At 41.8% G+C, this 139037-nt stretch overlaps 3 protein-coding genes across 9 annotated transcripts; 1 reads left to right on the top strand and 2 right to left on the bottom strand.

Annotated features, from left to right (window-relative positions):
- Nucleotides 1-22406: 22406 nt before the first annotated feature.
- Nucleotides 22407-37441, top strand: LOC111841614 (STARD3 N-terminal-like protein). Of its 7 annotated transcripts, none has more exons than XM_072711624.1 (11): nt 22409-22562; nt 25920-26011; nt 26504-26683; nt 27460-27733; nt 31322-31399; nt 32314-32391; nt 32643-32696; nt 32778-32895; nt 33558-33656; nt 34656-34725; nt 34888-37441. In XM_072711624.1, the coding sequence occupies exons 4-10, from the start codon at nt 27539-27541 to the stop codon at nt 34715-34717; spliced, it is 684 nt and encodes a 227-aa protein (XP_072567725.1). In that variant the 5' UTR covers nt 22409-22562; nt 25920-26011; nt 26504-26683; nt 27460-27538; the 3' UTR covers nt 34718-34725; nt 34888-37441. The 7 variants fall into 7 exon arrangements, with proteins under 7 accessions (XP_072567755.1, XP_072567743.1, XP_072567730.1 ...); XM_072711619.1 differs by having other exon boundaries at nt 22410-22562; nt 34656-34720; XM_072711642.1 differs by having other exon boundaries at nt 22408-22562; nt 26630-26683; nt 27517-27733; nt 34656-37441.
- A 425-nt stretch (nt 37442-37866) lies between these two features.
- Nucleotides 37867-88179, bottom strand: LOC111841578 (amphiphysin). The gene is made up of 23 exons (XM_072711609.1): nt 88026-88179; nt 78602-78682; nt 69402-69456; nt 68018-68112; nt 64988-65083; nt 63734-63841; nt 62900-62985; nt 61044-61119; nt 59257-59339; nt 56065-56200; nt 55379-55507; nt 47812-47910; nt 47272-47295; nt 46818-46841; nt 45192-45224; nt 44185-44238; nt 43730-43870; nt 43379-43438; nt 42879-42929; nt 40533-40598; nt 40091-40444; nt 39440-39538; nt 37867-38997 (listed from the first exon to the last, which is right to left on the bottom strand). The coding sequence occupies exons 1-23, from the start codon at nt 88092-88094 to the stop codon at nt 38893-38895; spliced, it is 2124 nt and encodes a 707-aa protein (XP_072567710.1). The 5' UTR covers nt 88095-88179; the 3' UTR covers nt 37867-38892.
- A 1122-nt stretch (nt 88180-89301) lies between these two features.
- vps41 (VPS41 subunit of HOPS complex) lies at nt 89302-138400 on the bottom strand. The gene is made up of 29 exons (XM_072711601.1): nt 138353-138400; nt 137278-137316; nt 131469-131576; nt 123501-123578; nt 120790-120864; nt 115537-115599; nt 113354-113419; nt 107838-107957; nt 106147-106293; nt 105227-105293; nt 104655-104752; nt 103871-104000; nt 101759-101874; nt 100977-101033; nt 100565-100626; nt 100395-100476; nt 99729-99821; nt 99205-99332; nt 98613-98757; nt 98310-98351; nt 98056-98106; nt 97414-97551; nt 96796-96850; nt 95344-95484; nt 95097-95233; nt 93270-93369; nt 92361-92405; nt 90221-90300; nt 89302-89702 (listed from the first exon to the last, which is right to left on the bottom strand). The coding sequence occupies exons 1-29, from the start codon at nt 138371-138373 to the stop codon at nt 89631-89633; spliced, it is 2556 nt and encodes an 851-aa protein (XP_072567702.1). The 5' UTR covers nt 138374-138400; the 3' UTR covers nt 89302-89630.
- Nucleotides 138401-139037: the final 637 nt, after the last annotated feature.

Raw genomic sequence — 139037 nt, 5'->3', positions numbered from 1 at the left:
GTAATTGCAAAACCCACTGCATTAACAATGGAAATGTCTGTTTTGCTTATAATACAGAATACCCTGCAACATTTCATATGTAGGTCTAGTTAAAGTTGAATACATAAAATCGCAGGTTTTATTGGTATGCTTTACATTTTCTAGTACACTGTGACTTGTCAACCGTATTGTTTTGTGAAATTTTAATGTTTATCATTGGCTTGCATTCTGTATGTGTTGATGCCGAATTCTGTCATGCAGCGTTAGCTCATGCTTCGACTGGCTCATGCAAGAAATCTTATGTAAATCTATATTATTCCATTATCAACCTAAAATTAACTGCATCAAAAGTGCCGGGATAGTTTGCAAACCCTACAGACTATTCACAAGGTAATAAAACTGTCACATACATGTAAATGCATGTTCATGTGTGTGCAGACTTGTCTTCAATTGAAAATCTCATGTCAGGCGGCTGGGTAAAGTTTGCAGCCCTACTCATGCTTAGGCCTGCATGCAACTCATATCTTCTGGATTCCTATTCTATTTTCTATAAGCAGTTTATCATATTAAACTTATTTATAATAACTTTCCAAAAATCTATGGTAGGATTTGGATATTGTTGGCTTGTTCGTGTTGAACAACGGTGACAGATCATGGCTATTTCAGTGTGAGTATTCTTGAGTATTCTTGAGAGTACCTTAAATCACCTCTGCTGGCATCTGGCACAGCGGAAAATTGAGGAACGCGGGTCTGCCGTTCCTGTGTCCTGCACTTCTCTCGTTCCGTCAGAGAGACCGGATACAGCTTGGGCACAACAGGTGCTTGACAACTTTGTCCCCTTTAATCACTTTGCTGCTGGCTTTCAGCGCGAGGGCTTCTATGTGTAAGTCACACACTGGGGTAGTATTAATAGGTTTGCATAACAGAGGCTGGCTAAGTAAATCAAAGCCTTATTCACGTTTGTTTTTAGGCGCTAAGCCAGTGCCAGTAATAGGTAAAGGGCAGAGACATAGTGCTAAACAGTTTATCTCTGGCTAGTGACTGGCGGCTTGATTCCTACGTGATGTTCAGCCATATATGAACCTTTGGGTACCACTTGAGTTTCAGGTTAATAAGCTGTTGCTAGCCATTTGGTAAAATATTAATAGATAGAAAGATAACTTAACAAACATTTCAGTCATATAACATATTAGAGTCATATTTTGCTCCTGGTATTTACAGTTTGTAAAATCACTTGGAAATATAATGCAGTGGGTCAGTAAGCAAATGCAGAAGTGAGATATAACTGAGTAAGATATCTTTGTAATATATCTGTAAATTTGATTATAAGTGAATCTTTTTATTTACTAATATATTATTAAATGCTCATTAACCATTAAAGATCAGACCTTGGAATATTAAGAACATTGTACTTGCAATGCTTACATTTTATTTCTACAGTATTTAGCTTTATATGTCGGTGCCTAAATTTAACGGGGATTCTCTGGTTATAACTATTAATACAAAGCCATTGATCTTCTAGCAACTTACCTGGGTCAATAAAAAATCATGAGATCATCATTTTTATTTTCAATGCTTAAACGTTTGTTGTAAGTCTTGCTCCTTATTTAGAAATGTACTTACATGAAGTTTGCAGAAATCCTGCGCAGTATTTTTGTACAATATGACCATTGCAGCCTACTCTGGAACACTATGAACACAGTGAGTGAGTACTTACTGAAGATGTAAACATTCTTAAATATTCTTTGCCTTTTATCAGCTGATATCTTGGGCCCCGTCCTGGAAAGGCAAACATCTGACTATCGTTATCGTCACTGTCAAAGGGTCTTTTAAAGTTGTTTTTGTCTCCCTGCATGCTGCCTCGTTAAGAGAGAAACTGCAAACTTATCTCTCGGCTTGTGACAAAAGTTCTGAACACTGGCAGAGTTTTATCCAATATTAGTCACAGATTTTGTGGTAATGCATCTTACAGGGGTTTGCCCTCAAAAAGTGTAGTTTTAAACAAATTATTTCTTTTCTTGCTGTGTTTACCGTTTCCATGGAAACAGCTCTTTAGAGCTTTTTGGGGATTGCCTGTCAGGAAACGTGCCCTCTTTCCTAATTACAGAAAAAGATAGTGAGATGTAAAGCGGGGTGTTTTTTTCCTTTTTGACTTTCCCTGCGTGTGTTGCTCTGCTGTCTCCTGTTTGGTCCCACAGGTCATAAAGAACTCTTTTCCTTTGCAAAATAAGAGCGCTGTCAAAATGGAAACATTTCTCTCGAACAATTTTCTTCTCCTTTTACAAGTAAATGGCCAGATGCACCTGATTCCCTTCTCCCAAACATACTTACGTATTTGTAGTATTTCCCCCTGTATTTTAATAGCCCTCCACACACGGAGTAGTGCATGACATTTTGCCTGTGATCTGCTCTTCCTGCAGATCTGGTTTGGGAACAGCAAAGCTATCCTGAGGTGACTTGAAACTGTTCATTTTTCACACTGTGCCTTCAGCAATATGAAACCTTATGATACTTTCAAGTTTCTTCTCAGGCAGGTACATATTTAAACTGACACATTTTCAATTCCAGTTTTTCATCAAAGATTGCATGCATTTATTACACCTGGGTCTCTTTTATAACACTTGTCATTCACTATGTTTTCAATAGTCTATAAGAACATTTTAAAGAATGAGTTGATCAATATTCCCATGAATGTTGATAATGAGACTACACTATAACTGGAATAAAAGTAATGGAAATGCATAAATTGGGTAAATGAAGTACCTTTTTATCAGATGATCCTCAGAATGAATTAAACCCTCACTGTTTTTGAACTGTTGCACTGTCATCCAACCTGGTAAACTTGATGAATATTCATTCATTTTACCACAGCAGCCATCAATTGTGATGAATGACAAGAGCACCTGCTTAAAATTCTTAGAATAGCCAGAGGTTACAAATAGCTACCTGGAAAAAAAAAGCTTAGAAGAATTCAATTTTCTATTGAAGATGATAGTTGGGGTTTTGTAACTGTCCATAAAGACAGAAGTCTTGTGGCTGTGTGACCACTGCTATCGTGACAGACATTACAGCGTAGTCACAGACGCTATGTATGTTATCGTGACAGACATTACAGCGTAGTCACAGACGCTATGTATGTTATCGTGACAGACATTACAGTGTAGTCACAGATGCTACAGTATGTATGTGATTAGCCCTTTTTGGTTAACATGCTTCAGATGAGCTTCAGCTACATTTTCCTCTTCATGCAGTCATGTACTATATACACTTTAGGCCAAAATGTGGAAACACTTCCCATTTTTGCCATTACGCTTTAAAAATGACTACACAAATTTTGGTAGTAATGTTTATAAACAATCAAAGGATGTTACAAATATCATACTTCAGACAATTAAATAAGTAACTGGATCAACAGTTGAATAAAGTTCTGCAATCTCTAAAAATTGGAAGGGCTTCCACAATTTTGGCCACTAGTGTACTGTATGGCCTTTATAAAAATTAGTTAGCTATGACTGCTTGCTTTATTGTTACATCACCAAATACTTCATTTTTAAGTATCATTGACTCCTCCCTTGCAGTGTGAGTTGATAAGGACTGGGGGATCCAGACGTTTCTTTGCTTAATAGAGAAGCCTTGGTCATTTGCACTGGTAGCAGTACTCAAAAATCGAAATGAAAAACTTTATTTGATTGCTTATAAACAAGTTTATTAATAAAACGTTCAACAAGAAGGTTGTCATGAAGTCCACCAGATGCTTAACAGAAAATATAGTGGTGAAAATTGATATTGGCTGATATTGTGATGTATTAATTTTTCATAGAGTAGGAATTATATACACAAAATAATCAAGGCCTTTGAGACGTTGCGTATGCAAAGAAATTTAGCACATATGGGAAAAAAATACAATTTACAATATCAACAACTCAGTTGATATATCAATGAATGACAATAGATGTTGTTTACATTCCAAAATGGTGATATTTACCAAAAGATATATTACATACAGTTTTATTCTACTTACATGTATGCTACTATGTAAAATTCAAAATTAAGAGAACCATCCTTTCAGGTCTTTTAAGTTGTATGTTTGCAGCTTTGAATTGGTGGAAGGTAGTTTCTTTTTGTTTGTAGCTCTTTAGTTGGACTGATGTATGATAGTTCATTTACTATTTACATTGTGTCATTATTACAATGGGATGTTATTCACTCTCAGAAGCAGATTGACACCTATAAGATTGCAGGGAAGTACATATGAAGAGTCTTCTCACAAATTCCATCAGATTGTAGAAAGGGTAGAAAACGGAGCCCTTGTGTGCACCTGTGAGAACAGTCATTTGATTTAATTGTACATATTGTTATGAAGGTGAGACCTGGACTCATGTTCTGCTGGCATGCTTCAGATGGGCTTAAGTTTGAGGTATTTCAAACCCAGCTTCACGGGTCCCCTGGAGTACATATTGACAAGCGTTTGAGGAAGTCGTTTTCCCACTTGATCCTTTTAAGTAGACCTCAGGGACTTCCTTAGGATGCCCATTCCAATGCACAAGTAAATGACCAGGCAGTGTTTGTGTTAGCAACGCTCGCATCACACTGTAGTATCCAAGGGCAACTTCCTCCCTTAGGGGAACTTCCATCATAATCACAAGACAGATTCTCTGACCCCTTTTGGTTATTTAATCTTTTGGAAATCGATTAACGTCAGAGGAACACATGGACATATTGACATGCATAAAGACACTGAAATAGCTGTTGCCAACATAGATAAGTTCACAAAAGAGGCAAGTGATTTCTTACATTGGCGAGGAATCAGTGAGTGTTAAAATACTTTCAAAATATTCCTTTGGTAAATATTTAATTTTGCTTTTGATGGAAACAATGAATACTTTAAGATTTAAGGAAATCAGTTTTAAAAATCAGTTTACACTATTTGAATTATAAGAGAATTCAGCATGTTCAGTGAGAGATTAAGATTACCTAGATGCACCACTGAACGAAATCATTCCTGCCTGTGGCTAGCTCTCTTTTCAACTCCTCCATCTAAGCACAAGTACACACTGCACTAGAAGTATATACCTCAATTTTTCTGTAATATATTAGGATATTTGTATATTGTTTATATACTGAGTTTTTGTATTATTAGAGCCATTTGTAATTTTTGGAATTTGCAATATTCCGTATTATTTAATACTGGTATTTTAATTTTAACTTGTTAATTATTTTCTTAGTGTCCTGAAGCAACTCTAACCGCATAATTTCCTCAGGGATTAATAAAGTATTCTGATTCTGATTCTGAATGGAAAGATTAAAAGTCTTTTTGGTGTTTAGAGTACTGCGAATGAAAAGCTCAGTTAGCTAGCTGAATAAAACTGAATAAAATGGCTAGTTAGTCCCAGAGCCACATTCTAACTCCTAAGTTATGAAACTGCTTTCTGGCTAAGGAGGCCTTTAATAAAGCAGGATTTAATCCCTCTCACGTGCAGACATGCTTCCTATCTTTCGGACACCAGCTGTTCACATCAATTGTTGTTGGAAGTACAGAAAGATGTGGGTGGATTTCAAGTTCCTGCTCACTGTCCTTCTACATTGTATTATTCTTGTGTATTGTACATATACAATATAGATATATCATCTATGTAGGTTATTTTTCCTCATCATTCTGTTATTTGTTATTTGCAGTTTATCGTTATTATATATTATAGTCTGAAGGAAGGTACGCAAGTAAGCATTTAATTGTGCTTGTAGGAGACCGCCGCATGGCTCAGTGGGTTGGGTGTAGTTGAGTGCTGCACACTCATCCTATTGAGCCATGCGCCAGTCAGGGGAACAGAAATAACACACTAGGGCCAAAGACAATGAGACGACAACGGGGACGGCTAGCGATGGCTGCTGGCTAAACGAGGAAGAAACACAAGGACGGGGTCAGGTGGGCACTGACCCTGACAAACCCAGAGTGTGGGTCACTGCTTTAGATCATCTTACTGTATTTTCAGAGCCTTGGGATGTTCAGATATATTGGGCAGAGAGGCCCTCTGGTGCATCACGAGAATCCTGTACACGGTGGGGAGACCGTTTGGTCGTGTCTTACCTCATTTTTCAACATTTTCTGAGAACGTTTTTGACTTCTGTGGACTGGCTTATTTTTGAGGACTCACCAAGCCCTCCCCAAACCGCCAGAGCTCCGTGGCCCAGGGGAATACTGGACTGAACCAGTGCCGGTTCATTGACTGGAGGTTGGGAACCCTCGATGAAAGGAAACAAAAAAAAATGCAGCTAGAACAATGCTTCTTTGTGTTTTATTTGTATTAATAAAATATATGAAGTGAACTAGTATACAGCCAAGTAATCAACAGTTGTACTGAAGTGACAGTAAAACAAAGAAATAGGTAACTAACTGATAAATACTTCATACTTGCTTATTTGATTAATATATGTGCTCAACAGCATCCAACCAGTACATGTGTATGGATTCAAACACAATGCATAATGGTTTTATATGGCACCATAACTAAGACGTGCACCCTATATTGATCTTTTAGGAGAAGCTAACATTCAAGAAAAGTGGGTATTTAGATTGCATTGGAAATAAAACAGGTGGGGCAGCCATTCCATTTCTGTTTTATCACAAAATATTACCATCATGAAAAATAAACACTGAATAAGGTCTCAAGGTGCATGCTAAGCAGTATGCGTGGTTATCTGAAATCTGTGCTGTTTATCTAGTGTCCAGTAACTGTTTCAACTCTTCTGACACTCTCTCAAATTAAGTATTGGGCTAGTTGTAATTTGTTGATTCTGCTAATCTCTTTTTAATAAGAGGACTAGAAAATTATCTGAATAGAGAGTTAGCTAAATGGCTAGTGGCTATAAAATAATGCAGCAATTCTAGGAACTTTGCTGTTTGGCTGCCGCCAGTGTAATTCAGGCTGCTGTCTTCAGAAACCTGGGTTTAATCCCAGCCACAGGCTGCTCCCAGCAGAATCGCTCATTGTCTTCAGAAATGGGATTAGGGACCTACATTTGGCAGTCTTTCAGGTGGAATATCAACAAGCCAACCAGTGTTTATAAAATAGAATAGTGATACTTTATCCATCCCCATGAGGAAATTCTCTTTTTGCCAGTCCCATCTTGTGTCTGCATATCTTAGGGAGAGTATATTCAAGTGAGAGCAGGCTTGGGGGTCACATGGCAGGGTCAGCCAGTGTGCAGTGGCCATGGAGTTGGGGGGGGGGGGGTTTGCTTAGGGGCCCAACACTCTGTTGGCTGTAGGATTCAGAGCGGTGACCTTCTGATCACGGGCACAGAGATATAACCCACTGAACCACACAGCATCCCGTGTTTATTTGTATCCTTCATTATAGTCACTGAACTTGTGATCTAAGACCAGAGCAAGGGTATGTAAATGTGTAATCTGTAATCTGTGCAAGGGTTGGGTAACATAGCAATCCTAGAAGCTTTAATAAACAGCAGCAATTTGATGAGTATTAGTCATGACTATTGGTACAAATGTTTCATAAACCTGACATGTTGTGTTCACTGTTTTTCTTTTTTTTTAATTTATTTCTGATCCTAAATCAACACATATTAATTTAAAATGATCACATAGCTAATGTTCTGCGCATGTTCATGAATAACGTAAAGTGGACAGCTGCATATCTCTTGTGCTAATGCTGTTCTTTTGATTTTCCACAATAGAGGGATTATCCCTGTCTGTGCTTCAAGTGTTTGCACCTCCGTAAACCTACGAGCGGATTTCTCTGTGTCACAGGTGAGTGACAGTGACACACAGTGTGGCGTCACGCAACCTTCGTCCATGCAGACGATACAACAGGCACAGGATTAGCGTCAGTCATTCTAGAAGAGCTATACACAGTGGACCTAAATTTAAACCGTCCCCCAGGACAAGGTTATGACAGTACAAGTGCAACAAGTAGGATTTACAAACCAGGATCAAAGACAAATGCCCAATGGTCATAAACACGTCATTGCTCCCTATTCTTCCTGGGTCATTACTTTCTGAGGGAATTCTTATATTGTATGCTGTATGTAGCACTAATCAGCTCATTATCTTAACTGAAAAACTAAAGTAACGATTTGAATTTTCCATAGTAAGCTCCTTTTTGATGGTTTCTGGATGTTGATAGCATTCTTCAGGCTCATTTGAGTGTTGTTTTAAGAAGCATGTTTGCTTGATTTTATTTGCTTGCTCCAAAATTTATAGGATGTTACATAGTCAATGTCCCCATAACCAAAAGCATTTTAAGTAAAATGTCTCTCAAGTTTCAGGAGATGCCCTTGATAGTATCTTTTAATTCCTGGAGGGAACTGTCATAGCTTCAAGAAATACTAAGTGTCACTGCATCACTGCAGTGCAGGTCTGCGCAGTGTTTTTGTTGAGCCCAGTTTCTTGGTGCACTCACTATCCAAAATACAGCCATGGAAAAAATTAAGAGACCACTGTATGGTACACAAGTACGTACACAAGAATAAGGTGAAGGAGGAGACACTAGCCAGCCAAGTAGAGGAAGGAAGCAACTTTCTAATGCCAGAGATGACTGATAACTTATCCGATAGTTTGTCATGAATCACAGGATGCTATCAAGTGACCTTCAAAGGGAATGGGAAACATTAAGTGCAAGTGTGAAGTGCACTGTTAGGACAGTGCGTATCAGGCTCCTAGAAGCAGGACTGAAGTTACATAAAGCAAGGAAGAAGCCCTTCATTAACGAGAAGCAGGGAAGAACCAGGCTGCAGTTTGCAAAAAAGATTATTCACAGAAGTACACCCATAAATTGAGAAATGAGTGAAATTAAAATGGTACTGTGGTCTCCACGGCTGTGTGTCCTCCCCACCATTCCCCTGGAAAGACCTTGTTGAATCTCTTTATTCTTCCTTAGAGCTGTTCCAGTTTCTTACCACCTGCTTCTTTCTCATAAATGTCACACAGACAGAAACAGGCCGTTGTTTTTTGATAAAGAGCCTTTGATAAAAATGCTATAATATAAATGCTATATAATAAAAATCATAAAAATAATATAAATGCTATAATATATAATTGGAGTGTCTGCAAACTGACTGAAATGCTGAAAGTGATTTTTTTTTTTTAAAGCGCACACTCGGAACACGCTCGGAACACACTCTGAACGCACTCTGAACGCACTCCGTTTCTATGCTTGCATGCAGGCGTGAACAGGTCAGCTCTGTGTGGTGCGACTCTGAATCAAATGTTCCTTCTGCTCTGAGGTTATTCCGGCCTCACATTCTTCCTCCATAATGAACCACTGATGAATGAAGAATTGTCAATGGGATTCACCTTTAAAAGTAGGAAATGTTAGATCTGTATCTCCATTACGGCCCTGTGACGTATTCAGCCAAGAAGGCCCATGGATTTTCCGAATAAAACATCTATTTGGGCTTCTTTCCAAGGTTTATTTCTGCCTTCATGGGAGCTGCTTGCAGCCTGATATGTAGAATCAGCTTCTGGAGGCACCTGCAATAGGCTATCGGGTCAGATTGTGGAGTCAGGTTCAGCGTAGACCTACAGGTTCACTTCAGTAATCATTCGTTTTATAATGCAGTCAAAGGGTGATCTGGATTCCTCAGTTTAATATTTAAAGCATAATATTTTATGCATTCTTATTAATTTGAAGGACATAATGGAAAGAATTCTAGTCATGTGTGTATGTATGCATGTATGTATGTATGCATGCATGTGTGTATATATGCATGTATGTATGTATGTATGTACTGATCTGTAGCTCTGGTATGGATGTTTGTTTTTTTCTTATATTATCCATCTGTTACGCTCCAGTCTAGGGTTGGAGCCTAACAAAGTGAAAGGGAAGGAGGGATTGGGAAGGACAAGACAACCAGGAGTAGGAGAAGGGAACACGGGACACAAGGGGAGTCTTTTTATGTTTTTATTTAATAGTTTTTCACAGACACTTCACAAACACTAGGTGTAACGAACGTCAGGAGTGACAAAGGCCGAAGAAACAAACAAAAACACATCTACCGAAAACAACCACAAGCTAAGTTAATCCTAAGTGAACACAACAAAAAGGTGAAACGAAGCAACAATGCCTAAGCCTATCTCCCTAACCAAACAAACAGTAATCCCTACGTTGACGAAGAAACAAAAAGGCAGACACTCCTTACACACACCTAGTGGGACAGACGAACACACAGCCGAAGCGACAGTATCCAGAGGGGAGATCAAAGAGGCGAAGTCGGAGTACGAGCGAAAGTTCAAAACCAAGCAGACAGTCAAAACCAGGGCGAAGGTACAATAAGGGACGAGGCGAAAATCGGAAACCAAGAACAAAAGCAGTCATACACGAGCATTCAAACCAAAGGCAAAGCGAATTAAGAGCGAGTTAGCAGGCGAGAAGCAAGTAGCGGGCCGACGAACCGGAACCTGCTCCGAAGGCAAGGGAGGCAGGGCCAGGTCCAGAAGGCGGAGTCTAGGGAGCAGTTGACGAATGGGCGAGTGGGCAGGACGTCCGAAGAACCTGTAGGCATCCTCCTGAACTTACGGCACGTAACACACTTACGGCACGTACCCTGACCTTACAACACGTATCTCCCTTACGGCACGTACTACTTACGGCACGTAGCCCAGACTTACGGCACATAACAGCCCCCCACACAAGTGTGAACCCATAGGGTTCACTAACATACACAGACCCCAAATCAAAACCCACATAATAAACAAAAGAAAACAAACAGAGCACATCAAATAACCACAGGAGTTAGGATCTCGAGAGGGCATCGGCTACTAGATTGCCGGCACCTTTTTTGTGTCTGATTTCTAAATTGAAAGCACAGAAAGTGCGGAGCATGTTTTTAAACATCTGGTGAAACCGTTCCAGTGCCCCTTGGCTTTCTGGGTGGTAAGCGCTGGATACTGAGTGCCGAACTCCCAACTCACGAACCACTTGGGCAAATAGTTTTGATGTGAAGTTGGTACCTTGGTCAGACTGCACGTACTTAGTGAGGCCGAATGTAGTGAAGAATTTAATCAAGTTCTTCACTATAACGGGGGATTTAAGACTGCGAATGGGGATAGCTTCCTGAAAACGAGTTGCAGTGCACATTAACGTAAATAAATAGCTATTGTCCGAGCGAGTTTTTGGTAAAGGACCGACGCAGTCTATAAGTACCTGTTCAAAAGGTTCACAGATCGCAGGGATGGGCCGTAACGGGGCTGAAACAATGACCTGATTTGGTTTGCCCACTACTTGACAGACATGACAGGATTTACAATACCTCTTTTTATCTGAATTTACTACAGGCCAGAAGAAATGACTTAGGAGTCGGGACAACGTCTTTTTAATTCCTAGATGACCCGAACATGGGTGATCGTGGGCGAGGGACAATACATATGCCTGATATTTCTCGGGGACTACTACTTGATATACCGAAGACCAATCGAAAGGCGAATTTGGAGGGGTCCACTTACGCATAAGCACTTGACCACAAAGGAAGTAAGCGGTGGGGTGATTCTTCAAGTCTGTCTTCTCGACAGCGACGGCACGACAGGACTCCAGGGAGAGATCAGCTCCCTGAGCTTTAACCAGGGCTTCCCTCGTGGAGGGAACTTCAGGGGGATCAATAACAGGGCGAGCAACAGGGGTGTCAAAATCGCACAATGAAGTAGTAGCTGGAGGGGAGTCAGTCATAAAAGTATCAGCCAGGTCAATGTCTGCGAGTTTACGTCGTTGGGCACGTGTGAGCACACAGGCCGAAAACACCTTGGGATGTTCCACAGCAACATCATCTGTACCAAGCATTGGTTCGGGAACGACTTCGGGCAGAGGAACAACTCTTTCCCCTGCGATGTCATTCCCCAAAATAAATGAAATACCAGGAACGGGCAGGTGAGTCTGGACCGCAACACGTACAAAACCAGAGAAGTCAGGGGTATTTAGAAATACACTGTGTAAAGGAACAGCCGTCACGTACAAATCAATGCCTTGTACCAGGACACTGGTACCACAATACGACGCATTATCAAGAGGGACGATGCCTTCCATCAGAAATGATTGGGCAGCACCCATATCCTGCAGGATAGTCACAGGGTGTCGGGCGTCAGTCTCACTAAGCGAAACAGAACCAGTAAATACGAAAGGTTCGAAAGCAGCGTCAATAGCAGAGGACGAGGGAGAAGAGCTGTCGGGGCAGGCAGCAACATTCACCTTTCTGGTTGCTGCTGCGCGAGCTTCCTTGCGCTTTAACGCAGGACAAACAGATATAATATGGCCCACCTCATGGCAATAGAAGCACTCGCGTTTCTCCACGGGCGGCGGAGACGGTGCTGACGAGGGAGAGGCCACAACTGGACGAGGGTGAATTTTACGAGGCAAAGGAATCGGGGTAAACACAGTTTTATGAGGCAAAATAAACTCGTCAGCGAGGGTGGCAGCTTCGGTCAAAGAGGCGACCTTCTGCTCATTTAAATAAACTACCACCCGATCAGGTACACAGTTTTTAAATTCTTCTAGTAATACCAGTTCTTTAAGCTGGTCGAAGGTAAACACCCCGCTTGCGCTGCACCACTTATCAAATAGAACTGCTTTCTCGCGTGCAAACTCCACGTATGTTTGGCTGGTGGATTTCTGAAGCTTCCTGAAGTTCTGTCGATAGGCCTCTGGCACTAATTCATAAGCCCTAAGCATCGTAGCCTTCACAATATCATAATCGAGACTCTGCTCTAACGCGAGAGCCGAACAAACCTCCTGTGCCTTACCTACAAGCTTGCATTGCAATAACAATGACCAGAGATGTTTGGGCCAGTTCAACGTCATGGCAATGCGTTCAAAAATGGAAAAGTAGGCGTCTACCTCATTTTCGCGAAACACAGGAACAAGACCGATGTGTCGGCTAACATCAAAGGCTCGACTTACCAATTTCCGGGGAGACCGGGGACTGGGCCTAGGAGCGTCTAGGGCATCGGCCTGGTCTCGGGCGGGGCGGGCTGCTGGTGGATTCATACCTGGTGTGGGTACCTTACGCGGAAGAGGCATCGGTTTTTGGTCACCCATGCTCAACCGCTGTAATTCCAGCTCTTTGTCAGCCTCAATCTCCACTGCCCGGACACGGAGTAGCTGAGCCTGATACTCCTGTCTCTTAATCTCGAGTTCGAGCTCCCTTAGCTTAATTGTAAGCAACAGGTCCTCCCTGGTTGAGCGGGGATCTCCAAGATCCATGCGGTGTCCAACCCCCAGATCGTCGCTGCTGGCCTCCGCTGCAGCAGACAACCGAACCGGGGTGGCAGCAACACTCAGGGACCCACCCAACTCAGGCAGAATACCTTGCTGAATTAATTTGTCGAGCAAGATTTGTTTAACAAACCGCTTGGAAGCCTCAGCGGGAATCAAAACATTAAAGAAATCTGCAATTTGCAGCAGATCATCCTTACGGCACTCATCAAATTGTTCAAGTGTGGGGTAAAGGGTAAAAGCAATGAGGTCGAACCGGGCCATCACTATCACCGCAACTACCACAGCACCCCCCCCTCCCCCCGCACAAAAAAAAGCACGAAAAGGAAAAAAGGACAGGAGGAGCCCCCAATTTTGTTACACATCCATCTTCTGTAACCACCTGTCCTATTCAGGGTTGGGGGGATGGAGCCTATGGGGGCAAGGCAGGGAACAACCCAGGAAGGGGTGCCAACCCATCACAGGGCACACTCACACTTACGGGCTATTTGGTAACTCCAAATAATCTCTGCATGTTTTTGGACTGTGGGGGAAGACCCGGGTACCTGGAGGAAACCCCAGAATGACATGGGGACACCATGCAAACTCCACACACATGAAGCCTTGGCAGGGAATCCTGGAGGAAACCCCACGATGACACGGGTACACCATGCAAACTCCACACACATGGAGCCCTGGCGGGGAATCCTGGAGGAAACCCCACAATGACATGGGGACACCTTTCAAACTCCACACACATGGAGCCCTTGCGGGAATCCTGGAGGAAACCCCACAATGACATGGGGACACCTTGCAAACTCCACACACCTGGAGCCTTGGCAGGGAATCCTGGTCCCTAAGGTGTGAGGCAACAGTGCACTGTGCCACTATGATACTATGACCCATTATATTTTTATTACTATTTTTACTGTATTTCATTTTTTATCCCTTATTCCTGTTGCTCTTTAACTCACATTGTCTACACTTGTTTATATTTTATGCTTTATAAAGCACTTTGGTGTACTTTGAAATGTACTGTATAAATCAATTTTACTTGCCTGCCTGTCTTGTCTGTCTATCTATCCGTGAAAATCCAAGACATGAAGGATTTTTGCTGATGTATGTTAACATTTTTCTTTTCAATTGTATATGATAAAGTGGAGTATTTGCAAAATCCTCCTTTAAACCTAAGCCCCTACATAAAAAAAAAATAGCTATGGTTACAGTTGAAATATTTTATTTTATCAATTCTGTAACCTTCGAATTTGGAAAATTTCAAAGGTTAAATTAACAACACTAGCAAAAAAAAACCTTAAACATTCAAATACTTTTGAAAATGCTGCCACGACAATTCACTTGCTCTGACATTCACTGATTTTCCTTTAAAACTATGTTTTAACAAGAGCTTGGAAGGGCCTGGCATTTGTAGGGAACTTTATCTTTGCATTGGCTCAGTTCTGGCACCAGTCAGAGTCTCCCTGACACGCAGCTGGTGTGAGGTCATTGCAGCTCAGGTCTCACTGCTGTTTTCATTACGTGGGATTCCGGAAAGTGACAGAGTGTGTAAGACTTGCGCAAACACAAAGGCTTTCTTCTCTTCCCCTGCATTATCCCCTTTCCAACAGTGATAGACATTTTCCTATTGAGCACTACGCTAGCACTGCAAAAATGCACAAGATCATCATTTTCAAAAACATATTTATAATTACCTCTTTATGATTACTAAGAAAGAAACATTTACGAGGAATAATACAGGGTGAAACAGACCTAAAAACATATTTTATTATATTTTATTTTATATTAATATAAACCCTGGAAAATTAAAACCAAGTCACTACCTAGCCTCTAGTCAATAAAGAACTATAATGAAAATGTATAATACCAGTTTAAATTGAATAAAGATTACTTAGCTAGTAAAGGAAAGTGCTTTTTTGTTGTTTTTCCACATAACTGAGAGTGAAAATGTTTACATGTGAAAACAGTTATATTGCACTGTTTTCATTTATTTGTTACTACAAACATGAAGGTGAGGTGAAAAGGCCAAATGAACAGCTTTCACAAAGACAGTTGTGAAAGGGCATGCAATACCTTAATGCTGTGATGCGGTTTCTGCTATGGGAATAAGTGAGGTAGGTATTAACGTCAATGCGAGCTTTCAGTCGGGCGCCGCGTCAGTCCGCCTTAAAAGCTGCTCTCCGGGGCCCCCCTTGCAAAGTGGCCGTCCAGACCAGCTGTGTTCATAGGTCATCAGTGCCCGGGCATGCCAGCTGGCGGCTGATCTGAGCCCACACTGGCAATGTAGCGCGCCCGCAGATGCGGTCCAGAGTGTGAAGTAGAGTTACTGCCCTGTTGGAGCGGGAACACGACCGAGCCTTAAACGGTAACCGTGCATTTTATTCCTTAGTATAAACAAACAACGGCTGCTCTGGCTACAAATCAAAATTCAGACCCCTAAATATAAACCTAATAATCCCTTTTTGTATTCAAATACATACTGATACAGATACATGTCCTTTATGTTTTGTTGGTCCAAGGCCTGACAAGACATAGATAGTAACCCCTAAACTGGACGGTCCAACTCACAATGCATGGTTTTCTGCCCAACAATCTCTGATTTCAATGGGAAATCAGATCCCTAGACGTGAGGATACCAGTGTGACATGTATAATTCAACCTCAAAATCTCAATCATGAAAAAATAATATTTACTATGAACCACTGTATTGGACAAATTAGTGCATTGCATTACCACTTATTTTAAGAGCAAAAGCAATGCTGTAGTGAATTATTTATACAGGAATTATTTTTAGCCCAATAACAGGAACTCTAGAAGATCTAAGCTACAATTATCTTTACTCTTGTTTTATGGTACAATAAGATAGCCAGCATTTTGCAAACAAAGTTATTATTTGTAGGTGTTTAGGAGGATAAGCTCACTAAAATATATCTGTGCCTGTAGTGTTTAAGGTTTTACAAGGGATTATTTGAAGTTTTACTAAATTTGAAGGAGGTAAGTAAAGAAATTATATGCTTTGGTGCAATAACATAATCTGCATTGGTGCAGGATTTATCTGGATACACTAGTGAATTGATTACTCTAAATTGCACTCCAGGGGGCAGTGTGTGTGTGTGGTTTGCATACTCGCCCTGTGTTTCTGTGGGTTTTCTTCAGGTGCTCCAGTTTCCTCTGAAAATGAAGCGTTATCTTTAATCCAGGGCATCTCCTGCCTCAGGTCCTTGTGCTTTCTTGGATAGGCTCCAAGGTCACTGCAATCCTGTCTTCAATAAGCTGGATCAGCAGTGGATGAACATGAATTTTACTTCTCCCAAGAACCCTAAAAGGTGTATTCTACTCCAGCAAAAAAACAGGGAACATTTGAATAGAGAATAGTTACAAGAATATAATGTAGTGGTAATTAATGTATGGTCCAGCATTCATCACAGTGACTATGGATTTATTAATGTTGGTTGATGGTTCACAGTTCACTTCAAACTTAGTAACAACATATTCAAGTGGCACAAGCATAAGCAGAAAACAGCAGCGTGACAGTTTTTACCCGACCAGTGAGTCTTTGGTAGACACTTCATTTTCAAATGAAATTAGAGTTTATCAAATGCACAACAGTACAACATACAGCAGTAGAAGCAGAAAATTAAAGGAGTTTCCTTGAGAGCTCCCAATGGTAAAGTAAGGAGTAATAAATTGCATTATGAACAGCACCTGACAAATATTGTATTTCAGGAATTATCGGATTATAGGACGCCACACAGCCGACAGGAGATACATTTCTCTAAAGCTTACCCTTAGGATGAAATATATGATATGACAGCATGGGATCATTTTCATCCAGATTAGGCTTCGCTTAAGAAATCTGGAAGCACACCTCTAGCGTGACAATGGATTTAACTATGTCTAGCGTGGGCTTGCCTCTTTCAGACTGATGATTCTTACTCAGCTTTGTAATCATATCAAATAAATAAATGGATGACTTCAAATGTGTGTCTCATCTGTTTAGCCTGATTAGTGTAGTTCACTCTGCAAAAGATGTAAGAAATCCATTATGTGTGATGAGCTGGCATCCCATTCAGGGTGTCCCTCAGCCTTGTGCCGTGTTCTGCGTGTTCTCTAGCCCCCGTGTGACCCTGACCAGGATGAGAGGCTAGAAAATTGTTGGATGAATTATGTGCAATTCAGAAAATTAACAGCAGATGTGACCAACCCACCAAAGCAGGGGTGCTGGAGGGCCGTGGACCCCCTGCCAGTTTCAGGGGGCTCAACGCTTCCAAAGTATAAGTTTGGGGATTCCAGTCAGGGAAATCTCCCAAAGGGCTTCCAATGTGACATTTTGTCAGGAGGGCCAGAAGCTCTAGCTATGCCATGCACCAAATATATGTAGTCTTCTTATTTCACTAGGTAAGTCAGTTGCAAAAATGAGTCAGAAAGAACTGGGTAAAGATAAAGAATTATTATTATTTGAAATTATAATGCTCTATTTGCTATTTACACAACGACGAGTACAGGTTCACTAGAAGGGAACTATGGATATCAATTCCAGACAAAGAAAACACTTGCAAAGTTGATTCAAGGTTTTAGCATGGGGTTTTCCTAGGCTAATGCTAAAATTGGTGCAATGGTAGCATCGCGTTAATAGTTAACAACATCTCTATCAAGCCACAGTGTGGTGTGAAACTTGTCCTGGTCCCTCACGATGCAGTGGATGTTGTAGCTCTAATGCTTAAAGATGGTGACCTACAAGAAAACTGTGAACTTCCAAAACTGAAGAAAACTGGGATTTTATTTTTTATTCTTATAATCTGCACAAGTACTTCCCATTATAAGAAAATAATGTCACATGCAAAGTTTACCATTCATTTTAATAGAAGTTTTAGTTCCCTAGGTGCCCCATGTATTCATAGTGGTAACTTTGACATATATAGTATTTTCATTAGTAATATGTAAGATGTACTTCAGAGGACTGACGTACTATAAGGACCAGGGACCTTCCACTCTAATTTTACTTTTATCCTCTTCCAGGGTGTTGATCCATAAAAGGGCAACAAATGGAAACGAATTTCACAGCTCCACCAATCACCAGCAACGTGCCACATGTTGGGTTTGAAATGAGCCAATGAATATTGGGGTTTATTCGGCGAAAATGCTGTCATCTGCTTCTCCTGCTTCATCCCCCCCCCTTCCCTGCAGCAATTTGTATGTTCTGATGAGTAAGCGTTTTATAACGAGGTCTTGTCCTTATAAAACTGAGGTCATATCTTATTATTTTTAACAAGGAAAATATCCTCTAGTTTTACATTCACCAGGTATAGCCCTTCACAGTTAATGAGCTGAAGCCCTTTAATTAATGCTGACTGTTGTAGTAACATGTTTCCTTTCTGTAGTAAATTATGTGGTACTATTATTACAATTCCAATAAACTAACACCACCAATTTGTGTGGGATAGGTGATTATTGGTTTCAGCTTAGGGAGAATTCCATACATGAGGTTTATCGATTGATCCATCCAAGCATCTGCTATTACTGTACATACATACATACATACATACATACTAACCAACCAGATGAAATTAATGATTGCTACTAGGTGTTTAACATTCTCTGAATTTGGGTACTTAATGAGCAGCAGTGATACAGCTAGTGTGGCTGTCACCTAACAGCTATTAATTTGCCAGGTCCAGCAGATCTTTTTGCAAAATGACCATGTTCTCTCTCTACGTGGAAAACTAAAACAGAAACAGATAAAATATGGTCTCTATACACAAGTGAAAACTCGACATTTTATTTTATTACTATTCCTTGGATTGAAATAGCGTGAATGTTGTGTTAACCGCCCCGTCCAAGTGACTTGAGCTCCATGTGATGTTTTTGGAGCTGGGGGGCTTGACACGTTTACTTAAGATGTTCTCAGCTGCGTGTGTCAACAGCTGGCGTACTGTGACACCGCTGATAGGTTTGCACCAGCATCAAGCTCTCGATTCTATGTTTGTGGAGGCCTGGGATTTTCAGTGGCCTCCACACGCAAATCATTGAACGGATTATAATTAAATGGCTTTTCAATGACTATGATGAATGTATAGCTTTACTGGTGCCAAATTTTAATTATTTATTTAGGTATTATTGACCAAAAAATAGCTGACATCACTTACAGAGAGACAGATTACCACAATTTAACAGTTCTTGCTACATAAACAGGGTTATTTGTGGCCCATATCTTGCCTGTTTGTGGCTATTGGCACTCTCTACTTAAAAAGGTAAAATACAGGATTTATTCTGAAATGTAACATGTGACAAAGCATCATGTACACAAACATTTGTATCTTCATATACACAAAAACTACACAAAGCTTGTATACAGTGTATGTACCCTATTGATTCTTAGTGAATGAATGAATAATGATGTTACCCTTGGGGACCAACCAGTAGTTTTCTGGCATAAGAAATATCACACAACATTATCATTTTTTTACGTTCTTCACCTCACACATGATCAATCTACCAAAGAGCCGAGGCCACATTCAAATTATGCCATATGTAGAGTTACATATAATACATATTAATTAAACAGGGCATCTGTTTCATCCCAAAACTGTATTGGATGAACCATTATGGAAGATGGATATGTGTATGTTGTGTAATGTCCTATTTGAATCAAAGACTTTACCACTTAACCATATTGACAGAAATATATGCATGAGGACAATATTACTCTAAATGCTTTTCATATTGTTAATTATATGGAAAATGACTAACAACCCTGCACTTCAACTGTATAACTTCAGATGTTCTGGGCTGGCGATAGCATTTCACTGAGCATGTGCGCCCCCCAGGGGTGTGTGTTCCATCCTCTGCTGTTCACACTACCAACTCATGAGCTCATGGGACTTTTACTTACACAAAAATGTTGCGAGGGAAAAAGGAAAAATGATTGGTTCAGAGAGATAACCAATCAGATTGTCGTACTGAATCAATATTTTTGCATGATGATCATTTTATTCTTTTATTGTATTCTGTTTTGCACTTGTGGGGTCATAAGAGTAGTGAGGCTTGAGAATGGCGAATTGTTATGTGCATGCGTGAACCAGAAGGGACCTGAGGGCTGTGCTGCGTATCCGGTTGTTGCATGTGCCCTTAACTGTGTTTGTATTTGGTCCTCGTCTGATCCTGACATGTCTTAGGCATCATGCAATTACCCGCCATGTGTGCACCTTACCATCCTTAGTGTAACTTCCCTGTGTTTCTCTGCATTCAAGGTCTTGCTGTGTTGTTGCTTATATGTGGTCTTTTTAAGGACTGTAATTAGAGAAACTTCGTGTGAATCCATCTCTCCTTGCCTTCATCCACTCGGTCTGCCCGGTGCTTCAATACTATATTATTCTATAGTATGCTTTATAATATACTATACTATCATGGACCAGCTGAACAACACTACAAATCCCAGAATGCACCTCATTCCCATCTGTTTTATCCTTTGATTCTGAGATTTTGCCTGCCGATTTGGATTTGTTGCTCCTGTTTGTTAACTTATTTGACCACCAAGATTTTTACCTGTTTTTCCTTTTGACTTTGGCTTGGATTACCCTAAAAAACCTGCACCCCCATCTTGCGAGTAGTTCTGCCTGCCCCGGCCCATGACAGAACAATGTCACCAGGAGCAGAACTAGCAAGATGGACCAGTTTCCCGCTGCAGAGGGATGCAGGTACCTTGAACCTCACCTGGGCACCCCTGGTCCTTTCAATGGAGATCCAATGACTTCTTGAAACTTTCTGTCTCAATGCTCTTTTGTACGGCCTTTCTCTTTTTCCCACTGATAGAGCCAAGGTGGCATACATTCCTCTCCTTTCCGGATGAGCTGCTCTGTGGGCTATAGGTTTGTGGGAGCATCGCAATCCGACTTGCAACTTCTTTGAGGATTTTTCTTGGTTAATGAAACGAGTTTTCAACCACGGCAAGCAGGGCTGAGACCTGTCCAAGGTCAAGGTGGTTACTGAATGGCCCACACCTACCACATGAAAGGCTTTGCAACGTTTCCTGGGATTTGGCAACTTTTACCGGCGTTTCCTTTTAGAGGGAAGGCTTGCAACCCATCATGCATTCTGTGCACTGAAATGACGTTTTACCACAGCCCCCATCCTGTGTAGGTGCTTCTTTTGTGGTCAATAGAGCATCAATTCATCTTGGGAAAGACTGATACAAGTTCTGCACAGCGATCAGAGGGACCTTGAACCATTCCTCTTCCAGAACAGTGGCCAGGTCGCTATGTGATGCTCGTGATGGAAAAACGTTTCCTGACTCATTTCTCCAAAACACCCTAAACAGTGCTGGCACCACTGAAATCAACATTTGCCATTGGCAGGAGTGGCCAAAGGTTTGGCTATAGCAACCCGACTATGAATATTGACCCTCTGGAGCTCCCAACAAACAAGTTTTGGTGGAAACGGGAGAATCAAGGTGCACATATACTTCTGAAGTGAATTGGGCTTCTGAGGTTTTATGTTTTTTTAGATACAATCCAGATTAGTGCCCAGACATCCCTTTCAGTCAGTTTCCTCTTGTTGGATGTGGTCTGTCCTTTGTGGTGGTACAGCCTCCTTACCCTGTATACCACAAAGACTTGCTGTCGTTTTCACAGATGTGCCAGCAAGACACACACTGACAATTTGTCCTTTTTAAAACTCTAATATGCCTCCCATTATATTGCAATATATTATGTACAACTATGCTATTGCTCTGCCAATTCAACCTTCATACTCTGCTCGTACTGATGGAATGTGCATCAGTGAAGACTGGCCACCAGGTCGCGCATATATAGGTGTGAAACCTCAAAGACTAGAATTTAATTTCAATTTCATTGTCCAACCCCTGTACTTACTACTAATATGTTTGTTTATACAGGACTGCACAATCTAATAGTTTTTCTATTGTCACCCATAAAGTCATATCAAGTTTTGCTTGTGTACAATACTTCACATAACAAATAGTGGCTAATTCTTTAAAGAGTAAAACTACATTATATTAAAATGCGTTTCTATGCTTAACCTAACATGAAATGCGAACATGACTCAAAGTATCAGACCTCAGTATTGTAAATATAGTACAAAGTCAACTGAATGGGGTTGTTTTTTTCTCTGTCACACCTTGACTTCACACTGAAATAGGCCGCCTTAACGTTACCATTTTTAACCACATAACCCACAGAAGTGGAATAAACAAAAGCTCCGTACGTGTTCCTGTCTACCGTCCGACAGAAACAAGCTGATGTTTTCCTGCGTTAAAGCGAAACTGAAAGAGTTACTATACTTCTAAAATTTACAACTGGATAATACTCTCATCTGGATTGTATTTCTCCTGCCGCTCGATCTTACCTTCCCTATGTAAGCAAATATACATCTCTCAGTTATGCGAGCCGCCTTTGTTTTAACCTAAGCGATTTAAAAAATTGTAAAAGATTTCTTTACTTTCGCAGCAATTTTTTTCCTGTTTGCTGGACGGTGTTACATTTTAAAGACGTATACATACATGTAGTCCAATCCGCAGTATCTGGACAATCACGTCTAAAAGTAACTTTATCTGTTTTATGTGGTGGTTTAAATAAAAACAGGATTAGGGTTTCAGGTGAAATAACAACAGATAAGCACATTAAAGTCTTCCCTAAAAGAGCAGAAAGCGGTGTTTCAAGATAGTACTGAATCAAATTTCACTGTCATATCAGTAATCTTTATATTAACCGTAACTAGAGAACACTTAGAACAGTTGTGATGGTCAGATGTGACATTTTATCTATACTTGTGGTTTCCTAGAGGACTCGTGGCTACAGCAGACATGCAGTGACCTCTACTGAAGACAATTGTATTTTTTTCCAACCTGGATATCGTATAAAATGTTCCAGCGTATGCAACTGCAGCTGCCATATAAAAGGTGTTATTTTTTTCAGCAACCATAAACTATTTTTTATTATTATGTGTTATACTAGAATTTACTTTTGTTACAAAATGACTACAGAATAATGACGATAGTAACAGAAGTTAGGATAACGTAACTACTAAAATGAAAACCAAACTCTTTAATTTCACTTCTTTGTTCTGTGTGGTTGTTTTGGTCTGAAGAAAGCAGTTATACAGTAAACAAGTAATATTTAGCATTTTGTTGAAAACGCAGCAACGGTGCACGTACCGTAACGTACGTAATACTTTGTTATAACTGATTTATATCCAGTTACTGGATGGCAGTTTGCTCCCAGTGATATTCTGGGCTCACCTCATAATCCCCTGTACGTCCCAATACGCCCGTGCTGTATGCGTATGAAATATGTCTATATGTATTTGTACTCAAGTAGCCCTACTCAGGTATACTGGGTATTTTTGAGTTATCCAGCTTGTCCTGTCCTTGTCTATAAAAATGCATTACTGCACAATTCAGTCACAGTGCAGATAGGGAAAAGTTTAAAATGTTTGGAAGCCCCTTTTCCTCATTGTACCACATTAATGATTTTTTTAAAAATCCATATATGTTTAAAAGGAAAAAAGTTGTGTTTGGCATGCAGTCACATTAAGGTGTAAGTAATGTGCATCTTCAATTGCAGGTATCTGTTGCATATATGATTTATAAACATTATATATTTTTAACAGGTGCCAAAACAACACACAAGTTAGTACGTAAACGCCCAGCTGTCAAGGATTCAACTAGGCGTACAAACAACCAGGCAGCTTATACAGTAATGAATGTGTGAGGTATAGGTGTGAGTACAATCGGAGCAAGATCTACGGAGCAACTTCCAAACAGTGCAAGATCCTAATAAGACGACTGCAAATCAGAAGACAAAGTGCTACTTTATTTCTATACATAGCCGCCTTTTATCCCACCTGCTAAAATCTTTGCGTGCTTCACTCCCAAACTGCTGTTTTCACACCTCATAGGGCCAGCCAGGTTTTCTGTGGTTGCTGTGGCACTTATGGATGAAAAAGGGGGAGCAGATTTTACTACAGGTATATTCTCACAGTATGTAGCCTTCAACCAGTGAGTGGCTTAGGTAGCATTTGGTGTAACAACGATAAGTTAATGTCCTACCAGGTGTTATATGCACTTATATTTTATTGGGCCGCCGTGGTTCAGCAATGTGTGTAATTCAGTAGCCTTTGGATTTTCATATTTACACTCAGGAAGTGACTTGGGGAAGTGAAACGTCTGCCTTTCCTTACCGTTAATAACATTGTTGTATACATTAGGTTTCCTCTGATATTTGTACTTTTATTAATTTTTAAACAAATGTTTGTAGAATAACACTGAAACATTGGGTGATATAGAACTGAAGCATGATGTCTGAGGTTGGGGCATCAGAGGATATTAAATTTATGTTGTTTTCTGACTTTTGAAGGACTATAACTTTTTGGGAAAATGGGGTACATATCCATCCATCCATTCTCCCTCTCTCCCTCTAAACCACCTATCATTACTGAGTCACAGTCAACCTGGAGGCCATCACTGGGCCATCAGATAAAACAGGAAAATGAAGTTATAAGAAAACAACACAAAGGAGAATGATTTCACATAAGAAAATGTTTTAATATTTCGTGCAGTTATGTTTTAAATCAAGTCAGAGCCCGTAGTCTGTTTTCAGTAGGGTGTTGCCTAAAATGGAAGTGGGTCTGTTGTGTTCCTTTTTTAAAATAAACATTTTTAATTTTGAAGAATGGGGTGCTGTAAGCACAAAAACATGATTTTTCTTGTATGTCAAAGCACGATTTGTCAAAAAAGCCGAATTCTTCTGTTGTAGTTTTGATTACATAAAACATCTGTTGATTCTGTGTCATTTCTTGAAAGCACATTTAAACTGTGCAACATTGCAAATTAGACTGATGATAGAACTTTATCCATGCTTTTTCTATTACATTTTGTTTAGCTGATGAAGTCTACAGAGAATAGCCAAAAGGCTGCATTTTGGTAAAAACACTATTGATTTTCCCATTGAAATGATGAATTGCTATTCGTCAGCTTTCACATTTAAACCGGAACCTTTTTTTCTGCGCTGATAAATTGCAGGAAATAAATCAAATCACTGAGCCACAGAGATTCTAATTGGGGGGGGGGGCTTTTAGATTGAAACTGGTCCTACTGGGATGAGCTGAGCTGAGTTCCTGTCACTTTCACGTTATAACTGCTCTGCTGCCTTCCTGCATTTTGTGAATTCTTTGTGCTTTGCTTTTCACTGTTTGGTTCTTAAATACAACATACATAGGCCTTAAGACCGCTAGGCAGATGTACATTACACAGTAACATGCAAAGATTTTGTAGAATCTTGCACTGCCTAGTTTTAATTTGAAATTTGATACCCTATATCTGTTCTGGTATTTGTTTGCTCTTGGATTATTACTTGGGGGGGGGAGCTAAATTCATTGTTAGAGCCCTACCTACAGCATAAAATGCTGCTGAAAGAAAAAAAAAATACTTGGGCCCTCACTAAATCTCTGTGCCCTTTGCTAGTTTTTCTTTTGTCACGTATAGTCATGGCTTTCTGTCGAGGCTTGCTGTTAACCCCTGTAGTCTTATTCCTCAAGGATTTTATGTTCTTAAATTGTAATACTCTTGCCTGTATTTACATTTAGAAACCAAACTGACCGGCACTTCGATGCTACTATGCCGTGTCCTGCTCCCGGCTTGGCCCAATGAAAATAAAATGTCTTGTGACGGCAGCTCACGTGTTACATGTGTTCTTTCGATTTTTTCCTCCAAAGCTGACTGGCACTTCCTCATTGGCACTGTGTGAAGATCTGATCTGGGGACTGATTGACGCTCATTCTAGGCAAACCACTGAAACTACTCCAAGGTACAGTTTTACTCTTTCTTTCTGCTCTTTGCAGCATATTATTTTGTAGCAGAATTTCGTCCCATGCTGTTTTGGTATGGAAACCAGCAGATCTGGTAATACCACCAACCACTGCATGACTGCTTGTGATATAATAGAGAAAAACTGCTTTGAAAGCAACATTTATTCAGTAGCTGATATTTTTCTACCTCTCGTTGTTTTAATAGAAGAAAATCAGTTTAGTACCTTGTATGAATGTTGATATTAGTGTACATAAACTGATTTTTGGTTATTAGAAGTATCTAGTGTGACATACAAAGGTGAAAGTAAATTATGTAGATGAAAAGTGAAAGCTGTTTTAAAGACAATCTATAATTAGTCTTAAAAAATGTACAGCTATCTCATAACTAACGCTAAAACTGGGTGGAATATTTTGATAACAAGCCTCCATCCAGTGCCCTGTCCCTAAGCAGAATTTCTACACCACGTGAAACAAATTTGTGTTTTTTTAAGCATACGAAACACCATTCCAGAAGGGAGAGTCAGCTGACCTGGGTTCTGTGGACTGATTGGTTTCACCTGCCAGCTGTTCTCCACAATATGATTGTGTAGGCTGGGCTTTTTATTATCTTGCCTCAGTATTACAGAAGCTGCTTCACAACAGTTCCAAGCCCAGAAATCCCCTGCTCAGATGTGAGTGTTAATTTACTTTCTTCCTGATTGTCCATAAACCCAGGTCAATGTTTTGGCATTTCCATATTATCTTGCCACCCCCCCCCCTCCAACCCCCAACCCTAAAATGTTTTGTCAAATTCTTGAATTTTCTATCTCTTATCTGCCAGTTCCTTGTGGCATCAGCATTCTGTTCTCTATAATGTGGTTTTGTATTTATTCTTCAGTGGTTGTGATGGCTCCAGAAATTTAAACTAAGTACTATTATCTTACCAAGGGGTATATATTCATACATGTAAAGGCCTGGTTTCTAATTTGTTCAGTTACTATACCTTACCTGCAAATTTTTTTTTTTAAAACTTTTTCTTATAAATAAATTAATTTAAGATAAAGCTTCAGCAAAAGGGTTTTAATGGCAGTACATTATTTGGTAGACAAATTGCACTAACTGGTCATTTGCTGTTGTATAATTTTATTCTGCTATAATTAATCAGTTTTCTTCTGATGTTTATGGAAAGAAAGGTCCAGAGTATCAGCACAGCACTAAGTGGAATGAAAATGATTTAAAGCAGCATTTCTCAGCCCAGTCCACTGGGATCCCCAGACAGTCCACATCTTTGCTCCCTCCCAGCTTCCTGCACTTTTGAACCAAGCAATGAAGAACACAGAATAGATGGTGCAGGTGTGCTCAGGACTGGGGGTGGGGAACAAAAATGTGGACTGTCTGGGGATCCCAGTGGACTGGGTTGAAAAACACTGGGTAAAAGGAATGCTAATTTCTCAACCCCTCCTGCCAGTTGTGCTGGTCTAGGATCACAGAGGTGATGCTTCCTGAGCTCAGTTTTGGTTGGCAGTAACTGGGGACCAGTCCGATCCATGGAAGGAACTCTGAACAACAGCCAAGAATGGAGGTCCACTCTTGCAGACTTTGGGTCCATCAACTCTGTACCATACTCAGCCCACACTGAGGCCACTGAGAACAGGGGTATCTCTGATGTACGGAGGACCTTCTGCCTCTTCGTCACTTTCGACCTGCTCTTCATCACCTTGCTGTGGATCATAGAGCTTAATGTACGTATACCTTTATATTTCATTTATTATCATTTTTATCACATAGCCATTTGCGGTGGATCTAAGTACTATATATGAAATTTTAAAGGACCCCTTTGAAAATTGTGACATTGACATTGTGGAGCTATTTGCATTTTTTAATGATCCAGACAGCTATGTTGTTGGTGTTGAGCTTCTGGTAAGAGTGTTGCTTTGAAAAGCAGGTTAGTGGGGAGAGACTAGACGAGTTACAATCCAACAAAAAAACCCAATGAAATGTGGCAAAAAGAACCAGTCTACCTTGCCCTGAAGTGAATTTGCATAATGTAGGTTTGCAGGTGAAGGCTAATGAACATTCATAAAGAAAGCAATACCTGACTGGCTGGTGAATCACTGTTAATAGAGACTGTTTTATATTCATAAAGAAAGTGCTACCTGATTGGTCGGTGAATCGATGTTAATGGAGGCTCTTTTAAATTCACAAATAAAGCGCTACCTAATTGGCTGCTTTCACGTAGGCTAACATTACTTTTTAATTAGCTAGCTAGGTAACTACCCTAGAGTTTTGAACATTAGTACTGTGGCTAGCAAAGAGAATGATTTTTGTTTTATTGCGCTACAAAGGTAAGCATTTCCCAAAAGCTCCATTGCACATACATTATCTTAACTATTAGAGGCAGTGTTCAAAGCCACAAAACAGGGGCGTGTTTCCCAAAAGCGTCAAAAGGCATAGATCATCACTGGCTGTTGCAACCGTCAGTTAGTTAGTTGTGCCGATATCAGTCTTTTCAGTGTGGCTGCTATTGATCGTGCAAACAGAAATCCATGTCATCAAGAGAGGCAAATACAATTGAGTCCTGCCAAGAAGATGTTTGTTTTAAGAGGAAGACTAATGCGGCAGCGATGAGCTCCATTTGCCCATGGTGCAATTGCAGCTGTAACTGTCGTTATCAGAGTTTGTTGTTGTTTCTGTATGTCTGTGTTGTTAAAGTATTAGATTATTGCTTTGTATACAGTTTGTTTTGATGAGAAAGTAATTCATTTTAGTTTTCTATCCACATAAAATCAACCATTATACCATCTGTTTAGTATTTTGTAGCTGCATATCTCTACAGTTCATTAGTGTTCCAATTAATTTTGGTGTTTTAACGTCATACATTGTTACTCTCTTTTGTGTTGCAACCTGACACTAAACCGACCAATCAGGTAGCACTTCCTTCCTTCCTTCCTACCACGACCCAATACTGGAGCAGGGGCCTGTGGGTGGTTCTCACCTATGTAGTACAAGTGGGCTTTGGTACGCTGGGATATGCTGTGAGGGGTGCTGTGGAATTATCAGGTACCAGGGCTGGTACTGTTCTGCCCCTGTAGGAATGCAGTAAGACTCCATTTCTAGTGGATGTCAACGTCAGCAAGGGTGCTTTCTCAGAAGGGAAAGGTACTTTGCTTTCAGTTGCATATATGTATGTATATTTGTTAAAGGAGAGCAAGATATGAGGGATATGAGGAAAGAAGCATTCCAATATACCTGTAGTAATACTTCCGCAAATGGCAAATAAAGATAATTTCATTTCATGTTGGAGTGCTTTCTCATTTAGGTGAAGGTGGGAGAGTCTGTACTTCAGAGTCTTGTTCATGATTGATGGTGAGAAGGAGTGTGAGACTGACAGGAGGACTGGGTCGGTGATTGCAGTCGTATGGGTACTGAGGAGGTCAGTGGTGATGAAGCAGGAGTTTAATTGTGACAAGAGTCGGAATGTACTCGTTAATTTGTGTCCCTCTCCACTAACGGCCAAGAGCTGTGGGTAATCACTGAAAGAACAAGAAAGTACAAATGGCCAAAATGAAATTCCTCGGCAGAGCTGCTTGACTCACTGTCTGTGACAGGGTGAGGAGTTGGCAGATCTGGATTGTCTTTCAAATATATATATAGAGCTAGAAATATACCTGATGCACCTTCAGGAGTCAGTTGAAATGGTTCAGGCATCTTGCAAGGTTCCCAAGAGAAATTTTATGGGCGTGTCCCAATGGAGGGAGGTCCTAGGAAAGATCCGAGACATACTTGGCTCCTCTTATGCACTATCCACCTTAAAAATGCATCCTAGAATTTCTCCTATTCGGCGTCCTGCCACCATGGCCCTCACTAGGAAGAGCAGAGGGAAGGTGAGACTATGAATAATAAAAGTGTTTATCTGTGTATATGTAGGGGCAACTCAATGGGTAATGCACTTTACTCCAGTCCTGAAAGTTATTCCAGTTTTCTTTGTTGCATAGATCAGAAAACTGTTTCTGCAGATTATTGTGTTTATCTCATTTAGCGTATCTTTGAAACATTCTGGCAGTGATGTTTTTCCTATCTCTCTGTACTGCAGAGCACGCAAAAACAGGAATTTCCAGCACAACAGCTCAGTTATGTCCAACGCTAAGATAATTGTAACTAATCATAGCTTGACTGATGTACAGTGACATGAAGTATGTCTGCTTTTGATTCTTTGGTTTGATAAACATCTGATCTTTACCAGGTTCTAAAATTATGTGCGTTTCAGGTGACACACAACACATGACAGATTATACTCTTTCATAATTTATTTAACAAAAATATGCCAACATACAGCAGCCATGTGTGAAAAAGTAAGAACACCACAGGAACTAATTCATCCGTACATTAGAATTAAGAGGTTAATTAGCAGCCAAATGATCACCAGAAGTCTGACCAGCTCCATGATAGCAGACTGAAGGTCTGGAGCATTCAGGGATATTTTAGGATAATTTCTCTGTAGGTGACTGGATCTTTATTTTCCCCTGCTGGGGAGCAAATAGAATTGAGTGCTGAGATTGTTGTAAAATCAGTCTCAAAGAATGGTATATCTAGATCATATTAAAAAAAACTTCCTTTGTTTTGGTTTCATAAAACAAACACAGCAAAAACGGTCGAAAGTTATCAATCAATGTCTATGTGACATATATAATTCACACCAGCATGTTCCACTGGATTAGGTTACCTTACAACCATTGTCACATTTATATCTAGGAATACATTCTTGGTGCTATTCCTGAGGCAGAAAACACTACAGTATCCGAATGCAACCACATCTTTACAAAACCCATATGTTTTCATCTAAGTGCTTTTATTGTGGGTACATGTACTGTTCTGTAAGAAGTACAGAGTATCTATTACGGCTACATTGGCTAGCAGTGTGACTGGTTGCGACCTCTGGGAGATTTATTTACCTGCAATGTCAGTGTGGAAAGTTTGTCTCAGGTTTCTGTATCTGTATTTAGAATTTAGACCATGACAACCAACAACAGGGCAAAAAAAATGTATTGGTTCACACAGAAATACCAGGTAAACGTGTACAGTATATTAAATATGTGGACCAGTTATGATTCCGCCAATAATTACTCTGGGCTTGACCTTTTGTCTAGTCCGTAACTTGTTACTACTTACTTTCGTTGTACCAAGAAAAGTATATCCAGTCTGTATTAGGTGAAATGCAGTACATGCAAACTATTTAATTAGTATAAATGTCCTATGAAGTAGCTATGGAGTAGCTATGGAGTTGTGAGTATATTCTAGACTACATAGTCCTTTCATTTCATTTTCTTTAGGCCAATGGAGGGATCAAGGATCAGCTGACCAAAGAAGTCATAGATTATGATTTCCATACCTCATTGTTTGACGTATTTGTAAGTTCTTTGCTAATTCCATCATATATATCTGTTTAATAACTTTATAGTGAAGATTGTATCAGTCAATCAGTTGCTGCATTCTGAGACCGGACATATAGTGACAGTATAATGGACAAGGAATACAATGTGGACCCACAGTATTACACTGGATCCTTCACCTCACTAATACCTCATAGGGAAGGAGATCAATGGTGCTGTGTGTGCTGTCGCTGAGGAGAGTCCCTGCTCACCTCCGTAAATGTGTTTAGAGCAGGGGTGTCAAACGCCAGTCCTGGGGGGCCGGAGCCCTGCACAGTTTTTGGGTTTCCCCTCATTTAACACACCTGATTTAACTCCTTGTGCTAATTACCACACGGCTCTTGAGCTGAATCATTTGTGGTAGAATAGGAAAGAACTAAGCTGCACAGAACTAAGCTCCGGCCCCCCAGGACTGCAGATTGACACCCCTGATTTAGAGCTAAACATTGCATTGGTGCCCTTGTCAACCTTATTATTATTACTGATATAAGGGAAATTTTGCATCATTTTGAAGTTGTAACATCAATTATTTGTATATTTTATTTAAAGCAAATTTTGGCTAAATATATAAAAATACGATCTGTTGATGAATATTGTGAATATTTTTTTTCCTTACATAATAAGCAGAGTCTTTTCTGGTACTGGAAATTCTGCCCACTTAGCTACTTGGTCTGTATGAAAACCTTTTACCAATAATAAATGGAATACTTTCTCCCCATTATTGAAAGGATAATTACATTCTTTAGCTAAAGGAAAAGACATCATCAGTCAAAATTTATAGATTCATATCTCTCTTTTTTCCCCCTCCGCTGACATTGACGGGCTGATAGACATAAAGGTTACTTTCTTCCCAGTGATGTTAGAACCTCACCCATGTATTCTGCCCCCTGCAGGTTCTGGCACTGTTTCGATTCACTGTCCTCACCCTGGCCTACGCGCTCTACAGGCTGCGGCACTGGGGCGCCGTGGCGGTAGGCAAAACCGCGAACAGCACAAATGCGACCGCGGTTTAGCCATGCTTTTTGAACGCAGCGATGCAAAATGTGCAATGTATAGAAATGAAATTTTATGCTATTATTGTACTGCAAAGCACTCTACCAGCTAGTAAGCTACCAGTAAGGTGAGATACTACTGGTAAATAAATAAAGAAGAAATAAAAGTAATACTAATAAATCCAGGATGCTGTCTTTATAAATATATATATATATATTTTTTTTAACAGATAACAACATTAATCACCTCTGCCATCTTGATAGCAAAAGTCATAATTACTGAGGTTGGTTTCCCTACCAGATATGAAGTTCTAACTGACAAGGATTTCCATATGATGTCTGAGGTGAATCAACCTTTTTTATAGCTTCTTTCTCAGGGGGTCTTTGGCTACCTGATTCCCATCATCTCCTTCATCCTGGCCTGGATTGAGACCTGGTTCTTGGACTTCAAAGTTCTTCCAAAGGAAGCTGAGAACAACAACCGTAAGTGACATATCACTGAAGTACTCCCTTAATGACATAATTTTGTATGATTGGTATTTGATTTAATTTGTGTTTGAGTTTTTTTTCCCCCACTTCATTTGTGAAAAATCTGTGTCATTTGTTTTATTCATGTTGAACCTTTCAAAACTCACCCTTTCTCATTCAAACCAAAGTAAATACCTGTACATTCTTCCAAAACATAATTTCTAAGCTGACCCGTGTATTTTATTGAGCAGTAGTAACTTGTAGGGTTGCCATGTCTAACAGCATTATGCATTTTTCATAGTTCTGTGCTAGTTCTATGTGGTGTGTGGGTCAGTTGGTTTGGATACTGTGCCTGTGGTCAGAAGGTTGCTGGGTCGAATCCTATGGTCTCCAATGTGACGCCACACATCAAAAACTTGAGCAAGGCCTTTAACCCCCAATTACTCCAGGGACTGACTGACCCTACTTTCTCAAAAACGTGTATTGTGCAAACATCTGCTATATAAATAAATACAACACTTATTTAATAAAATATAATGAATATTTTAAAACAAGAGGACCCTAATCTGGAAAATATATTCTAAGCTGAACAAAAAGCAGTCTTTGTATCAGTTTGCAGACTGAGATGTAGACAATGATCGATGGTTAACCTGCACGGATCACTTCCTGTTTGTCAGGGCTGCTGCCGGCCGGGGGTGTCACTGAGAGAGCCCCCCTCATCCACCCCAGAACTTTCTCAGAAGGCCAGTTTTACTCACCTCCTGAGTCTATAGCAGGTGAGCTGGCTAAATGAATTTCCACCTTACAGGCGTATGGAGGCAGATTTTAATATATTTCCCCATTTTACCATTTCCTGGCCTGTATGTATCAATGACATTCTGCAGAATACAATAATCAATATCAGGCAATTGCTTTGTAATTGTGATACTGATAATTAAACGGTAGTAAATTTGGTTGTTATCGTAATAATTATGAGAAACACACACACACACACACACACATATATATATATACATACATACACACACACTCACAGACATGCATATACAACTGCTGAAAAAATTAAGACACCACCAAGCAAAAAATTGTATATTGTACACAAACACACTCGCATAAACAGAAGAAAGTGAACTTAAAGCTGTTGCTGAGTCCAGAGCTGTATATGGTCAACTGAATTTGAATTATTCATTGTTTGAACTATTGTATTCAATGCACTTATGCTAGATTGTGGATTTATGAGTGTCAACATTACAATATTCATAAAATACAAATTTTTAAATTACATGCTAATAGTTTGTGTCTTGTTTTTGCCGAAAAAGCTCATGATGCCGTATTTCCAGAGGATGTTTATTGAGCTTTGGGCCAGCGTGGCTCACTCTGTCCGATAACTGTTAAAGAGTTGAAGGGAATGAAGTTTGTGAAAACAATGGGGTACGGTGGGTGGGCTATGTAATGCTAACTGTGTAAACAAGAACCTTTGCCCTGACACAGGTCTGAGTGCGTCGGCAGCTCTACATCCTTAGACAAATCTAGGTTTACGCTACTGGTTACCTATATTTGCAATGCAGGCTACATAATAGGCAAACAATTTTGTTGTGATATTTATTACTGGTAGTGTTCAGTGTATTATAATAAATACTATTTGTGCATAATACCATGTTGCTCCAAGCAGTGTGTCTAGCAGTGTCTTACAGACACTGAAAAGTATAGAAATTCCAGGAAAAGCTGATGGTATAGTTCTGATGAAAGACTCCGATCGGTTGGTCTTTTTTCAGATTCTGATCAAACAGTTGAAGAGCCAGAAGAAAAACGTGTCCGAGAGAAGCCTGCCGATTAGCACGTAACGTGTGCATTTTAAGTGGTCTTATTTTTATTATTATTTATAATTACAGCAGCTACCTCACTATAAAATGTATGCAAATGAATTGTGGTTTTACCTATATACAATTGTATTTTAAAAATATGTGTAATGCACAAAATATGTACAATATACTCTTTTTACTACAGATGTGCTGTGGGGCCCTACTACATACCAATGGTCAGTCTTGCCATCGATTTGCACTGAGATCTACAGTCCAAAGCATCCAATGCACTTAACGTCCCATTTAATTAGTGCCTAGTTTTGTCGATAAGATAATTGCTGGCATGTGCAGGGTATCTGTGAGGTTTAGTTTTTGTGTTTTTTTGTACGCTTGTAAAGATTTGAAGGTTGCAGTAACCTTAGTACATGCACTGGATATCGGTTTTGTAACTGTCTTTGGTTTGAAGCAATTTCTCATGTGATTGTTTTAAACACTGGTTTTTGTACTGTGAATATATGATGACACTGAATACATGTGGCAGGTGTATACATAACAAGCCCAAATTAAGCTGACTTATCTGTCACTGTTGATGAAAAAAATATCAAATCTCAACTAACTCATCTTTAACTCACTGGGAACAGCTGAGGAAAAATCTGGTGTTTTGGATGGTTCACTGACAAGTATTCTAGCAAATAAGCAATTTGTCAACCAGCCATATAAATATTAATGACAAGGTCTAACAGAGTCATGTGCAATTACACTAAATCGCATTGCAGGTGGACTCACTTCTGTTTCATTGACTTTCTGAATGTGAGCCTGTAATTTCCATATGGTCTTTCTGACTTGATTATTTTAAATAATACACTGCAGTATATATCCTTCCATTGAAATTTATAGTACTGTACATACTTATAGATCTTGCGTAGCGGTGTACTCGCTTTTGTGTGTGTGTGTGTGTGTGTGTGTGTGTATATATATATATATATATATATATATATATATATATATATATATAGTAATGCTTTACATTAACTGCACCTTCATAATGTCTTCATTAAGTATTCATAAAACATTCATAAACATATAAACATGTATTTATACATTAACATCCTAACATCCCTTTGTATAATCATGTATTGTTTGTTATTAATATGTATTAAAGCTGTTAAGGGATGTTAGTTTGGTAAGGTGTACGTGCATGATGCTTATGAATGTTCTATGAATGCATTACCAGCAGATATTATTCATCTTTTAATATGTAATTGGGTATTATAATTATAGTCCTGTGAATTCCTATATGTTGTTAAATTAAGCGATTTCATCTAAAACGCCATCACTCATAAATATGTCAGTGTGGTTCGTTTGTGCTTTCTAAGGCATGATGATGATAAAATACATTCAGACGGAAATGCTTGTTTAATTAAATTGTCATGTTAGTGCCTTGGAAAATAAATCAATATTTATTTTCATTTGGATGTATCCCGATGTCACTGATAGAGAGGAAAAAAGCACATTACATGGAGTCTTTTAAAGCATTTCAAGAATAACGTCAGAGTTTTTTTTTTTACAGCTTTAATAACTACGCTATGGAAATAAAACTCTCTGTTATAGTTTGTTTACAGTTTTGTAACTTTCTCCTGTAATTGTCCACAGTGCTACACACGTGTATGTTGTTGTGTGTTGCATCAGCGGGCTGTATTAAGGGAAGTATGTGTTAGGAACTACCTCGAGGATTATGAGAGATGTGTGTGTGATAGAGTACATTTCTGTGCTCTGTGTAACCACATGCCTTATTTAGCCTCATGCTGCAGAAGAGTTATTAAACAAAACAAAGGAGATGCACTCATTGTGAATTTTCTTCTTATTGTCATGGACATATTTTTGTGATTTATGCATATAGGAAGGCAAAAGTCCTTCTCCATAATCACATTGCAGAAAACATGCACTTAAACTTCATAGACAGTGAACTGGTGCATTCTTGCACAAATAAATACAGTTCTGGCTGTGACTAGGCTGAAAAACCTGTTGCTCAGCCCAGCCCTGACAGACCCTCATACAGTCCACAGCGCACCTGAACCAAACAATCAAGAACAAAACAAACAATTAAGAATGAAACAAACAATCAAGAATGAAGCAAACCATCAGTTATGTTGGGGGATGCCTCCTTTTTCAGGTGAATATAGCCAGTTTTATCAGCCTTTACCAACATCCCTTGCTTTAACCATTTAAAAATTAAGTGCAGCTACCACAAAAAGGAAAGACTGTATAATATTACTGTTACCTAGAAGGGGTGTGGTGAACATTCCCAATGGATATTAGTTGCATGTTGCTTCAACTAAATGTGGAAATAAGCTTTTTTTTTGCATCACATGAGGTATAGTGCTGATTATGTGAATTCACATTTGTTTGTCAGTGTTTTCAAGATTTTGTACTGTCTGGAGCTCTACAGTTGTTCATGCTTAAAGATGCTTGCGCACACCAAAAAACATTCTGAAATATTTACTAAAATATTATAAAAAAAATATTTAGATCTTTTTATTATGATTTTTTTGATGGCATGCTTTTACTTTTTCATAGAAAAGTGCCAAATGAATTAAATTTAACAAATATGTAAGTGAAAAATCTGTACCAAATATACATATACTGTAGCTTAATATTTCATGGTTTTGATGTATGATTATCCAACAAGACACTTTAGCTCCACCTAGTGTTTGTATATGATATTCACTAAAAGTTGTACAATAAATTGTTTCAGCCTACATGTTCCACTGTGTGTTAATATGAGTTTTGTTAGTAGGTATTAACATATGTACTTTGGAGTGCTGGAAAACTAGAATTAGGTTTGGTATATTTTTTACATTATAGTTGTACAATTAGATTGCACATATGACAGTAATATGGTTTTACCAATGAAAGCATCCATCCATCCATCCATGAGTCAGTCAAAAGAAAATAAAACTGGCACTTAAAAGAAAATGTCTGTGTGGAAGATATGTGCAAATATGTTGAACATTGCTTGTCAATGGACTTTTGTTATGAAACCAATAAATTGGCAACATTTTTATACAATTAAGAAAGCATCTCAAAACTTTCTGTAAGCATGGTATAGCGTATCAAATAAAAAGATATGTAAAGGTTTTACTAGAAGGCATCAATGAAATAAAAGACAACAGGAGGAAACAAGTACAGAGAAGCCTTTGTCTTTAGACATTTAATAGCCAGAATAAATGAATTTCTATGACTTGACCATGATGATTGTACTGTTTATAAGCTAGTTTTATTTACATTTAGGTCAAAAAACATTGTACATCACAAGGCCATTGGAATGAGAAAAGAATGCCAAATTCATTTGCAGTTAACCATTTCAATGGAGATTTTTTAGCAGATGAATTTGCACGGACATGTCAACTAGTGTTTTCTTGCCTTTAAAAAATGAGTTAATTAAATTCAGTACAGCATATCCTTAAATATAATTCACAAATAAATATCTCTCATAAACTTAGACTTTTTAAATTTAGACTTTTAAAATACAATATAGCAGGTATTTAAATACAAATAAACAGTGTTTCACTGGTCTGGAATGCTACATCAACTGATCATCAAAATTAATTGGTTAACTGAAAAATTGCATCTCTCAAACACTACAGTAGGAAAGTTTCATAACACCAAATAGTGTACTCAGTGTTTTATTTTGGCAACAACGTGATGCAAAATCAAGACCCTATCTAGCCATAAAAAAAAACAAAAAAAAAAAAACAAATACAAACAACAAATTGGGTTATAGTTATAAATCCAACATTAAAAATAATTGCGTAATTGTGTGTTTGTAAACTTTAAGTAGGTTTCTTTATGCAGATTATAAATTGGGTATCAAAGCAACAATATTTAAATATTTCAATTAATAATGTGAAAGGTGAAAAAACATCAACTTTTCCTATATATTTATTAGAATTTTATTTTTCCACAGTTTTATATTAAATGAAAAGCATCTGTTGTTTCTCAGTGGCAAACATGTTGGTTTTGGCTTAAGAAGTAGCCAGATTATAGACTTGCATCATGCTTCATTATTATTTATGTGATTAAATAGTAATTTTATTCAAGTCCACAGAGTCACTCTGCTTGTTTGGTTGATTTTCACTTAATTCCAACAAACATCCACTGATTGTGTCAGACAGCGGTTTTGGCTGTGCCTTCATTAGTTCTGGGACCCTTACTCAAGGCGCTGGGTAAAGTTTTCCGGAAAGAGTCCCTTACATGCAAAGTCTCCTTCTTTTAACCAAGCGGATTCCTTAATTCCTGTGAGCCAACCTTCATCCTGAAAGAAAATGGGAAACAAGGGTTAATCTTCAGCAAAATTCATCCAAAAATAGGCAGAATTGGCTGTTTATATTGTCAATACTTTTTTTTCCTAAAAATTATTTTCTCTGGGTTAGGACTCTGTGCCTGTGATCAGAAGGCTGCTGGTTCAAATCCTGTGATCGTCAGTGATGTCACCATTAGGCCTTTGAGCAAGGCCCTTAATCCTCATGAGTGTGCCTCATGGAGAACTAGATGGGATGACCTGATTTCCCAGTGGGGATAAATAAAAATATCACCTGTATATTAGTTTTAGACATAAGAGAAGGGAAGTCCTAAAATTTCAATGAATCTTTATTTTACGCCACACCTTTTCATGGAAACAAGGTGAAGAGAATCATTAAACACTCCTGTTGACATTTATGAAGCTGCCTGATTGACACAGGAAGTCACATCCTTGCCTGAGCAACCATCTCTGTCTGGATGACCAGAACCACATCTCCTTTCTTCAGCTCCAGCTCGTCGACGCTTGTAGCTTCAAAATCATGGAGCATTTCCACCTGCAACAAAGGTTATAATTTTATTTTTATTATTCCCTGGATCAGTGGCGATGTGTGAAGTCCATTAGTGTGCTGGAACCACACTGGAATGCGGATGGAAGGGTTTAAAAAATACCGATTAATACTGTAATTGCACATCAGTCTAAATGAAGAGTGGTTTAACCACTAAGGTGTTGTGGAGAATGCTGTCATGCTTTACTAGTCTAAGCTTAAATATTGTTGGTTACAAGTATGATTAAAGGCCTAACATGAAATTTCAATAAGGATGCAGATTTTTAACATGCAAAAATCTGATGTAAGCGATAAAATTTATTTTTGATACGAGACTCTTCAGTTATGGAATTTATGTATAACTTATGTATAAATTCAACATGGTTAAGGTTTGGTGGAAGGCTGCTCTCGAAAATCAGAGGGTATCTGCAAAACGTTCAACACCAATCCAGAATCTTCAACGGGTGTGAGATCCTCCAAAATTTTGTATCAAGACCTCAAAAATTTTACTGGGCAAATAGTAATTTGATGCTTAGTGCGTCTCTGAGTGGAAAGGCCCACCTTGAAGTGGAAACCAGGAGGAAGTTCCTGGAGGCCATCTGATTGACTCTTAGTGTCCTCTGGATCTCCTTTGCCTGAATGGAGGCCATCTGATTGGTTATTAGTGTCCTCTGGATCTCCTTTGCCTGACTGGAAGCCATCTGATTGGCTATTAGTGTCCTCTGGATCTCCTTTGCCTGACTGGAAGCCATCTGATTGGCTATTAGTGTCCTCTGGATCTCCTTTGCCTGAGTTGCTCTCAGCCCCTCCGCCATCACTTATTTCAGCGGGCGTGGTGAACTCGGCGTCACGGTCATCGTCACCCTCGTTGCTTGAGGCTGCTTCAATCACCACAGAAGGGATGGCCATTGTCTCCTTCACAGACAGGAACATATTAGCCTTGGCCTAACTTTGAACACAATTTGTAGTTGATGAATATTGGCAAACTCAGTTGGATATTTACCTCTTCATCCTGAGAGTCTTCTCTGGCATCTTCTGTATTTTCCTCCCCTACTTCAGGCACTACAGTCTGGAAAAAATAATAAGCATTGGAAAACCACTAAGATCAACATCCATCCATCCATTCATCCATCAATCCATCCATCCATCCATCCATCCATCACCCTTGAACAGTGCAGGGCCATGAGCCTGCAGCCTATCCCAGGAAGCACAGGACATGAGGCAGGGACCTTCCTGGATTGAAGATACCAATTGATTTTTGGGAAAAATTGGAGTACCTGGTGAAAATCTGCACAAGCACAGGGAGAGAGTGCAAACCACACACACATACTGCCCCCTGGAGGTGAGGCCTCCATGCTGCAAGGTCACCATGGCAGCATTCACACATGTGTAAACCTTACATTTGTGTTGCCATTAATTATTTCTGTTTCACAAATGGATTGTTATCTGGGGTTGTTCTTTGCAGGATTAAGCCTGAATTTTCTGTTTTAGCCTGAATTCAAAAAACGTGAAGAAGAAAAAAACAGATGCAACAAGTACTGTTTGGTGTCATGGCAGCTGGAATGCAATAATCCCTCCTGCACCAGCTAAATAATGCCTGACAGTTTTAGAAGAATTAACTTACATTAAAATACAGGAGAGTGAGCCATACCACAGGACTACTGTAACAACAGAACTTACCAAAGCTACATTTTAAATCTGTTCTGTTTTTTTTTTGTTTTTCAAGCTTGCATATTCAGCTTGATTTCAAAGAGATTTATACATTTATAATACTGAAAGATATATAAAATACACTACTTTCCAAATATGTATCACATACTCAAATCACACATCTGAAAATACACACCAAATATATTCACCATTCATATACATCTACACTCAAGGATTATTAGGAACACCATACTAATACGGTGTTTGACCCCCTTTCGCCTTCAGAACTGCCTTAATTCTACGTGGCATTGATTCAACAAGGTGCTGAAAGCATTCTTTAGAAATGTTGGCCCATATTGATAGGATAGAATCTTGTAGTTGATGGAGATTTGTGGGATGCACATCCAGGGCACAAAGCTCCCGTTCCACCACATCCCAAAGATGCTCTATTGGGTTGAGATCTGGTGACTGTGGGGGCCATTTGAATACAATGAACTCATTGTCATGTTGAAGAAACCAGTCTGAGATGATATGAGTTTTGTGACATGGTGCGTTATCCTGCTGGAAGTAGCCATTAGAAGCTGGGTACACTGTGGTCATACAGGGATGGACATGGTCAGCAGCAACACTCAGGTACACTGTGGTCATAAAGGGATGGACATGGTCAGCAGCAACACTCAGGTAGGCTGTGGCATTTAAACGATGCTCATTTGGTACTAAGGGGCCCAAAGTGTGCCAAGAAAACATCCCCCACACCATTACATCACCACCATCAGCCTGAATCGTTGATACAAGGCAGGATGGATCCATGCTTTCATGTTGTTTGTACCAAATTCTGACCCAAACATCTGAATGTCACAGCAGAAATTCAGAGTCATCTGACCAGGCAATGCTTTCCAAACTTTCGTTGTCCAGGTTTTGCGAGTTCCTGCCCACTGTAGCCCATTTCCTGTTCTGCTGCTGTAGCCCATCTGCTTCAGGGTTCTACCCTGTAGCTGCCATCTACAACAGCTGAACTCGGTTTCAGACAGGGATTTGCCGGCTGTGCCATCGGGCTCAGACTGGCATGTGGGTTTATTCAGAACGATGCTGGGGATAAAAAGTGGGGCTCGGTGGCTCTTCTGCCTTCTCCGCTGTTTCTGGGCCCTGCATGCAGTCAGTTACTCACACATGCCAACAGACACTTTGAAAGGTGGAACAATGACTGTAGACCACAATCAGATCATTAAAAAAAGGAGCCTGTTCTGTCCTCTCTAGTAAAACACCAAAATGAATCGATTTCTGTGAATGTGATCCGCTGTCTGCTTGACATTTGATGAATATTTCAATTTAATTAATTCAGTATTGGATGTATATAACCAGGGATGAAGCTTACGGATTTTATGAATGTTACTAGTGAATTTTATGGATGTTGCTAGTCAATTTTACAAATTTTATGAAACTTACTAGTCAGCTGGGCTAGTTCAATATAAAATGTAGTCAGGTGAATGGGTGAGTTTACTTTTCAGCCCAGTATGTAACTCAGGTGATATTTTAAGAACTTCCAGTTATGATTCTTATTCTACATTTTAAGGTAAAAGTGAAATCGGCTGAACTTCTATCCTACTGACTTTAGCTTTTGCAGATTCATGCTGTTGGTCAGAAGGCAAAGACATTTTAGGAAACTTCTTCGTGTGTGAGCTCCTGAAGCGGTACTTACGGATGCTGCTTCAGAGGGGAATTCCCCCTCAGCTTCACATGTTGGTGGTTCCTGTATACAGAAAAGGTTGGGGTTAAGGTCCAAGAGAAAGGTTTGTAATGTATTCTCTGTGGTCCATGGTGCCCCCTGATTATGTTATTAGTAATAAAAAAGTGTGTGCCTCTCTGGGTTTGTGCCAGTGACTGGAAAGTTGACCAAGGTCCTTAACCCCACCCCTGCGCTCTGACCCTGTATATAAGTCTCTGTGTCAAATGGAGAAAAAAATGGGATACATGAAAACTATCCAATTTCCCCAGGGGGATGATTAAAGTAATACTAACTTGTTAATAGCTAATGGGGTAAAGATAGATTAAATTAATGTTTCCACATCATCATCAGTTCATGTGCTGTTAGCCTCTGTGTGACACTGCATTCTTCATCTGGACAGGTGCTGAATTGATGATATTTACCGAATCTGATAACCCTTTGATATTACACTGAGGGAATAAGTCACAGAGTACCTCAGTCGGCTTGACTTCTTCGTTCATTAATGTCTCTTGCACATCCACCCCAGTCAGGTCCTATACAAACACAAAGGAAAGGAAATGGTTCATTAAATATTAATCCCGCCAAGTCAGGGAGTTCAGAACTGTGTAAACTACATTAAGCATCTGATTTAATCTGTGAAATGTGCAGAAGAGTGGAAATCATGCACATTACCTTAATATTAACTTGTTGACATAAGAGGATTTAAGCTGCTATTACAAATATTTTGTTAAGACTATGACAGCGATAGGCTCCAGGTCCCCACAAGTCAGACCAGGATAAACGGTTAAAAAGTGGATGGATGAGGTAGAATCTGAGAGACTCACTGCAGTTTCCTCTTTAGGGTGGCTAGCCTCCCCAGCATTAGTACTGGTATCTGTGGAGGGTTCTTGGGTCTGTCCCAGATCAGTCACAGGTCCAGGATGTTCTTCCGTTCCAACAGCAGGGGGCGCAGCCTGTGCCGCAGGCTTATAATAGAACAGGGAGGGTAACAAAACATAAACACCCCCCTCCCTCCAGGAAATCTGCTGATGCCAGCTTATGGAGGAAACAACGGAATAAAGGAAAGTTGACAGTACAGGATATTTTTCAATGTTCCATGAAAGGTACTAAACAGAAAATTAGCAAAGAAAAAGAAAACATTTAGTTTTTTATTACAAACTGATAAATTTCAAGAAGAACTGGACATTTTTTTTAATAAAAAAAGTATCTTATGTCAATGCTACATGCATGCATTGATTCTCATGAGAACATTTCTATTGAAGCTGAAATGATCACTCACCATTTCATCAAACACACTCTGAGCTGAATCTTTGGCAAACCCCGAGATGGCCAGCTATAGAGCATTGTGATGCAGAGAATGAAACAGGAGTTCGATTAAGCTCATATAACGAACTGTACCCTCTCCTAGAACTGAAATGGTTCTATACCCCAGGCCTGAGTACAAACTTTGTACAACAGCACTTAGAAATTAACATCTTAATTAAAATCTCAAGATTTCAAGGTGGGATAATTACATGCAGAATAATTTAAATCCAGCGCACCGATGATAAGCTTTCCATATTTCACACATATTATTACCTTTTCATCACAGAATACACTGTTTTCTAAAAAATGAAATGTGTTTTAATTGTATTAGTTTCACTTGGTGCTACAATAGAGCAAATACTTGCATTTCTTTATATAACTGAAAAGCATGATTAGTATTGATTACTCATCCATATCATCATCTTTTCAATACTATTTAATCATAAAGTAATAAGTGGCGGATTGATGTATTAAGCAAAGATCCAATGTTACTGCATCTGTACTACAAACATTCCTCACTTTTCCTGTAATTATGTGGGCGCCTTGGGTGTGTGGGGTCTGATGCCTTTGTTCAGTCTCAGCTTTTCTTTTCTTTGCCGAAGTTGTTATTTTTGTACAGTTATTCACAGGCGAAATGCTTTGGGTGTAAATCAGTGTAAACTGAAGGGTAATTAAAATTTGCCAGACTGTGCCTTGAGGACTAACTTATTTCCTGAATCGCTCATCATGGCGCTAATTCCTTGAACGACCTTGGAGAGAATTGAGAGTGGAATCTGGCGAAAAAAGGGGGGTATGTGTGATGATATGACCTGGTGCTGGATTAGCAACTGGAAGGGAGTGGGATGGAGGGATGGATGGATGAATGATATTTAATCAAACTCTACTGCTTTGAGCACCATGTATTATTTATATGTTCTTCTTCCCCATTTAATTGGCATCTACATTACAACTCAGACACCGTCGACTTAGGCTTTCATTTACCTTTGAAAAGTCGTCAAATGCACTGCTGGATACCTACAATGAACACAAAGGGGAAATGTAGCATTTAGCATTCACACTAAAGGCCAAGGGGAATGTGGAATGCAAAAAAATATTAGGAGGAGAAGCAGGTTAAATGGAGGTTGGGAACTGCAAGAGACGGCATGGAAGGGGAAAATAAGAAAAAAGAAAAAGAACTGAATTGGGACAAAGGGACTCAACTCTGAGAAGAAGCTTTGATCAGTTATTGCTCTCTGTTACATGCTATACTCAGGGGGAGAGGTGTGTACCTCAGTTATCCTTCCTATACTGTCCATATCCCCTGTCTGTGACTCTCAGTGCCAGTGCTCCGGGAGCTTTGGACAGACTGCTCTTTAGCCGTGTATATGGGAGTCTTTGGTTCCCCACCTCTCACGATGCCATGGACAGAGAGAGATCCGGCTTTGGCATCGCAGCAGTCTCCCCAGCTGGTCTCCTCCCGGCCATCGTTGGAGAAGAAGCCATTGCTGTTACTGGCCACCTGCCACAGGCTTTCACTACTCTCGCTATGAAAGGCTAAATCAGGCAGAGCAAACCTTTGGGCTAAACCCTTAAGCTGCTCTTCTGGGGTGTCACACGACCTACGGCCACCACTGCCCACCCCTGCCTTGCAGTTCTCTGGCCATTTCTGGCTCCCACTGTCTGCAAAAGGGTCTGTAGCCCAACCAGCTCCCATTCCACCTCTCTGATTCTCCAGGAATGAATCAAGGACAAAGCTGAACATTTGGGCATCATGATCAGGTGCTGCATTATCACACTCATGTCACTGGTTTACCCCATGCCACCCAAAAGGAGACCACTGTGGAGAAATCAAAATGTCTGGCATCTGAGGGATCTCCTAGGGCTTGCTGAACTGGATCTAAGGAAGAAGACTGGCCTTTAGACTGAGAACCGCACAAAACTGATTTCAACACGTTCCATGTTGCTCATAAGATTCATGCTACTGAAATTGTTCTGCCTGGCAGACAAGCTCTCCTGGTCACCCGTATCCAAGTTTGCATTACCAGGGGACTCATCAGCAGCGACAGTCACATCCTTGCTCCTTGGACCTGCTCGATTTTACTCCTGGTGATCATAAGTCCCACCAACTCATTTTTATGGCTCAGAATGACAGATTGAATTAATTCATGATGTGCCCAAAGTGCCAAATTTAAATAAAGAGTGGAATAATTATATATGACATCTCTCTATGTACATGTATATAATACAGATGAAAATAAAGTTTACTTTGACTTTGAAATTAATAATGTTTTTATTTCACATTTTAAATAATTCATGACACATTTCATTAATTGTTTTATTTCCCATTTTAAATCAGTCATGACACATTTAATTAATTATTGATGCATTTATTTATTTATTTAATTTTGGCACATATTACTATGGTAATGTAAAGTAATACACATGCTTAATGATTATAGAAAATCTACCTGCCCTAAAGAGACAAATTGAATATGTATTGCACAAGTATGCTAAGTATGGCCCATTTTAACCATGGCAACCTGGTTTAGCAAAATGGAAAAAAAATTCAATTCTAAAATGTGTAAGCGAATGATTACCCTGTAGTAGTATTACACAGTCTCTACTTACTGGCTCTGAGGGAACAATATCTGCCTGGAAGACAGACAAATTCAACAGTTTAGTAGAAATTTAGCACATAGCGAATCACAGAAATTAACACCACACTACACTAACAAGTTTAACATTCATATTTTATTTAAATTTGATGTATAACAGTTCAGAAGCGACATTCTATCTACAATAGTGACATTCCATCCTGCATTAACCAATTCAGCTTAATGTGGAGTGTATTTTTGTGATTTTATTGGTTCTGTTTAGGCTAGAGAATCATGTTTACAAGAAATATCTTCAACTACAATCATTCTCTAAGCTTTTCATTCATTTTTAGAGGACTATATGCCTCAGCAGATTACAGTTACCTATGTACAGAAAAACACTTTGATTAAGTGCAACAATATAAGCGATTTGATTAAGTACATCAGGCAAAGAAGCCAGAGACATCACTGGGTAGCCAGAATCTTACCGTCCACAGATCCCAGGGCAGCATCTGTCAGAAATAAACATGGTACTGTATAAGACATGTGGACAGCATCACATGACACACATGACCAATAAAAATGAGACACAACATAACACAGGGACAGAATCACTTGATGCATTCATGACCAATAAGAATGAGACACGGTATAACACGTGGAGAGTGCGACACGTACAGTATGTGTAGAAAAAACAAAGATTAGAGGTGCAGAGTCAAGTCAGGTTGAAACAATCAACAAAAAAATGATATCCATAAATTGTGCATACTGAAATATATAGTTTTTCTATTGTTGTACTCTAATGATGTAGGTGCTTATATAGAAATGTGCCAAAACTGTCAGCATGAACATTCTCTTTCTTCTTAAATGATTGTCTTATGAAAGGTGAAATAGTCCATGAAGCTGACTTGTATGTCTCCTTCAAGGATGTAGAGTTCATACATTGGTTTTGGTCCTACAGACACCTAGATATCTGAAAACCATTTTATCTTCCAGGGAATAAAAGAAATGTAAAAAGTGAGGAAGACCTGTGACATTGGGGACTGCGACTGTCCAATGGATGAGCAGGCGTCTGGCTTGAAGGGATCGAAGTCCAGATCCAGGAGAGACTCTGAGACCTTTTCATTCTGTGGGAAGACACACCTGGCTTTCAACCCCTAAATCACAATTAGGTAGCAAGCACAATTAAGAAAGCAGGGTCAGATACTCCCTGGAGCAACTGAGGTTAAGGGCCTTGTTCAACGGCCCAATGGCAAAATCACTTTGCCGACCCAGGGATTTAAACACGGTGACCTTCCGATCGATCACAGGCATGGCATCTAAACCTTCCCAGCCACATACCCCCTTTGATTGAACTATTCCTACAGAAAAAAAGCAAATCAATCCACAAATTATCTCTAAAAACAACATATAGTGCAAAAGATGGAAACTGATTTGATTATTGTTCCTTGTTTTCCCACCATGACTAACATGCGATCCCTCTGTAAAGGTGTTTCGTACTTTTGTAATTACCTTTGCAAGTTAATTTGTCAGTATCTTTTCGCAGTATTGCAGATGTGCTACATGTCTATGTTGGGGAGTCAAAGGGCAGATGTTACAGTCATTTAACTGGCAGTTTATCCATAGTGAAAAGACCATGACTTTGACCATGACCTCAGTTTACAGTCTGGCCAAAGGTTTTGAGAATGACACAAGTATTGGTTTTCACAAAGTTTGCTGCTTCAGTGTTTGTAGATCTTTTTGTCAGATGTTTCTATGATATACTGAAGTATAATTACAAGCGTTTCATAAGTGTCAAAGGCTTTTATTGACAATTACATTAATGCAAAGAGTCAATATTTGCAGTGTTGGCCCTGATTTTTCAAGACCTCTGAAGTTCGCCCTGGCATGCTGTCAATCAACTTCTGGGCCAAATCCTGACTGATGGCAGCCCATTCTTGCATAATCAATGCTTGGAATTTGTCAGAATTTGCGGGTTATTGTTTGTCCACCCGCCTCTTGAGGATTAACCACAAGTTCTCAATGGGATCAAAGTCTAGGGAGTTTCCTGGCCATAGACCCAAAATGTCAATGTTTTGTTCTCTGAGCCCTGAGCCTTATGGCAACATGCTCCATCACGCTGGCATTGTTCATCACCAGACTGTTCTTGGATGGTTGGGAGAAGTTGCTCTTGGAGGATGTTTTGATACCATTCTTTATTCATGGCTGTGTTCTTAGGCAAAATTGTGAGTGAGCCCACTCCCTTGGCTGAGATCAACCCCACACATGAATGGTCTCAGGATGCTTTAGTGTTGGCATGACACAGGACTGATGGTAGAGCTCACCTTTTCTTCTCAGGACAATCTTTTTTCCATGATGCCCCAAACAATCGGAAAGGGGATTCATCAGAGAAAATGACTTTAGACAGAATATCAGTCTGTCCCTGATGTTTTTCTTGGAGAGAAGTGGCTTCTTTGCTGCTCTTTTTGACACCTGGCCATCCTCCAAAAGTCTTCAACTCACTGTGTGTGCAGATGCACTCACACCTGCCTGCTGCCATTCCTGAGCGAGCTCTGCACTGGTGGTGCCCCAAACCCACAGCTGAATCAACTTCCTGGTGCTTGCTGGAATTTCTTGGGAGCCCTGAAGCCTTTTTCACAACAACACCTCAGAACCTCTGTCCTTGAAGTTCTTGATGATCCGATAAATGGTTGATTTAGGTGCAATCTAGCAGCAATATCCTTGCCTGTGAAGCTCAGTTTGTGCAAAGCAATGATGACTGCATGTGTTTCCTTGCAGGTAACCATGGTTAACAGAGGAAGAACAATGATTTCAAGCACCACCCTCCTTTCAAAGCATCCCAGTCTACTATTCTAGCTCAATCAGCATGACAGAGTGATCTCCAGCCTTGTCCTCTCTCGCAACACTCTCGCCTGTGTTATTGAGAAAATCACTGAAATAATGTCAGCAGGTCCTTTTGTGGCAGGGCTGAAATGCAGTGGAAATTGGTTTTTTGGGATTAAGTTCATTTTCATGGCAAAGAGGAACTTTGCAATTAATTGCAATTCATCTGATCACTCTTCATAACATTCTGGAGTATATGCAAATTGCCATCATAAAAACTGAGGCAGCAGACTTAGTGAAAATTAATATTCCTGTCATTCTCAAAATCTTGGCCACGGCTGTACACCTTGCTTTTATTAAATCAGGCCCATTCTTTATTTTCTCTATAATGTTAACATGCCTTGGGGGTGTTGGGCAGCCAATCGACCATGGACCCCCAGAGCTTTTTTACTGTCCACTTGGATTTTCTGGTTCCTCTCCTCCTTTGTCTCCTTCCTACTTCACTTCCTTCCTTGCTTGCTTCATACCATTCTGTATCCCCTGTGACTGTGGCACAAGCCTTGCACTGTGTTCCTCAGAAAACATGTGACAATAAAATTTGGAACTGATACTGAAGAACTGCTGAACGGAACTAGGGCAGATTTCAAGCTAGGATGCCACACTAATGCTTTTCTTATAGTGAATGCCGTACAGGGTGGCAACATGATAGATGTCGGTCTTCCCACTGGATCATGCGGAGAGATAAACTGCTGTTTGGCCCATCAGCAGCTGCTAAGCTCCGCCCAGGGGCAGTCGTCAGCTTCAGTGCCGGCTTAGAAGAAGCAGCCACAGTCCGTCATGCGAATACAGCACAAACAATGAGGGTTAGGCAGAGATGAGGGAGCCAACCATCCTGCTCGATATGGAAATGCCAGTGCTGGCTGCTTCGTCTTTACAGGGGCGGGAGTCCACCTGGGCCATTACTCTACGCGTCACAACACTGAAGGCGTGTGTTAAACATTAAAGGCTCAGATACCTGACAAGAGCTGGCCAAGAACCTCCATTACAGGGGCAGGGCCACAGTGGCATTGGCCTCAGCTGATTGGTCCCTGGAGTGCACCCTTGTCAGTCACTCACCAATTTCAAACAAATCATTGGCTAATGATAAGGTGTGCCCCTCTGGATGAACTATGACCCTATTTATGCCACTTGTTTGACTCTAATGGAGATATATAGACATTTATATACTGAATCACCAAAATGAAGCATGTTGTTCAAAATATAAGAACTCACAAACCCTAATGTTTACTTAATGCACTGACTAAAACAGCTTCAGCCATGTTGCGGTGGATGTTAATACGATTATTCCGATATCGGGCAGCAGGACTGTTGTGAGGACAAATTACCCTTGAGCAATGGTGCCTATGGATGGTGGTTTTACATCTGTGCCTCCGAGGCACCAACATCAATGACCTGCAAGCCTGGTGCCAACAGCACGCTGAATATATTGGGTCTGAGCTTTTATTTACATACCCCAAAGTGAATAAGAGAGTAAATTAAGCCACATGTAATATGTATTATTAAAACAAATTTAGTTTTAATAATCATATCAGTGGAGTCTAAAATGTGCCTTCCTAAAAATCCTGAAAAATTTTTCTGACTGAAAGATGAATAGTGACAAAAAAGACAAGCAACAGTATCCCTTCAAATGATTATATCTGAAACTCCATCCATCTTCAACTGCTTACTCTGGTCAGGGTCACCAGAAGCCTGGAGCCATCCCAGACAATACAGGGCACCTGGCTGCTACAGTAGCCGCTGCTTAATTAACCTGTATCGCGTTGGATTTGCCTGTACTGTGGTGGCTTTGCCTGTATCGCGGTGGATTTGCCTGTATCGCGTTGGATTTGCCTGTACTGTGGTGGATTTGCCTGTACTGTGGTGGCTTTGCCTGTATCGCGGTGGCTTTGCCTGTATCGCGGTGGATTTGCCTGTATCGCGTTGGATTTGCCTGTATCGCGGTGGATTTGCCTGTATCGCGGTGGCTTTGCCTGTATCGCGGTGGCTTTGCCTGTATCGCGGTGGCTTTGCCTGTATCGCGGTGGCTTTGCCTGTATCATGGTGGATTTGCCTGTACCGCGGTGGCTTTGCCTGTATCGCGGTGGATTTGCCTGTACCGCGGTGGCTTTGCCTGTATCGTGGTGGATTTGCCTGCATCGCGGTGGCTTTGCCTGTTTATGGCGCCTTTGTTTTGTTTATTACACATCCTCCTAACTGTATTACTGTGCTGTTTTTCTAAGCTGAGAGCCCAAAGTGGAGGGGGGCTGGTCCCTCTCTTATTGTTTGCCATCCCTATACGTGCACCACTGGTCTTGGTCTTTGGCCACTGTCTGTGGATGCGTCTACATGGGTGTTTCGGGGTGTCTCTCTTCCTGAGTTATCTCCCTTTTAGCTCCCTTTTAGCTAGCCCACCTCTCCATTAAGCCTCAGCTCTGGAGACTTTTAGGTATGGTTTGTGATTGATTCTCTTTGTGTTCTTTGGTTGTTTCTGAATGATTATTAGCGGATGGAACCTGATTGCCTTTTGGGTTATTGGCACCGGTTTGGTGTAAATACTTCTTTGGGTGAAATTCCCAAGCTGATGGAGTCGTATCCCTTATAGGGGCCGATGCCCTACAACAGAACCACCTGCCACATAAACCTGTCTTTTTTATCGATCTATCCATCCATCCATTTACTTCCACTTATCCGAGGTCGGGTCGCGGGGGCAGCAGTCTCAGTAGGGAAACCCAGACTTCCCGCTCCCCGGCTACTTCCTCCAGCTCCTCTGGGGGAATCCCGAGACGGTCCCAGGCCAGCCGAGAGACATAGTCCCTCCAGCGTGTCCTGGGTCTTCCCCGGGGCCTCCTCCCAGTGGGACTTGCCCGGAACACCTCACCAGGGAGGCGTCCAGGAGGCATCATAAGCAGATGCCCGAGCCACCTCATCTGGCTCCTCTCAATGTGGAGGAACAGCGGCTCTACTCTGAGTCCCTCTAGAAAGACCGAGCTCCTCACCCTATCTCTAAGGGAGAGCCCAGCCACTCTGTGGAGAAAACTCATTTTGGCCGCTTGCACTTGCGATCTTGTTCTTTTGGTCACTACCCACAGCTCGTGACCATAGGTGAGGGTAGGAACGTTGATCGACTGGTAAATCGAGAGCTTTGCCTTTTGGCTCAGCTCCTTCTTCACCATGACAGACCGATGTAGCGTCCGCATCACTGCTGGCACAGCACCGATCCGCCTGTCGATCTCCCGCTCCATCCTTCCCTCACTCGTGAACAAGAGGTCTACTTGGTCCACTTGAGGAAGGACCCCCTCCCCGACCCGGAGAGAAAAGTCCACCCTTTTCCGGCTGAGGACCATGGTCTTGGATTTGGAGGTGCTGATTTTCATTCCAGTCGCTTCACACTCGGCTGCGAACTGTTCCAGTGAGAGCCGAAGGTCATGGTCTGATGAGGCCAACAGAACCACATCATCTGCAAAAAGCAGAGACCTAATTCTGAGGTCACCAAACCGGACACCCTCAACGCCCTGGCTGCGCCTAGAAATTCTGTCCATAAAGGTTATGAACAGAATCGGTGATAAAGGGCAGCCCTGGCGGAGTCCAACCCTCACCGGGAACAAGTCCGACTTACTGCTGGCAATGCGGACCAGGCTCTGACACCGGTTGTACAGGGACCGAACAGCCCTTATAAGGCAGTCCGGCACCCCATTCTCCCGGAGCACTCCCCACAGGACTCCCCGAGGAACGAATGCCTTCTCCAGGTCCACAAAGCTCATGTAGACTGGATGGGCAAACTCCCATACACCCTCCAGGACCCTGCCGAGAGTATAGAGCTGGTCCACTGTTCCACAGCCAGGGCGAAAACCACACTGCTCCTCCTGAATCCGAGGTTCGACTATCCGACGGACCCTCCTCTCCAGCACCCCCGAATAGACCTTACCAGGGAGGCTGAGGAGTGTGATCCCCCTATAGTTGGAACACACCCTCCGGTCCCCCTTCTTGAAGATGGGGACCACCACCCCGGTCTGCCAATCCAGAGGCACCGCTCCCGATGTCCAGGCGATGCCATGTCTACCAAGACAGCCCTGCAACATCCAGAGCCTTGAGGAACTCCGGGCGGATCTCATCCACCCCCGGGGCCCGGCCACCGAGGAGCTTTTTAACCACCTCAGCGACTTCTGCCCCAGATTTTAAAATAATATTCAATGGGCATTTTTTCACGCAGCAGGTTAGATAAATGGACCCCAACTCTCATTATAATTCAGTGAAGTGCATTTTGGGCAGGAATGTGATTGGCACCACCATGGAAGCACCTGCTTCTCTGAGGTCAGGCCTTTATCCAGCACTGAGATGTAATGCTGCTCCATGGAGGTTGTTCTTCTATCATAATGCAGAAAGAGATCAATACAGCTGGTGCCACATGGTCCGAAAACTCAGCAACAGAAAGTGATGCAGTTAAGATGAGCGTGGGGTGCAATGAGCAATTTAATGGCCTTGATTGAAAGGCTCTATGATTTTCCAAGACAGGCACTGTGGCACAAAGCAACTTGGCACCAACAAACCATGTAATAATGCCTCTGAAACAGCTGCGGCGGAAAATGAAAATCCTCGCACAGTTGGAGAAGGGTTTGCTAGAGATCTGCATGTCATTCGGAGAACCCTGTAATTGAATCGTTTCCTGTGATTATCCTTTAACGCAAATGCAAATGCACCAGCCTAATGTTCCTCTGCTGTTCAACTGTAACTGACCAGTTCGGTCCCTCTTCAGTCCCCAGCAAGAAGTAGTGGCTGCTGCCATAACACTGCACCTCAAGTATCAGCAAGATGACGGATGTGACATCATTTGTATATTTATTTACTGAACATAAGAATCGAGGTGCCATTAAATTCTGCTGTGAGTTGGGCAGTTTTGGTTTTATGTTTTTCGGACACAATCCGGGTTAGCACTCGGACATCCCTTTCAGACTATTTCCTCTTGCATCCACAGTTACTCCTGTTGGATGTGGTCCTCTCAATACACCACAAAGTCTTGCTGTCCTGGTCACAAATGCGCAAGTGAGAAGCACACCGACAATTTGTCTACTTATGAACTCTAATATGTCTCCCATTATGTTGTGTGCATTGCAATATTTTATGTACAGCTGTGCTATTGCTCTGCTTATTCAACCTTCACACTCTGCTCTTACTGATGGAATATTCAATCAGTGAAGACTGGCCCCCAGGCCATGCAAATATAGGCGTGAAATACTATTTTGGCCAGTGTTTCAAATTCATTGTCCAACCCGTGTACGAGATACAAAAATCATTGAAAGATATCAGGTGAGAGGTTGCTGTACACTTGCCATTTTCCAAAGCAACATATATTTTATGCATTTATAAGTCACTAAACTTTTTAGGTTGTCTGCTGCCCTTCGCGCGTCATCTGTGGCTTTCCCAAATTATCCGTAGGTGTGGCCATGAGTGTGAATGCTGTGTGAGTGTGTCCTGCGGTGGGTTTGGCTCCATCCTGGATTATTTCCTTCCTTGTGGCCGTAGCTCGCAGGACAGGCTCCTGACCCCCAAAACCCTGCATAAGACAGTTATGTATAGAAAACTGATCCCTGGAGGAAATATGCCAAACGTCTTCCATTGCAATGTACTACCATCTCATTTCCCCCTGCTGGAAGGTGGATGGATGGATGGATAGACGGACAATTTCCCCCTCTGCTTCTTGTATGTACAGCCATGAGCATGTGACACAGCCCTGACCTGTGGTGCAGCGCTGACACTGATCTCCGGGACAAAGTTGTCATCAAACAGGTTGATTATTTGCTCCTGCTGCATCTCTTTGGTGGGTGTCAGTTTCGGGGGTGGAGGAACTGGGGGCCCCTTCCTCAACTGTGAGAAAGAGAACAGTACAGGTGGTGCAGTCAGGTGGAGCTGGATGTCCAAGTCCCACACCCACAGAATCCTTCAACACACACGCTTTTATGCTAATATGGCTTGTTATATTGAGTTACGCCACAGCACTGTTGAATCTTCCAGTCTGTTTGGTCAGAAGGGTGTCAGTTAATTTCCTTTAACCATACATATAGTGCGAGCCTTGCACTCAGTAGTAAATCATTGCGTTATTATAATCTTTAGTTCTAATGTTACTTGATATTCCAGGCATAAAACACCATTTAAATTAATGGAAACCATAAAAACAAAGAAATTGCTGCAAGTAACAAAAATAAAATGAAGGATTTTCAAAATATTTTTAATGTTTACAGAGCAAAAAACACCACTGAAGAATGGGTGAAGGCAATTTCGAACTAATGACTGGTTTACAGTTTCACCAATGGACAATTTTTTTATTAAAAGTTTATGAATAAACAAGGCAGTCTTTGTCCCGCATTAATAACTCTAACATGACTCCTGACTCGGATCATTAGATACACCAAACCGTAAATTACCTGGCCGGGTGACTTCAGCTGAGGCGGCCCAGGGGAAATTGGTGCCAACATTTGACCGGAGGTAGTGCCAGGGCTGCCGGGGGGGGACTCTTCTGGGGGGGAGGGAGTGCCGGCGAGTCGAAGGGGACCTGAGTCACTGAGGAATCCGCAGAAGTGCATGATGGTCAGTATGTGTAGATAACCAGATAAGAAACATGTACTAATGTACCCGCGATGCTAATTCCCCAGTACTTAAGGCTCATAGAACTGCCTTATAAATATATTTATGCCTCCTTGTTTTATAGAATTACAGGAGTTTCCACAGGTTCTGGGCACAAATAGGATACCTTGCTCTTACTCTCCAAGTCATCCAAGTCATCCAAGTCATCCCAAACCAGCTCTATAAGGTTTTGGGGGATTATGGGGGGCTGGATCATCTGTCACAGAACTTCATCTCTTTTTTTGTTTGCAAGGTAATACAGTACTTATATAACCTCAAGATGTGCTTAGGGTTGTTATCTTGTGGAAAAAATAAATGATTTTCAATAGATGTGTCCAGACTTTTGACCTGTACTGCATGTGAAAGTCAACGAATTCCAGTGTACCTGAACTTTATCTTGTACAAATATAAAATAAAGCATCTATAAATTATATAATGAAAAGACTCATTTAGTTGTTTTTTTAAACCACATCTAACCCATTGACTAAGACATTTGATTTGTGAACTACAATCCAGCCTCTGTTAGCCACAATAACTTGACTCACCATTAATTTACTGAGCTGACTATTCAATCCAGAGTAGTAAAATCATACTTCAGTGACGTTCCTCAGTTAATAAGATGACTACATCATCAGTCCTTGTATCTGGTCTTTAAATGTGGTTGGGGTCAGTCTTTACTCAAAACACTAGACATTATGCAGATTAGTTCATCAGAGTTTGACATTGGGAACACGGTTGGTTTGGGCATATGCTACTGTTCAGGGAGACCATAACAATCACAACATTAATTATCACCCTGATGCACACAGGCTGTGAAATGAAGAGGAGAGAAAATCTGGCAGAAAATCGTCTTCATTCTCTCAGAATAGTAAGTGAAATACTGTTAATTAGAGTCACTAATGACAAAATCAAGTTTCAGTCTACGCCAAAGGCTAAAAACTAAACTTCACTGCATCAGCAAACAGATTCCTGTGGTTTTATTCCTTTTAGTCCTATAATAAAAAGGCCTTAATCATTTTGCAGTGATAATGAAGATCACATTTTTCAACGTTAAATATCTATACCCATCAATTCATTTTGCGACTGCTCATCTAGCCTCAGAGGAAACTGGAAAAGCACAGGGAGAAGTGGCAAACTGCACACCCAGGGAGCAGGGCCAGGATTGTTGTGTCCAGCGGGGACAGAATGGAGACAAAGGCACAGACGTCAGGGTATCGGGGAATACAGGGTATAATTACAGGTAAGGCAGGCAAAACACAGACGGACAATACAGTGACCGGACTGGGGAAACAAACTGAAACGCAGACAAAATACAGAGGACTAATGACAACAACCAGAAACAGCTGATCACACGGGGATTCCACGCGGGGTTAACGAGGGGGTGTGGCACACGGAAGGAGCGGACAATCAGGGCATGACATATTGTTTTTTTTAACTTTACATTTATTTGAATTGTCTGATATTGAAAATCATCTCCTTCCAGGGACATTGAAGGGTCAGATTTCTTATCTGTATGGCTCCCTTTTATCAGAAACCTCTTCACCTTTGAATCCTTTAATTAAGAAAGGTATGGGAAAAGGATATGGGCCGATCATTTACTGATGATGAATGGCTCTCTATATGTGAGGAGGTTTTTCATAAATCGACCTCAGTTTCTGTACATGAGCAAAACTTGAAATTCATAAATAGAACATATCTCACCCCTGTACACCTCCACAAAATGTACCCAAATGTATCTCAGTTGTGTTTTAAATGTAATTCAAAAACGGGAACATTGATGCATCTAGTCTGGGAGTGTAAGAAAATTAAATTTTTTTGGTATGAAGTGCATGATCTGGATGAGAAAATACTGGCTAGAAAATTTTTTATGTCTCCAATTATATACCTGTTAAATTGTAAAATATCACTAGATCTCTCTTCTGATTTAAATTGTTTACTAAATTTCATTACTTATCTGGCAAAGAAATGTATACTTATCTTATGGTCATCATCTTGTGTACCAACTTTAAAGATGTGTTTGGTACAAGTGGGTAACCTTCTCCCATTGGAAAAACTTATATACGACTGAGCTATTCTGGCGGATATGGGCCCCTTTGTGGGATCTACTTGAGCAATCATGACTCTTTCTTTCTTTTATGCTTTCTTTTACTGAACTGTTTTGCCCTTAGGTGTTTTAATAGATTACTGTTTGTTTTTAAATGATTGCTGTAGGTGTCGACTGTATATTGATTTGGCTCTGTTTTTTTTTTTTTTTTTCCTGTTGTTGTTAAATATCAAAAAAAATAATTAGGTTTATTAAAAAAAATAAAAAAATACTGTTTTGATAAATGTGCTTAGATGTGTTTAGTACAGTATATGCTTTTCTTGTTTTGTCCGGTTCATTTTGCATTTAAATGCTAAAAAAAACATTTTTCAGTGCAATTTTTTGGGGCCAGGAACCAATTAATTGGTTTTCCATTATTTCTTATGGGGAAAATTTGATCAGAACTCGAACTTTTTAGGATTCGGTCCGGAGTTCTGAACGGATTAATTTCGAGTTCTGAGGTACCACTGTATTCATACGGCCATTCTTTGTATTTATTTTATTTACATCTCCATTTGCACACTATTCGTTACTACAGTGCTGTGTATTGGCATCCCCTGCACACTTACTATTGCACTATTGTCTTATTTTATGTTTTGTTTATTTGCACTTCATTAATGCTGCGGTGAGACATTTTTCATTGAGCTGCACTTGTCAAGTATCAAACGTTGTGACAAATAAAGTGATTTCAATGATTTGTCCATATGAAAGGCAGAATGTCAATGATGAAGATGGTTTACATTTATAAGCAGGGAATCTATTTTTTTAAATTGGCTCAGTAAATGCTGTTCTCATACATCAGTCATGCTGGAGACTTTATTTCATTGCTCCTCTGGTTCATCTCCACTGATATGAGCCAACGGCTTCAGAAGTTAATGCAAACAATACAGAGGTACATTGCTGGCCATACCTGGGAGCTCCCTGGATTGTGAAGGCTTTGTCTGCATGCTGTTCGCCCAGCTTCATCATGACCTCGTACAGCTGGCGGCACAGCTAGCCAATCCAGTAAGAGTCAAAGAGGGATGGGTGGGATTTACACATAGGACAGAAAGAAATACCACTGTGTTACTGAAGACAGCCAACATTTCACTAGAAAGCGCTTAGACACTAGGCATTACGGAACAGCGCTAGGGCATCCTAAAGGAGACATTATAAAACATTTCGAGATCAAAATTGAAATAAAGTTGGAGGTTTTCAGATTCAGGTGTGAGACTGAAACACAACATTTTATTAAATAAGCCCATGCTGATAATATTTACTCTTAATGCATGGTTATATGTTATCCTTGTGTTTAACGCTTTGGGGTCACCGATCCCCCTCCCTCCACGGTCGCACGCCTACAGTACTACATACCTCTCCTGACTCAGCCAAAGACAAACGGCATTTTGTGACTCAGCAAAAGACGAAATGCATTTTGTGGTGCCTTTTGTAACTCAGCAAAAGACAAAATGCATTTTGTGATTCCACAGAATCAAATTCGTCAATGAAATGATTGTCCATCATTCACAAAATGCGATTTGTCCACGGAATGATTGTGTATCATTCACAAAATGCAATTTGTCCACAAAATGACTTTCTTTCATTCACGAAATGCATTTCGACCACAAAATGACTTTTTTTCTGTCCAAGAAATTTAAAGTGCTGATATCAATTCTGTGCACAAAATGAAACATTCCTTTTGAGTTCTGTGAATGAAAGAAAGTAAAGTATTTTTGCTTTACTTGATTTCATGAAATAATGATTTTTTTTGTGGCACAGAATTGTGTATTTTGTACATGAAAATGAGTGCTTCACACTCGGTGCTCCATACTCAACAGGTTAGGCTTCTGTGCCCATCGACAGAATGTTGCCAGTTCAAATCTCAAGGCTGGAAGACCAATGTCACCATTGGGACCCTGAACAAGGCTCATATCCATCAATATCTCCAGGGATTGGCTGACTCTGCTTTCACAGTTGTATGTTACTTTGAATAATAGTGTCTATAAATAAATGTCATAACCTACCTGTTATGATTAAGGCACAGCAGAAACAAGCATCAGCGCATTATAGATAAAAGCCTCTTTTGTGGTGGCTACTTGGGATACACTGAAGCCTTTCGGACCACAATGAAATAACTGAGAAAGAGCTACAGTATGTGTACATTTTTGGCAGCACAGTTTTTCATGCCTGTATTCTGTCTGTGATTCTGGCACAGGCCTTAAGAAGGCAAAATGCTCATGGCTGCTGCTCTCAGCTGTGGACAGAATGAGTGAAATTTAACATGGGGAGAGAAGACGTTTCTTATGGTTCCTCCATGGTCAAGATTTTGGCCACCAAGGCTTACATGAATTCTCATAGTCACCTGCAGATTTACAGTACATGTGGGCAGCCAATCGTTGTAGTTTATGGTTCCACATTTGCTGCTGGACAGCTAACTGAAGATTATAGTCAGGTGTAAATTCAAGGTGGTCAAGCAGTCCAACACAATTATTCAGATATGATGGTCCACCAGCAGGGATTAAGTGCATCTAAAGATCGAACTATGAAATACAAGAAAAGACCAAAGCACAATGTGGAGCATTTTGATCAGATATACAATAATGATGACTGATTGCTAGACTGATTGTTATTTATAACCATTAGCAATCATTTAAGCAGATTTTCAGGGTGGAAAATCAGTCATCATCAGGAAGGAAAAGCAAACACTCTTATACTCACCACAGTGATTTCTTTGTGGAATTTGCACTCCAGGTTCGTCACATTTTTGAATGTGTTCACGTAGAATCCCACTCGGCTGTGAGAAAATTGAAAGGAGAAAGATTTCATTATGGAACTTACCATTACTATGCAATTATCCCTTAATTTTAATATGGCTTGATATGACAAACAGCCCTATAGGGTGATTTAGACTAGTCTCCATCCTTGGGTGAAGTAGCCCCATAACTAGGCTTTGGCTGACCTTGAGAATCTAAGGAAACCCATAGGCTAAGGCCCTAGGGGGAATTGATGGACCCATATCCTCCAGAACTGTGACCTCTAGAGCCCAAATACTGAGGCCCTGGCGGGACCCAAAGCATGAGGCTCTTGGGCAGGGGTGTCAAACTGCAGTCCTGGGGGGCCGGAGCCCTGTGTAGCTTAGTTCTTTCCCTGTTCCACCACAAATGATTCAGCTCAAGAGCGATGTAGTAATTAGCGCAAGGAGTTGAATCAGGTGTGTTAAATGAGGGGAAACCCAAACATGTGCAGGGCTCTTGATGGAGAACTTGATGGAGCCATGACTTCCAGAACTGTGACCACAGGTCTCCTTGCTGGAAGATTGCAGAGAGGATGAAAGTTGGGGAAATGTGGCATGTGTACCAGAATACGAAAGACAACCTCCGTTGGGACCCTCCAAAGATAGATAGTAGGGGACCTTAAAAGAGACTCCAAAATCCTAGTATTAGTGATTTTCCAGAGAGCCATTCACCTGGGATATGGGTAATCGCCAAGTGGCAGGACATCAAGCTTTTGAAAACATAAGGGAGATGGCAGCCATCCTCCATCAATACAAGTACATAAATAACACCAAGTAGCAGAAGTTAGCTCCAGTATCATTCTAGCAGGTCTATGGAGCAACCTGTAGGATTTTCACAGAAGCATTACATTGAACATCTGAACCAAAATTCAATGATTGTCCACATGTTCTTGCTTCAGCACAACACAAACGACATTACATTCAAAAGAGTCACATGCATCATGATAATAACAGAAAATGGAAGGCAGCTTGAGCCAAGTTCTTGTCGTGCATGATTGTCATGCAACCATGGCAACCGACAAACAAAGGCCTCTCCTTCGAGGGGTATAATAAAGAATGTGATGATTAACTAATCATGAGTATGATAATCCATTATTATGGTAAATCAGTCATGAGAGGATCTTCTCTATGTAGAGCTCAGTTAGACTGTAGAATTGTTTATTAAAATGTCCCGGCCGGTAGGCTACTTTCTGGGTTTGGGATGTGAAACAGTGCGGCAGGTCAGCATGGCACAACTAGGTTGGCATGGAGATGCAAGGTGTTCATAAAGGAGAGGGGAGTGAGTAACAGCTCACAGAGTGCCTAACCTTTAAGTGCTGCAATCAGTGCTGCATTCCAAGAACAACAAACCAGTCAAGGTACCCACTGGTCTAAGCTATGTACGCACTTTGTGAGAAACACACCGTATGCCAGGATATTCAGGCTTTTGCATTCACCCGTTTGCTGAAACCTCATGGCCACGCAGCAACATGTTTCATTTGGTTTAGAGAATTCTCTCTCATCCCCACTCACTGTATTATTTTCCTTTCGCCGATTCCATCTTTCCCCCCACAGTCAACCAAAAAGGATGAGCAGATGTTGCTGTAAATTTGGAATGTCTTGTGGTAAAAACTTTCATTTATATAACTACTTGAATATTAAAATTTAGACAATAAGATACAAAGTTTTCAGATGATATTTGTTAAAATCCCTATGAGGCTGGTCACAATGGTACACATAAAATGCTGTTGGAATATCAAATAAAATCAAGATTTATCTTTTTAAGGCTGTTTGAAGTTACCTGTCCCACAGTGAGGGCAGCTCTTCCTGCAGGCCTATGTTTAGGTCACTGAAGACCTTCTGTGCTTTGTTAAACTCCTCTTCTGCCTGCAAGCGGAGATCAGTGGCACAAACACACAAAAACTGCTGACCGTAACCACCCATGCCTCCTTACACAGTCCATCATATCCTGCAGGCCGAAGTTCTGTAATTCTTTATCATTGAGAGATAAATGAATAAATAAATAGACAACGAAACAAACAAACAATGAAATAAAATAACGCATAATTTGTCTAAACGCAAAATCTACCTCACAGTCCATCTCACCACAGGAAAATTCTATCTGCCATGGGACACATATTTCTTTATATTGAAAGTGGGGGGCTCCAGACGGCATTTTGTAATGGGGCCCAGATCTGGTATCAAGGGTGAGAGAGTAAACACCAGTGTCACTTTGCACCAGTGCACAGTGTTAATAAAAACTACCACCGTGGAATTCTGGGAAAACTGAACACAACTCTGAATTCAGATCAATTTTACTCACTGATCACTGACCCCAAGCAGGAAACGGACACCCTTCTTAACAAAGCTGTCCCAAAGTCTAAAATAATAAACTGCTAATAAGAACAGCCAAAAGCAACAACAGCAAGTATAGTGTGAGCAAATTTTTATGTTTTTTTCTCCATGTAGATTTTTTCAAAGCAGCACAGATTGCCTGGAAGCTGAACTGTAAATCCTGTCATGCGGAACATCACAGACAAACAGAAATCTGACATATTCATTCAGTAAACATATTAATCTTTTATCAGCAGTATATTTCCAGCAGTAACTTGGCTTTTCCAGGAAAGAGTTTTACCTTTGAGATTTTCCTCTCGTTTTTTATGTTCGACGCTTGTAGCGTCTCCAGGTGGTGTCTAGCGGAGTCATAATCGATTAACTTCCGGCTTCTTTTCGCAATGCGGGTCTAATGAAAGAAAAGCTGTTAGCCTCCCGTGGCTTGATACTGAAGCACAATGTAATAGGCAGGAAAAGAGGGCCATGAAAAGTATTGTTACCCTGCAGTACAAGTCTGTCATTTTCAGAAGAAAAACACGTGCTTTAAAAGAAGATGCCATTACAGGGCACATATATGCACAGGTGATACTACACTTGCCAGTTTAGGCACGTCAACTGGCCTAATTGTACATCTTTGGACTGGAGGAGGAACTTGGGGAAAAAAACATGCAACATACAGGCAACAGGCAGGATTCAAACCCCACACCCTACAGGCATGAGGAACAGCGCCAGCCACTGAGCCGCCGCGTGAGTATATAAAGACTGAAAGTGACATATAGATGTTAGCCAAGGCGGCAGGGAACCACGGGTCAGACATTGTGACTGAGTTCATTTGTGCGGTGGTCAGTTATGGTGGAACAGGCACGATTTCCCCAAACAAAGAACAGTTTCAAAAATGTAAATAACATTTTAAACTTTTAAATAACAATAACATTTGGCAATTGGGAGAGAGCAAAAATGTGGACCATCTAGTGGCCCCCAAGGACTGGGATGAGAAACCCTGCCTTATACTGTGTAATTCAATGGGTTAAGGATAGAAGGATGTGAGTTTGAACCCTGATCTTATGATTACCATGTCACTGGTTCAAATCCTGTGGATGACAGAGTGCTCTCTGACCCGTGCTTGTATGTCACTTTGACAAACACCTCTGCTAAATAAATGCCTATAAAGTAAATAACCCTGAGCTATGTCCTTAGCCCTAGTTATTGCAGGGCTACTGCAGGCTGGTTGCCCCTGTGCTTCAACCCCAAAAACTCACATGGAGGAGACGATGGAGGATGTTAAAACCAAAGAATTCCCGTGCACCTTGTACAAATGGCACATACTGTACAGTAATATTATTCTCTTTGATTGCGAACCTCCAGAGACTTTTTAAGGATTCCACTCCATTATGCAAAAATAATTCAGGCTTCAAAGGGCCAATATGTTTGTTGAAAATAGGTCAGCTAGGTAGTGGTTTGGCAGGCTGGCACAAATGCAGGAATATATTGGAAATCAAGCCATTCTAGTGTGAAGTATGGCCACTTTCAGCACTGGGTGTGGTTGAAGCAGTACTTTGATGTCAGGAAACTGTCCCAGGTACGTGTCCAAGGTGATAAGCGATGAGTCCACCAGCTTCTGATGAAAGTCTTCCCAGAGAGCATCGCAATTCTGCAAAGAGTAGCAATGATATGGGTAACAAGCAACAAGAGGTGAACCCGAATTATCCAAGCAAATATAACAGGCTGAAGTTTGTTCTGCTTCTGGATCTGTAGTAAGCCATAGTACCTGAAAACACCAAACATAGTGACACTTTAAATGCTCGTTAACCTTTCAAACCCCAGAGCTTTTCTCATGTGATTTCTGCTATTTTGAGTGTTCCTTAAATGAACCATATCATGCCAGCAATATGATACCAGGATTATAAAGGGTTTTTTTTTGTCAAAAAAAACCCTCAGGTTCTAAAATTCAAATACTAAGAACAAAAAAAAATCTCAAAAAAATCTTTCCATGTCATTTATAAGTTAAATTAAAGCAGTTCTACCTTGGGAAAAAGATGGTATTTGGTCTCCTGAACTTGACCTCCTCATAAAAAAAGAGACTATGTCTGTGCCAAGCAATAAAACCTGACATCAATTTATAAACTTAGCCTCCAAACCAATTTTAATCTCAATTTTAAACTGCAAGCAGAATGTGATGCCACAATGCATAAAAGACAAGTTTATTCCCGGACATCTATTATCAATAATTCGTCATTTAAGCAGTCATCTACAATTTTACTTGCAGTGTCAAATATATCACAGAGCACATATACACACACATAATCAGTTAAACAGTAATGTAAACATTTCCTACAGATATTTAGTTTGGCTGGATTTAAACATAATGCTCAATGTTTTACGCAGCCTTTTTTAATATGACTGAGGGACACAGCAAAGAAAGCAGGGCCCCGCCCTCCTTCTTCCATTGTCGCTCGTCAGTGCAGGTTTGTAGGAGGCCCGGAGACTGACGTTAGCAGAAACAGGAACCCTGTTACTTCATAACTTGTGAGGCGAGTTCAGCTTGGGCCTCAGTGTATTAGCTGACTGGAAGATTGTTGGTTTTCAATCCTGTCCTTGGCAGAATACTGACATGTACGTTGGGCCCTTGAGAAAGGCCGTTAACTAGATCAGCAGAATAATGATCAGATAAAAGTCTGACCAGAAGCTCCAGTATATCTCTACACGACTGACTAGAAACGGTATGATCATCCTCAGTTGAAACTTATATTATTGACTATCCCATTAAAATGGTGCGTGTCGAGGTCTGGGATATATTAGACGGTTTGCTAACTTTCGATACTTTTAGTGGACAAGATGATTGCAGGAGAAATAGGCAGGGATAAAGATCTGAGCGACTTTGACATTTGACATCATTATGGCCAGATGACTGGGTCAGAGCATTTCTGAAACAGCGAGGCTTGTGGGGTGCTTACGATCAGCCGTGGTGAGTACCTACTGAGACTGTTCTGAGGAGGGAAAAACCATTAACTGCTGACTGGGTGTTGGCTGGCCAAGACTCATCGATCTGAGGTTTGAAGAAAGGCTTTCCTGTCTGGTATGAACCAACAGAAGTGTTACTGTCGTATAAATGGCAGATCATTTTAATGATGGTTACAGGTGTGCTGTGTCGTGACACACAGGCCGTCAAATTTCTCTAGCACAACATGCCTCTGACACTCGACACATCTGGCCGTCCACATGATGCAGGGAGTCTTCAGCCTGCCCGAGACCCTGTGGAGTATATGCTGGTTTGTGACATGGGAGTATGGAGAACAGGAAACCCACACAGTCACCCATCTAAATCACTGGATTGAAAGACCAGGCTGTGGAGGAATCTGCCTGATATTGCTCATGACTGTGAGGTTGACATAATGGATTACAGCATTACAGGTACCCAGCAGAGAACTGGAAATGACTGTAAGTATCCCAGGGATCTCCAAGGGTCAGCACTGTGGGGGCAGGCAGTGTCTGAGCATTCGGGCATCACACCCCGCTTTCATCCTAAGGACCAGACCCCCAGCCCCCCTGCCCCACTTAGCTGAGAAACTACACTCGCAGTTTTGTGGCACTATGGACGCATATAAGATGCTCTGTAACACCTTGTCACCTATCTTAAAAAAATGCGACATCAGGGACATGTTTCTGCTATTTTTATCACCATTCATTAGCAGTTCAAGCCTCAAGTTTATTTCCATGGGTGAAATTTTTCAGTGGTCATTCAGCCACGTAGTGAGCTTCACGTAAACCTCACACCCCAGCATCACAGTTTCTCTTTGCTCACTTTTGGCTGGGGTGTCAGACTCCCCCTGAAAGATTTATTGCTCTTTACAGTAAGTCCTCGTTGCTGAATCGAACCTGAAGGGAGCACCGAAGGTCTGGCACAGATACACCAGCCATTACCCATGACTTTGAGCAAAGTAATCCATATGTTTCCAATTAAATCTTACTGAGGGCCAATATGTATCCTCTTTGATGTGTACCTACTCCCTTTGGCACAAAGAGGAAGTTCCTTACTGAATGAGGATATGGTCGGCCTGATCTTCACTTCCTCTATCTAGACTGAAATCATTGTAAGGTGGTCAGCTAAGCAGATATAAAAGAAGTTAAATATGATATAATAACTATTCCTCACAAGAAACTCACATATCCAGCCCAATACAGACATCAGCAGGACCCGTTAAGCAGAAAATAGGACTGGAGAGAGTCATTGTCTGAAGAATGCATTATTATAATAAACTATGCATGAGAACATTAAATAGATTTTATTATTAAATCCAGCACGTTTGTAAAATACAGACCTACTTATCAGTTATTGTCACTGCAATGTAACACGAAGTAAACACTGTTGATATTTTCATTTGCATGCAATAAAACATTATGCAAAAAAAAAACAAGGGTGAGCTGTGGAAAAGAACAATATGCACGTTACATTGGCAGTAGAAATACCAGTGCCTACCCTTATTGTTCAGCTGAAATGCCTGCTGTACAGATATACTGTACGCTATGGACCCCGTAAGATACCTCTGAGCTCTGACAGAAACCCGGCATAAAGGAGAAGGCTCACCGTGCCAATGGTCATGACGGCATCCTTCCCATACCAGCCGCCCTCATACGCTTCATGCAGGGACTCTGTCAAGTTCATCGACGCCTGCTGCATCCCTAGGAAACAACCACACCAATATTTATCCATTCAGCGTCTGCTTTGGTAACACTTTCGAGGAGACACAAATAATGTAGTACACTCCAACTTAATGTATTAATTAACCAGGAACTAAGCGTTATTAACATACTGACCCTATGTTTGTTCATCATCAATCAGTCATAATGGTCCATATATTTCATGCAGTTATTCCTGCATATTTTTTCATGATTTGTACTTGAGTAGTAACTGAGTTACTAAGCTACTTGTGCGCCCTCAAGTAAAGTGTTACTGATGGTTTTTATCCAAAGCCACTTAAAATTAAGAAATCGGGGTCAGCCAATCCCTGGAGGGCCCGATGGTGACATCACTCTGCCAATCATGGGTGGCCTTCGGATTACAGGCACAGCATCTTAAGCCAGTAAGCGCCAAAGCGCCGCACGCATGAGCTGACTCCAGCCCTATAGACTTACCGCTTTTTATGGCTCAGTAGAGCTCACACCCATCAATTTTACAAATCCTTCAATGAAGAAGTCTTACTACTGTGTTCTCTAGTGATGGCTAGTGATCTTTTTCATTAATAAACATACTTTTATGTTTATGCGTGTCAATGGGCCAGTGGGGCAATGGATAATGTGTCTGACTATGGATCAGAAGGTTCTAGGTTTGACTCCTGGCTGGCTCGTTCATTTTTTTGTGGGCAGTGGTGGCTTAATAATTAGGGAAGCGCACTTGTAATTCAAATATTGCAGCAAGACCAGCAAGGTACTGCTCCCCGGGCGCTGAATTAGCTGCCCCCTGCTATGTCATGATGTCACATACGGGTTAAATGCAGAGGACACATTTCATTGTTGTGTGCTGTGGTGTGTCAACACTGATCACCTAAGTTCCTTTTGGTGGCACTTCTCATAGAGGGAAAAATAGAAGAAATTAGAAAAGCCAATGATAAAGCGAACAAATGTCACATAATGCTAGGCTAGTTTAACACCATATACCTATTGGAGGGGGTACTATACTGACTGGCAGAGAATCGATTGAGGTTAAACAGTCCATGAGGGTAAACAATGTTGTGGTGAATGAATGAAAAATGTTAAAATGTTTGAAAATGATCTTAAGAAAATGATTTCATAACAAGGTATGATAGTCTTGAAGCTCTTCCTGTTTTATGGTTATGCTGATAGGACCAACAAAAGCTGCCGTCAATAAAACAATGTTGAATGTTGAAGATTAACACTAGATGATAGATGATATAAACTATCTGGGGCGGGGGGGGGGGCGGGCTTCTGTCTTTGGTGGGCTGAAGACTCACCTTTAATGGCGGCCAGGTATGCCTTCATTTCCTTTTGCAGCCGAGTTCCTTCTGCCTGTAGGAAAATAAAATTAAGGACAGGAGAGCTTCAATTAGCAGCCTCCTGACACTGGACTCTCAGTAAATTATCCGAACCACGGATCTCTGTGTAATACTCTTTAGTATGGCAACTAAAAAAGTGAATGTCCTAATTTCATTAGCAGCTGAACCTGCTGTCAGACAAACTTCACTGAATCATTCTTATTAAGTTGCCCTACAAATTCACAGACAAACCAGGTGATGCCAATGCAAGTACTTCCTGTACTTATTTAATGACATACTTCCATCTCTCGTGGTGTCACGGTCCCCTCATCTCACAACAGGGATAATTAAGTAAAGTAGCGATAAAACTGCCCCCTATTTCAAAGCCAAGTGAGAAGGCAGAGGCAAATGTAGGATGTGATCCTACAGGGTGCTCAGTTCCCTGAAGAAATATGGCACGCCACCACCTGGACAACGTTTGCTGAACGGCGGGGAAGGGAGGTGCACGGAGGTGCATGTGGGGAATATCCATCCATCCATTTTTTGCAGCCAGTTGGGAATCTCCAATTAACCTTAGTGTGTTTTTGGATGCTGGCAGAACATGGCAGTTCACATATCGCCAGGGCAGAGACTCAAACCCTGGTGCCAATGGTGTGACGTGAGAGTGCCAAGCTCTGTGCCACTGTGCCTCCACCACAGGGAAGGGGTATGGAACTGAAAATGGGTGAAAGTACACCGTATAATAGATAAAAATAAATAAGTATGGGTCTGGCCATGGGGGGGATGCATGCCGCTGGATTCCCCTAAATGGGTGGAGACCTCACTCCCCCCAGTGTTCAACCCAAAGTTACGCTCTCGTGTCTGGTGTTTAAAAACAATGTGCTTCTGGCGGTCCAAGGCTGTGCCTTCTGTACATGATCTCCGCCAGAAACGGCTTCCAAAGGCAGGCTTAGGTAGCGTAAAATCAGCAGTTCAGTCAGAAAAAGTTTAAATGAAAAATGAAAAGAAAACAAAAACGGTCCTACTTTTGGACGAGGATCTGAAGAAAGAGCCGCCGGGTGGCGACAGGCCTCATGCAGGGGCCACAGTAAATGCTGCTCATCTGAGGCCACTCATGCAGACTGCCCTGGGATTTCACACCTTTCGCGGGTTACTGGCCAACACACGTGTCAGGTCAGATTCCCTGGCAGCAAACGACCAGAGGCCGCCTCTCTCCAGGGTGCTGAAATCAGTGTATTTATCAGTCGGTCACAGTAAGGCGGCTCTTGTGTGAAGTGAAGCACATGGTCCATTGGTATCTGCACTCTGGATCAATCCAGCCGCAATGAGGTACGGTCCACATGCACAAGCTGTGCTAGATCCAAAATTCACTTTTAACTAGATACGCACTTTAAACCTGCAATATACAAAATCATGTTTTGGGTGCCTGTTGCGTGTCCGCGTTTATTTCAAAAAAAACATTCAGATGCATATTATTTTTAGACTGTATTTTGCAGATTTCGATTTGTTATTCTGCTGTGGTCATTTCATCCGGATTGATTCCGGAATAATCACGTTCCGCCAAGATGTTCGAAAAACATGCAGCTCAGGGGTCGCTGTCCCGTCTCCTTGGCAACAGCCACAGTTGTGATACACTGCATTGGCATCATGGGTAATTAGTTCCGCAAAATGCCCCCAAAATCAGCAGAAATCAGCCATGCTCTCACGCGACGAATGAGACTCAGCACCGCAATGTGTGAAAAATCTGATTCTCTGTTACAGCAGACAGATACACAAGTATGTTTTCGCGAAGCTAGGAGGAGGATTTATTCGGACAGCTTACAGTATGGTGTGACAAAGTAGGCAAATGGAACATAAGCATCTAGATTGCTACTTTAAAGGAAGAAGCCATAAAAAAGGAGCTGAACCACTGCTTCCTACCTACCATTCCCACACACAGGTGAAATTATTTACATTACTCATCAAACTATCAGTTACATATTACATCTTTACTTATTGCAGCAGATACTCTTATCCAATGCATACAATTAAGAAAATAGAGTCAGGCAATCCCTAATGCGATCAGGGTTAAGGGCCTCACTCTAGGGCCCAATGGTTATATCATCACTCTCCCAGCTATGGAATTTGAACTGACGACCTTCTGATCATGAGCACGGAACCCAAACCTGCTGAGTCACATGTCACCCCCAAAGCGAGAAAAGCTTACAGGACTTGGTATTCCCAGGTGGTCTCCTATCCAGGTACTAACCAGGCTGGATGCTGCTTCCTTTCTCATATCGGATAAGTTCAGCATCTTCAGGGTTGGTACGCGTATACTACAGGATTCTAAAGGAGCATGTCCTCAACTTTTCCCCACCCCCAAAACATCTACATCCATCTGTACATCATGAGCTGCATTAAATATTCCATTGATCTTCTAAAAGCTTATCCTGATCAGGGCCATGGGGGGGGGGGGAGCCTGTTCCCATCACAAGGTACATCTTGTACAAAATGCCAGTGCCTTAAATATTCAGGCTTTAAAATAAAGCTTTGTAATAAGTCTGTCAGAGACTGCAGACCTTGATCCATCCATATTGGTCTCTGTCAATACAGCTCATTCTGACACGTCTGATCTTCCAGCAAATGGGGAAGCTCAGGTCTTTCATAAGGATGTTCTCAGAAGGTCTCCACGCACAACGTGGATGAGGGAACCCCTGCTTAGTAATTTACTGTATGTGTTAAATAACGTGAAGGCGAATGGAATCCCAGGGGTGCAGATCAATGAAATGCCAGCACATTACACTATCAGATGGTTTTACTGGGGTCCGGGTCAGATGTTTGTCAATATGAAATCATCTGAAATGCCTTAGATCAGTGTTTCCCAACCCGGTCCTTGGGGACCCCCAGACAGTCCACAATGCAGCCCCCTCCCAGCCCCCAGGCTATTTTTTGTGATTGTACTGTATGCAACCAAAATTGTAATTTTGCCTATGCTGTGATACTCATCATTTCTGGATTCCCATAAATTAATGAGGCTGTGAAAAGATAAACGGTCACCTAGAGGATGGCAAAGTTGTTGATAAAAGTTGTATAAAATGTATAACATCACTAGCTGCATTAGGTACTGTACTACATTAACGTTCATGCGTTTGTAGATGTGATGCATGCAGTGTGGCTTTTAAAATTTCTGAAAGCCAAATCATAACATCTAAACGTGTCATTACATTCCCAGAGTGACACTGCGTTAACGTGCTGTTCATCTGGGTGCCCACACACAGCGACAGTCAACACCAAACATTATGTCCTCAGCTCAAGCACATCTATACTGCCAGCATGTTATTTTATTTTGTGAAAAACTGCACTTGGGAAAACATAACAATTACACTGATTTGTAAACAAAGCCACCAAAATCTCAAGTGTCAGGTATCATTCGTGCTAGCACTACGGTATGTTTCTATAGAGATACAGAGTGTGAATTTAACAACTAGCACTAATACTGGATTATGACCTACAGTAGGGCTTTAATTATTATTTTTTTGCTGTCAGTTTTGAGTGCCTGATTCTTTTGGACTAGATTTAGAGCATGCATCCTCAAATCCTCCTTAAACTGCAACTGAAACTGAGAAATAGTCATAGATGTACAGGAAAACAGAAAAATGGTCTGTGGCAGCCTTGTTAGTACAATTAAACATGAAAATGAACATGAAAAAAACAGGATGTGCAATGTGGAGAATGGCAGGATGTGAATTAACAAGTTAATCTCAAATCAAAGTCGAAACACCAAATGCAAATTTTTCCCAATAAAATTTCAACACGGTGCTGTTGTCAGGGTCAGCACCTGTCTGCGCCAACCTTTCGTGTCTCTTCCCTTTTTGGCCAGAAGGTGTCGCTGGCCATCCTGTCCTGCCTGTGTCTTTCGAGTACTTAGTGTGTTTCCCTAGCTCCACAGATTGTTGTGTGGTGTTATGGGCTAAGTGTGTGGCTACTAGCTTGTTAGTTGTGTGTTCAAGCCCCGCAACCAGTGTTTAGTAGATTTTGTTCCTTAGTGTTTCCGTTTTATTAGTTTTTCTAGTTCCTGAGTTTTGTGTTTTGCATTCTGATTTGGTTTTTGCTTTGTGCCCTTGGTTGTGTTTCACGTCTTTGTTATTTCCCTAGTGTTGGATTCTGTTTCCTAGATTCTGAGTTCCATGAGTTAGTTTATTAGATTCACCTGTGTGTTGTTCCCCAGAGTCTCTTGATTGTTCTCACCTGTCCTGTGTTTCCTTGTTAACCCTTTGTATTTAAGTACCTGATCTTGCTCTGTTCCTTGTGGAGTCATTGACTGTGTTTTCTTGATTATGTGATGTTGGCTCTTATGTTCGCTTCCCTTCCTGTTGTCTGTGCGCTTTCCTTCTTGTACTCCATGTTACCAGTTTTCCTTCGTAGATCGTTTTGTTCTGTTAGTTATATTGTACCCCCGAACCCGTGACAATTGATACTCAAAATGTTTCGCAGCCATTCTGTCTTCAGCTATTAATAGGTGTCTTTTTCATTCTTTATACTCATTTTTTATAGTGCAAACAAAATGTTATTCTGAAGTGTCTACTAAAGCTGTTTTTTGCACTGAACACCATTTAAAAAAAGGAAACCACTTCTAATACTATATTTTCTAAATGCATTTTGATTTTTCTTAGTTTTTTTTTTTTTATCTTCTTTGCAAATTATATTATTTTCAAAATTTTCTCAGGAAGTTAAACCGGACAATCCTAATGGCACCTGACATTTTCAAAGCAGGTTTCCCCATACATTTGCTTAACCTGAATAAACACATGTATGGTTTGGCCAAATACAAAAGAAACACTATGTAATAGTATTTAGGTAAAGCTATGGAACTTTCTGGAAAGGTACTTAAAGAGCATGGAAACTGTCACATTAGAAACCTGACATCCAGTTTCCAGCATCTCCTGCAATGTTAATGAATATTTCACATTTGTCATGCTTGAATTTCTCTCTGTCAGAAAGGCTGACCCACCTTTCTGAGTAGGTAAGAGGGAATCCTATCATTCCACAGCAGGAAATCGATTTCGGAAGCTGATCCCTGAGCTGCCATTCGGCACACGAACGCGGTCAGCAGACCACCTGAGTTTCTAACGGCATCCCTCTCTGTCTTTAAAGCTTAAAAGACATGGGAGAGCCTGGCTGTTTTTCAAATGTAATGTGAAAATGGAAAAAATATTTAACCAGACTGAACTTACAACAGGATCATGTATATTCACCATTACTGTACCAGTAGGTCTAAATGAATGATTAGAGGTTTGATATAGACTTTTAAGTAATGTATTATGACTGCATTGCAGACAATAATCAAATGTTCTTAATGGATGAACTACTGCCAACACTTATATCCATATACGCTATTCTTACATGCAGTGAGAACCTTGAAAGCAAAAATGAAATAGCAATATTACAAATAATTTTTTGTTCGGCCTAAGCACAGGAAAACATTACAGCATTGATGATAATTATGTTAAGTGATTCTGTTGCTCATGATTAATGACTTTTCTTAATCAATCCCGGGGCTTTTTATTGGATAAGACAACTGAGACGTGATTAAAATTTGAACATTTCTGTTGTGGCGAACACAGCCACTCATCAATGAACCTACGGCAATCTCTACTTTCCTGATTTTATTCGGTTAATCTTATTATTTGGAACGACACTTACGATTTACCATTTGAAATGACAATTAATGGATGAAGACAGCATCCTCCTTACAGTCTCTCCTGATCTCCTGCATTGACAGGATAGTCACAGCACAGACAAAGATTTTAATACCAATATTAATTACACAATTAAGTTGCATCATGATACTATGTAAGCATGAAAACACCCCGATTCCATTTCTGAACTCCACGATATTGAAGAGGCTCTTAACTCTCCAGCTGAGAGAAAATGCAAATAAAATTTATTAATAACAGGTTTATTTCTGTGGAAATAAATAAATCACAGAATGTCTGGCTCTGCCTCAATCATTTTTATATTTTAATTTTACATAGAAATTACACATACAAAATGCTAGAGTTTAATGTCTACCTACATATAGAGTGCTGATATATAATAGAGCAACATATATATATATATATACTGTAGTGTGTAGAGAGAGAGTGAGAATGGCCATTCTAGGGGCCCTTCACTATGACATTCCTGTGTGCAGTGTATTTCTATGTGAGCTCAGCTCTCAACAGACCAAGATTAATCTGCCCCCTCGCTACAACCTGCCCAGCCCTATGATCCCAGCACCCTATTGTCATTCTCCACCATGGAAACCACAAGAGCAGGGGCTGAAGGAGAAAAAGCAGACAGAAGAAGACCACAGAAACTCCTGGAATACTGACTGTCACTAAGAAGACCATCAGCTATGCTATTTGCCGCAGATTAAAGATTAAATGACATACAAACATTTTTTACAGTTCTAACCAACCAATCCTGTTAATTAGGTAGCCATCTTTTAGTCAGCTGTGCTTTTGGGTGCAAGCTTTAACAAAAACTGCAGGCAACATTTATAACGGAAAGGTTGCGAGCCAAGCCAGGTAGCTGAAATGAATATTTTTAATTCAAAACAAATTTAAAACATTTTCCATCAAGGCCTGAAGGAAAAAAAGAAATAAGTTAAAATTCAGAGCATGACATGGAAGGACAACACTGACAGACACGAAGCTGAGGAACCATAACTGAACTCGCGACATCAGATATGACAACAAGATCCTCGTCTGGCCTGTGTCGTTATCAAATGAAGCCCAGTGTCATATTCCGTACGTGAGCCGGGAGCGAGGAAACAACTCCGGGAGCCAGGAATCCAAACAGACGGATTTATTAGGGAAACCAAAGGGGAATCGAGGACAGATGGCAGCAAACATCAATGACAGATCTGCGGTTACAGACTAGAACATGGACTTAAATGCGGGACATGACATCAGAACGAACGCAGGACAGCTGATACGTTGGGAATTCACATGGGGGTAAGGAGGTGGGCGTGGCACATGAGAGGGCTGGGCGGAGGGACGTGACGCCCGGTCTTTACGGAGAATCTCCATCATGATTTTCAGTGTGGATGCAGATTCAGAGCATGCTTTCAAAAAAAGCAGGGAGGAAAATCATTTCCCATCAGCCAAACAAGGTACAATAGTCACTTATCTCGGCTCCTGGATTTCCTCTGGAGGGATGAAGATGGGGCCTCATTAAATGTAAATGTGCTGCTGGTTTGCACAGAGCTACACTCAGGCGTCTCCAGAACTACTTAAAGGGCTGAGAACTTGCCGTTCTCCTCTGATCTCTCTCATTAATGTGGTGTTTCTAGCAATAAGACTGGGTATTCGAATCACACCATGTTCTGAAAAGTCTGGACGTTGTATTGCGTTGGAAATTTCAGGAGGGTGGCTGTTTCTGAGATGCTGGAACCACCCCGTCTGGCACCAGCAATCGCACTGCATTTCAAATCACTTAGACCCTGCATCCTAGACTGGTGCTCAGACACACAGTAAGTGACTCCTTGACCCTGTCTGAATGCTGTATATAGGAGCAGGCTGCAAGCTGCTTTGGCTAATAAACTCTCCACTGAGTAAACATCCTCATGTAGCGGCATGATTCCATTATACAGTCAGCAGTGGTGGCCAGGCTCACAAACTGCATGCCCACACAATCCTGCTCACCTTACATAGGGGGGTTTATTTCGCACAGCTGATTACTTTTTAATGCACCTCAGAGTTTTGCAATAGCAATATCAGCTGAAGTGGGCAGTCGCTTCATTCCCTTCTGAATATGGAAAACGGGGGTTTTATGGTACAACAGAAGTGCCTTTCTGTTAAATGCAAAGATGACACAATGTAGGAGCACTAGATGATAGAATTATAATATTTGAATCATTCAGTTAAAGATTATACACTACAGTACCTTGTGACCCAAAATAAACAGCACATACGTATGTGCAGCAGTCCTTATGATGTTTTTTCCCCCAATTTTACCAAATATTAGGTGTGTATCATCTGTGATTCTTAGAATTACATTATTTTTTTTTCAAACTGTTTCTAACTTTCTTACTTTTTAGAAAAGTAAGAAAGTTAGAAATAACAGCAGATAGAAATCTGTTGTGCTTTTTTCCCCGGGTTACAGTAGATTTGTTTGCATATAGAAGTTGCTACTGTAAGTACCATACAATTGTTATTTAAGCCCAGATAAATAAAAACATGGACTTAAAGGAGGGGGACATACTTCCTTTTAACAATGAGTGTGTATATATACTGTATATATCTCAAGTAGTTACTGTATTTGTTACCATATCCATTATTTCTGTAAACCTTTATGAACTATGAACTACAGAAGGAACAAGTCATGAATAACACAAGTGAAATACTGATCTCATGTTTGCTCATCATTATGGGGCGATGGTGGTGCAGAAGGTAGTGCTACCGTTTGGCAACTGGAGGGTTGCAGGTTCGAGCCCTAGCTCCTCCTGACCCCATCGAAGTGTCCTTAAGCAAGAGACTGAACACCAAATTGCTCCTGGTGAGCCAGTTGGTGCCTTGCATGGCAGCCTCCACCACCGGTGTGTGAGTGTGGATGGGTGAATGTGAGGCATAACTGTAAAGCGCTTTGTGTGCTCATGTAAATGCAATCCATTTACCATTAATGAATCCTGATGCATCTTATCTCAAGTTTCTCAAACTATGTTTGTTCATGATTTGTACCTCAGTAGTATCTGAATCAAGTAAAACGTTACCAAAAAAACAAAACTTCAATTACTACATTTTTCTAGTTCATGCAAAAATCTAAGAATTAGTATTCTGATGCTGATACAGTATTAATTCTGATTATACCCATTCATGATCTGGATTAGTATTGGATTGGAGTATGGTATGAGAATCAGAACACTGATTCCTTAGTTTTTTGACCATTCTGAAAAAAAAAATACTGATAAAGCAAGCCCATATTTACTTCTCCTTCCCTTCCAGGTCAGTATGGGGGGGTCAAACGTCTTATTAGCCTGTCTGACGGCACCTCACTCCAACATGACAGAGGTAGGGAAGACATACAGGTCTGATATTTTATCTAGTAATTTACATGACAGATAGAGAGCTAATATCTGAGGCAAATCCTCTGGTTTTGCTGACAATTTCACATCTCCCCTGCCTCCCCCCTCCCCACTACGGCCACTGGGGTCCTACCTCCTGTTTCTTAAAGTTTTGGACAAATACTTCAAACTGTTCATCCTTCGTCTCGTCGGCCTTGCCCAGCTTCTGGAGCACCTGGAGGAGACAAAACATGTTGGGAAACAAAGGCAAACTTGTTCATTGTTGTAAAAAAAATCTTTAAGGTAAGATGGGTGTCGGTAAAGTGTGTCTTCAAAACCCATATGGGAGAGATTACCAAGTTCTGTCAATAACTACCTGATTTCACCCCCACCTGAACCAATAAAACACAAAATTGGAATTACTCAGTGATGGGGAGGACATGATAATACCAATAAAGCCTCATTTCTCCCAGGCCAACAGTATCACAGCAGTCTGTCTATTTAATTCCTATTTATTTTTGTGAGTCGACCACACTCACACCATGCACTCACACACTCACTGGCTATATAAATATATCAATAATGAATTAGTAAAGATTCTGTTGGCACGGCAACAATGCATTTCCTGGACAGCCTCCCCCATCTAATCCCTCCCACACTCCCAACCACTGACATTTCTAGAATTACTGTATGGATCACCTGGAAATGTGAAAGCCAATAAATGTGTTTCTACCTGAACTTGGCATGTAACTCGTGTAAACTAAAGTACACCTATTCATTTATTACAAGTTCCACTTAATTGCCAATTTGCAAAACATTTTGAAGTTTCAAAGTTTTGTCACATACATATGTATATCGCGTACAATATACAATATGCAGTGCGGTGCCCATACATTTAGCAAAGACAGAGATTATAACTTATTACAAAAATTTGACATTAAATTATAATCATAAATATCTATGGTGTGCAAAACTGACAACAAATGGAGGTAATACAAGAGTCTAGAAATAAGCATTTATTTATGTACATGTGTGGGTTAAGAAGGCTGCTGAGAATGATACTGTGCAGGTGCTAAACACTGCACTCATCTAGGATCCCAACTGTCTGTGCAAAGAAGCTCTTCAAACAGACACAAACATACAGATACATACACACCCTACTGCAGTTTTTTGCAACCTAGACTGTTTTTGACTGTGCAGACACAAGCTCCAGTGAGCTGACCAAAAAACTACCTCACATGTACAATGGGCTGTACATAAAATCTGTGTAATATAACAGATGCCAAACTTGTGGAAACTGAACACTAGCACACTCAACAAGTTTCGCTGAAAGAAAATCCCGCAATAAGTTGAAAATGTTACCACAATACCACGCAAGCTTTAGCTACACACGCTCCCCACTTCTCCAAAAAAATCCATATTGAAAGCCCAGCTCTCTGTGACGTGTCTCAATCCAATCAGGATCACCAAATTTGCACCTGTTCTTTCATGTGCTGACTAGGATTACAGCTGGGTGGGTGAGAAAACGAATGTAGACTCATCTCGTGCACCACAGTTTGTGAAGCAATGACCTGTACTGTACGTTGTTCCTAGGAAGCTTGAAAAATCCATGGAAAACGTTTAGATGACTGTGTTGGAAAGATGACTTCTGCAGCCTTCCTTTTCGCCCTCTGCTGCCACCAAATGCTGCCATTTCAGTGTGGAGGTGATTTGTGTCAGGTGTATCAGGTATCGATTTTCATCCAAATAATGTTTTTCTGAAGTAGTACTAAGATCCATCAAAGATCAGAGTACAGAGAGTAATAAGTTCAAATAGAGTTATCCTATTCATAAGATCAAGTGTCTACTGCAGTTACCCTTCTCTTTGCAGCCACTAAGCAGAGTTGCTTCAATTTTGGTGCAATATATCTCAAAATTTGAACAGTACTAGATTGTTAACCCTTCAGTTTGCAAGGTTTGGAAAATGACAAATACTTTCTGAGTTATCATGTTGACAAGATCAAGTGTCCGATGCTGCTCTTCTCTTACACACCACTATGTGGCACTGCTTCAGTTTTTCTGTGACTAGTCTGATCACTGCCAGATCTTCATAGAATGTGTCTGCAAAGTTTAGAAAATATTCGGCAAATATATTTATATTTTAGTTACCATGCTAACAATCAAGTGACGGAGGCTACTTTTCTTTGCTATCACTGCTTTAATTTGTGGCACTGCTTTGATTAACTTTCTGGTGATTTCTCTCAAATTTTGGTCACTTTGTCTCAGCATGTTAATTGTAGATCTTCACCCATTTCATTTTGCTGTGAAGTAGTAATACGATCGATCAAATACTTTTCAAAAGGTCAAATGTCGTCTGCAGTCACCCTTCCATTTTTACCACTAAGCAGTGTTGCTTTGGTCAATTTGTCTCAAAATTTGATTAGTTCCGGAATGTAGCCTAAACAATGTGCCTGCAATGTTTGGAAAAGAAGCATCAGATACTTTTTGAGTTATCGCATTGATAAGAAAGTGTCTGCGGTGATGGTGGTGGGCTGGTCCTAAAATCATATGTATTCCCTGTTTGGGGAATATAATAACCACAGACAAATGCTAGAATAAAATGCTAGAAAGTGCCATTGTGTGCTAGGAATGCACTGGTCTGTTGAAAAGCGTTGTGCCCAACGTGACATCAGCTGACTCAAATGAGACAGTCAGCACCATTACTAAATTACTCGTAAATAATCACGTATTGTCCCAAATACACACAGATTCCACAGGATACCGTTGCTATTTTTAAAATAATTAACTTCTGATCAACTCAGACTTAGCAGTAACAGTACAACAACTAAACTGTAAATCAGCAATAACAATAACAGTGCTATGAATTTCAGCAAATCAACAACACATACACATGCGCGTGTGCGCGCGCACACACACACACACACGCACACAGCATATGAGCATACAAATACAGCCATAGCCAGTATCACTAAAATGGTAAGAAAATTAAATTCCTGTGGATTTAATAATCATTTTTATTTATTTGTCGTTAAAATGTCCAACAAGAATGAAACCAATTAATTTGAAAAATAGAAATATTTAACTAATTAAACAATAATGAAAGGTCCGTATCTATGAACTAACATCAGTTAAAGTCAGTACAAAAACAGCGACATTCCATTCTCCTATTTGTCCATCTTTATTTCTGATGACGGATTCAGTCCTCCAGGGAATGGATGATATTAGTCCTGCACAAATCTATGGGGAGATGGTCTTTTCATTTGCTCTTTGCTGCAGGGGTTCTGTTGCTCAATTTTCTGCTGTAAAATTCCCAAAAAGTGTTCTATTGTCAGGAGACATGCCTGGCCAGTTCAAAGTTTTCAATTTTTTAATTTTTAACTCATGTTGTTTTTGCAATGTGTTTGGGATCGTTGTCATGTTGAAAAATTCCTCTTCTGCCAAGATTCTTGAGACTGGATATAATCACATAGTATCGCTGTTATGAATTGTTCCTGGAGCGGAAGGAGCACTGCATCCTCATACAGCCCTCAGCAACCCACCCACATGACCCTATCCACTATGTATTTATATTCTTTCTGTATTTTATGCTGGACTGTATGTAATTTTACTTTAGGGTTATGGTTATCTATATATTCACCCAAGGGATATAGATCTATCTATGTATCTACTAACCCACCTACCTGGCTGGTTGATTGGGCCCTCCTAGCCCGCTACCAGGAGAGCGGCATGGCATGGATGCTGTCCTCTCCCTGCTTGCCTGCAGTACTTACAATATTGAGGCAACACTAAGATCAAGACCCCCTCAAATTCCGTTTGATGATGCTTGCACCCGCCCAACACTAATACCTGCAGTGGGGGGGGGCATTAATGCCAGCCCCAGAGCTGCCAGGCATCAGCCAACCTGCTGGGCACATGAAGCGCTTAACATCTATAATGACTATTGGCATCATCAGGGCTTCCTGTGTTTCTCTGGGGCACAAACACAGCGACGGTTTCTTACTAAATGGAGCTCATAGAACATACCGGAATGTAATAATGCCATCCATTTGGTTTTCATTAGCACAGATATACACTCAATTTGTCATTCCAAAAGAAAGTTTAAACACACAGCTTTACATTTACAGGCTTATTCCTTGAGTAACACAAAAATAATAACAGCCCTTCATGGGCCTGTTTCAAGCAGCCTAATGATTTAGATTTAGGGGACGAGCTCCAGGTTCCAGGCCCATTTGACTAGTTAGCATTCAAAATGAGATGTTTGAATATGAGTCCATTTACAGAAAATAAATACGCACATGATGAGCCCAGTGGACAGGCCATTACTCTGAGAGACAGCATTTCCTGCCATGCTTTTGTCTGTCGGTGTATAGAAGGGCGGAGCCACTGGAGCACTGGTCCCAGCTGAAAGCTGATTGGCCCTGGTTGTGCCCCCTCCCCTATCACTCACTCAATCATAAAATATTGGTTAATATTGGTTAAAAATAAGGGTGGTCCCTTGCATGAATTTCGGCCACTCTTACTGTATGTCCCCCACCTTAAAAAAAATCCTAGAATCGCCCCCAGATGAGACACTTTCAGAACAGAAATGGTTCCTTAGTGGAGTTTGAGTGTTTTAAAACCATCTAATGGTTCGTGAATGAAATATGACACAACAGCACAGCAGTGATTCTGAATATCTGTGAACGTAACACTAACTCTGGAAGCACAAGCACTGGCATAATTACTCAGAAACGTCCGGCGCTCGTTATCGTCTCACAGACCCCAGCCAACAGAACGAATTACACTGGCACCCATTTTAACGGCTGCCATTTTGTGATCTGGCTCTGTGTGGTGATGAGTTGTGAAGGACAAAGGATATGATGTTTATCTGTAAAAGACAAAGCAAGTACGTTTTCTTGATGTATTTTACAACAAAAACTGCAGTTGTCAAGGTTACTTTCCCACTGAATAATAAACATTTCCCTTTTAATTAGGAAAAGGCAGTAAATAAAACAACAGCTTGTCAGCATGTTCTTTTGTCAGCCTACGTGAGTAATGAGGTCTCAATTTCTGACCGGCAATCAGGAATTCGTACTCCCGAACTGAGTATTTCCACTTCCAGGGTTGGGTTCGCTGTTCCCTGAAGCAACTCCAGAGTGCTGCAAAATTACTGGCTTGGTAACAAAATGATATTAACGCTCACTCCTTTGCAAGAGCACTAATAAACTACCGTCAACACTCAAGAAAGAATTCAGTGCAAACAGACCTCTATTAAGTAATAATTTACAGCAGTGACTCGGTGAGGACGTCTCACGCTGCGAAGCAAATCCAAAGTCTCCCAGGAAACGACAGAAACCACATGATCCTGAAAGTGTTTCTTTCTGAGTATCAGCAGGGAAGCTCGTCTCCAGAAGACATAACTTACGGCACAAAACATAAACACCTCATACAAATCTTAATCTGGTATTCTTTAAAAAATGGCAAAAACTTAACTACTGATAGAAAGAAAAAAAATCTAGACTGAATACAAATATCCCTTCCAGGTTTCAATGATCTAGGCGATGGTACATTCTGGTGTAGGTACTCTCCTTGCTTTCCTGCTCAGGAACGTTATTCATTCTACCACTGCACAATGACACAGAACATTACAGAAACACAACACTAACGATACACTTGATTTTTATGAGGAAAGAATCAGAAACTGTAAAATCTCAGTGTTCCACTGTTTTTACACAGATGGGGTTCAACAACAGGAAATTCTGATTAGGTAAAAGCTGGTCTCAGTGTGAAACTGACTAAACGTTCTGCAAAAAAGGGCAACAGACTCTCCACCCATCCATTTCCCCACAGGATGGCAGAGAGCCGGAATCCACCCCGGGAAGCAGGGGGCTGCACCCTGGATGGGATTCCGGGTCCACTTGGCTCATACACTCACAGTCTATCAGACCTCTAACCACGTCAGAGGTACATGCTTGGACTGAGAGTGAAAACCATAGCAACCAGAAAAGAGGCAGGATGGAACAATGTTAAATACACACACAGAGGATGGGATTCGAACCTAAAGCCCCGGAGGGAACAATCAGTGTGTTGCTGAAAAAAGCAGATTAACATACTGTATATACAAATGACAGAAGATGAACAACAATACAATACAAACAAACAAACAAACAGAAAATGTCATGAGAAAATAATGGCAGGGACAAACCAATGCTTCAGTAAGAGCTTTCTTCATTAAACAGATCCTTCAGGACATTTAAGTGTGCCTTGATTTTCCTAAAAGCTTAAGCCAACTTCAGTTAATTAAACGCTAAGCATCTATAAATAAAAGAAAGCCATACAGATGAATGTTCTGCAAGGCGAGTAGGAAGCGAGCCCTTTATTGATATAAATTCCAGTTTCTGCTGTTACTACAGTATATCAGTCCACTACAGAGGCTGCACTTACTGTAGCACAGTGACAGGCGACAGTCATTATCAGGGCAGAGAGACCAACCACCAAAGATGAGCATTCAACTGAGAGAAATGGCTAGCAAAGATCAGGAAAACTCTGCCACAAATGTTCTGGTTAAATAATAAATAAAAAACATGGGATTGGGTAATGCTAGTGCCTCATATTTACAGTGTTGGGGGTTAGAATCCTACCTTTTTGCTGTGTGTGTGGAGTTTGCATGTGATTCCCTTGTTATGTAGTTTTTGTAGTCCAATGACAGGTACTGTATGTGGTCTGTTACAGATCCCGTAACTCACTCTGCACATGCTCAGATTAGTCTTTATTTCACATGTGAAGAAGAAGCACCATGTACCAAACACACTCAGACTGAAGAAATGTATGTGCCTATGTAAATATCTTTAATATAAGTTCTGAGTGCTAAAATTGTTGCTCTTAGCTACAAAATAAACTTGTTCATGGCTGCCACAGTCTGGGATAGTTGTAGTGGTATTTCTCCAACTGCCCACCAGGCCAATTCTCAAGCCCTGGAAACGTCTACATTGTGCGTGTGGAACATTTCAGTCGAAGAAAAATTGGGTGAAATGCATAGAGCAGGGGTGGGGAACCTGATCCATTGTGGGTGCGGGTTTTTGGGATGACCTCTCTCACACACACACACACACACACACACACACACACTATTATTCAGTTATTAAAAGTGGAGTTGGGGCAGCATGGTGGTGCAGTGGTTAGCACTGTTACCTCACACCTCTAGGACCCGTGGTCAGAATTCCATGTGTGTGGAGTTTGCATGTTCTCCCCATGTCCTTGTGGGGTTTCCTCTGGGTACTCCAGTTTCCCCCCACAGTCCAAATACATGCTGCAGCTGATTGGAGTTGCTAAATTGCCTGTGATTGTGTGGTGTGTGAGTGTGTGAGCCCTGTGGTGGGTTGGCACCCCATCCTAGGTTGTTCCCTGCATTGTGCCAGTAGTCTCTGACCCCCGTTGTCCCTGAATAGGACAGGTGGTTTCAGAAAATGGATGGATGGAAAACTGGTGCATAGTATGTTTGGCTTTATTATGATCTTTGATTTTAGTTTTGATGACCATATATTGTACGCATATGCATACATACCCACACATTTTGTTGAACCAAATAATAATACTAATAATAATAATAATAAAAAAACTTTGAATAACTTGATATTTTTTTACATCATTTATAATGTTACATTTAACCTGTGGCTGTGTTACAACTATCACTGACTATAGGGGTAACTTGTAACATTTCACCCCATGGGTTTGAGGCTAAATCATTCATTATCTGTTTGTGATAGAGATAAAACCTTATTTAATAGAAGACACATGTAGATAGTTTGTATCAAATTTTGAAAGTGATTCCATAAAGGAGCTCCGAGGTACAGGCAAAAATGTAAAAAAAAAAAACGTTATAACCATCCCCGGTCTCTCCTATTAGAATAACATCTAGGATGCGGAAAAAAGTTATTGCTTTAGGTGGTGAGACAAAGAGCAGGCAGATTTGTGTTGTGTTGGCTGGTCCTGAGACAGATACCAGGCTGTACAGTTACCAGGTACTGATGGCTGGCAGATTGATCACTACCATTACCATTATTAGTAGTTACAATCGTTTATTTCTACATACAGCCTATACGTAATACAATGCTTTTAGTGTCATACCTGAGAGTACGCTCTCTATGCGTGTTATTACCACACTTGTGGCTCCTGGGTAGGTCTGTAAGCTAAGCGGTTTATCAACAGCTGGACGATGCATTTGTCAAGTTGGCATTCAGCTGCTGAGCAGCTAGCCGGCTTTAAATAGTGCAGCCCTGGTCGCAGCATTCAGTGAAGGATTCTGCTAACGGAAGCATGTCAGTATCTCCCCAGGTGAGAGGAGAGGCAGAGCAGGAGTGGATGATGAAGGCTTTCTGGACGTCCTGGGATGATTACTGAGTAACAGACTTTTACATGGACGATTTAATGCCGAGTGTCTAAATTCCAGTAGGTTACTATACCAGGAATCTGCAATGGCACCCAATCTGTGTACACAAAGCAATTTCACAACTGCACACCATTAAGAGTAAAGAACCATATATTCCCAACAAGTGGTCAAAAACAACAGGTAAATGTGCATCTTTTTTGAGCAAGCTAATATATATTCAGGTGAGCGACGGTATGCAGAATTATATATAATTACATTTTCGTAAGGATTTTATGTTATTGATGTACACACATTGTATAATTGAACTTTTTCCATTATGTATTGCAAACAGCAGGGAATATTTCACAAGTTTATTGCCACTCTTATACTGTAAATGCATCTCTTTAAATGAAAGAAACCAGCAGGCAGTATTTCACAGAATATTTAACAGCAAAGCCGTGACGTTTCCCCATTACCGTGCTTTTAAAGTTTATATTAGTCTATAACGAGGCTGCCACAATCCAAATATTACAAGAACTAGAAAATCATATCGCCGCTGCATCTGTATACATGCAGTCTAAGGATGCACATCTGGGCACATCTGCCTGATAGCCGTGGCTGGATCTGCAATACACGACCCGTATTCGACGAATAAGTGCATTTTAATTCCATTATTCATGTCGTCGAGGAAATTCTCCATCACAATGCTATAAATTATTGAAAATTTCTAATGGAGTGGCGCATCTTTTTTTGTACAATAAAAACTGAACCAAGCAGAATGCGTGCGTTTTAATTACCTCCGACTCGATGTACTTTTCAGGTTCACAAACCGCTTTTTCCCCATGTTAAATGGCCTAAAACATCAGTGTAACCCATGTAATCACCGGTAAATTAGGGAGATGCTGCTGTAAACTAGTATACTGATATGGTTATGCTGTGTAGACTAATAAATTTAATCGCATCTTTTTGCTTGCCAACAACTGCAGTAATAATACCCAAACGCAGTTGCAGAATAATTTTTAAAATACTTTGATGGTGTTCCGTTATGATTTTTTACAATATTATAATATTATATCTGCTAATAAAGGCGTGGAAATAACTTCCCGCTTGTCGGTACACATCAGCATCGCGGCATAATAACCATCCATCACTCCGTCAGATACGCAGCACCATCTCTGGCATGACCAGTCAGTCATTTCCCGTATCCTTCATCACCGTGCGTCCTGCTTACCTTTTCCTGCGCTCTGTTGAGCCTCTTCTGTACATTTTTGGCGAAAATCCCCGTTTTGATGTCCGCCATGGCTGCCGGTACTGGGGTATAATAAGCCCGGCTTGCGGGACCGGGGGATCCGGACGGTATGCGATGTGCGGTGGGTAGGGGAGGGATGGAGGTGTGGCCGTCCGCTTAAAGTAACGTTGGGTTTTGAACGCCTTTTTACCGCACATTTCGTACAGGGTACTAAAAACGATGGAAGCAATTAGAGGATCGCGACTTAGTCTAGACCGTTTATATTGTGCTGCAGGTGTTTTCCAGTTATATACTGATACTTAAATGTAACTTACAGTTCTCTCTAGTTCAGAAGGATAGTTCAACAGAGATATCATGCAGAAGAAACATCTGCAGTTGCACTGAAACCTAACTTCATGTTTTGACTAACCACTTGTGGAAGACAAAAGATGTGTAGAGAATGTGGCACCTCACAGCCAAGCAAAAGAACGACAAACTCACACACACAAGCACACATGTGCAAAAAACCTTCATTAAACTGAATCCACATACATAAACATACATAAACAAAAGTAATTTCTTCCAAAAACTTATTATCCATCAATCTTCCATGAACACTTATCTAGGTCATGGTAAGTTTGGAGTTCATCCCAGGAGCCAAAGGGCAGGAGATCGCTTGGATGAGATGTTGCGCCTTTGCGCGGGCATTCAGCCACACACCATGGAGGACCCATGCAGCTACTCTAACCACATATTTCTGGGTGGAAGGAGCAAAACTGCATAAACACAGAGAGAACATGGAATGGAACCTCAAATTCTGGAGATGTAAGGTCACTGAATGGGACCTCGAATTTTGGAGATGTGAGGGCACTGAATGGGACCTCGAATTCTGCAGGTGTTAGGGTATTAAAGGGAATCTAAAGATCTGGTATCTAAATAACAAGAACAGAATAACATCTCTGCTTCGTACACAGGAGGACTGACTTAAAATTACTAAACACTGAACTTCTACAAGAAATTTGCAGTTGAAATGAAGTACATTTACGGGGCAGGTGGCTTTTCCTGGTTATTGTTCCATTAGTCATTTAAATGTTTAGTCTATCATATCTACACATAATGATCGAATTGAGAATCTTCTCAAAAAAGGAAAGTCTGAATGGATAGGCACCATCACAGTGTCAAAAATAGCATCCGAAATGGGACAGCACCCTATTCTGGATTTATCCTATTGGGAAGTGAGCCTGGCAGACAGGCTGGTCACAAAGTCGCTAGCAGAACATTCCGCAAGATCACTTTTATTGGCAGCAGTACAGTTTTAGTAATTAACACTCAGCAAAAGCATAAGCAAAAACCATTAAAGAGAAATCAACACAGAAATATTAACAACTGTAGAAGAGCAGAAATAACGTAAGATGCGTCAATACTGAATGATAGAAGGTATCTTTTGCACTTGTGTGCTTACCTTGTTATATCTACAACTTCCTGTTTAAACAACAAATTAAAAGTAATCGGGCGTTTCCTGTGTCGCAAATTTTACAGTGCAACACAAAGAGACACATACAAACAGAGAGGTTGGCAAGATCATGGGCATGAAGCGGGCAGCATCCATCACTTCTTCATCTCCAGGATGCCACTTCCAGGTCCTCGTCGCTTTGCACTGCAGATGTTGCAGAACTGGACCTGAGTGGATATTACAGGAAGATGATAGTTTCAACTTCACTGCAACTGGTCTCGGCTACTAATATCCATAGCCATAATTTTACAAAAGGTCACACTTAATATACTGACAACAAAAACATCTACCTAAAAGGTATATATAAGACAAATGCATTCACAATGTAATTTATAATTATGTTATAATGCACCGGACAGTTACTGCGTATCCTCAGGAACTATGGTGTTTGGGATACCGCTGCAATTCCGAGAAAACAGCAAAAGAATCCTAATTTATTAGAACCGAATCATAGTAAATCACAAATATTACTGTTAAAGGAACAATTGCTTTCGCCACATCGGCTGGTTACACCGCTGAGTTATGGCGCCAAGCACTGCATGAATTTAGTTTTATATGTGATGTTCATCAATAATAATGAATAAACTGTAGCTTATTTAATAAAGCTGAGACAGCTTCTAAGAGAGATAAAGTGAGAGAGGAAGGGGGGAGGGAGGAAGGAAGGGAAGGAGAGAGAGAGACTGACCATTCCAGGTGAAGGTAGACATTCCTTGTGGAACATATGTCTGCAGTGAAAGACCACGACACTGAAGTTCTTGGCTGTATCTGCAAGAGGGACATGGTTACTGGCAAGGAGATGATGTGGCCTGGAATTCATACTGTGGAAATCAAACTAAGAGATTTTGTAGAGTCAGAGTGTTTTTCATTTTGCTATTAAGCAGATATTAGCCACAATAGATCCTGGAGTAAACAAACAGTTTTACCGCTTTGAGATATGTGGCAATGCTACAAAGTGGTATCCCAATCATATTTAAAATGAGGGAAACAAGGTATTATTTTCTTATATTTTCCACAGCTAAACTATTCACAGTTTCAAAATGCACTAGTTTTTTCCATCCTAGTTAGTGTTAATTTGGATGGTTTCTGTGATTAGGATATTTCATCAACTCCACCCAATGGCTCTGACTGTGAACCCCTAAGGTGTGAAGAAACAGTGCTACCCACTGATCCACCATAACTGGCAACCCTGGAGGTGTCAGGCAACAGTGCTACCCACTGAGCCACCATAACTGGCAACCCTGGAGGTGTCAGGCAACAGTGCTACCCACTGATCCACCATAACTGGCAACCCTGGAGGTGTCAGGCAACAGTGCAACCCACCGAGCCACCGTGACTGGCAACCCTGGAGGTGTCAGGCAACAGTGCTACCCACTGAGCCACCATAACTGGCAACCCTGGAGGTGTCAGGCAACAGTGCTACCCACTGAGCCACCATAACTGGCAACCCTGGAGGTGTCAGGCAACAGTGCTACCCACTGATCCACCATAACTGGCAACCCTGGAGGTGTCAGGCAACAGTGCAACCCACCGAGCCACCGTGACTGGCAACCCTGGAGGTGTCAGGCAACAGTGCTACCCACTGAGCCACCATAACTGGCAACCCTGGAGGTGTCAGGCAACAGTGCAACCCACTGAGCCACCATAACTGGCAACCCTGGAGGTGTCAGGCAACAGTGCAACCCACCGAGCCACCATAACTGGCAACCCTGGAGGTGTCAGGCAACAGTGCTACCCACCGAGCCACCGTGACTGGCAACCCTGGAGGTGTCAGGCAACAGTGCTACCCACTGAGCCACCATAACTGGCAACCCTGGAGGTGTCAGGCAACAGTGCTACCCACTGAGCCACCATAACTGGCAACCCTGGAGGTGTCAGGCAACAGTGCAACCCACTGAGCCACCATAACTGGCAACCCTGGAGGTGTCAGGCAACAGTGCAACCCACTGATCCACCATAACTGGCAACCCTGGAGGTGTCAGGCAACAGTGCAACCCACCGAGCCACCGTGACTGGCAACCCTGGAGGTGTCAGGCAACAGTGCTACCCACTGAGCCACCATAACTGGCAACCCTGGAGGTGTCAGGCAACAGTGCAACCCACTGAGCCACCATAACTGGCAACCCTGGAGGTGTCAGGCAACAGTGCAACCCACGGAGAAACCTTGTTTCTGCACATCACAAATTAAATTAGGCAAAACTAAAAGCTGAGACATTGAATTCATGAGCCTTTTGGAGAGCTAGTATTGGGAAAAATTCATTGTAGAGTCTTAAAGCACTTATGTAAGTCGCTCTGGCTAAGGGCGTCTGCCAAATGCTGTAAATGTAAATGTAAATGTAAAAAGCTCAGGCTTTAGAGTCAAACAAGTAGTGAGAGCAGGATGCCTTGTGTATGGTCATACAGCCCATTCCTACAGGCATATTGAGATGAGCTCATTGAAACCCATCAAGGATCTGCACTTTGTAAAGTAAAGGGTTCTATTGATCTGGAGCAGCCAGTGACTGACGGCATAAAATTTGCAAAGCCCCGTGTGTCCATCACTGCTGGTACTGCTGCTCTGTGATTAGCTCACTTCCATCTTTAGTACAACCACCCATACGTTCTGCCATGCTTATCAGATGCTCCATACAGGACTAGCGAGTCCATCGCAGGGCAGGAACACACACCAGCGCCAATTTAGGGACGGGGATATATACCTCATGTTTGTGTCACTCTAGCAGAAATTCACAAATGAACTCGTTTCAGTTTTAACACCGGTATATGCTTTGGTGTCTTGGTCTATGGCATTTACCAGAGAAGCTGTACATCCACAGGAAGGGGAGACTTACCAGAAGGTAATATCGGGGTGTGGCAGGACTCGCAGATATTCTCCTCTACAAGGAAACAGCAAGACAACAGGATAAAGAGGAGCTCAGCGAGTTCAGGAAAAGGCTGCTGTGTACAGAGGGCGTCAGCTGTACGAGCCGCTGGCCCCCAGGATCACGGCTCTGTCCTGAAGCTGTGGGTTCAGCTGAGAGCTGCATCCTAATGCAAGTCAGGAGCCCCAGGGAGGCGATTCGCTAATGCTAACACCTTGGCAGCAACAGAAGTCTGTTTAGCAGCCTTGAGAGAAATGAGGCCTTCAGTCCCACATGTGTGTATAAAAGGAGATGCTCCATAGCACTTCCCAGTGTGTGTTTTTTTTTTTTAAACCGGTTCCTATTGGCTGAGACTGGCTAGTGATTGACTATGCCCAGCAAACAAATGCTGTAAATTTCAGACCCTCAGATGTACACGTGACCAAACCTACAAACCAACCAAACAGGCTTCAGAAACGCAATTCATTCAAATGAACAAACAAACAAACAAACAAACAGTCAGACAAAGAAACAATTAAATGTGATTCATAGTGGCAGAGCCTGAATTTCCATTTCAGTGAGATTCATGATTTATAAAAATTAAAAGCACCAGCCTACACCTGGTTAAAACCTATTCTGGTTAAAAGCTGCTGTGTTCTTACCTTTAGAATATCTATAAAAGCGTGTTGTTAACAGAACGGGAAGTTATTCAGATTTGATGTTAAATGATTGTTCTACTGCACCATGTTTGCAGACTTAATTTCTTATGATGCCATTATGTCTTCAAGTGGAAATGTCAGGAATAATGAATCATGAAACAATACCACATAATATGTATTAAAAATAAAAGCAATTGCTGGAACAGGTCTTTTGTGGCTAAATGTAGCGTGGCAACGTTACCATCGACTCTGACTCCTCTCTTCTGGGTCCGATGCATCTTTTTGAGCAATGAGAGTGAGTCAGCCACCAGGATCTTCTTACACCCCTCACGCAGAAGGATCTGCAATGGAGAAACGGCGATGATGAACAACACACGGAGAAAGGGAATCTCCACCGCTAACAGAGGACCACACAACACATACAATCTTTCACAGTCCCTATTAATTTCACCGTGTATATCAAATTACAGAAAGGGAGAAAGTGCTACATAATAATGGAGGATATGGGTCTTATTCATGAGTTTAATTGTAAATTTCACAATGCAGATTTGTCCCAGGGTGTCTGACAGGGAGCAATGCATCACACTGGAAATAAAAGATAATACTATAAAAATGTATTTAAGGATGAGCACGGGTCATGTGATCATCACTCATACCAACCCCCAATCATGTTTGGCATTGTCATATTTGGTGTATATTTAAAGAGATCACTAGCCAATTTCTTTTAAAATGTATTTCAGTTCAGCTCTGGTTGAATCGCAGAAGTGTCTTGACACCGGGTGAGCGATTATCAGACGGACTCATCAACATAAAAGCTTACATAACTGAAATCAAATTCTCATGAAAGCATGTTTCAAAAAAATTGCTTGAAGTTGTCATCAGTGCTTTAAATTTTTGCTTAATTTGGTAATAATGCAAAATTACACACATCAATACTACAAAATGAAACAATTACCGTTACGTTTCATATTTAATGAAGATTTCCTGACCTACACTCATTTTTTATGACCTGAGTACAGAGAAGAGACTTATAAACAGACATTTTCCCACAGAATTTTGTGACCATCCTGGTTGATTAGTCAGTGTGTGGGTGTGCTTGTGTATAAAAGCACAGCAAACAACGCGGGTAGCCAGCTTTGAGTATCTGTGGTGCAGTGCTGCCTCACTGCTGCACCTCTCAGTGTGTACAGGGGCAGGAAGCTGTACTCAGGGCCTTGTGGGGCAGCCAGCTTTGAGTATTTGTGGTGCAGTGCTGCCTCACTGCTGCACCCCTCAGTGTGTACAGGGGCAGGAAGCTGTACTCAGGGCCTTGTGGGGCAGCCAGCTTTGAGTATCTGTGGTGCAGTGCTGCCTCACTGCTGCACCCCTCAGTGTGTACAGGGGCAGGAAGCTGTACTCAGGGCCTTGTGGGGCAGCCAGCTTTGAGTATCTGTGGTGCAGTGCTGCCTCACTGCTGCACCCCTCAGTGTGTACAGGGGCAGGAAGCTGTACTCAGGGCCTTGTGGGGCAGCCAGCTTTGAGTATCTGTGGTGCAGTGCTGCCTCACTGCTGCACCCCTCAGTGTGTACAGGGGCAGGAAGCTGTACTCAGGGCCTTGTGGGGCAGCCAGGGTTTCCATTCACTTTCCAATTTAAAATGTCATATTTTCCGAGACTGTACCTGTGGTAAAAATTGTCGGTGGGGAGGTGGGGTGGAGGTTAGCGCCGGTGTTTTGCCAAGTTTTTGCCGCCCCCAGAGGATGCCGCCCTAGGCAGTCGCCCATCTTGCCCTCACCATGATCCGGCCCTGGTTGTAACTAGACAGCCATGCTTCTGTTTGGCCTGCCTTGTGGCTAACAACTCAGCCGTGTTCGGAATGTCGAAGAACATCACACATACTTCACATTTTGCTTCCTGGTTACATTTGGGATCCTTACCCAAACACATACAATATTTGGGATTGACAACAGCTTATGTTGGGGATTTCAACAAGAGCATTAATAATGAAATATTCATTCATTCATTCGTTTGTTGGACACTTAGATTAAGCCAAGCAGGCCAGGCATGAAACCTGGGACACCCAGGCTGACCTGAAGGTTGTAGTCCTGCAGAATCTTGACGAGCGAGTCCCTGAGGTTGGGGATCTCCATCCCCTCCTTGATGCGGTAAATGAGCAGGATGGGGTCCACGTGGGTGCCGATGTTGTTCAGCAGCCCGGTGATGAATGCTGGAACAGAGCAACATGGTCTCAGCGTCTGTGGTGGCAAAGGACCCTTGGGGAAAAGCAGTGCAGAGCCACCGTCGAGATTCCGTTCCTCGGTGCCCTGCGACACTCACGCGGCTTATCGATGGAGTAGGAGATGAGGTCTTCCCACAGCTCGGCGTCGTCCTGCTCTTTCGCGAACTCGATGGCCTTGTCCACATCCCCCAGTTCCTCCATGATCATCTGGAGAGCTCGCCTGCAGTTCCCCATTCGGCCTGCAGGGAGTAAGCATTGTGGCTTCATGTCCACGGAACAAAAAAGGATTCTATTCTTTGAAACATCAAAGCTGGGTCGTAAAAGAGGGCATGGAATGATATATAAAAGTACAATCATTTATAATTTATTAATGAAGATATTTTCACCAATGTATATTAGCATACCAATTATAACTGCACAAACCTCTAAAAAGGACATTACTACTGAATGTGTAATTAAACTGTATTAAACAGCATTAATTCTTAAATGTATGTAGGCATATTTGTGGTCTTTTAAGAGAAGGCCTCTTCTGCAGATGGTATGTCGTTTCTGAATGTCTACAGATGCACACGTCTGCAGGCATGTTTGTTAGCACAGAGTATTCCATCCATCCAATTATCCTATTCAGGGTTGGGGGGGTCTGGAGCCTATCCCGGAGGCTACGGGAACAAGGCGGGGAACAACCCAGGATGGGGCACCAAGCAGCAGGGCAGATGGCTTTTGATTACTTAGGTATCAAGATGTGCCCCAACCCCCCCCCCCCCCCACCACAATACCCCAACCCAACCCCAAACCCCGACTGTGGACATGTCATCCTATTACAATCGCAAAATACACAGTGGCCACCAAGGGGTGGAACGTGTTTATCCGTCTGCATCTGCAATGTGTCCATGGTGTCTTACAATTCTCCTCTTATGATACAGTATTTTTACTTAGATATCAGTGCATAAAATCACAGTTTTTCCCCCAAGCGCTACAAATAAAATAGAATAAAAAAACCCACATCCTCTCTGGTCATTTAACCTTTACTATTTATTCATTCATTGTCAATCCACTCACACTATTTTAATTTCACTGTTAAGGCAGCTACTTTATTTATCCCCATTGATTACACATTCAGTGTACAGTCTTGAGATCAGGCCACTTATGTTGCACTGTTTCCTGTGTTTTTTCATTCATTGTGAAACCCTCCCCTGCTCACTCGCCGTCTGCATGTCACACCATGGTCCTGACGGAACGTTTCCTTGTTTCACTGGATACCAGTATACGGACGGTATGACAATGAAGATCACTTGACTTGAACATAATGTAGACAAGCCAGAATGGATGCGATGACAAGTGACCACCATTGATAAGAGTGACTTAAAGCAACTTTTTCAAACGTGTACCTGATATAATCAATAATAAAAATATACATTTGTACTTAACATCTGACCGAAAATGACAGGATGTCAATGACATCCTGCTCCAAAGTGAAAAGCTCACATAGGGTCCCCTGTGATTAACAAGAAGTGGCAGGAATTAGCTTCGGCATGAGTGAACATACGCACTTAGCAAGAAGACGGTCTCCTCCACAAAGTTCCTCTGCTGACAGATCTCCAGGGCCTGGGAGATGGGAGAGAGAGACAGCAGCAATCACTGAGCCACTGGCCTAGAAATTGCTGGACATCTGGTTTTGAGGACATTTCTTAAACTTCACTAGAAACTGTTCTATATTGTGGCATACAACATTTCATAAAGGAAACAATACTACACAATTATTGGCAGTATTTGCTGGAATATATATATATATATACACATATACACATACATACATACACACACACACACGCACATATATATATATATATATATATATATATATATATATATATATATATATATATATATATGATGCATATATAGGACACAAAGCAGCTCCCTTGAGTACATGAAAGAAAAACAGATGAAACAGAGGAGAACTACTATAATAGACAGCCAGGAACAGATACATGACTACATTTCTGTGCACTGTGGTTGCCTGCCACCTGCTGGTGATCAAAGTTATTACATGGAAATGCTTCATGGTGTTAACTGATAATGGATTGGTCAAGTCCAGACTGCAACTAGAATGCCTCCATTACTTAAATTGCTTTCTTTTAACAGATGGCTAACAAAATACCACAAACCTTCTCCAGGGGGCAGTGTGTGCTGTCTCTCAGGAACGGCAGCAGGTTGGCTCTGTCATACTCGGCATACAGACTGATCTGTCTCTCGTGGTAGTTTTGTCCTTTGTGATGGTCCCGTTTGAACAGTTTATGTAGGTACTGGATTCAGGGACAAAAAGCAACTATCACTGCTCACCGAACATGACAATGAGGTGAAGAGAAGTCATCATTTCTAGAAGTGAAGTTATGAAAATCTGTTTGGCATAACTGAGGACTGCAAGGGCTGGCTAGGCATATTTAAAGAAAAACAAGATTAGATTAGATTAGATTAGATTAGATTACATTACATTAGATTAGATGAGACCAGATCAGATCCCTTTATTGTCATTCCATATTTGTTTACAAGGAAATTTGGATTGAAGCAAACCACTGAACTTAGCAGTTTAAAATCACATAATTAAAAATTAGGCCATGTGAGGTAATAACAGAGCTAATAAAATGTGAATTGCATCTCATCTTTAAAGTGCATCTCAGTGATTAACAATTACTCAACAAGGAAATTCCAGTGTGCAACGGCATTTCACTCTATAGCTGTACCGGGAGTAACCACAAGGGGGTGCATTTTAAGCTGGAACAATATTTTGAATTGGAAGCTCTACTCACAATGTGCAGCAGTTCAGGTCTGTCTGTTAATTCCTCCACCACTCGGTCAGTCTAGGGTAGAGAACATGTGGGGAGATATCCATAACTGTGACTTAATTAACACTTGCAGACACTCACTTTTTCATTCAGCGGTCACTGTCTGGTGGCAAGGAGTTAAGCCACCAGCAATGTGCTAACAATGCAGGACTATAAGTCATTCAGCCCTGCGGTACCAGACACGGCAGGTGTCCTATCTGATAACCAGGCACACATACCGATATTTTATCTTCATTATCCAGCAGCATGTCAACCGCTTTCTGGAAAACAAGACAAAAAACAGGCAATATATCCTTGGGCTGAGCATGCGTGTAAATGACTGATTGCTCCTCGTCTGAATTTCAGCAACACACTGCGCTGTTGATGAAAATGGAAGATTTAAAAGCATATAAGGACAGCTGTAGCTGTTTTACACCTTAGAGATGGTCAGCACAGGAAAGCAAAGAAAATAAGCACTTCGTGCTTTGGACCCTTAACAAGAGTGGGACAAACCGAACTGTATTTTTTCCCGAAGCTCTTACCTCTTTATCGAAGTCCATGAGAAGCACAATCTTGTCTTCAATGGAGGAGAACAGATTGTGTTTGTGGATTAGTTGGTACACATCCTTGTGCCTCAGTTTCAGGTAGATCTCCAGGGCTTTGTCATAACGTTGGTCATATGTGTAACTGCACCGGAAATAAAAGACCAAAATGATCTGTTCTGTTTATCTCAACACCAACGCAGTAAGAAGGTCAACCTTAACACTAAACCTAATAGTAAAACTAACTCTAATTCCAACCTTGGCTAAACATAACTCTAACATTAACCCTAATGCCAACCACTAACCCTAAGCAAACACTAGGTTTAAAACCAATCCTAGGCCTATCAGTGACCCTAAACCTAACCCTAACCATAAGAAAATCCTAACCCTAAGCCTAACCCTAACACCAACCCTAACTCAAACCTTAATCATAACCCCAGGCTATACGAATATTGCCTCATACCATACAATATTGACAGTATAGAGAGTTAGATGTATCCAACTCCTAACTAAATCTCATTAACAACACACTGAACACTCATTTTTATGACCATGGAGACTGTCTATGGGATATGACTAGCTATCTACTCACAGCTCAGCCAGGGTGGTCAGCAGGGTACGATTAGTGGGGTCTTTCTTTAGATGGTCACAAACCGCCTGAACGATAGTCAGGTTGTTGTAGAGCTCCCCTGGCCACTCCCGAATGAGCATGGCGAAGCCCTGCACAGGAAAAACCTGTTTCAATATGCATGCTAATCCTAGGATAAAGGGAAACGCTCAATATAGGTAATGGATAAGGAGATGAATAGAGTTAACCAGTAGCACAAGTAAGGAATAACGTATGACAAGCCATATATAATGCGATCCAAGGCACTGTCCTTAACTGTAAAATTGTTGGTCGTTTTGACTGTAAGCCAGTTATTCAAAATCGCCCATTGTTTTATAATAGGGCATTGACTGTGCACTTTGTCTCGCTAGCACTACATGTTATAGTAAATAATCAACACCCTTCTGCCCAATCAGATTCAACAATTCAACAGCGCTGTGACATAAGTTGGATTAAAGCATCAATGATTCAAGTAAACCCTCAAGGCCCAATGGAGGTGAACAGATAACCTCGTAGTCGCTCTTCAGAAACTCATGCAGGATCATCTCGTAGATGGCAGGTCTGAGGCGCAGGTCACCCCGGGGCAGGTACTGACTGATAGCCTGGTGCAGGAAGGCATGAACAATTAGCAGGATGGACTGTACCCATCGAGAATAGCAGTCCTGTCAAATGTAGCAGCTAAAGCTACTCTGGGAAGGAGTAAACAATTAGGAAAATAGACTGTACCCATCGAGGATAACAATCCTGCCAAATTTATTAGCTAGAGTTAATCTGGAAAAGCATAAACGATTAGCAGGATAAGACTATACCCAAGGAGGACAACAGTCCTGCCAAATACAGTAGCTGAAGTTGATCTGGGAAGGCATAAGTGAAGAGCAGAAAAGACCGTACCAGTTGAAGATAACAGTCCTGCCAAATTACAAGCTAATGTTAATTTGTCCACTTGGGCTATTTAACAGCCAAGGTTACAGAACACTTAACAGGTTATCCAGATGATAAATGTCCCACGGTAGCAAAGTCACTTTTTGTCAAAAGAGGGACAAATTCTTGGGCTGTTGCAGAGGGCAGTTAAAAAAAACCAGGTGACTAATACAGAATCAATCAAAGGCTTTTCATTTATGTGTTTAACTCAGGTTCTGGTGATGGCCCCCTAACCTCTCTGGCCCCACCCTTACCTTCAGCTGGCCAATGGTCTTGAACCTGTAAACCTCATTCTCCCACAAGTCCATGTTCTTCCCCAGCACCTTCTGGCACTTCCTATCACACAAGAAAAGCAGGAGAATGAATGTGCGTATAAAAATAATACGAAATGACACGGAGAGTATAGGGCTGCAGATGTGCTCACCGAGCAGCTGCGTCGTAATCACCCCTCTCGACCAGGTGATTGATGTAAGCCATGCCGATTTTCTGATCAGAGGAGAATCACAGTCAGAGATGAGCTGGGGCCTTTCGGCAGACACTGGGTGACTCACATGATTAAATGTGGGAACTGAGGCCGCAACATAAAAACAGGCCAGTTTCAGGGCAGCGTTAAGTGAATACCGTGGCTCTGCTCCAGGCACCCAGGCAAGCTATCTTATTGTGCTCTCCAGTGTTCTTTGGCCCACCTTATGATTACTCAAGATTTCTTGGTTCTCAAATAGTTCTAAGTCAGCACTTGTTCAAACCAACAGATGTCAACATTCATCTCAAACAAGTATAAAATAAATAAAATGTAAAATGTTAAAAATTCCCAGAAAGCACCAGGAGCAAGGTACCTGCACATCATGCCGTTTTATGTTTTTAAAGCTGATTTCAGCTGCCATCAGGGCCTCCTGTAACAGATAAATGGCTCGTGTCAGTAAGAATCAGTGGCACTGGGCACTTCTGACCTACACTGATGTAACCAGTGTTGATATTGCTGTTGTACTACATAACAGCTTCATTACAGACTGATTATTACACACAATGAGTATACCGCTCTTAAATGTATAGCTTTCAACTTATTCATGGCTTGAGATAATGGACTGATCTAATAGAATAAACTGAAACACTAACTGGAGAAATTCTGGTCAAAGGCAAACAGCAGTAATGAGAGGTAAGGCAAGGAGCGCGCACTGATTACAGTGTGTTGCCGTACCAACAACAGAATGAACCACCTCAGGGATGAGCACCTGAGTGCAGCCATGCAGTGGGTGATACCTCAGCACCACACTAGTCTGAATGGAATGGGTCAGTGTGAGTTTTTCCCAGTGACTGGAGTGCCAATCCTGCCACCAACCCCAAATTTTCCCTGTAAGTTGGAGGACCTGCTTGCGGGGTTGGATGTAGATTAATATACCCGGGATGAAGCAATTGCAGGTTAATGCTCAAGGGCCCAATGGAGTAGGATCACTCCTGGCATTCATGGGATTCAAACTGGCAACATTCCGATTGCCAGCACAGAACCCTAACTTCAGAGCCACCACTCTGCCCTCCGCAGTAATGATGCACTCCATTTTACTCCCAGGAGTCAAATTACACTACAAATGAATACGTCTGGTTCAATCCCCAGACAAACCTCGTATTTCTTTTTGTCGAGCAGCCAGTCAATGTGGTCGTCCTGGTCACGCTCCTTGGCCACCACAATGTCCTTGGGGCTGATGATGTAGAAGAGGGACTCGCCCTCGGAATGCTCTGCTCAGAGACAACGACACAGGACTGATACATTGACACATCACGGCAATTCTCTCATGACACGGGCCTTACGCTACAGACGTCTCTTCCATAGTGTCAGCTAATGTCAGCTAAGTTAGACTGAGGAAAGGGCCCCTGATTCCTGTCACATCACAGGGCCTTACGCTACAGGCTAACAGCTAATGTCAGCTTTGTAGACCATGGAAAGGGCCCCTGATTCCTGTCACATCACAGGGCCTTACGCTACAGGCTAACAGCTAATGTTAGCTTTGTTAGACTGAGGAAAGGGCCCCTGATTCCTGTCACATCACAGGGCCTTACGCTACAGGCTAACAGCTAATGTCAGCTTTGTAGACCATGGAAAGGGCCCCTGATTCCTGTCACATCACAGGGTCATACGCTACAGGCTAACAGCTAATGTCAGCTAAGTTAGACTGATGAGAGGGCCCCTGATTACTGTCACATCACAGGGCCTTACGCTACAGGCTAACAGCTAATGTCAGCTAAGTTAGACTGAGGAAAGGGCCCCTGATTCCTGTCACATCACAGGGCCTTACGCTACAGGCTAACAGCTAATGTCAGCTTTGTAGACCATGGAAAGGGCCCCTGATTCCTGTCACATCACAGGGTCATACGCTACAGGCTAACAGCTAATGTCAGCTAAGTTAGACTGAGGAAAGGGTCCCTGATTCCTGTCACATCACAGGGCCTTACGCTACAGGCTAACAGCTAATGTCAGCTAAGTTAGACCATGGAAAGGGCCCCTGATTCCTGTCACATCACAGGGCCTTACGCTACAGGCTAACAGCTAATGTTAGCTTTGTTAGACCATGGAAAGGGCCCCTGGATTCTTGTCACATCACAGGGCCTTATGCTACAGGCTAACAGCTAATGTCATGTTAGTCAGACTGAGGAAAGGGCCCCTGATTACTGTCACATCACAGGGTCTTACGCTACAGGCTAACAGCTAATGTCAGCTAAGTTAGACTGATGAAAGGGCCCCTGATTCCTGTCACATTACAGGGCCTTACGCTACAGGCTAACTGCTAATGCCAGCTAAGTTAGACTGAGGAAAGGGCCCCTAATTCCTGTCACATCACAGGGCCTTATGCTACAGGCTAACAGCTAATGTCATGTTAGTCAGACTGAGGAAAGGGTCCCTGATTCCTGTCACATCACAGGGCCTTACGCTACAGGCTAACAGCTAATGTCAGCTAAGTTAGACTGAGGAAAGGGCCCCTAATTCCTGTCACATCACAGGGCCTTATGCCACAGGCTAACAGCTAATGTCATGTTAGTCAGACTGAGGAAAGGGCCCCTGATTACTGTCACATCACAGGGCCTTACGCTACAGGCTAACAGATAATGTCAGCTAAGTTAGACTGATGAAAGGGCCCCTGATTCCTGTCACATTACAGGGCCTTACGCTACAGGCTAACAGCTAATGTCAGCTAAGTTAGACTGAGGAAAGGGCCCCTGATTCCTGTCACATCACAGGGCCTTATGCTACAGGCTAACAGCTAATGTCATGTTAGTCAGACTGAGGAAAGGGCCCCTGATTCCTGTCACATTACAGGGCCTTACGCTACAGGCTAACAGCTAATGTCAGCTAAGTTAGACTGAGGAAAGGGCCCCTGATTCCTGTCACATCACAGGGCCTTATGCTACAGGCTAACAGCTAATGTCATGTTAGTCAGACTGAGGAAAGGGCCCCTGATTCCTGTCACATCACAGGGCCTTACGCTACACGCTAACAGCTAATGTCAGCTAAGTTAGACTGAGGAAAGGGCCCCTAATTCCTGTCACATCACAGGGCCTTATGCTACAGGCTAACAGCTAATGTCATGTTAGTCAGACTGAGGAAAGGGCCCCTGATTACTGTCACATCACAGGGCCTTACGCTACAGGCGTCTTCTTTTAAAGAAGAGCAGATTAATAAGGATCCTAACGACTGCTGAGGAAGCGATTAAAAAGCAAGCAGCAGAGATGCCCTCACCGAGGCGATAATCTCTGCACTCGTTCTCCTGGAACTGTCGCACGGTGAGAGCATCAGAGGAGATCTCCTCGCAAGTCTCCGGAAGAGGCTGGATGATGTCCAGACGGGGACGTGCGCGGAACTCCTCCTCCTGACCGGCAAAGCATACAGCATAGTGCTTCCCAATACATATCTCTGGGACCCACGTTTTTTGCTCCCTCCCAGCTCCCTGCCAGACAATCCACATGTTTGTTCCCTCCCAGGGAGCAAAAACGTAGACTGTCTGTGGGTCCCCAAGTAAACACTGATATCGAAAGTATTACGCACATATTGTACAAACACAAGTACAGACATTTGTTTTCTTCCCTGCGATGCACCATTTTTTTGTTTTCTGCTGTGATAATCCGCACACGCACAAACTAACCTTTAAAAAAAAAGTCACGCAGATTCCTCAACTTATCTGGAAGGCAGAGCAGTGGAATCCCCAGACAGCCCACATTTTTGCTCCCTCCCCGATCCCACCACACCTGTACCACGCATCTGGCATTCTAGTTTGTTCGGTTTATTCTTGATTGTTTGGTTCAGGTATACTGGCAAAACTGTGGACTGTCTGGGGGTCCCGGCAGACTGGGATGAGAGACACCGCTGTACTGTGAATGCCATAATGCACTTGAATGCACGTTTGTCTAATATATCCTTAAAAAAGTATTGAAGCTGACCAGCTCTGATAAAATGGGCAGCTGGTTGTACTTATGGATGGGCAGTTGAACGTGGAGGAACAGGACAGAGAGGCCGCGGCTCATACCACGTGGTCGGCGTCCTCCTTCACGTAGTACAGCGTCACCAGCTGGTCGGCCAGTGGCCCCAGGCCGCAGATGTAGAATTCCATGTCAAACGCAGACACTGCAGGGGAACGACAGGCTATTATCACAGAGTATATTGTATTTCAGTCCTGATACGATCATACAGGACAAGTCGCGTCCCATAGCAAATGGGACACAGCACTTTATTTTTCAATATAAGATGATCTCATAAAATACGGGACAGGTGGCAACTCTATTTGAAATTAACGAAGCCAAATCGAATAAGGGCGGAATTAACAGACATATTGCCTGTTCTGAAGGGAGTACCAAGGTCCATTGCACTATGGGAAAAAACATCACTCCTGCATCTCACTCTGAAATGAAGTGTTTGAAGCACAGGCACACTAGAGTTGAAACTGACTCAAGAATAGAAATACTTTGCCTCTGAATTCCAACATGTTTAAGTGACCTGATGAAGCTAAATTTCCCTCTGCGTGTCGACATGCATGTGAAGCGTGAGCCCTACAGCGGACAGCCACGCCCTGCCACGGGCTTTTGATCACTGTAAGCTCACCGATTTCCACGTAACGGCTGGGCAGGTCCCTCATTTCAGAGGGGTCTCGCTCTTTAACGACACAGATCTGAAACGCAGGAAGGAAGACGTGTCGTAGGCCAAAGAAAATGCATGAATATACATACAAAAGACAGCAGTGATAATAGCAGCTACAGTTGTCTATTAGATCCATGCACACAGACAGACAGAATGGTAGGCAGGCAGGGAGGCAGACAACCAGCGAGACAGGCAGGCAGACATACAGAACTAAAGACAGACAGGCAGGCAGACATACAGAACTACAGACAGGCAGGCAGGCAGACATACAGAACTACAGACAGGCAGGCAGGCAGACATACAGAACTACAGACAGGCAGGCAGGCAGACATACAGAACTACAGACAGACAGGCAGGCAGACATACAGAACTACAGACAGGCAGGCAGGCAGACATACAGAACTACAGACAGGCAGGCAGGCAGACATACAGAACTACAGACAGGCAGGCAGGCAGACATACAGAACTACAGACAGGCAGGCAGGCAGACATACAGAACTACAGACAGGCAGGCAGGCAGACATACATAACTACAGACAGGCAGGCAGGCAGACATACAGAACTACAGACAGGCAGGCAGGCAGACATACAGAACTACAGACAGGCAGGGAGGCAGACATACAGAACTACAGACAGGCAGGCAGGCAGACATACAGAACTACAGACAGGCAGGGAGGCAGACATACAGAACTACAGACAGGCAGGCAGGCAGACATACAGAACTACAGACAGGCAGGCAGGCAGACATACAGAACTACAGGCAGACAGGGAGGCAGACATACAGAACTACAGACAGGCAGACATACAGAACTACAGACAGACAGGCTGAGAAATAGACAGACACAGATGGAAACAGACAGACAGACACAGACAGGCTGAGGTACCTTGACTGAGGTGCCCCAGCCAATGATAAGGGTACAATTGTCCTTCCAGCACAAGCTGCACGGATACATGTCAGGCCGCAGGGACATGTTGTCCCGGACCACGTTGGTGATTCGCTGCTTTGTGCTGATGTCGTAAATTTTCACTCCCTATCCGGAGGAATGAGAGCTGCTTTCAGTGTGATTTTACCAGAAAGGAAAACAGAACAGGTCATCTTGACATACAGAGAACAGAAAGAATCCGACTGTGAATACTATTACTTTGTTATTACTTTCACTCATATTAGACAGTCAGTGATGTTTTACTTTGTCTTTAGAGGCTGAAACTAGAAAACAGACGTAACAGGTGCACTTACTCCCCACTACGCACTAGTGATGGGAGACACTTGCACTTAAGGACAGAAAACTCTCAAAGAAACATGCAGAAAACTCAGAGCTACAGCAATTTCATTCCACATTTTCAAAGGACTCTGAATAAAAACAAAGATCTTAATCAAATTAATGTATCCTTATTGAGCCTTGAAACTACAGCAGTTACATGGATGGATGGATGGATGGATGGATGGATGGATGTCCAGCATTTTTTAAACAAAAAACTACCCCAATGCATTTGGAAAATGTCGTCCGTTCTTGCTTGGCGTCAGTACACTGTATCTTAAAATCTCAAATGTTCACGTCAATGTGCCAGAAAATTCTGTTGTTTGCTGTGAAATATATGCTTTTAACATACACACTCAAAATGATAAAAGGATGGAAGAGACCCCATTCTGTCTACTTTTGCCTATTGCTGGCCAGTTACATGTAATAGGTGGCGAAATAGAGGCCTTTCTGCCATAAGTGGACCAATCATCAGGTAGGAATGGCGGCCATGTTGAAACACAGCCCCTGCTTTGGAGAAAAGGAAAGGACTCCGGATAGTTAATATACCAGCACAGCAAATCAGGGGCCGACTTTCACAGAGGGGCACCTCCAACGTGCCTCACCGCTTCTACAATCCTGATCATTATCCCGCCAAACAGCTACATCTGCTGCTCTGATAGCTTGCCAGTCCTGCATTAAGAATCTCCTGTGGGAAGCTGCTATACAAGCTGGGAGCTCTCTAATGAAACACGGATCAAGGATTCTTTCATAATAATAATAATAATAATAATAATAATAATAATAATAATAATAATAATAATAATAATAATAATAATAATAATAACAACAACAACAACAACAATAACTAGTAGGAGTAACATAATTGTTATTATTATAGTAATATTGCAATTATTGTATCATTAACACCTATATATCATTATTAGTTATCATTATTACCTGCTAAACATTACGCTCATTAAATTACACCTGCACAGACTTGAGTTCCAGCCATCAAAAAGCTACTGGGGGGGGGGACCTTAGATTTATTTATTTCTAAGTATCTTCCGACTCCCAGAGGGACTTTTCAGGCTCATTTCTTTTCTTCTTCTTCAAGATGGACGTTACGGTTGGCCGCTGATTCCCCTTATAAGGGCTGACAGTCAGATCCAGATCCATGTCTACATCTACATTTAACCACAGGGAAATGGGTCATTCCAAATTACATAACATTTTTACTTAGTCTGCCCTTAAAAAGGATATATTTCACACACACACACACACACACACACACACACACACACACACACACACACACACACACACACACATCTCACCACATTGTTGGCCCAGGCTATGAGGTTTGCCCTCCACTTGATGTTGGTGATTATACCCTCTCCCTCATGCAGAGACATCATCTTCCAGCGATTCAGCCAATTCCTCTCATACAGCAACAGCTGCAGGACACAAAAGTAAAGTTAAAAACAGGATTATCATGCATAAAATGTGATATGCCATGAATAACTGGACATTTCACACCTCACTGGCTACAGTGAGGGTCCGCGAGTGCTTTTGTTTCAGCTCGCATCTCAGATTTCTCCACAGGAATGACTTTCACCTTGGAAAAGCCAAAACATATTTCCAGAAGCATAACACGTCACGTCTTTCACAAAATATATGAAGTGGTAGCAATTTGCTTTTGCGCACAGAGACTGAAACAATTATTTGCCCAATTAAGCGTAATTCATTTGTTGGCATGGCATAGCGCTAAAACTCCGATTCACTGCAGCTGGCGAGAATGGGAAAGCATCACCGACGTAAAAGCTTAGACGACAACAACCTGAGGGACAGATACATCAAGGATCACTTTAACATGGGATCCTCAAAGCAAAGAAATCCACTCATGTTCCATCATTTTGAAGTTCCTCATTGCTAAATCTACAAAAAAATAATGCCATTTCAGTTTGGTAAAATTTCTATTTGGGTGCCTGGAAAATACTTGAGGGAAATTTTGGAAAACAAAACTACAAACTAAAACAGAGTAAAAACATGCAAAACATATCACCCCCCCCACCAAAAAAAAAAAAAAAAACCCTGGTAAATAACGTACTTATTCCAAAGCTGCAAATCAGGTTTTTTTTCTCCCCATTTGTAATGAAGCTACATAGAGAAATGAAACCTGACCAAACAGTTTGTTAATAACATGCATAATGTTCACCAGCAGAGGGCAGTCACACACTAGATGATCAAACGGACCGATACATTGTCAGTCTGAAGCCAAACATCAACACCATGTTATCACCTCAAGAATCCTTTCAAAAATTATTCCTCCTAAGTGAGACATTGCCGCTATTCTGCTCATAACTGAAGTTTTTCTTTAAATAAGGGGGAGTTGCAAAGAAAACAAAAGTAAGGTGATACAGCAGGGGTCTCCAACTCCGGTCCCGGAGAGCTACTATCCAGTAGGTTTTCTGTCCCACTTGGCTTCTGATGAGCCACACCTGCTCCTGGTATTTACCTGAGAACAGGTGTGGCTCATCAGAAGCCGGGTAGGATAGAAGACTTACTGGATAGTAGCTGTCCAGGACCGGAGTTGGAGACCCCTGTGATACAGTATTCTTCACATTCCTAAGGCTTTTAGTGGTACTATCTGGCAGCAAGCAGTCTCCTCCACCACTGATTGGTGTACAGCACCTCCATTTGACACAACGGCCAATCAAAGGCCTTGTTTCACTGTGCCACCATTAAGCAGGCAGCCTGGGCCCCGGGGCCCGATCAGGCAGTAGTGCACTGATGCTGGAGCCTGATGCTACTCTCCACAAAATGGGGAATTATGACATTGAATGTCGACCCCTTTGTTTTTGGCCCTAAAATCTGCTTACCGTCAAAAAAGTCGGCTCTGCATACGTGGCCTGAAAGAGCCGTTGACTCCATCACTGTTCCTCACTAAAAGCAGAACACCTCTAATTTTATTGTCGTTCTGTTTTGCGGCTGTAAGTGCTACAGCAAGCTTGTGCTAGATTGAATCAATGGTTAATTATTAATTCATACACACACGAGTTTAGCGGACAAATGGCGTAGCCAGTCTGCCAGCTTTAAATGTGCTATGAAGCCTTAAAGACTTTTCGATCGATTCAACGGAGTAAATCCGAAGATGCAGTCTACCATGATTTAAACATTCATTTAACGTTCTAAGTCTGCACAGCTTTTATGTAAATGCAAGATTTCTCCAAGAAATATACTAGCCTAAGACATGGCAACGTTTTCTTCCCCCCCAGAATTCACCGAATTTATTCAGACAGGAAAAACACGCAAAATGAAATGCAGCAAAGAAATGGGCGAATCAGCACTTTGGATTTGTTAACAGGTCAGATAACATGGAGGAAATATGACTCTACGCGCTATGGCGAATTGCCGTGATGAGTCGTACCTTCTGCAGAAGCGTATCGATTTTCATCAGTCACATTTTATGAAGTTATCATTTAAAACACGCAGGCAGAGAGAGACAACAGGGCAGATGGCGATCAGGGAACAAGCGCCCGGTATTACGGCTAATCCCTCACTGGGACAGGATGCATTTAAAGGCGCAGTGCAAGCACAGTGGAGGGAAACCTAACTAGCTGCAAGTAACAATAACGGCGAGAAGACTGCTAGTCCTCCTAACAGTAGCTATTTACTATATTTTGGAGCAACGGCGCTTGATAACAGAGCACTTAATTGAAATGGGCCACTCTCCCCTGAGTACACTCCAGGATACGAATAAGTGAGGCCTACATTCCGGCAAACGGCTCTCTGGGCCCAACTGCAGTTACTCTCCCCAGTCAAAAGTGCTCAACCAATGGCCTGCATTTTTAATCATCGTGTCTGTTTCATAACCCCTCCCCTCAACTCTTATTGGTTTGCATTCTCTGCAAATAAGGCCCTTAAGTGCAACATGCACTAGTATCCTCCAGCAGGGGGCAGCTGTGTGTAATAAGACTTGCAGTTGGGTAAAAACAGGTAACATATGCACCGAAACAGCACATATTCTTGTTTATGTGTATTTACAGCTCTTCAATCAGTGATTACCTTGAAATACTTTAAAAAAAAACATACCAATTGCTGGAGTTTATTTCATTGAGTAAGTGTACGTTTGACATATGCATGACATAAATACATCTAAGAGACAGCAGTTGTGACATCACACATTTTTTGCATATTCTCCAGAAAAAATCCTGAAAATGTCATGAAGCTAAGGCACTGGGTAACACCATTGGTCAAAAACAAGACCTTCATCCTTAATATTAGTCATCGTTTCCAATAGAATTACTCTCGAAAAAAATCATCAAATTACAGCTGCACTTTCCAGGGAGAGCAATTAATGTCAAATCAGAATTTCACCATGTGCAATGCTACACTGGACCAGCATATGGTGTCACACTGGGGTTCTCCTCAAAGTTCCTCTGTGTTGGCCACCTGTGTTCCACAAGCATCCACTAGTGCACATATTTAACATGAAAAATTGGAAACCGTATACTTTTCCCAACAAGCGTGAGATAAGAGTAAGAGTGGAGCACAGCTACGTTCCCTTCAGCTTGTCATTTTACTGTGTAATGCATCTCATCTACAGACAGCTATCTATCTTGGGAACGAGCGAGAGCTTCCCCAAGTTCCCTCCTGAGGGCAGAGGCAACAACAGCCCCAACATTAGCATATAATTCAGTTGTTCTACTTTAAACGTGTCAAACCAAGAGGTGGAAGGACTTCTGCTTATGCTTTGAGAGTCATTTTTTCCCCATTAATAACAATGATATATCAGCCAAAATGATGCGTGTTAAACATGAACGAAGCCTTTAACTAAAGTGTCTATGTGATTTAATTGTGGGAAATGATAAATTTAGTAGCCAGGGGATATTATAAAGATGCCCAGTGAAGGTGCAATTCTTTTGTGCAGAGTTTTAGGTAAAATACCTTTTAATACCCAGTAGAGGCCCTGGCTAATTAAAAGCGTTAAACTTAACACACAACTAATGCACTTCTGAGATCCATGCAATTAAAAGATCCCATGTAGCATTTGACCTGCAATCGATCCACAGAATTCTATGGTGTTCTACACAGAGTAACTGCCCGTATCACACCAACCATCTGGGTAACTTCATAATGTGCATAAATATTGGAGAATGCTGAGGAAGAACCATGCTTAGGAAAGAGGGGAAGCTGGTCAGAGAGAAAGCTTTGAGAAGAACTTGCTTCAGTCTGCAGAAGCCAGGATAAAGATGTACAGCAACAAGACAATGATCTAAAGAGCACAACCTCAATGACTGTGCAGAGGCTTAGAAGAGGAAAAACTCAATATCGTAGAGTCAACCAAGTGAAATCCGGCACTTATATCTTAATTACGACCGAGAAGAAGGCCGCTGTCCAACAATAACACCAAATCTTGCTGACAGAGTTTTACAAAAGCAGGTAAATAGCACACTTGGCTGTCTGAAGCATTATCCTGAGGGTGAATACTTACAGATCCAACCAGTCCAGTTTAACTGTTCAACTATATTTTAATTAAAAAAAAATAAATTAAACTTTTCCAATTGGAAGAATTGTCTTCCTCTAAACTGTGTAAATTAGAAAAATCTAAGGCACAATTTCATGGATTCCATGGGATAAACATCTCCTGTATGCATAGTAACAATTTTGAGTTTGGCCCATGTTTTCTTTTTTGACCAGGAGTGAATTTATTGGATTTTAAATTACAAAGCAGTACTGCTGCATTTACCATGAGGGGCTCCTTAATCACACTGTCATTATCTATGTTAAAATGCACAAGTTGGAGTCCATCTTTAGCCCAGCACCTTTACGCCTCCTATTTCCCAACCACAGGCTGGTGCTGTGCTCATGGGCCCCGGCTCTGTACACCACTGCACTCCATCAGCTAACTTGGGTCCCATTCGGATCACCCTTAATTCTGCAAACTGCGAGAGAAACATCCCTGTCTCTCATACATCTGCTCTTCCCTACTCAGCCATCCCTTAAGGCCTGAAAGTAGGGAGAGCTGGGGGAGGGGGGGGGGGGGAGGTGTTGGGCACCCCCCCCATCCATTCTGACCTTGGACACCCTTGGCCCCATCCCAAGGGCCAATTACAATCAGCACTCGCCTTAAGGAGCAACACGAAAGTGCACTTTTGGAATCCGCAGAGCGCTCATGTTGCAGTGCCCTGAAATCAGGTGACCGCTTCCCAGACACTACAGAATGCATCAGAGCAAGCGGCAGACACGTAAATCACACAGACGTGTGGTCCACCTTCTCCTGGGCTTCCAGCCCCGCTGCGCACCCACAGATTCGTTTTTAAGCTCATATAAACTCATACCATTAAAATATAACCACATCTTTCAAAAGGGTAAAATGACAATTAATGAAACAGGTTTGTAACTTAATTATCTGATTCAGGTTTGAGTGGTACGCAGCTGTAAAGAACAAAAGTTGATTATTTCAATTAAATTTATTATAATTGCTGATGTTGTTACTGCCATTTATAATGCTAACAATAATGACGTTGTACAGCATTTCATCAATTGAGCAAATGCGAGGTTACACACTGTTTTGTAGGCCATGCTGTTCTTATTGTCTCTAACCACAGTGAACGATTTGAATATGAGGATGGTTTGTGAATCAGTGGTTTAGGACGTTATACCCGTGATCGGAAGGGTGTCGGTTCAAATCTCAGGGACAGCAAAGTGGTGTTACTGTTGGGCCACTGAGCAGCCCCTGCTTTCTTTATTGTATATCGCTTTGGGTAAAATCATCTGGTACATGAGTATGTAAACCTGCAAAGGACAGTAATTTCCAATACTACTTAAAAATGTCTTTTACACTGACCTTGTTTCCGCCAGTAACAAACTGCTTGTTGTTCGACCTGCTGAACTGTGGGTGCAGCGCCACCACCTGCATGGGAGAGAGGAAGCATCCGTAAGCTGACAGGGACATGGCCGATTCAGAGGCCATTCACAATCGGCATGCTTCAAAGAGCGCCCCTAGTGGTCATCACAGCGCATGGTACCGTCATCATCGGCGGAGAATCAGCACGACTTCTAACTTCGATGTGGACAGACACGGCAGACCCGGAAGAGATCGGTGGAATCCCACAAATGGCCCAGTAGCAAGAGACACTCTGAATAACTGTGGTCAGTAGGGGATCGGACAGGATTGGGAGGGAATGAGAGTGGTATTCCAAGACGTGACCCGGGGGGGGTGGGATAAGTGAATAATAACAGGGTTGGGGGCACTGGCTCAGTGCTGTGTCAGCATGGTGGGGAGTGGGGGGCAGATGACAGAGGCGGGGGCTTTTTACGTTTGGCGCCCTAAAAGGATTTCACTTTATGTTATTACTCTTCTCCTCCTTAAGTCTCCATGGGCAGGAATATTATTTCATATTTTATTGATGGCCGCATCACTTTGACTCGGGCCCCTGACGTGCAAACGCACCGATCCTCTCCTCCCCCAGTGGTAATAAGGAGCCCGCTGTAGCCCAGGCCAGCTCTGGACACCCGTCACATGCTGGTCAGGCGCCCCCTCTTCTGGGCTGGGGGGGGCTGACGGGCACGTGGAAATGCACTGGCCCCAAGAGCTGACAGTGTCAGTCCCTGCCTAATTAGAGGGCTTTATAGCGGGGGTCCCTAGATCGGCGTGTGAGGCCGGACTCTCCGGCTGTCCGGATCCAAATCCGTATCCTGCCACCTTGGGATTCTCCTGCACTTTGGAGGATGATGCAGCAATTAAAGGTCATCACTCAGCTCCGTAAGACAGCAAGACTATATTGAAATACACTCTGCAAAATACAGAAGTACATACTTATGAATGGCACAAAATAATACATTAGGAAATTAAACATTTGGAAAATCAAGTGTAAACAGAATAGAAACTATTGTCATTGTACACGTACAAAGAAATTCTCTGTGCTCTCTCCACCAATGCCACATACTATAAAAAATAAAGGTAAAGTGTTTGGTCGGTCGGTCGGACAGACAGACGCAGTAACATATGCATTGTAGAGGTTCAGTATATAGTGACCCAGAGTGTGGTAGTGTTTCTGGGGCCTGAAGTGCGACAGTATTACAGCTCCTGTCATTCCCTGTCTGCAATGCACATGCCACTTTACACAGAACCACACAGTTCATAAACGTGTCTGTTATGAGGCATTTCCCCTTACACAAAATAACAATGATTACCCTGACTCTGAGCTCAAACTACAACTGGGGGGGGGGGGGGGGGGACACGTGCAGGTGTGGATTGTCAGAGTCACTTGTTGTGAGTGTGTACTTGAGGAAACTGCTCTACGTACTCGAAGAGCGATTTAAAAGTGAAATTCGCCCTCGAGCAGACAGCCGGGCTTCCCAGAGCAGCGCGACTCTCCGTCAGCGAGCTGTAATTGTCCACTCATGCACCGTAGCTTCTCTCTCCTGCATGCTAATGCAGCTCCACACAATGTTGATGGGAGTCACATAATCTCTGAATTGTGTTGAGGGTTAGCCTGAAAAAAGCTTCAGGTTGAACTAGATGCCGTCGGAACGATAATAATATATTCCCTGGATGGATCCGTCACCCCCCCATATAATCCCTACTCCTCCCACCCTCCAACCTATACCATCTCGAGCCCCTCTACACGCTCTCCCACCTCTCCAAAAAATATCCGTTAACAGCACAACAGTGTGTGACTTGTCTCAATCAGTTTCAAAGTCTGTCTATTCATATGCTACCACTGTGTGGGGCTACTTTAATGTTGGTGTTACATCTCCCAAAATTTGAAAAGTTCCAGATTTTCACTCTTAGAATCCTAGAGTTTTCAATGTTTTAAAAAGATCTTTCACATACTTTTTGAATCATCATTCATCATATAGAGATCAGGTGTCTGCGGTGGCAGACCAATCTGAAAACCATGTGTAGTTTCCATTGGGGTCTCGAGAACAATGATAGTTTTTCTGTTGATGTGTTCAGTTCATGTAGGACGCAGAGTGATCAAATAAAATGTTACGCTAAAGACCATGCTGAAGTTGCCGGCATACCTTTATGGGACAGTCAAAGTTCTCGTGGAAGCCCTCTCTGGTGTAGAGTCCAAACACCTGCACCTGTGCAAGCCAAAGAGATGGGAAAAGAGGCTGAGAAAGACCGACATTAAGGAGCAACCTCTGCACAACCTCTGCACAATGGGAAACAGAGCTTTGCCGCAATGGAGAACGTAATGCTCTTCTGGGAAAAACTGGGAAAACCCACTCTGGAAGCACTCAAAACTCAGAAAGTGGATGACAGAGGCCCACTCCGCAGCAACGTTGCCTAAACACACCGGAACCATGGGCACTCCCAGGCAGAATTCATGGCCTCTGCTTCAAGCATAAATTAATTGGGTGGAGGAAGCTTCCGGCACATTGCACAAAGTCAACGACATCAGACCCTACAGCCTGGCCACAGAACCACTGATGGCTTTTCAGGTGCATTCATTCATTATCTGGATGCAGACCAGCTCCTTCCCCAAGCCCACAAACGCACACTGAGGCCTCCTATTAAAGGCAAATCTGTGCGCTCAGTGATTGCCAGTAACCTGGAGAATTTGTTGATGCGGAGGCATGAGCTGAACTCTTATCAGACTCCTCTCCAGCATGTACAAAAAAAGTAAAAAAACATAAATAAAATGTATATGGGTACAAAGGGGTTAAGAAACAAGACGCGACACCCAGATATACAGGGAATAGTGAAGCTTACGGTCAGCGCTTAGGATCAGCCATTTTTTTGTTGGCACTCCTAATGTTTGGGGTTAAGGTCCTTGCTCAAGGGTGCAAAAGTAATTTAATTACTCTGCAGGCTATGTTATTCAAACCAGCGACCTTCCGGAAAGGGGCACAGACTCCTAACCGGCAGAGCCACATCACCCCCAAGATCAATTTGATGGCCTTTATTTACCTTTATTTTGTAATACCACTCTTTTTTTTTTTTTTGAAGGAATGCAGATATTGTTCTCAATTTAAAGGCATTTGCTGCAAAGGATGCAACAGCGAATTATACTCTGAATTTAAGGCTGATGCACAAACACATCAATGGCTGCAAGTCAAAGACGATTCATTTTCAGGGGCACCGTGATCAAACCTTTGCCCTGATCTATATAGTCACTAGACCCCAATGTATGCCATGTCATTTATAAGCTCTATTCGTCAAAAATTTTTCAATTTAGGAGAAAATCAGAGTTTTTGTTCTTTTCACAGATGTCTGCGTGGTATCTGGTGCTTTTCACGGATGGCCTGTACCTTGGATGTACAAAAAGCTGTACGGTAAAGTAGTTATGCGTCTTCTGACGAGAAATATACAGGCCAAAGTGTCACGTGGGGACTTCTGTGTGTCCTTTATTGACAAGGCATATTTTCCTTTTCACCCAGAGCTCCGCCAGAAACAAAACGGTGTTACACAACAGGCATTCACTTAGCCGTTATTTACTTCAGCGGGATGGCTATTCAGTGAGCGTATTCCGACAAAGGGTGGACATTCCGAAGAAAGGCGACGCCCACTCCATCCACATCATCCTCCTTAGGTCAATACCATGAACTCTTCTTTCTGTATGTGGGCCTTCTGAGCCAAAAACATCCCATCTTCTATCAAAGCCGTGCATAATATCTCATGGCTGCCATAGAGCTCGGATCTGATGGGAACTTTCTGGAGCTTTACTGCTCACGGGGGATCACTCAGGAGCTCAGTGAACTCAAGCGTGGTACCGTGATAGGATGCCACCTGTGCAGTAAGTCAATTAGTGAAATTTCCTCGCTATTAAATATTCCATAGTCAACTGTTAGTGGTATTATAACAAAGTGGAAGCAATTGGGAACAGCAGCTACCCGGCTACAAAGTGGTAGGACGTGTAAAATCACAGAGCGGGGACAACGCATGCGGAGGTGCACAGCGTGCAGAAGTCAGCAACTGTCTGTAGAGTCTATAGCTACAGACCTCCAAACTTTGCGTGCCTTTCAGATTAGCTCAAGAACAGTGTGTAGAGAACTTAATGGAATGGGCTTCCATCGCCGAGCAGCTGCATCCAAGCCTTACATCACCAAGTGCAAATAGCGGCACGCTATTGGACTCTAGAGCAGTGGAAGACTGGAGTGACGAATCACGCTTCTCTGTCTGGCAATCCAATGGACGAGTCTGGGTTTGGCGGTTGGCAGGAGAACGGTACTTGCCTGGCTGCATTGTGCCAAGTGTAACGTTAGGTGGAGGGGGGATTATGGTGTGGGGTTGTCTGTCAGGGGTTGGGTTTGGCCCCTTAGTTCCAGTGAAAGAAACTCTTAATGTGCAGAATTTGAAGCCATTTTGGACAATTCCAAACAGTTTGAGGATGGCCCTTTCCTGTTCCATCATGACTGCGCACCAGTGCACAAAGCAAGGTCCATAAGCACATGGATGAGCGAGTCTGGTGTGGAGGAACTTGACTGGCCTGCACAGAGCCCTGACCTCAACTCGATAAAACACCTTTGGGATGAATTAGAGCCTTCTCGTCCAACATCAGTGCCTGACCTCACAAATACTCTCCTGGAAGAATGGTCAAAAATTCCCATAAACACACTCCTAATCCTTGTGGACAGCCATCCCAGAAGAGCTGAAGCTGTTATAGCTGCAAAGGGTGGCCCAACTCCACATTAAAGCCTATGTATTAAGAACGGGATGTCATTCAAGTTCATGTCTGTGTAAAGGCAGGTATCTCAATGCTTTTGCCAATATAGTGTAACACAGATCAAAAATACATGCCTGAATTTTAATTTATTCCTGGACATTGAACAAAAACGGAGTGTGACAAGGAATAACCAAATGAATATGAAATTACACCACCATAACTGTGCAGTTAGATTGCAGAGCAACTCATCTAGCTTAAAGACTTAAAATAATCAATAAAAAACATGATCCTCTAAGTGCAGAAATCGTTTATAGCTGTCTGCAGGACCAACGGGGAAGAGTCTGAACTAAGCAGAATCGGATTCAGAGGAAAAATGGCTATTTTAATTTGCACCTCTACTACCAGGGAGACAAGATCTTGTTTTACCATCGGAATGCGAGTTTCGGGAGATATCAGGGGGCATATCTCGACTACGCAATCCACCACGGATGGCGATAATCAGCGGGGCGGATGAGATAACAGCCGAGCTGAGATCAATAGAAGAATATCAATGGAAAACACGTGTTTGGTGGTGGAGGGAAAAATGTTTTAAAGAAAAAACTGGGGGCAAAAATGTCAGAACAGACAAATGCCTCATCAGGATAAATGCAACAGTGGAATGTAACAGACTCCCAAGGAATCGCAATTTCTCTATGATGCGCATCACAGGTGATCGTTTAACGACGATAGTAGGCGATCATTAGCCCGGCTGCTATTTAATCACCTGATCTTAACATTAAAAACAAAAAAAAATAACAGTCCAGTATAAACTGTGACATCTGTTGCAATGACTTAAAAATAAAAACGGAGCTGTGAAATTCATGGGCAGCACAATATTAGCAGTGGTTCTGGGAACAGACGTCTGTCAGTGCCGTGAATTTGCCGCCTGAGTGCACTAAGAGCCAGACTCAGAGTACCTGCTCTCCCGGCCACAGCAGAGGGCTGCTTTCCGTAATCGGCGCCGCCCTTCAGCCCTGCGGCCCCCCAGAACCACCTCTACCCAGCTGGGAATTAAACGAGCGCCTGCCGCCCACATCGAAATGCACCAACATTAAAAATCACCCCATACTTTTTATATCAGGAATCCTCATTTTCAATCCAGTGACTCAAAATTTCTTCTACATCCTCAGCATATCCACTTCACCAAGGTTAACACACAGTCACTGGACGGTGTGCGGCTCTGCTGGTTAGGACCCCGCCTGTGATCAGAAGGTTGCTGGCTCAGTTCCCATGATCGCCTGAATGATTCCATCTTTGGGTATTAACGCCAATTGCTCCAGGGACAGTAAGACCCTGTTTTCTCAAATATACATTGCTTTGGCATCTGCTAAATGAGTAAACATAAACACTCAGGCCGTTGATTAAATTCTCGAGTTTATATTACGAGATGCCTCAATTTTCCATTGTATTTACTGCTGGAGACTGTCTGATGAATTTTTGACACAATTACCCAACATCCCTCAAACACTCCCCTCCGGCTGGTGCAGAAATACAGTACCAGTCAAAAGTCACCCATAGAGAGGTTTCTTAATTCTAAAATGCAGAGAATAGTAAAAAGATATTAAAAATATAAAATGGAAAATACAGAATTATGCACTAACCAAAAAAACTATTGAACAAAACATAGATTAAGTTGTCGTGGGGGGCATCTTTGGGGGTTGGGACTCAGAAGGTTGCTTGTTCAAATCCCCCAGTCAGCAGAGTGATGCATGATAAGTAAAGCCCTTCATCTCAATTGCTTCAGGGGCTGGCTGACCCTGCTTCAAGAGGTGGCCTCCTGGGATGCTTTTCCAGCTGTCCTGAAAAACTTCCCACATATGCTGAGCACTCATTGGCCACTTTTCCACCACTCTCTGGTCAGACTCCTCCAAAACCATCTCTACAGGGTTTAGGTCAGGTGGCCAGGTCATGTTATGCGACACCATCACTCTCCTTTGAAGGCAGCATGGCATGTCCAAACTTCTGACTGGTAACATATAAACGATTAAAGACTCTCAAACAGCTCAACCCCTTCTACAGACATTAATTAAAAATACCTGCTGTGAAATGTAACTAATTCACATGACAAAGAACAAAAAGAGCAAAGATAAACAATTATTCAGCCAAAGTCAATTGCTATTCAGCATGATTAAAAGTAATAAGGAGTGGCACATTTATTCATATTAACCTCTTCAGTCCACAGGGTGGAAAACATGCAAAAAAAAGATATTTCTTTAAAAATGGAAAAAAAAAAAAAAATCTACAAATCCATTAGGGGGCATAAGAGATCCAGCCGTGCTGCTATTTACACCCGCAGAGACTGAAGCTTTGTGTAAAATCATTCGTTTTCTTCGCGAACATGCATTTCAGCAATAACTCATTTTATTTACAGTAATAATAATAATAATAATCTGCCATTTTTCATTATTCACACAAGGCATGACCTGCAGGGTTAGCATGTAGCATGGGGGACAGGGAAGTTTGTTTTCCACGAGGGGCCGTCTGGAGTTATTAACCTGAATGGCTCCAGGAAAACCTCAAGTAGTATAAATGGACAAAAGCTGCGAGACGCTTTGAATAAAACATGTCAGCCGAAGCATCAGATGTAAATGCACGAGCGCAGAGGTGTGGTGCACAGCTTGGTTACCTTGCCATCTTCAGAGCAGACACCGACATGCTCTCCACCCTCATCCAGGCTGATCTGGTTGATCTTCACCGAACTCTGGGAGAGGAAGAGTGAATCAGTGTGTGTGCACATGCACAACGACAACACCGCCTTTGGCCTCGCTGACCTCGATTCACACCAGCCCAATTCCGTGTCTGCTACCTCCACTAGTAGCATGAGAAGATGGGAGAGCACGAGAGGGTTAAAATGGGGTGGGAGGCCATTTTAATTGTGAACCTGAGCCCCGCCCATCTGTGCCAGAGAAGCACAAGGAGAATGTGCTGAGCCTGATGCTGGACGGCCATCGATCTGACATGCAATGCGAGTGGCGCGGCCTGGGGGAGCGCATGCACAAGGCTGGCAGCCCACTGCGGCCACCTCCCAATATGGAACATTATATATCATATAAAGAAATAACATTACGTCATGGTACGTAAAATTTACATGCTCTTCATGTGTCCCAATCAGCCATAACATTAAAACCACCTGCCTAATATTATGTAGGTCCCCCTCGTGCCGCCAAAACAGCTCTGACCCACTGAGACATGAACTCCTCAAGACATCAGAAGGTGTCCTGTGGTTTCTGGCACCAAGTCGTTAGCAGCAGATCCTTTAAGTCCTGGAAGTTGTGAGCTGGGGGCGGCATGGATGGGACTTATTGTCCAGCACGTCCCACAGATGCTCCATCGGACTGAGATCTGGGGAATTTGGAGGCCAAGTCAACACCTTGAACTCTTTTTCATGTTCCGCAAACCATTTATAAACAGTTCTTGCAGTGTGACAGGACGCATTATTCTGCAGAAAGAGGCCACTGCCATTGGAGAACACCGGTGCCACGAAGGGATGCACTTTGTCTGCAACAATGTTTAGGCAGGTGATACATGTCAAAGTAACATCCACACCAATGCCAGGACCCAAGGTTTCCCAGCAGAACGTTGCCCAGAGCGTCATGCTGCCTCCGTCCGCTTGCCTTCTTCCCATAGTGTCTCCTGGTGCCATCGCCTCCCCAGGTAAATGACACACACACCCGGCTGCCGACATGATGTAACAGAAAACTTGAGTTATCACACCAAGCCACTTTCTTCCATTGCTTCATGGTCCAGTTCTTACACTCACGTGCCCATTATAGGTGCTTTACATGGGGGACAGGGGTCAGAATGGGCCCTCTGACCAGTCTGCAGCCATGCAGCTCCATATGCAACTATCTGCGATGCACTGTCTGTTCTGACACCTTTCTATAATAGCCAGCATTGACTTTTTCAGTAATTTGTGCTACAGTAGCTCTAAGTGGGATCAGACCAGACACGCTAGCCTTCGCTCCTCACGTACATCAGTGGGCCTTGTGCACCCATGACCCCATTGCTGGTTCACCGGTTGGTCTTCCTAGGACCACTTTTGATAGATACTAACCACTGAATACTGGAAACACCCCACAAGACCTGCCGTTTTGGCAGAACCATCACAATTTAGCCCTTGTCAAAGTTGTTCAGATCCTTACACTTGCCCATTTATTCTACTTCCAACACATTAATTTCAAGAACCGACTGCTGACTTGGCTAATGTATAACGACATCCTCGATAGAGAGATAATCAGTGTTATTCACTTCACCTGTCAGTGGTATTAATGTTATGACTGATCGGTGTATATAGGTCTGACGGTGTATATAGGTCTGACAACAACTTGACCATTCAAACAAAACGAGAGAAAGTCAGTCAAGCACAAGACAGTTAAAACTCTTTCTTTCTTTCTTTCTGTAATCTATTGATCCATCCATCCCAAGCACTGCTGCTTACAATTACCTATTACTTTGAACTAATTTATAATTAATCTATTAAAATAGCAAAAATTCATAAAAGAGAGAGCACCCCGTCAAACAAACAAATACCAAAAACAACCTTGGTTTACCTTCCAGGCTGGACCCCCTCCAGGCAGGCCGAGGCTCCAAGTTGGTCACCTGACCACCTCCAGCTACCCCCCCTTCCTTCCTCACCCACTGTGACCCACCTCCCATGTTAACTGAACTAGATGTATCATTATGCTGACGGAAAAACATTCAGCGTTCTGAAATCCTCACTCAATGTACCAAAATGCAAGACGGCTGAATTAATTTCAACCCAATCTCTGCGCCAAGTCCATACAGGCCGCCAGATTAATCACAGGAACGTGAACAAAACACAGCAGATCTTCAGTCGTTTCTTGAAGCATTTGTGCACCTGTTCCGTCAATTAGAGTCACACTTTCCTTACATGTTCATCCATTTCTGCTGGTTCGGCTTAACAATTTTCAAATTTAAGAATAAACACAACGTGCTCATCAGTGATTATACTGTTTGATTATTTGCTTATTTATCCATCTTTATATCAGTGAATTCAGAAAATTATTGTTGCTTTGTTTTAATGGGCCTTATCCAGAATGTTCTTTTTTGTTACAAGGGAAAATTTTTATTTGGTATTACCTTCTATTTCATCTTGCCAACATCTATGCTACAGCACAAATGCCTTGACAGACCCAATTAGCACTCTATCTACCAAATGGACCAGGAGAGTTTGGTATATATTCTTCCATAAAGAACCAGAAGCTTTTCCAGGATGACTGGGTCTGTGTTAGAAGTCCTCATGTGATCACTTTAAACCTAGTTATAGTGAAAATGTTAGCTGGGTAAACAGTTGTCATTTGGGTAGCACATACTTACGATTTCAAACTTCTGAGTGATATTTCCTTGAATGTCAAGCAGATAGACCTTTCCGAAATGTGTTCCCAAAGCCAGAAACTGCAAAATAAGAAACAGAGAAGACAATCAACAGCTGACAATTAGTTGAGTTAAATACAGAACCACAGAACTCCTTGCATGCATCTTCCATTTCCAGTCACAGGGAACACAGAGCCTGTCTACAGAACCACAGGCAGCACCAGGTAGAGGTCGCCCTTCCTTTTATGGGATGCCAGCACATCGCTGGGCTTACCCACAACTTAGAAGCATCAGCTCACATTATCAAATGGTTTTGGACTGCGGGAGGAAACTTGAGAAAGCAGGGGGAAGATGAAAGTCTATCATAGGCAGCACAGAGCAGTGGGCGGCAGCACAACCTTGACGGGATGCCAGCTAGTTAATTAGCTATTTCAAAATATAATTAATCATACATAATAAACACAGCAATGGAACTTCAGGCTAAGCAAATTATATTTAATTTGTGACAAATTAACTTACAGAGGAGAGGTCTACATTTGATCTATAATAATGTGATAGAGAAAACACTTGGCAACCCAAGGTCAAAAACAAACAGTAAAACTTGAAAGTAAAGCAGCTTGAAAGAAGAATTTATCAAATCTAACAGGAGCATAAAAGTCCAAAAATGCAAATCTAAACAAGTCCAACATGCAAAAAAAAACAGTTGTAAATACTATAATTGCCAATGGATTCAATACAATAAAGAGCTTTATTAGTAAATTACAAGTATGACATGGACTCAAATATAACATGAATTATAGGCAGATATATGTTCCTTTTGGCGATGATAGAATCTTTAAAATAATTTTTCCCTGCACTGAAATTGTCATAAGTGAGCTGCATTCATTAATAAAGACGCATTAAAATGGTAGCCAACTTACACGTAAGCATAACATAGCTTCTGGTGGCTGAGACCTTCAAGCAAAATCAAATAAATCTTCAAATCCCTAGATTAAATTAACCATTTATCAAAATTAAAGACCATTTATCCCACATTAGTAAGCATTTAAAGATCTATAGATCCGTTTGAGTGATATGAGATGGTTTTGTATCTTGTGGGTGCGTACTAATTTAGTACCTAGCTTTGTACTAACCACCTTGTACTGGCCGGTGTTACCATCCAGACTGCCGGCCCTCGGACTTGGAGCAGGATTAAGGTGGCGATGAGGCTCAAACGTTTGCCTGGAGCTGGCAGTGAAAGGTGTGCAGGCACGAGCCAGGCCACCAGCGCCCCGTACCGCTGGACCAGGGCAGGGAATTAAAGCCGCCTTCGGCTGCGCGGAGCCCGGGGCCCACAGAGCGCGGAGTGTGAAATTGCTGGGGGAAGCCCCATTTATTAAAAACACAGCAGTGTGAAATGGCGTTTTCAGCACATCGGCCTGCTTAAACATCATAAGTGCGGCATGGCCACACCCCCTCAGTGCCCCACTGGCCACACCCCCTCAGTGCCCCATTGGCCACATGCGATTCTTCTGGTCTCCACCTTACATTCATTCCTCCGCCTCTGTCTGTGGTCTCTTGGCGTGAGATGCAAGCCTGTTTTTCGCTGATCTTCCCTTGACTGGGGCAACAGACTGCAGAATATTCAGCTGGAGGTCCAGCGATGAATCCAGTACAAGAAGGATAATTCAAATTTTAACCTTTATTTTACTAAACTGAATACTTAAGGTATCAAAATAAAAAATAGCATAACCCCCCATATAAAACTCAATTCTGAAATCATACCAGCGATACAATACAGGTACATTAATGCGTAATCTTTATAAATACAGCGCCTATTCCTATAATCACACAAAGTGATTTTCCTTTTCTGTAAAAGCGAAAAACTGCCTTATTTTATTACCTAAATCCATTACGCTTGAGTTTCATGTCAATTTTAAGACTGCTCAGTCCATGACCTGCTCACTTGACTCCATGGAAAACACAAAAGCTATGGGAACTACGTAGAATGGAAAATTTATCACCCCTCAGAATGCTTCTCCTCTATGACCTCTGGTCTCCAGACCCCAACATCAGCTTACAAGTTCAAAGCAAAGACTCCAGAGAACATTTACCTTCTAAAAGGCAGGAATAATTATACCATTAAGCTATTGTTTGTTATCTTGAAGTCATACAATAACTGATTGATTGAGTGTTGTATTAAATTTAATTTATTTGTTGGATTCAGATGCTAGAAATGACTAAAATCAACCAAACAACTACCATATGTTGTTCCTTAGTTTAAAAAGCTCACAGGAATATTCAAAAGGTACAAAAACAAAAACAAGTACCAAAAAATTTCAGTTTCATAGTGTAGATAGCAAAGATTTTTCTAAAAGCAAACAACCTCCAGCTTCACATATGTTTCTTTACATATAACAGGAATGCAATAAAAAATAATAATTATCACCACAATAATCGTTAAGTCTCTTTAAGAGCAAGTATTTGTGGCTTGTTAGTCCTATGGTCCTTTTAATAAAATTGAGCTATTATTTAAGATTATATTTAACAAGATGAAAACAAGAAAAAATATAATATTGAAAGAATGTTTATTGGGATCTACCAGCATGAAAACCTTCACAGAAAGAACAAGTACAGAAATCCAATTGTCAGTTTATCAACCTAGTATGAGATCCTCCTCAAAACCCGTCCAAACTGGCCAAAGCACATTTCCATTCCTAAAGATATGTGCTCAGAGGAGAGGTAAGGCGCATGCACTGATTACAGTGCGGTGCCACATCCGTCACACAACAAACCACCTCAGGGATGAGAACCTGAGGGCAGACACGCGGCAGGTGATACCTCAGCACCACACTAGTCCGAATGGACCAATGTGAGGTTTTTTCCCCAGTGGCTGGAGTGCCAATCCTGCCACCAACCCCCAAGTTTTTCCCCTGTAAATTGGAGGACGTCCTTACAGGGCTGGATGTAGATTAAAATCATACCCAGGATGAAGCAATTGCAGGTTAAGGGCCTTGCTCAAGGGCCCAAAGAAGTAGAATCACTCCTGGCATTTGTGGGATTTGAACCAGCAACCTTCCAGTTGCTTACACAGAGCTTTAGCCTCAGAGCCACCACTCCGCCCTCAGTCACTACATTATTTAGTACGCTTAGCTAGTTCCAGACAGCCATATTAGGTACGCCAAGCTAGTACCGGTTAGGACCTACTTTTGCCTTCAGAACCACTTAAACGCCTGATCTGTGTGTTCAGAGAAGCCTTTCTGCACACTGCTGTTGTACTGAGCCGATATATTTGTACTTCCTGACCTTGCTGTTCGCTCTAAAGTGTGGTTATTCCCTGCCGGCCTCTCTCACAAACAAGGCATTTGTTGACTACAAAAATGCCACCGACTAGTTAATTTTTGTTCACGATACCATCACGTGTAACTCTAGACACTGAGGTGCGTGAAAAGGGAGGTGGCCATTTCTGAGATGCTGAAAGCACCATGTCTATTACCAACAATCACACCACGACCAAAATCAATTAGATCCCATTGCTTAGCCTCTCTTATGGTCAGTCACACAGAAAAACACCTCGACCCTGTTTGAGTGCTGCCACATGATTCACCGTTTGAAGCATAATAACAAGCAGGTGTAAAGCGGCCAGACAAGCAAGCATAAATCATAACAGGTTTTCAGCATGTCTAAGGAATACATTTAGCTTCTAAGGACTGATATGAAAAGCATGCTCTGCATTGAATTGCAATTTAATTGAAAGACTTATAAACAGACCTAATAGTCAATCATGACAAGCGTAGACTGTATGCACGTTTCTAGTTAGGTATGTACTGATGTGATCATCGCACTGATACATGTAAAATACAGATGAGTTTCAAGGAAAAACAGTATTTGGAGTGAAGAAACAGCAATCCTGCCTTAGTTAAATAGCTTCTGGGTTAAATACTATTTTAGCCATAAAAAACAGCAAATTGACAAATAATATATTAGACAAATTATACAAACAGATTATCTGAGAAAGGAAAGTCAAGTCAGGATTTAGGAAGAATTCTTCCATAAAAGTGGCACCTCAATGTACCAAACTACTGACAGTTATACAAGCTAACCCTGGTGAGCTGGGGACAGGCGGGCACACAGTGATGGGACATGACCCCCCGCTCTGCTGCCTGCTATTGGTCGATTCCAGACGTAGAAGCTAATCGCTTCCTGAAGGCCACCACTGCCAGGGGTGCAGTTGACTAAATGCAAACCAGTAAGGAAGGGAATTTAAACCGGGGTTTTTTTTTTTTTTTTTGGGGGGGGGGGGGGGGAGATTTTATGTATTGCACCCATGCCCCCCGCCCCTCGCCAACCCACCGACTCATTTCCCGCTTTCTCTCTGTCTCCCCATACCACGCCTCACTGCAGTTTATAATGAAATGCTCATATTTACGGGCACAACCGAGCATGTCAAGCACAGCCACCGACAATCTCCCAAATAAAATAAAAAAGACAAAATAAATAAATAAGGAGCGCAGCCTTGCGCATAAGAGGGGGTCTTAAAAGGATTTATCGGAATGGAATTTCTCAAATGAAATTCCGATTGAGGCACTTAAAATATGAAGCAACTTCAGAGGCTAAACGGAGCGTTAGCAGGTCGGGGTGCATGGTCAGAAACTGGCACCCCCACTAAGGCTCAGACAGATAAACAAAAGGCGGGGGGGGGGGGGGGGGGTTGGAAGAATCTCATTGGTGATTCAGTCCCTCGATGGCATCTTTCATTCTGGTGAGGTTGCCTTTTTCAGGATGGAGAAGAAGAAAGAAAGGGGGGGGGGGGGGGCGGGGAATCCCCTGGGTAAAAAAAAAATAAAAAAATCAATAGTAGTTAATAAAACATCAGGTGAGGAGACATAACTAGGTGTGACTATTGCGCCGCACAGGCCTGCACGACTGCACTGGGTGCCGTGGCGATTAGCCGTCCCGTGCAGACGGGCCTGGCTGGACGAGGTGATGCTTTAAAAAGTGAAGAGGAGGAGGAAAGAGGCACAACTGTCCAAGAAGAGAGGAGGCTGGCAAATAAACGACGAGCACCAACTGCAGAGGGGCGTGTCGAAGCCGTTTGAGAGACGGTGAGCTGGAAGGCTGGCTTTTCCACGTAGCTGGATCCGGAGTTAAACGCCACGATCGGGCCATTAGATCCGAGACGCGTGTTTGAAAATGTAAATAAAGAAGATATAAAGGCCCATTACTGCAATAATAAATAAACTGAAGTTGATTTTTACTTTTAAAAAACTAAGTATAATATAATCCAAGAGTATAACTTTATACAGACATCAGTGAAAAATACAAATAAGGCTTCTTTAATACATATTTTTTTCCCATTGCCTGTAGAGAAAACTAAATTCCTGACACATTTATGAAGGACGTAAAAAACAATAAGAAAATAATCAAGGCTGATAGCTATAAAGGTCTTACATCGTTCCAAGCATCTAACTCATGTCATTTTCTTATTTCATACCAGTCAGAATTATTTTGCAGCAAAGCTAAAAATACAGTTGCCAAGAATTGTCTGCATCATTCTTTCAAGATGATTAGATCAGACATGATGACTGTATTAAAACTGTGAAAGCGACAAATTATGATTATTTTATTATTTATACAGAGAATACATAGTTTTACTATATACTTTCATGTAGTTTTGCTATATATACACAAACATACATTATGTGCGTATATATTTATTTTATACATACATATGCGCTCGCACACACACACACAGAGATTACGGAGTAAAGCTGTATATCACACGGGTCATTGCAGCGCAAATGTACATAAAATACATGCGCATTTGCACTGTTACAACAATCGATTGTTGCACATGTTGCTTTGAAAGTTGCATGCGTACTTGTGTACCAGTAAACAGAATAGAGAAAATCAGCTCTAATGTACATTACTTAGGCTTGCATACTGTAAATATAGGCAAGTGTTTTTATTCATTCTGAATAATGAAAAGGTCTAAACTTTAAGTATGGAAGATTATAAGCACAAAAATTCAAATGGCAATTCATATTGCAATTGGCAATTCAATATTCAATCAGAGCATGAATTTGTCATTTCAATATTTAATCTGAACATGTAATTTTTAAATACATTTTGCAATCGGCAATTCAATGTGCAAAGTGCTTATGCAATCCTTAATTCATCTCAAAATATTTTGAATAATAAATAGAACAACAAGGCACTGAATTGCATTTCGTATTGCCATGGGTTTTTTGCCTCTCTATTCAAATGCAATGGCGTCCCCGGCAATTGCATTGCATGTTGGGGGGGAAACTCAATTTGCAATTCCCAACTGTCAGACCGCTCATCAAGGCGGACCTTCATTAACGACGTCACTTCCTTGTTTAGGGCCTCACCAGCATTCAACGGATTTGTTCGTTTAGAGAGTAATGCGTATATGATCCCGTATTTGCTCTTGCGACACCCCGGCACACGCCTCCACTTTACCCCGACCGGCAAAACTGTCATAAATGTGGAAATGAGTTGCGTTGTGAACCTGTGGTCGATTACTTTTCCTCAATAAGTTGAAATCGGATTTGCAAACTGAATTCAGATTCGACTAATAAACTCAGATTGAGTTTATTAATGCGACAACTGCAGATTCAAGTATACACAATTCATATTCAGTTTCTAGTAGCACAAATATCAGCCCATAGAGGTAGCCCTCAATGGCCACCACAGGTATCTCGATGGCGAGTCTCCCCTCAATGGCCACCACAGGTATCTCGATGGCGAGTCTCCCCTCAATGGCCACCACAGGTATCTCCATGGCGAGTCTCCCCTCAATGGCCACCACAGGTATCTCCATGGCGAGTCTCCCCTCAATGGCCACCACAGGTATCTCCATGGCGAGTCTCCCCTCAATGGCCACCACAGGTATCTCCATGGCGAGTCTCCCCTCAATGGCCACCACAGGTATCTCCATGGCGAGTCTCCCCTCAATGGCCACCACAGGTATCTCCATGGCGAGTCTCCCCTCAATGGCCACCACAGGTATCTCCATGGCGAGTCTCCCCTCAATGGCCACCACAGGTATCTCCATGGCGAGTCTCCCCTTAATGGCCACCACAGGTATCTCCATGGCAGGTCTCCCCACTCTTAAATTAGTTTGCACCCTTCCCATGTCAAGTCCAGTTAAGATGTAAAGTTCCTCTACCCTCTGTGAGAGCAAAAGCAACCTATCAAACGCATCTATTGCTGATACCCAATTGTTTTCCATGTCATCTGCTAAGGCACAAATATTTGCTACAGGCTCTTCTGTCGCCATTACTCTCTAAACGAACAAATCCGTTGAATGCTGGTGAGGCCCTAAACAAGGAAGTGACGTCGTTAATGAAGGTCCGCCTTGATGAGCGGTCTGGCAGTTGGGAATTGCAAATTGAGTTTTCCCCCCAACATGCAATGCAATTGCCGGGGACGCCATTGCATTTGAATAGAGAGGCAAAAAACCCATGGCAATACGAAATGCAATTCAGTGCCTTGTTATTCTATTTATTATTCAAAATATTTTGAGATGAATTAAGGATTGCATAAGCACTTTGCACATTGAATTGCCGATTGCAAAATGTATTTAAAAATTACATGTTCAGATTAAATATTTAAATGACAAATGCATGCTCTGATTGAATGTTGAATTGCCAATTGCAAAAAGAATTGCCATTTGAATTATTGTGCTTATAATCTTCCATACTAAAGGAAACTCCAGGATGATTACTTTGTTTTAATTTGCACAATCGCTTGACGCTCAGACACCGCGGCTGTCATTTCCACGGCCAACGTCCTCATACACCGTATAATGCAAGTCCGGGCGGTCGTTAAACGGATAGGTCGTTACGTGAGGAGTATCACAATTCTATTTACTGTAACTGGTCAATGTAGAGACAGCATATTAGCATGGCTACGACAGACATGCAAAAAGCCACCCAGACACCAGAAGGGCGGCGCTAGCAGTCACACCTTGTCATGAACCGTCATACAGCTGGCCGCATCCTTCTGCAGGATCTCCGTCACGCCATTGGCCAGCCGCTCGTACTTCAGCTTGGGCTCCTCTTCGCTCTCCTCCTCCTGGAAGACACCGATGGGACAGACAGGCTCGTTACCAGTGTGACGTGGGAGAACAAGTTGAGCATAGCCCAGTCCTATTCTCCTGACACATTCCGCATCATATGCATTTATTTAATTTTTTTCCTGGAGATTCTAATTAACACGGCTTGATTGAGGCTTTGATTAAGTATTGATCTGACTTTCACTGCAGTAGTCATGGTTCAATATGTACTGCTGGAGGTATTACAGTATAAACGATATTTTTGCAGTATTTACATAAGTTCCATGCTACCAATATCCATCCATCCATTGATCAACTACTTAAAATCTTATTTTAGCCATGGAATGTCAAATGCGATTCACCCATATCTGAAAGTGTATGTTTTAAATTCTGGATTCACTGTTTTACCTTATATGACCCGCAATCAGTGTATGTATGTATTTTCCCAATCTATAAATTAAATAAAAATGTGCATTACCTGTTTAAATATCATGGATTAACAGCTATGAAATACACATTCATCACACTGACATTGGTGCCATGGTGAAAGTAAATAAATTTCCTTGGTAGTTGTGTTATGAACTGTGTTATGATGCACGATCTGTGTCTTATGTGATCACACATAAGACAAAAGCAGACACACATTAAAACAGGAAAGAGGCAAAGCACGGGGGGGGGGGGGGGGGCACAGCTTCAGCCCAGTACCATCCACACCTTCATCTTTATTTCTATCCCAAATCTGCCTCCCCCTCGTTTCACCTGATCCCATACCTCACTGGAAGCTTTACTATACTCTGGTCAAATCCACTCTGAGGTCCAATACATCCCCTGTCTATATAAACACCCTTCCATTATCCTGCCTCCTGATCCATACTGCGACCCTTTAATATTACTTATTGACTCCAGCTAATCGTACATGACTCACTGTGTTGTTGACAGGGCGCTCCACACCATAAGATTTCCCCAGTATTAAAGCACAGGGCCAACTCGCGCTTAACTGGCACAATCCTGCCTGCTTATCCAAGGATGCAGAGCTGTCTCTGAGGTGCTTCAGTAAAACAAAGGTAGCCGTAATCAGAACCAGTATGAAACACCGCGGGGAAAAAAAAAAAAAGGTTTCATTTTCAAAAGCATTTTCTCTGCTCTCACCCAACTCCATGTCTATTTCCTGTTTCTGCCAGACATGAAATTTCTAATGCCTGGACATTTGTCATGGTCTACAAAGCCATTACAGGAGAAGGGAGGGAGAAAAGAGAGAGAGAGAAAAAAAGTTTATTTTCTCGAAAATAACTATTCATCTAAACTTTTGCATTCTCTTCATTTTATAGCTTTCCATCTGCTCAACGAGTGGATAAGTGTAATTTCCTATTTTTAAATAGAGCCTGGGGGTAAAACTGTCTTTTTTTCTTCTCTTCCCTTCACTAGGGTGACAGACACACATCATTCCCAGCAAGCCCAATTTTAAGCTGAAGTAGAGAGAGAACCAAAGCAAACAAACGAAGCAGACCTCTTCTGTCTGTCTATCCATCTATCTATCCATCTACTTCACATTAAGGCTGTTTTCATTCAAAACATAACCTGCATTGCTGCAAAACCAAGTTAAATCAGCCCCACATCAATTCTACATTACAATACTGATGTTAGTGAGAGATGATAGCAAAACGTGACCAGTTACAATTCCAGATGCTCCTTCACTTGAGGAATGGAAACATTCTGAACAGTAGCTCCAGCAACACACATCATGATCAGGTTCCTCTTTACTGATAGGACTTTAATGAAATCTGCACCTGATTTAACAAATGATCTCTGCTTACGCTTGAAAACTGATAGCTTATTTTCAGTTGCATTCAGATTTAATAAGCAGACACTTTTATCTAAACAAAAAAAAAACAAGGGCAGCCAGTCACTGGACCAGTTGAAGGGTTAAGGCCCTTGCTTAGGGGCCCAAAGCCAAGCCTGGGATTTGAACCAGCAACTTTCTGATCACAGGAGCAAAGTGCTAACACACTCATACATTCTCCCCCTTCCCCCACAAATGCATTCCAAATATATTGTCAGATATAACTCAAACCCATAGTATTTTTCTGGCAATTACGACTGCTATTCGAATATCCTTACAATGTTTAAAATGAACACACAACTCATTATATACTGGCACAGTGGAGGACTGAGTGACTATTCCATGCCCCTAGTTGATGAGGAGATCTAGAGAAATCTCAAGGACATGTTCAAAACAAGAGATACTTTTACCTTAATCTGAATCCTAGACATCAAAAAATGAACAAGCCATCTCTAAAAAGCCAGATACAGAGAAACAAAAGAGCAATGTGTTTGACCCTTTCAAAGTAATCAGGTTTTATGCAGTTTAGCTTGCAAATATAGCATATCACATGCTGTATGTCTATGATTACACAGATTACACACTGTGCCTTAACTAGCTGATATAATGGCAAAACAACTACTATTAAGATTATTCATTGCTTATAATGAACATAACTGGCATAAAATTTTACATAATGAAACACAAATCATGCAAAATTGAAATGTTATTTTTCTCTGGGAACCTCTAGCTGTGTGAGGATGAGAATCCACTCGTTTGGCTCCGAGTGGCAATTATTACTGCAGCATGAGAAGAGACATATTGGCTGAGCATATTATTCTGAAATATTTCCAAGAGATTAGAGATTTATCTGCCAAAATGAAGTGTGATTTTTTTTAAAGGGCATTTCCTTCCACAACTCAAAGCAACACAGACCGAACCCTGATCAAGATTCGACATTAGCCTGGAACAGGGAGAATTACCTTGCAGGAGAGAGGAAGAGGAGACGATTCATCCCCTACAGACATCCTGCCATCATGAAGCAAACCCACAATGTCTCCACCCTGTGTCAGTGTGATGAAAACCTCCGTCACAGAGGCAACGGAATCAAAACCACGGACGCAACCGTACAGAAAATAAATAAAAATAAAAACAAAGTAAACTAGGTTTGCATGGAAAATAGAGATTCTCAAACTCCAGGGCATGTGTGCAGAGGGGGTGCACTTGTGGATTTCAGAAGGGGGGGGGGGATCTCAGCCACAGGCAGGATTTCATTTGAAGGAAACTTGTTTATTTATTTTGCATTGTTTTTAGGGCTGAATTTCGTTTGTTGCGCATCTTCCTGACATTCCATTCTGTGTAACACTAAAAGGGAAGCTCCATCCGCTGCTGATCTGACATGTTATATTTTATTTACCACTTCATACACACGTCGTAACAGGAGCATTCAACGGTGCAGAACAATGCGGGGACTCTCCCAATCCTTTCTTTCCATCAGATGGGCTCATGCGTGAGGTTCCGTCGTCAAGGTGAACCAATTAGAACATCAAACGGACCGTGGGAGCTCCGGAACTCACAGCAACCGGCTCAGAAACTGAGGAAATCTGATGCACATTACCCTCTGAATCCAGTCACTTGTTTTATAAAATATACAGAAACCTACGTCTTTTACCAGCTTAGGGTCAATGATACCACTTTAAAGTTGACAGTTCAAAATCAAAATACTCAGATTATAGTCCTGGCTAAAGCCCAACAGATGTACCAAGGGTAAACTGAGTGAGCATAAAAAAAGAAAAGAGATCAATAATTTAACTTAAATTTTAATAATCCTGGAAAACATCCAAACGTAGCCATCAGTGCAGTGTGGATAGGCCGGCGGTGTTTCTATGACAACTAGGCAAAACCAGAGCACATTTTTTACTTATAGGAGGACAAAAAAAAAATCAAAATAAATATGAGTGAAATTTTATGGGTAACTGAGCAGAGTGCTGGAGACTTTAAAAATAAAAATAATAATTTTAACTGCCTTTTTGTTACATTATAACTGGGGAAACAGCGCAAAAGGAAAGAAAAAAAGAGTAGGCGATCATTAACAATCACGCTAAAAATCACTTCAACTCTCATTTCTAAGATCCATACTTGCTGCTACGGGCTACGGCATACACAGTAACATTAACATAACAAAGCGCATCTCCGTGATTGCTGGTTCAAATACCACGCGGACAAGCCGAGCTGCGCAGTCCAGCTGCGCAAACACGCAGCGCATACGCGCCGCTCACTCAGAAAACCATTGATCTTGGCAACCAAGCCGCCGTGACCTTGGATCCAGCTGCTTAACACCGAAGCGCTCGAGCATCCCGGCAGTCCGCCACGGGACGCCGCGGTCTCTCCCCGGAAACGGGGAGCGCGGATTCACGCGATCCGAGAGACAGCACAATGCATCATTTCAGGCCCTATACCCCGGATTAACTAGATTGGTGCGGCTCCACATCTCGGAGAGAAAAAAAAAATGGATCGATTCACGCCGCCACCATACTGAGTATGTGGAGAGAGAGAAAAAAATGTGTTTCTGGACATAAAACAGCAATTGAACAATGCAGGACATCAGTCAGTCAAAAACACAATGCATCTTCAAATTTGCGGTTTAGAAAGAACAATCGATTGTCTCATATAAATCTTATACATTCAACACCTGAGACAACAGATGCAAAAAAAAAAAAAGAAAATATAAATATGTGTATTGGAGATCGAGAATTTTATGGAGTCATAAAGAATGGTGTTTTTAAATAATAATTACCATATTTTAAATGGTACTTTAATGTTAATCTTAATATTAAACTGCAATAAGCCTGTTTCCATGTTTTTATAGCGATGATCCACATTAAGAACTCAAAGCCACATAAAACATTCCTGTAATTCAATACTGCTTCAAAATGAATAATATCAAACAAAAATTGATCAAACACCAAAAAGATGGAATATTGAAATGAGTGTGTCATTCCTGTGTCTCCTGCTTTACCCATATCAGTTGCTCATGTTAAAAATTCACTTGTCCTGGGCTTCACACACCTTTAATGATGGCTTACATAAAAACATCTTACTCTGCCGCTCATAAACTTAAAGAATGGCCGCATTTAGTGCCACTTGCCCACAGATGGATGCTCCTTTAAAGGGAGTAGAAAGGTAAACACCTCTCGTGACAGGAAGAAGAGGGACGAAATGGAATATAAGCAGACACACCTGTGACTTCATACACGCACAGCAAGCGGACACCCGGAAGGGTCCTGCGGTGCTGTGGCAGTGCCTAGGTGACCCCCCACCCCACCCCACCCCTACTCCTGAGCGTGCCATTTAGACAGAGCTAGTGTTTCCAGGGCACATGGTGTGAGACCACTGAGATGCTGGAAATCTTTATAAGGCATTGCCATGGAAACTGCTTCAGAAAATGCATTCCCTGCCTGCTGCAGTACAATAAACAGTGACTCCTAGGGCCCAAGTCATATTACGTCAACAAACATTGAAGGAAAGAAAAAAAAAAAACTTTTTACACCTAAAAATCATTATAAAACGTTGTACAAAAAACTTCATTCATGCACATTAAAAGCAACAAAACCTTAGATTCAATATTACTACAGAATACTTCTTTGTCAATCTGTCAATGCTACAGGCATATTTCTTTCTACCAACACAAAGGTCTAAAGAATTGCGAAGATAAAAATGTCAAACTCATAGGGTAAAATGATTGATTCACACCACATTTTTTGTCATACTGCCAAGTCCTTTAGACCCCAAGAAAGTAAATGCATGAGTATTTATAAGCCATCCCAGTAAAGAACAGATTCCTAATCTGAAATATTTACTGTGGGAACAAATGCAAAGTAATGCAAAGAAATCATCCCTACCTCTGACTCATCTGTGGAATCTTCACTTGGTTTCCTTCCCTAAAAAAGAACAGGAATTTACCCTTAAACCTTTGAAACACAATACTTTTTTTCTTCAAAATGACGGGGCAGTAATAACTGAAGCTTTCCAATGTGCCAGAGACCTTTACATGCATGTTTAGTCATGGCAGTGCTCAGAAAGTACATTAACAGTTATGATGTTTGACATGTTAAAGAGTGAGATCTGTAATAAGGACACCATTCATTTGCATGTTTAACTCAGCTTTTAATTACATTTAACACATTTCAAAATTCATAGATGAAGTAAAAATAATTGTACCAGTATACAGTGTGTATTAAGTGGAATTATTATTCAACAAGAATCATTATAATTACAATTTTAACATGTATGCCTTTGAAATAGCTAGACTTTAATAAGCCTGACAGTTTCGATCCCTCCAGCTCGCGGGTATACGTCTTCCAGCATCCATCAGTTATTACCCAAAGAACCGTATGGTTTATATTTCTGGAAACAGCAATGTCCCAATGTTTTGGGACAATTTTAATACTGCATAAAATGTTCCAATTAATTCAGGCACTGAACACTAAGTGGAGTAGCCGTGAAGGCTGAAAGCCAGCCGTACAGCCAGTGCTACGCCTGCTAGGAGTCCCAGTCGATATGCAGCTTGCAACCGTTCATGTCTATGATGATGCGTCAATCGGACAATTATGCATTTGTCCTGAATATCACATATATTGACCTGTCACGTTATGAAAATTCCAAACAGTAGTAGACTACAAGGAGGAGTTCCTCCTAGAACTGGAATCAGTACTTTAACTCGCAAACAAATAAATAATTTCGCTACCACACAGGTATTTTCAAATACCGTCTTTCCCTTTTCTTCGTTATTAGGAGCATAAAACAAAATATGACCAGTCATTGTAGCTAACGTGACACAACTACTAAAATATAACACTTCATAAATATTCAGATATATCGCAAAACAAATAAAAGAAAATCCATGTGCAGTAATAAAGAAAATAGTAAATTAAACGTTTTATCCTGTACATTCCAGTTCTGCTTTGAAAGGCTTACCTGTTCCACTGCTTCCGCCATGATTAAAACTGAGAAAAGTCATGTGATAAAAACAGGAAGTACTGGCAGCTGGTGAATCTGGATTTTGTAGTTTTTCTTCTGAACCCGTCATTTCCGTTATTCGGACTAGGAGTGAAGAATGTTTCTGGGCGTGATAGGCAACTTCGTAAAGACAAACTAAGTATGTAAGTCTTACACTCTTGGCGTCATTTAACGTAAATAGTGCAATTCATTCATTCAGTTAACGGTGATGGCTCACGGCACAAAATGAAACAGCCAGGCTATAGAGGTGACCGTAGCAGGATTGGGAACTGGCACACGCATTTTCACTTGATTTATTTAGATGCTTTTACCCAAATTAAAAAACAATGAGGGTCAGAAAGGAGGGTTACACAGCATCCCTGGACTAATTGGGCCTTGCTAAAGGGCCCAGCAGTGACATCACTTTACCAGCTATGGGATTTGAACTTTTTTTGACTCCTTAATAGTGTCTTCACTAAATCCAACACTGACTATGGAGTCCTAACCTGCAGAGCCACACATCGCCCCGTATTAAACACTGCCCTCATGGTACTGTACCCAGTCTTGATTTGAACATTTCCAGTTCTTGTACAATTACTTTCAGAATATTTGGCTACAAGCCCTGTCCCGTATCTGCACTATATTCTCTTCTAATTAAGAGATG

This window comes from Paramormyrops kingsleyae, chromosome 1 (assembly GCF_048594095.1).
Source record: "Paramormyrops kingsleyae isolate MSU_618 chromosome 1, PKINGS_0.4, whole genome shotgun sequence".
NCBI classification, from domain to species: Eukaryota; Metazoa; Chordata; class Actinopteri; order Osteoglossiformes; family Mormyridae; genus Paramormyrops; species Paramormyrops kingsleyae.
This window is presented reverse-complemented; position numbering and strand designations above follow the sequence as displayed.

What these genes read in the sequence shown, in the direction of transcription:
- LOC111841614 (XM_072711642.1), top strand. Translation starts at nt 27,539, where the DNA reads ATGGAAGGAACTCTGAACAACAGCCAAGAATGGAGGTCCACTCTTGCA. An exon ending in GGAAGCTGAGAACAACAACC is followed by an intron (nt 32,896 to 33,557) that starts GTAAGTGACATA and finishes CCTGTTTGTCAG; the next exon opens with GGCTGCTGCCGGCCGGGGGT. An exon ending in ACCTCCTGAGTCTATAGCAG is followed by an intron (nt 33,657 to 34,655) that starts GTGAGCTGGCTA and finishes GTCTTTTTTCAG; the next exon opens with ATTCTGATCAAACAGTTGAA.
- LOC111841578 (XM_072711609.1), bottom strand. Translation starts at nt 88,094, where the DNA reads ATGGCGGACATCAAAACGGGGATTTTCGCCAAAAATGTACAGAAGAGG. An exon ending in CCGTCATGACCATTGGCACG is followed by an intron (nt 65,084 to 68,017) that starts GTGAGCCTTCTC and finishes TACTCTTTGCAG; the next exon opens with AATTGCGATGCTCTCTGGGA. An exon ending in AAGAAGTCAAGCCGACTGAG is followed by an intron (nt 42,930 to 43,378) that starts GTACTCTGTGAC and finishes TTCTGTATACAG; the next exon opens with GAACCACCAACATGTGAAGC.
- vps41 (XM_072711601.1), bottom strand. Translation starts at nt 138,373, where the DNA reads ATGGCGGAAGCAGTGGAACAG. An exon ending in TGGCGGAAGCAGTGGAACAG is followed by an intron (nt 137,317 to 138,352) that starts GTAAGCCTTTCA and finishes GTTCTTTTTTAG; the next exon opens with GGAAGGAAACCAAGTGAAGA. An exon ending in GTATGACGGTTCATGACAAG is followed by an intron (nt 123,579 to 131,468) that starts GTGTGACTGCTA and finishes CTTATTTTGCAG; the next exon opens with TTTCTGGCTTTGGGAACACA.